The sequence below is a fragment of the Agelaius phoeniceus genome, chromosome 1, assembly GCF_051311805.1.
Source record: "Agelaius phoeniceus isolate bAgePho1 chromosome 1, bAgePho1.hap1, whole genome shotgun sequence".
Classification (NCBI taxonomy): Eukaryota; Metazoa; Chordata; class Aves; order Passeriformes; family Icteridae; genus Agelaius; species Agelaius phoeniceus.
The window spans coordinates 40,304,583-40,408,103 of NC_135265.1; the positions used below are offsets into that span (position 1 = coordinate 40,304,583).

A 103,521-nucleotide genomic window follows, 5' to 3' on the forward strand; every position below is an offset into this window, starting at 1 on the left:
TAAACAAGAGTAAATGAGATCTCTTTTAAAAACAATCTTTAATCTTTAGGAGGGAAATCTAAAGAAGGAAAATATAGGAGAATATAAATTCTGAGGTTACATGTAAAGCCATAGAATGGGCAAAACAAATGGGAACATTTTTTCCTAAGCAAGTGAGAAACAAGAGTCCAACTAAAGCAAGAGCCGAGAGTTCATCAGGTATTAAAGGAGCACTGTGAATAGGTAGGGCAAATGTTTCGAAAGAAACTAGGCTAGCATTTGAGAAGGGGAAAAAGTCACCTATCAATTAGTTACTGGTTAAAAGATAAGAAACAAAAGTAAGTAGAAATAATCTGTTGACTTGAAGGAGAATGGTTACTGATATTTCTGAGGTGTCCCACGGAAATCAAAATGGGAGCAGTGCTGTACAGTGTATTCCTGGAGAAGGGAATTGATAATGAGCTGATAACATTTGTGGGTTATAAACAGTTATGGAGGGCAGTCCAACCCACAGCTAACTGTGAAGAAATACAGAAGGTTCTCACATTTCTAAGTTGGCAGATGATGATATAAAGAAGATTGGATTTTGTGTGAATAATTACAAAGTACTGCAGATGGCACATCTGAACATGAGGATATTCTCTAAATTGGCTGTAATCAAATGGAAAAAACATCTTGGAGGCACAGTGGGAAGCTCTTCAATGACAAACACCAGAAATTATTAGGAGGGAAATAATCAAACAGCGTGGTGGAATGGCATGATAAACCACTGAATAAAATCTGTGATGAACGCACATCTGGAGCATTGCATTTCAGTTTTCCTTGTCTTCAAGGAAAATGAACTTACTTCTGAAGTACTGAATATGTAGAGAAAGATAATAAGATAATCAAGGATATGAAGTTTGTTTCCATAGGAGAAAACATCTAACATCCCCAGTCATGGAGGTGAGATGACATTAGAACTCACTGTAATAACTGGAGTAGTAAACAAAAGGGAAATTCAGAAGCTCTGATCTCTTGTTTCTTGCAACAGAAAACAGCAATTTGGTTAAACAATATCAGGCAATGGATGCTAGGGGTTTTTTTAACATTTTTGTAGAGAGCATGCATTTAAATGAAGTACAGGTTACTGTAGAGAAGAAAACATATTCAAAGGTAGGACTCCACAAATTCCTGGAAGTCGAGGTTGTTAATAGTTAACAGTGCTAACATTATATACATACAGTTCTCAACAAGGAAAGTCCCTGCTCATCCTAGGAAGCAGGGATGGTTTCCCTAGGAAATGCTTACAGGTTTGTGCTTCTTTTACTCTCTGAGAGGCTGTTGTGGGTGTTTGTTGAGGAGAAGGGAAGGTGGGCTTGATTTGTATGGCACTGTTGCTCTCGTATATCCAGAGGGATGAAAATCAAGCTGCCTTCCTGAGAGGCTGGTATTTGTAGCAGAAAAAATGAGATTTTCCGTGCATGGGCTAGGCATGAAGTCCAGGAAAAGAAAAATCCCATGTAAGTGTTGGTGTCTTCTCAATGTGAATTGCAGCACTAACTGGTGGACAAGGTTCGAGCACTCTGTGCCCAGTTGTGCCAAGACTGTGTTAACTAAAGGAGTGACAGCTTTCCACTGGGGATCTGTGGAAAAATTAAATCAAACCTTGCTTGACATATTTATGTAAATTGATACTATTCTTACAGCTCACCTGGTGGTCCATCTAGAAAGAATGGAAATTTCTCTGCAGGTTCTTCATTAAAACAAGGTTAAGGACTTGATTTTCACAAAGAAATCCCTTCATTTTTGTTTCTTCAAGTGAAAACTGGTGTGATGAATTCTTGAAAATATAAGTACTTCACCAGTGACACTTATGACAGGGAAATGCCTGGAAGCTTTGGTTTTGTTTTTCTGGAGTCAATCTGAGGAGCAAAAGTCACCAACAAGCATCAGACAGAGGCATATACATGCCATGCCATAGCAATATATGAAGGAGGTGTTTTTTGCCTGCCAGTGCATCCATGAGTATGTACATGTTCATGTGCAGATGTATGGATATACATCTCTGAAGCTCAGTCATATTTCCCTGTGTCAGTCGTGTTCAATAATAAAGCCTCTATTCTGGCCTCATTATCAAGCAGTGCAGGATAGCCCGGGAGCCCAGTCCTCAGGGAGACAGGGTGCCCAAAAGCTGGGCTGGCTCAAGGCCGATCGCCACGGGCTAACCCCCTTAGCAAGCTGGGTGATTGTCAGCTCTTTAGTGATTGCAAGCTCTCTTAGGATCTCAGCTCTTGCTTGCTAAGGTAGGGTGCCCTTGGCTGAGGCTGCAGCAGACGGCGAGAGAGGAGAAGGAGAGGTCCTGGCATTCCACAGCGATGTTTATCGGGGAGTCTGTGAAGGGTCCCAGCAACAGCTCTTCTGTCAAATGGGCTAAAGTAGGGCCCTTTTATAGGGTATAGGGGGATCCAAACTTGACCAATAGTAAGGTTTAGGTAACATAGCCTATAGGGTTACAGAGATAAGCTTTGGGGCAGGGGTCAGGGAGACAGGAACTGATGTTGCTGTCTCAGCAGTTCCTATTCTTCAATCCTCCATGGGGCCTTACCCAGGTCCATGGGGTTTACTACAGTGTTCAGTTAGCTGTACATACACACGCATGCACAGAAAACACTCACTCCTTTGGATGCTTTCATTTGCCCTATTTAATCATGAAAAGAGTTGCTTTGTTGCTTCAAAGCCATGATTCATATTGCATTTAAGCCAAGTACACCTCCATCCTCAGCCTTTCACAATGCTCCCTGACCCCAGCACCAGCTACACAGAATGTGGAAGAAAATGAAGCGACACTGGTACAGCTCATACTGTTTCTGAGATCCTTAGTCACATCCATTGGCTACCATATCGAGCTGTTACAGACCTTTGTGAACAACCTTTTGTTTTCCAGCTGGCTCAGAAAGCAATACAACTTCCTAGAAAGCAAGATATTTAGGTGGATGATGTAATGCCTTCAAGCTCATAAGGAACTGCCCTGTTAATGAAAACTGGACAGTGCAACTGCAGCTCATGTTCCTGGATCAGTTCTCTTCTTTTGCATTTGTAAATGAGTAGGTTCTTGGCATTACAAGTGTGTTTGGCTCTGTTTTTCTCCTAGGAGATAGTTATAACCCTTGGAGGAAATTCCTTGAGTTGGCTGTGTGTCTGAATACAGCTGCTAATTCCAAAAGAAATGCCAGAATGAAAAATGAGATGGTTTTAAGATTTCCCTACTGCAAGGAAACTTGAGAAGCAGTTAAGTTTTTGGGAAATCAAACTTCTGTATTATTCTTAATGCTGATTGAGGTTTTAAAAGCACATTGTGAGCATCCTGCTGCTTTGGTGGGGCAGTCTGCAAACAGATTTCATAACAAAGCAGCAATTTCCATAGCCTGCTAGGGGCAGATTAAACTGGACATTGAGGAGAAAAAACACCAAAACCAAACCAACGTGACAAAACCACTAACAATAACAACAAAACCCAGATAAGCAAAAAAACCAACCAAACAAAAAGTCCACATTAAACCATCTGTTTAGGTATCTTCATCCTTCACAATTAGTAGTCACTGCCTTATAATGAAAGAGTTTGTGATCTCTTGAATTCTTCACAGCTCCATTTTAATTTGCAAAAAAATATGTCTGTTTAAATACATCTGCCCTAACACTGGTAGTTAGGAGCTGAAGTTGAACGTATTAGTTAAACCTTGTCTGCACTGAGGTCCGTTTCTATGCCTGTCTGCACATCTGTAAAAAAACCTTTAGGTATATATTAGAAAAATGCACATTTTCTGCACATAGATGTGGTTATAAAATCATACTCTTTCAAATATGCTTTGGAAGTTTTTAATATAGGGAAGGGAAAAGTTGGGAAGAAAGAACAGACCCCAGAACTTTCAGGTTGCCTTCAGACATCAAAGCAGGAGAAAAAGGAGAGGGAAAAAAAAGCTCTATCAAAACCTATTCTTTTTTTCTTCCTTTGAGGATTAGCTTTGTGCTCAATGCTACATTTCATGGTTTACCAATTTTTTATTTCTGTACCTAAGCCAGATTAGCATTCACTTTCAGCAAAGTCTCTTATAAATGGAGTTCTTAGCCACAGAGAATACTGAAATATATCATGTTATCTGAAAAAAAAAACCCTGTGACTGCAACAAATAAGCCCTCTAGACAGTACCTCTATACCCTGTTAATTAAATTTAGTGGCAAAGGAAAGCATTTGTTGAATTAAGGTAATACTAGAGAGATTTCAGGTTCTCGAGTAGATGCTGGCTTTGTGTTTTTAATGTGACAGTGTATGGGACAACCAACACACCTTTTCACTATTCTATTTCAGAAGCTCTGGGTCTGGTGGCTGTTACAGGACATAAAACCTACTGTCCCTGTCTTCATGTAGTCCTTAAGGACAAAGGCTTTGGGGAATGCCATGTCTGGGAAATGCCACCCTCACTGAGAGCAGTCTGTTCAGAGTCTCACCTCAGAACTGCCAGCTGTGTTGCTTTAGGCCACTTGTAAAAGGAGGGAAACTGCTGTTTGGATGAGATCTGTGAAGCCTCTCACTCTTGAAGGGACTTGCTTACCACTAGTAGTAGATACATCACAGGCCAGGATCCCAGAGACTTCATCATTTAAAACCATAGGTAGCTTGCTTTCCTTCAGAATGATTCAAGTTATTTTTGGTACATCAAACTTTCCAGTACTATAAACTGAAAAAGACCAGCACAGCCTGTTTGGTTTTCAAGACAAGGGTGTCTAACCACATTGCAGCTGTACTCAAACTAGAATATTTTCCCTTGTCTTTAGTCTTTGTTGTTTAGTGTTACATTTGTGGTTGAATAAACTTCATGGCTCTTCAGATTGAATCTTCAAGCAAGCTTGTTTTCACTTATCAGAAAAGATTTCCAATTGCTATTAATGGTAAACCTCACTGGGAAATGTATTTATGGGTCAGCAGAGATTTGTTCTTTTCTCATGTTTTTTGCAAAATTCCTGAACTGATTAGTATATTAGGGATTTTTTCAGAGTAAATGATTTATGTATGCACAAGCTTTTTTTAAAAACAGGGCTAATCAAGAAATTAACAAAGTGAAATTTGCTGATTCTATTCTGAAGTTCTGAAGTAAGAAAGGATGATCTGTTTAGGAGAGCTGGGTGAGGTATAAAGGTATTCCTTCAAACAACAAGCTCTGAAGTACATGGAAACATCTTTTTGTTTTCAAAAGCTGTGGCAACCCTGAAACTATAGTTGCAGGATAGTAGATGTAAATTGCAATGCTGAAAATAATAATAATTACTTGATCTTTAATTGATAATTAAAGAAAAGCCATCTCTCCATTTGGTTCTCACCCTGTGTAATGTACCAAAATTCCCGGCTGAACTTGAAATTGTGCTTTCTTAGTTAGCAAGCTTTCTTCCCAAGTTCAGGAATGTACTTTGGACTGTACGTGAGACAGAAGTTTTGAAATTGCCTTCAGTGAGATCAGCATTTCCTTAATAAATGTGTTATTATTCAGGGTGAACTGAGCCACCATACTGGCAATTGCTTTTGTACTTTTGAAAGGGTTGATTTGGGCTTAACATCTAAATAATGACAGCACACAGCTCGGCAGTGGTGCACCCTCAGACTTCTAGTGTGGCAATGAGGAACTACCTTTCCTTATCCAGGTGGCAGATAGCCATGACAATTACCTTAATTTGTTATTGTTTATATGACAAAAGGCATCTAGTGTCTTTTTTGTATTTGGCTCCACATAGACCTCTGGAATCTCTTAAGTATGTGTGTATGAGGACAGGCTTTTAGAGTGAAGAAAAAGGAATTTAAGAGGGTTGACTGCGTGTAATTAGCTTCCAGTAATGGATCGCATTTCAGGCAGCCATCGCCCACAAAGTTACTGTATAGCAAAATCGTTGGAGTCAGCAGGCTTCTGGAAAATACCCACCACTATTGTTTAAATGCTTGTGTTCCAGTATTTTTCCACAATTATTTTTGTTTCTGCAGTATTGTGTTCCCTCTGTGAGCACCACTGTGGAGGTGATTGTTTTGGGAGGAACGAGCTCTGAATTTCCAAGCTGTCCTGAGGGTGTGGAAAAAAGGTCTTTAATGGAAACTACCTCAATTAAAAATATGACAGTACATAATCGTGGACCTGAGGAGACCTGACACACATTTCATGCCTGGCCCCTGACTGCCTGAGTAAATAGATGCCATACTTAGCACAGAGAACAAATGGTTTGGGCTGAGAAGGGTGAGTCATTCAAAGCCGAGTTGCTTTTCCTGAAAGCACACAGAAATGCAATGATTAAATAGGCTTTACATTTGGAAAATCCTGCAGGCAAGTCTTTAATCAGTCTTGAAATGCCTTTCCATGTGCTGCCAGTAGATTTGTTTTGACACAGCGTGGTGATGGCAGCTCTGGGTACGGCAGTCAGTTTTAGCTGCAGAGGCGGATGGGTGACGACTGCTCACGTTACGTGAGCTCAGTGTTGGGTGTCTGACGAGTGTGCTCCTTCTGCTGCAGGTGCTGCACTGAGCTCCACGGAGAACCAGCTTTTCCACACAAACTGAGAGGATGCCTGAGCTGTGTGGGCCACCTGAATTCAGGGAGATTTGGCAGATGGCACCTCTCGCTGCAGGCCCGATGATGCTGTTCCTGATGAACTTGGTTTGAAACACAAGTTCTCATCCCTTGTGGAAAACCACAGTGGTTCATGACACATGGACCTCAGCTGTTCCAGCTTCCTGTTCCCATACATGTGTGTGTGTGTGTGTGTGTGTGTGTGTGTGTGTGTGTGCACTTCTGTGTGTCCAGCAACACTTGACTCAGCTAGGTCTTGCTGGTGGGAGAGCAGAATTTCTGTGCTGGACGTTGTGAGTTACTGTGTGTACAGATGATAATGTTGGATGGCAACAATATCCCTGGGAAGCTCTCTGCGCACTTGCTGGAGAGTGGGTGGGAGAAGGTCAGAGGGTGCTTGCCATAATCATGTGCTATTGAAGTATTCATATAAGTGGCTTGTGTTTATTCTGTGTTCTGTTTTCTTACTGGTTTAATACTGGAGCCTCTTCTGTAAAAATGAAGGAGTAATTAAATCCTTACTTATCAGTAATGCCACAATGTTTCTGCCGTAATGAAGAAGTGCTTAATTACTGTATGTTACATGTCACATCAGAGCCTGTCACGTCGCTTTTCTCTGGGAGATTCCCCAGGGAAGGAGTCAGCCACGTTCTTGGAACATCCCTGCCTGACTGCAGGGCACACAACTGAGCAAAACACACCTTGTTCACCTGGCAGCCACACTCAGGAGGGTTCTCTGTGTCTGTCAGAGGCAAACTATCTACTCATCTCTCAAACATTGTGTGTTGCCACATGTAAACTTCATTTCTTGTTGGAGTGAAGATGTCATTCACAGGGGATAGGTGAAAGGTGATGAGAATCTGTGAGTTATGCTTCCAGGGAGAAAAGGTTGGGGTGGATGAAGCAGAACTTCATTTGAGGCAAGGGGTTACAGGAGTGCCTGGAAAAGTCAATAAACCCCAGAAATTTGGCAATCTGTATATGGGAGAAGCCCTGAACTCTCTGCAGAGAGTGGAGGAATAGGAGGGAGAAGCTGAGGTAAGATGCCTACCTGGAGAGGATGCTCTGCATGGAGACATGCATTCGTTCAGGCAGGTGCTGGGGAGGGCGGGGGAGATGCAGGGAATTCTCCTGCTCAGTTGCCCCAGCCCTTGCTGACACCATGCCTTGTGTTCCACCTCCCATAACACCATTGATCCTTTCTCTGCTCCAGAAAGGCTGTCTGGGGCAGAGCTGAGCTAGGAGACGTATTAGGAGGTTTATGCTTCTGATGGTCAGTTACCCAGTCCCACCTGGGCTGGCCAGCGTGGTTCTACCTGGACACTCCTGAAGCTGGAGCTCCTGAAAGCTGGGTGGGTGGAAGGCATCCCACCACCAGCACTGCTCCTGCTGTGAGGCTGTTTCCCACTGAGTGGGGTGGGGGAGAAAAGCTTCCAGCATCTCTGGTGGCTTCTGGGTTGATCTGCCTCTGCCATTTTGCTACCCCACAGCTTTGCTCTTCAAGCTGATACTTGGCTCTTCCCTACCCAGCCTTTATTTTATATTTTTCTTTCTAGGAGGTGAATCATAAGTAATGTCCATGCTCTGCTTTCCCACTGAAAGGTTTTTAAACCAGCTGCATGTGCCCTTTGAAACACAGGGAAAATATAGTGTATATAATGAAGTCATCCCTTGTATGTTTCTATCTGCTTTGTATGTATTTTTAAAATTTTTCAGCTGGGACACCACCTATCCTGCTGTAATATCTGCCTGAGTGACATCCAAAAGTGTAGAGGGTCAGATCCTTACTTGCAGTAGTTTAATGTAATTCCATTAAAATCAAAGGAGCAGTTTTAATTTATCACAGTAAAGGTCCTCTTGCAGACAGTATTTTTAACTGCCAGCATCCTCCCTGAGCATGAGGGAAAGAAATCCATGGTAATTTGTGGGGGACTATTTAGCCAGTCTACTTTAAATGTTCTCCTATTTCAGTTGTGCCTAGGGATTCCTATCAGAGAAAAAGATGCTGATAAAGGGGATGGTTTAGCACAAGTTTAATTCAACATTGACTTAAGCTGTCAGGGCTAAGTAGATCAAGAAGAATAGTACTCAAATTATGACAGCTTCAAGGCTTTGTAGATAAGAGAATCTAATTTTAATTAGGATCTTCACTGAATTTTGAAAAGATCATATTGTTTCATCAGTGCATAGAAGGGCAAGAAGAAACATGAACTCTTCTATCTTAAAAGTAGGAGCAAACCTGTCTTTTGTTTTACCCCAAAGCCTGTGAAGGCCAATATAACTTCTGTTCTTTTTCCTGGAATTATATGGTTCAATATTATTGTTTCAAAGCTATTACTATACTGAAAATGTTGTTGCTATACTGCAAGGCCAGTAAAGCCGACTTTACTAAAAGCAAAATTTTTCTTCAGCTGACTGAAGACATGCCTCCCTCCCAGTTTAGAGGTATTTCCCTTGCCCAACAAGATTTTAAAAAAAAATTAAGTTACTTTTAAAATATCAGTCTCAGGCTTTGTCTTAAGTTAAAAACTTTTAAACCAGAGTTTTATTAAGGTTAGTGTTTATAATGCTAAGATTATGTCACTTGCTCTCATGAGGAATTTATGGATAAATAGTTTACAAGCAGGCATCCTGCATTTAAAAAACCTTGTTTTGCAGGTTTATGTAACTTATTTTACATACAGTGGCTGTCTCTACCTAAGATCCTCATCATTGTCAAGGAAATGAGAATTTCTCAGGTCTATTATTACCCTTAATAATATTAAATGTACTCAAGCACCATGAATGTAAGCTCTAGGACCTCATCATTCTTAGATGGGAACAGATGGGAGGCTGGTCTGCTGAGGTGTTTGATATCAAAAAAGACTGAGAAACTCCTGTTGATATAGGAATGTTGTTCAATTTTTAAACAAATATACCTGGGTGAAGCTCACTTTTGAAGGAAAGAATCTGTGGAGCTTGATTGGAAAGGTGTTCAGAAAACAGATGGTTCACTTTTATTGTTTCCCTCTTTCTTTTTTTTTTTTTCACTTTTGAAGTCCTGCAAAATTTTACAGTGATTGGAGAAATAGAAAAGTAGTAAATTGCCACAGCCAAATGAGGGGATGTTTAATAAAAGAAAGGGTTTTTTTTTAAGTCAAATTGTCTTAGACTCTGCTAATTTATTTTTCAGTGGCTAATTAACTTCAGATAAAAGAGATTGTAATGTCTTTAATATCAATTTCGGTCCTTCATGAAGATGCAAGAACTCAAACATCCCTGATGCATCCTTTATTAAGCCATGGAAAGTGTGAAAGACTAAACTCTTGATCTTTCAAATTGATCTAAAGGAGACTAAAACCAAGAAGGTTTTAGCTTTATCCTCTTCATCTGTCCTTGACCCAGCAGCTGTAATTTAGCCACCAAATTGATGGGGAAGACAAGCTTCATACAAAATATCTATCTTCTCTCATGTCAGCGACAATGGAAGGAATATTTGGTGTAGAGGTTTTAATTTCTTTTAATTTCCCAAATTTTCAAACTGACCTGTGCAGCTCTAAGCATACAGAAACTAAAAACCAAATTTGCAAAACCTCAAGCAAAAGTCTGATTGTGTTTATAAATCTGGCCTTGATGAGGAGACTTAAGCCTGGATTATTCAGATTGTTTTGGAAGTCAAGGAGATTAAAATTTTCTCTTAAATAACGAGGCATCCTTTAGCATCTTCTTGAGGAAGACAGAGATTGGAAATGCCTATTTAGGAAGATGGTAAAAGCCAGAAATCAAAGCATCTTACTTTAATAAATATAATTCTTCATTTCAAAAGTGCAGGGCAGCCTGGGAGAATGAAGACAAGCCCAGGACCCCATCTTTTTGTGCTGAGCTTTGGTGCTCACAGATGCTGAGTGAGGGTGTGTGGGGATATTGCTACGGGTGGGGTGAGAATCAATCAGATGGGAGCTGCTTTTTCAGGCCCTGCCTGGGGTGAGGGCAAGGCATGGCTTCACCAGTTTGGTGGGTTGTCAGCCTGCTCATCAGCAAGAGTTTGCACTGCTCCTGCCTCCACACCTTGAACCTTCCCCACCATGCATGGGACTGCTGTGGTGCTCACCCAGATCATCTCCCATACGGCCCCCCAGCTCGGGGGGTGTTTGTGGCAAGAGTTTCTTGCCTTTCCACTTTGATTTTTTCCTTCCTGTCATTCGCTGAAGGGAAGGTTCAGTCCTCTGTGTCAATGCAGAACAATGACCTACCCCAGCAGGGCCCAAGGGCTGGGGACTAATCTGCAGATATATCCAGCTCCAAGCCCTGCAGAATAGTTTGTCTTCCCCACTCGTGACTCCCATAATGGGAGGAAGCGTGCTTAGATAAGGAGTCTCACGTTTTGAGAGTGCTGTTTTCTACAGGCAATGTGCTGTCTGTATCTTTTGCACACAGGGCAAGAGGGGCTCTGGCATTGTAAGTACAAAGCCTAAAGAGCTCCTCCAAAACACATGCAGCTTGCTAGTAACCACTTTTAAAGAGAGGGCATTGCTTTTGTTTCCTGTTTTCTAAGACTATTGCCGGCGGAAAACTGCATTTACTTCAGCATCTTGAATGAGGATGAAGGGCTCCGAGTATCCAAATTCTTGGCTACCCATTAGAACTAAAGGTCTTGGTATCAGATATCATATCCTAATGGAGTATTAATTAATCATCTGGCGGGGAAAGTCTGGCTTTATAAATATGTGACATACTGAAGTGCTTCCACTTTTGCTCATCAAATTCAGCATGAAGATCAATTTGTGCATCTGCAACCTCTTCAAAAGTAGCTGACAACAGAATGGCTTGTTTGCTGAGAGACAAACTTCTGTGGCTTGTTACATGATATGGAGTATCTGAGTTCACCTTCCTGTCTTGTATTTGCAGTTATCCTAGGAAAAGGGGGTGGGGAAACAACAGGAAACCTTGAGACAGACTAGGATAAAAAATTATACTCTGTGACAGAATTTTATGATGGAATAAACTGTGTTTTATGTTATCCCCTTATACACCCAGCTGTCTAAACTATTTTCACTCACCTGAGACCTGTCAGTGTTGTGAACATCTGCTAAGATGTTCCACCGATGATGATGGGTATGACATTCAGCAAAACACTTGCAAAATTTTATATATAGGGGGATGCCATATGTTTTTCCTGATCATCCCTATCTACCATTAAAGAACTCTAAAGTTCACTCAAGGTTTTCCAGCTGGCTGGGTTTGAATTGAATTATCAAAGACCTTACATTACTCTTAAGCCCTCAAGCACATTTGCACTTGCTCCCCCTTGCTTAATGTACTTGTTATAAAAGTAAAAGGTACTGTCTTTTCTTAGACTTGTGAATATAGCTGAGAAAAAGGGGGGGGGACCCAATAGACAAGATCTTTCAAACTGCAGAAGAAACTGAAAAAATTCTTGCTTGTTTTTTTTCTCCCAATTATGTCAGTTGGCTACAAAAACATGTCAACTTCTCCCATGTATTTTGCCAGAGGCCTTATGACAGCTAAAACAATGCTGTTGCTGTTTAAATGGATACAGTGTTTTCAACTTTGAGAGCAAATAGTATTCATTATCCCCCTAATATTGATATTCATAGAGCAGACCAGAGGTTCACCAATCAACTGCTTATTTTGCAAGTCTGTCTCAAATCATGCCCAACACCACTGTCCACTTTTCAATATAATCTTGTTCCAGCCCACTGACAACATTTAAGACAGAGTCTTCTGGCAAATTGGAGAAAACATGAACTGGTAAATATGGAATAAATAGGATTTCAAAAATCCAAATGTAATGATTGTCACTAGGTGATTGGAAAGAGTTTGCCTATTACTAAACAGAGTTTGGACAGATTTGCTAATCACATCTGTCATTGCTGCAGACTTGGTCTGCAATTTGTGTTACTGCACAGCCCCAGATACCCTTGTCTCTGCTGGGAGAGTATAATCAGCCAGTGAGGCTTCCTGAGCATTTCAGTGCCAGTGCACCATCCTAAGTGACCATGTGCAAGGCTAATGTCAGAATTTCCAGTGAGGAACAAGAAGCCTCTTGTGCACAGAAGGCAGAGTATACACAGTATACTCATGTACATAAAGCACAGGTTCACTCTAGAAAAGACTAGAACAAAATCTACATCAATAGAATGTAATAGAAGTGGTGACACAGTGTGTGACCAGTTGCATGGTTTCTGGTATTTCTAAAGTGATTAAGCATAAATAACCAAACCATGAAAACATTTTTGCTGCTCTACAGGCATCTTGGCACCATCGTGTCAGCTTTGCAGGGACAGCCAGTGACACATTAGTCAGAGGATAAGGTAATGGGTTCACAGAGCACATCAGCACCGGATCAGTATTTCAAGCAAAACAGAACTAATGGAAAAAGAATCTTCAGGACATTTCTGCACAAAAGAAGCCAGGGGGAAAATATTAAGAGAACAAGAAGAGCGATATTATCCTACTAAACTGTGTTTTGTGATGTTGCAGCACGAAATTGAAGTTGGTGCCAATTCTTGTCTCTTAGAAGAGATTTCTAAGCATTTGAGAAGAGTTGGTTCAATCTGATGTGGAAAAGTTACCTTCTTTACTTTTTGAGAAGTTGTTGATGTTTTGCAAACAGGTCCAAGTAATGTTTAAATTTTCCTGAGGTTTTTTTTTGTTTTTTTTGATGTTATTCTTCAGTTTAAAATAAAAAGTGTCTTACTTTACTACTCTATAGAAAAAATATATTTTAACCTTGAGGCATATATACTAGTTTTATTTCATTTTAGCCTATTCAGCTGCAAAGCAAGTAGTGTGAATCAAAGCTGTTGGTTTAGATGTTTTATAATTTGTTGGCTTCCATTTAAAGCCAATAACCCTAACACTTCGTGACTGTGCTAGTTCTCAAAGAAATAACACACACATTCAGCTTTCATTGATCTTTGGGAAGGCACGCTGGAACGCTATTCTGTTAACATTTTAAAAGCTATGAAAACTTTCAATTAAACAGTGTGATTTTTGTGCTATTGAATTATTCCTTAACCTCATTGAAAGAGACAGTAGAGCCCTTTCTGCCAGTTGTCATTGCTCTGTTATGCTGAGGTGCACCATCCTGAAATGGTTCATGGGAGGCTGCTCAGTGTGAAATGGATGCAGTGACCCAGCAGCACATCTGGGGAGCTGGCTCTGCTACAGGGCTTTGCATTTAGCCACTGTGGGTGAAAACTGCTTCTGGATGCAATTATCCTGGCACTGTGTGAAGGTTCAGCAGTCAGACAGTGCTGCTCCTGCAGGAGTCACAGTCTCTGGGGGTTTAAATCAGTGTAGTGAGTACCATGCTACGCTGATTTACAACAGCGAGGGTATCACTCCCCATGAGCCTGGCAAGGCTAATGCTCGGCTTCCTGGAGCACAGCAGCCTTGGAAGGAGGCTGGTCTCAGCTCTCCAGGAATGGAGTTGCTCCTTCAGTGCATGGGAACAGTTAAGCTCACTTGCACAAAACATATGTTGCTTGCATAAGATACATTTTGGGTGAAAACTCTGCTTTTAATTATAGACGGTTGCATAAAATGTCAGTGATTAAAGCACAGATTTAGCAGTATTGTTGGCCTGAAGGATGCCAGCCAGAAAGCATGTTTCTCCTCCTGTTTACTCCTCTTGGAGCAGAATTTTTCCAACTTTATGAAAGTTTTCTATTCAAGTGAAAAAAAAAATCAGCCAAAGAGGAAAGTAGCATTTCCTCATCTATTCTGTCTCTCAAGTTTTCTCAGCAGTAAAATTTCTCAGGAGCTGAGCAGGGTGGTTTTGAAACAGGGAAGATTGGAGATCTAATATCTCATTTCAAAGCAAGAAATCTAAAAGTCAGGTTTATGTTGTCTGAGGCAATCTCAGCCTTTGGTTTCCTTTTGCCCACAGGCTGATGGGGAATGCCCCTCCTTTAAAATCGCCAGTTGCCTCTGATAAGTAAAATTCCTTCAGTAATTCTCCAGAGCCTGAGATAATTATATCCAAGACAAAACTGGCAAGGTTTGAAATGTGATCAGATATATACCCAGCTGAGCAGGATCCACTTAAGTATTTGTTCTGACTTAGCCATTGTCACTCCAAAAATACTGCCATGGAGGAAAATATAAACATGATCCCTTCCTTTTTGGGACTGTTACCATCTGTATCATAGTTACCAAGTATTTCTTGCTTAAATTGCATTTAAAATTAACTGAGTCTATGCATTGCCTGCCTTTAGTGTAATCATAATATAGTAATCACAGCTCTCTTCACAGAATGTGGTCTACTTCGATAAGCATTTTGCTTTAGCTTTGAGTAATGTTTTTTGACAAGTGCTATTTTTGCCACTTCTTCTATAAATATATAGGTTATTATTATTCTGCTGTAGTGATTCACTTCTGTACTCATTCCTCTGGAAGTACATTGAATTACACCAGCTGAGATTATGGCCTTTACTGTGCTTTTCAGAATGTTTTCTTTTAGTCTCCTCTATTTTTAGGTCAATTACTGAGTCCAAATCACATTACAGGACTGAAGATAGCACCTGTCCTTTTATTTATATCCTCATATTTTCTGAGTTCCTGTTGCTGCTTTTTTTGACCTCCCTTCTCCATGTAACTGCTTCTCATTATGCTATTTCCTGACTTAACCTAGATTACACAATATCTGTGTAGATTCAATAATCCCTTTGAAAGAATTAATTGAGCAGAAAATGCTAACAGGAGACCTGTGGGTTAACCCCAACAAAGGCAAAATCCTCAAGCACATAAGGAGGATACTTTCCTTTTTAAATGAGGTGATTAATGGTAAGATCCTATTTTACTGTGAATGCTGTGCATGAATTACTCTGGCAAGGTTTGTTGAGAGGAAAATGTTTTAAGGAGTACTTCCTGGAAAACCAAATTTTGCTTCTAAGAAGGATCCTTACCACCAGGAGGGAACACAAAAGGCTGCCTTTTTTTTCTAATCTCCAGTTTCTGCATTTCTTGAAAAGTCTGACAGAAGTCATTTGATTCACAAGGTGGTTGCCAGCTACGCGTTGCCAAATGTTGGAGAAGTGGAGAGGAGCCACGCATGTGGCTCTGGTCTCTGTCTGCAGTCAGACTGACTGCTTCTGACAAATGTGGAAAGCCAACCAAAGCAGCAACCATCTGACCCTCAAAGAGCACTCACTTGGAGTTACCAAGTTTGTACTGTCAAATGTAATGGCCAAGAGCCAAGGCTCTTCTGTGTGAAGTACCCAGTTAATAGCTGAATGAGTATTTGGGAGTCTTGGCACATAGTTAGGCTTTGTTGTCATCTGACCTTTTCTAATCTAATTTATTATATGTAGCACATAACTTTCTTTGTGTAGAGTATTTTTTGTCTTTAATAATTATACTTTATCCTTAAAAATAAGCAGTACTGATATATCTATGTCAGTGTAAAGCTAGAATTACTCACAAGTGTGGCAGATTTTAAGCATATTTCCAACATGATTTATAGAGATAACTTCATATGCTCAAAGAAACTTAAATTTCAAGAAAGGACGGCTCTTCCCAAAAATCTGCTCTTGTACTAGGATGGGCTGCTGTAATTTCAGGCTATTCAGAGTTCTCCACATCAGTATTCGGTCTGTATTTTACCATGATCAGTTAAAGATCAAAATAAGGCTATCAGTTTCTTGTGCTCTATCTTTGATTCTGCATCACTTTATCTATAAAGTGCCATTCCTGTGGGTTTCTAGCTGAAATTTGAGCTGTGCCAGACTTGGCATGACTTCTTGGATCCCACAATGAAATGGCCCTGAGAGGAAAATAGGAACAAAACAGTAAGTAGTGGGTGAAAATGATACTAGTAATAGATTAATCCTTTTGTCTTCCAAATATGGCACTGAATTTGACATGCTAGGAATGTTGTCTCCAATTGCCTATTTCTCTACAATGTAAAACAATTGCAATTTTGATTGTGAAGATGTGTGTCTAAGATTATGCCTTGAGAATAAGGTTGGAGTGAGTTATCTGGTAAGGGTTAAGAATTCTGTGTTTGAAGTCAGTTTGTGAAGAAGAAGTGCACTACTCTCATTTTCCAGCCAGTTTGCACTAAAAAACAGCACCTGAAGAACATTTATGTTTAAGGTGTTTTGAGTTCCCACCTCTGGTATTGCTCCTGTTAATTGCTTACTCTTTTCACTTAGTGCTGATTCTTGGCCCTGGCAGACTGACTGTAAATTTACTGAGAAAGAATTCTTTCCTTCTCCTCAGCAAATCTGAATAATTAATTTTTATTTTAATCATTATGCTCCTTAGCCGACAGTGTTTTCGTGAAAGAAAGAAAAGAAAAGAAAAGAAAGAAAGAAAGAAAGAAAGAAAGAAAGAAAGAAAGAAAGAAAGAAAGAAAGAAAGAAAGAAAGAAAGAAAGAAAGAAAGAAAGAAAGAAAGAAAGAAAGAAAGAAAGAAAGAAAGAAAGAAAGAAAGAAAGGACATGTTTAATTAAAACAAGAAAGTGCAGAAGTTAAACAACATGTCAGTCACTCTGATAGTTGAATAGCATGCTATTTTTTCAGGGTTGCACACTTGCCTTCTCAGCACTATTTACTGTACTGCTAATGCTTCCAAAGATTCTTTTTGCTGCAACGATCTGCCAAAAGCTAAGTAATTTTCAATTAACAGGGAGGAAGCTTTGTGTTTGCACCTGGAAAATATTGGTAATAATTCCCTGGCCAGGGGAGTGCCAGGGATGGGGGTCAAGGGCATGCCCAGAGCAGGGGTCAGCGCTGTGCCTTGTGCAACCACCTTTCCCACACAGGTGTTCCCAGGGTGGGAGACTCTGAAATCTCCAGTTTGGTGAGGTGGTGCATTATCAGCACCTCATTAGCTGCCATCCTGCAGGGGACCTGCAGTAACTGTGTGGGTGTTATGACCAGTGCTAAACATGAGGTAGTTTACAGTTGCTTTGGGCTGAGTGAACAAGGTGTGTGCAGGGGAATTCACTGTGCTCTTTATGAATGTGTGTATTTTTGCTTCCTGCTGGGCATTTCCTTGGTCACAGTTTGTCCTTCAGGACTAAGATGCTCCAGAACATTGTTGCTTTCGTTGAACATCTAACAAGCACCAATTTAATCTGTCCTGGCTCTTCATGCTCAGGCTCAGATTCATCTAAATCTCTTCAAAAAACACAAGGAAACATGTTTTGTATCCCAAAATGTCTGCTTCAAGAGCAAAACCCAAAGTGAATAAAGAAAGCATTAAAGTGGTTAAGCTAGGCATTAAGCTAAGTGGTTTAAAAGTTTTAATGTAAATTTGAATATTTGTGCACTTTAAAAAAACAAAAACAACAAATCCCCCACTGTGAAAAGAAAAAGGAAAGGAAAGGAGAGGAGAGGGACAGGAGAGGAGAGGAGAGGAGAGGAGAGGAGAGGAGAGGAGAGGAGAGGAGAGGAGAGGAGAGGAGAGGAGAGGAGAGGAGAGGAGAGGAGAGGAGAGGAGAGGAGAGGAGAGGAGAGGAGAGGAGAGGAGAGGAGAGGAGAGGAGAGGAGAGGAGAGGAGAGGAGAGGAGAGGAGAGGAGAGGAGAGGAGAGGAGAGGAGAGGAGAGGAGAGGAGAGGAGAGGAGAGGAGAGGAGAGGAGAGGAAAGGAAAGGAAAGGAAAGGAAAGGAAAGGAAAGGAAAGGAAAGGAAAGGAAAGGAAAGGAAAGGAAAGGAAAGGAAAGGAAAGGAAAGGAAAGGAAAGGAAAGGAAAGGAAAGGAAAGGAAAGAAGAAGAAAAACCACCATGCGATATGTGCATTGAAATGGGATTTAAAATGTCTGTCCTGAATAAACATGTTTCCAGGCCTGGCTTCATGTGAATAAAGCATTCTGGCTTTCTTTTAGGAAGGTGCTTGATGTGTTGAAAAATAATCTTTTCAGTGCTTTGTATATACATGTTTATGTTTCCAGCATGGATAACTGTATAGAGCTCATCACTCTGATCACAAAAATTACCCAAACTGGAAGCTCTTCACTTTGGGCTGGTCCCACTGCCTGTGCAGAGCAATGTGCACAGCAGCATCCTGTTTTCAGGATGTCATCCTCCCAACCAGCAAGGGTAGTTTAGTGTGCTTTCTCCAGTTTGGGGACAAAAGGTGGTATGTACAAAAATCTCTTTGGTGCCAACATTAGATCTTTTCTTCTAACTTACTGGGAGTTAGAATAGCTGCAGAATCCATCTGTGCCAGGATAACCGGATTGGGATAGAACGGGACTTGCCTAGGGCTGAAGTGCAGGGTGCATAATGATCTGTGCCAGTGGCTGGAGAAGATGTCTTTGGTATGGACATGATGGATAGGTTGAAAGAATATTGAGAACCTTCAGGATTCCAAATCAGGAAACCCAATTACTGCATGATGTGGGCGAACTCAATAAAAAAATAATGATGCCAGTGAAACTGTAGCCCTTCTTCATAGCACTCCATCAGAACTGCAAAAACAGATCTTAAAAGGAACAGATGGAAGGATCAGTTTAATAAACCTTAGTGCACATTTCATTAGGCTTGAGCCAGAAGAAACAGCAGGACATGCTCTAGTACTGATTCCCTTTCAGAATGGCAGCAAGGGTGCTAGGAGCTGTGCTCTCATACCAGTAGAAACTCTCCTATTCCACAAGTAAGGCAATAAAACCCATAACCATTAGTCTCTTGTCCAAATCTCTCTTCTGACCCTAAGCAGACTTCTGAAACAACTGTGGAGAAACTTGTCTCTGTATGACCAGGCCAGAGTTTTCATCATATCTGAGGGAATGCAGAGGAAGAGAACTCTGGAGGGATCCTTTGGCCAAAGTGGAGTTATCTCCCAAGTGGGAGAAAAAAACCACACTTTAGAGTACAATTCCTCCTCTTCTGAAGGTGATACCTAAGTGACATATAGGCCATGCCTTGTTTTTCCCATTGACTGGAAGGAGACTACAGGGAGTAACTTATTATTAGAAATGTCTTTGCTTTAGATGTCTAAGAGTGGGTGGGACCAGCCTTCTTGAGGAGTACCCAATAAATATGCTCAGTGAAGCCTCCTCTCTAATACCTCCTCTCTAATACCTCATCCTCCTCTGAGAATGAAGAGCTCACTATACATGCTGGTGTATATGTATATATGTATATATATATATATGTATTGGATGGGTGCTTCTGTCCACCAAAGTCTGTAGGAAGAATTATAATGAGTTTCTAAAAGCCGGACCTGATGCTTTTAAAATTATGTCACGTACCTTTTGCTGTTCAGTTTCACTGCCTTCAATTTTTCAGTTATTTTACACTCCTAAGAAATCAGTGGAAAAAATGGTGCAGTCATATGATTCTTACCTACCATCAAGGGTACCTGCAGGAAATTAATTTGTGTTTGTTAGAATGCACTGGATCTTTCCTAAGACGACAAAATTCACGATAAATTTTCTGACATTCTATACATCAGCATTTATTTTACACTCATTTTTCAGTGAAAGCAGGCTTTATCAGTCCTGGTCATTCCTCTGTCTTAATTTGTAATGATTTCCAAGGCACCACAATCTGAATAAATGGATGAAATGTCCCTGTGCACCTTAAAAGCAAATAATTTTATCTTTTCATTACAATATAGATGCTCTAGAGCATCCATCCACACCCAATTAAGGTCCTGGGTTGTACAACTGACTTTGCCATCTGCTTTGGGCATGGAGTTCAACCAAAAGCCTTCAGAGGCTACCCCCATCAAAGAGTAAAATCTGTCTTCTAACACAGAAACTTGGCCCCCAGACAGGCACATCAGATGAAAGCACAGGAATCAAGCCAATTTGGGATCCAAACATATTAACCAGGAGTAGAGTGAAGCATACAGCACATTTCTCTAAGGCTAACATGAGCTCTGATTTGTATCTTGCACTAACCACTGATCTCACTGAGACTTCACAAGCAAGATATGTGCAAGTACAGAATTTGTTGCTTTGCATTTGGAGCTGTACTTTTGATTCAGTTGGTGGGAAAGTGAGAAAACAATTAAGGAAGCAGTTGTTTGGGCTGGTGAAAAAGAACAAAGGAAATGATGGTGACAACCTAAATGCTCACATATGAGCAAGGACAGATAGTCTCACCTGAATATTCTTAAAGAGCAGGCAGAGATAATTAGAGAGGCATTATCAATCATTTTTGACACCTCATTAAGAGCAGATGAATTGCCAGTGGACTGAAGGACAGGAGAGCCAAAGAACAGCCAATAGTTAAGTAGGTAATAAACAGGGGAGACAGATGTAGACCTTTGAGGCAAGCTTCGATATCCAAAGAAACAATGAAAGGGTTTATTCCTACTGCTATGGCTTCCAAATGTACAGACTTCAGTGCCTGTGGGAGGAAATACTCTCGGGTCCAAGGAGAAGCAATCAGATGGTCAAGAATATGTTGAGCTAATATTTGCTGACTGAGAAGTAAGACAACCCCCACTCCCCCCCTGCCATTCCTCATATGTCAGCACCAAACACTGTATTTTATATTTAGAATATATTTGGACAGAATACTGAACAAAGAAATAGTTATGATCAATAGAAGAATCCAAGTAAAGGATTAGACACATGCTTGCTCCTTGATGGTTAATCTAATTTAAGCAGTCCTTGTATTGGGGAGTGATTTTGGATACTAGCCCTGGATTTAATTTAGTAGACAGAAGCATACAAGCATAGAGTCTAGAGGTACAAGAATGGGCAGCCATGTCCTGGCAGAAATAAATTTAGCCTTGCCCTGAATCTTCATTTTTCTTTCAAACAAATCCCAGGCTGAGTTACTTACATTGTTTTGGAATTCTTGAATAGCATTCCAATATTTTTTCCACTATAGGGGTAAATTGTTTTGCTCCATTGATTTAAGACAGCTCCTTTGGGGATTTCTTTGTTAGGATATGTATGAATGTCCATTAAGAAAGAACAGCAACAGAAGCATTAATAAACTGGGGCAGATGTTAAATTAATATGAAGGCAATGATCCTATGCTGATATATGCCAGCTAAAGATCTGTCCTACTGAATACCCAGAGAAGTCACTTGCCAAACCATATTATCTATGCTTCATTGCCTTATTTTCTGTATGCCTGAGAAAAGCCAAAGAAAATTAGTTCCTTCTCATACCACTCACAGCCAGGAAAGGATCTGTCATCATCAGTCATGAAAACACTTGAAAATGGATGCACTGTCTTCATTTCCACGGTCTTCCATGTCTAGCTTATTGCCTTCCTTTAGAGAACATAGCATTTTTTCAGTGTGCATGGGTTTCAGGCATTTTTGTCAGCAGAGCAGGGTGGGATGTTGGAGGGGAGGATGGGTTTTACTGCAATCTCTTCTTTGATTTAGAACTTTATTTACTTCATTCATTTTCAGGTACTTGAGTTTTCTACTTATGTCCCACTATTATGCATAGACCATTAATCTATCCTGAGATCTCCAACTTTTAACTTTTGGTCATTCATAGCATTTTCAGTCACCTTTTGTAGCTATTGTAGTCTTTGAATGGTATATTCCTAGAACTTTTTAGAAATGTCAAGGTAGGACATTGGCAAGTGCCAAGGGACCCTCGTTCCTTTCTCCAGAAGCCAGGAGAAGACCAAGTCTGTGATATGTGAAATCTCACTCTTCATTAGGACTGTTTTAAGCCTTTATTTCATTACAATTGTAGCTACTGTTTTCATTTTGGATCTAGGATGGGCATTAAACTAAAAAGTGCAGCTGCTTTCAATTATACTCTAATGTTCTGTTTCAAGATAGCTTTCATTTTTTGTGGCATCACTTAGTTACCCTTCCCCCTTCCCCGCTGTCTTCTGCACTCAGAGCTTTTAACCACTTGGGAATGATGCAGGGATAGGAATTAGCAGATATAATTTGCCACTGCTTCTGTTTCTGGTAGCAAGACCAATTTCACTTAGTGAAAAAATTATCTTGTTACAAGCCAACTGAAAACTTCTGTCCATGGGGAAATGCTGGAAGAAGTTGCTGAAATTGATAGGATGCTGTTAGAGAGGTGCCAGAGATAAAACCTTTGTAGGCCTACTCCTCCCTTCTCCTTCTGTTTCTCTCAGTCTGGGGCTGGGGTTACCTTAAGAGAGGGGGACCTTTGCTGGTGAGATGGAGGAAGGGCAGCAGACACAGACTGCAGCAGCAAAGACAGCATTCCTGCATGGAAAGGAAAGGTGTGCCAGTCCCATAATGTCAGTACTATCAGGAATTGTGGACCCCAAGTTAGTGGGGAGACACAAGGACCCTGGCATCTGACACAAACCTGGCAGACACTGAAGGGTTCCTACAATGCCTTTTCTAATGCCATGGTTAGGCTGAGTTTGCCACAGGTGTGGGCAGGTTGAGCAGCTTTGGGGTGAGACACCATTACAAAGGCAGCAAGGGAACAACACAGATCCTGGGAATCACTGGTGTTGCTATAGTGAGTGTGCCTTCATGGAAAGCAGGAGACAGGCTTTCCCAACCTCCCTCTGGTGAAGATCAACTCTGGCTGTGCTCATTGGATGCTGGGGTTTTATTAGGCTGCATCAAAATGAATAGAGAGAAATAAAGAGCAACATATAAAAGGCATGTTGGTTCATTGTGTGGTTATCCAGGATCTGGAGGTGAAGAACCACCAGCAAGGACAAGGAGGGGTGTTCTCATTCTTCATTGCTTCCTCAGACTAGAAATCTTTCCTCTTTGTTAACAGCAATTTCAAAGAGAGAGCAGCCTGCTCCCATGTAGCCACATGAGCAAACAGGCAGTCTTTGGGCAGATGAGGAGGTTTTCCCTCTTACTTAGCAGCTGAAAAATGGAATCTAATGTATAAAACACCTCTTGTAATTAATCAACTGGCTTGTTTATGCCTCCTAATCTCAAATTTGAAAACTGTCTGGAAACTTGAAGTACCTTGGTGATAAATAAATAAAAGGCACTAGGCTTATTTTCTAGCAAATGAAACTTTGGGAGTCTGCCAGCAGTAGTCAGGCTTATTGGACCATATCTATTCAAAGCAGGGAAGGGCATGAGCTGAAGTCATTGACTACCTGAAAGTTCAGAGAGCGATGAGCAAGAGTGGCCTCTCTCAAGATGTGAAATAAATAATAAATGTCCAAAAACAAAAGTAAAGAGCTAAAAATAAAGTCCAACTACGCTGTAAGCCCTAGTACAAATGGCGAGGATCATTTCACATTTCAGCCTCTTCCCTTCATTTCAGGGAAAAATGTGTTCACAGAGCACCTCACTAAGCAGGTTTTTTTGACCCTTGCTGTTCACCTCCAAGCTCTGTAATGAATGTGTCAGCATTCTAGCAGAGCTGGGAGGGGAATTTGCACATCTTGACTCAGGGCCATATAACCCTTAGGAGTGTGGTTATCCCTTCACATCCACACTGAAAAATTACACTGACTCTGAGGAAGAAGTTCCCAAGCAAGGGCTGTGGTATTAGGAGGTGAAAATGTATTTGCAGCACCTCTTTTTTAGAAGGAAAAAAAAAGATATCTTCAATGAGAAATAATCTGAAGGTGTTGAAGGGGTCTATTTGACTCATGCTAATAAACTCTTTGATGAAGCAAATTGGTTTTAAATGGAGGAGCTGGACACACAGTCCAGCTGACCTGAGAGATACCACAGGTAAGGGGTGGATCTGTAGAAAAATGCGGGACTTCATGAAGCCTTATGTTGGAAAGAGAGAGATGTGGGAGCAGGTTGCTGGATCTTCTGAGTGCTGCCTCCAAGCTCTTACCTCAGTGTGAATGGACACACACACATACAGTCACATTAAAGGTATTTACTGATTTTGACCAATACAGAGAATTAAAATTAATTTCCAAATTAAAAAAGGTGACTTTGATGACCGAGTGAAAGTTGACAGAGATATTGGTTCTCTCCAAACCCCAGGGTCCAAAGCTGGGCTGAGAAATGAAGAGCTCACCTCAGATTGCAAAGGAAGGAGTGACTTAAAAGGGAGGAAACACAGAATGACAGAATTGTTAGAGTTGGAAGAGACCTCTGGAGATCATCTAGTCCAACCCCCAAGAGAGCAAACATTTTGCACAAGGCTCTTGCTTTTAAAAGAGAGTAATAAGATGGAGCTGTCTCCCTTGCTATGTGCTGAGTAACAGCTGTGAAGGTATCTTCAGTCAAGGAGCAGGGGGAAGCAGATTAGATTCATCAGAGAACTGAGACTGAGCAGCAAGGAGCTATGACAGGAACTGCAAAAAGGGAACAAGTCAGAGACAACACACAGAGGCAACGGTGTCTTCACAAATCCTCCTTCAGATGAGAATTTCCTGTGAGTGGCTGTCAGGAAGAAAAAACAGACAGGATAATGTCGGGTATGATCATAGTGGGCATGTCAGAGCAATGATACAGCAAAACCTGGGAGGGGAGAGAGGAACACTGAGGGTAAATGACAGAGTAGGGCTTTGGGAGCATGAACTCAGAGTGAAACAATTCCAGCACAAAGGGAAGCAGCACTGCAGATGCACAAGCAGCATCTTGGCTCCAGCAAATGCATGTGGGAGAAGCACAAACAGTAAAGGCCCTTCCCCTTGGTGGCATTAGCAATTTCCACAGTTCACAGTAGTGCAGTTTTGCTTAATCAGTTGTGCTTGCACATAACAAGGCCCAGCCCAATACCCACTTCCACTGGAACAGATCCTGACTTGCCTGTGTGTACCCTCCTTTGCCTGCTCACTTGACAGAGTGTGGGTTGAGACATACTGTGCTTGCAATACATATTTGTCCCATTTTATTTGGTACCACCACCAGGATGCTTCCCTCTACTAGTACTGCTGCAGGCTTTATTTCACTACAGAAATAATGCACGTCCCCAGGTTCTGTCCATCACACATCCTCTGTGTCTAGTCTCTGAAAATATTTTTAGGCACAGTGGTCAGTGTCTTCTGGCCTATGTGACAGGTGAGAATGGAAAACTGATATTTACTATTGGCTCTTAATTTGGTCTTAGACAAGAGGTGAAAGCAAGAACCACAATGAAAGACAGAAGATGTATATTGGAAAGATAAAAATATTTATTTTAAGACATGTTATGTGTGTTAGGAATTTAAGGTCCTCTTTCATGTAAAACTTCATGGTGATCTGGCTTTTCTGAAGTTGCTCAAAGAGCTGCTTCTGACGTCACCTACAGTGCCGTTTTTTACATGGCAACTTGCTTGTTAGCCCTTTTCAGGCACTGTTGGCATTTTAAGAGGCTTACTGGCCAGCTTCTCATTTCTTTGAACTGTGTAAATCTACAGGTCAGAGGCTTCTCTTTGGTATCAGATTATTCTCTGTTAGTCTACTGCAAATTCCCCTCCTTTTTTCCATCACGTTGTAACTGCAGTCTTCCATTTGCAGGGAAATGGTCTCACACAAGTGAAATTATATCCAACTCAAAAAATGCCAGGAACCTTGAACTAATCTTTGCTTTTGTTATACTGCTTCACAGTCCATCTCTAACAGAGATGATATTTTTCCCAGTGAATGAAATAATGAGATGTTTTCGAGTCACTTGACTTGTTTTATAGCTTTCAAAAACAGCACTGCATCCCACAGGACATGGGAAGCCCCAGAGCTCTGTGCAAATTTTCCAGTAATGCTGTTTTCACCTCCTAGCACTGAGCTGCAACAGGACCCAGTCCATCACTCCTCCTGCAGCCCTCTGATAATGCCACTGGTGGCACTTTGGTTCTGGGAATTTGAAGCCCTACCTTAACTTCAGATTGCCATTTATAATCAGAAAACACGGAAAAAAACTGCACCACCATATTATCCACATGTCACTGGTGCAAAGTTTGAACTGGCTTTTTTGGTTTGCCCTCAGCTGGAAAGTGGAATGAGCATGTCACCTTTTGATATCAATGTTGGATCCATCCTCATTCATAACGAGCAGGGAAAAAGCTGAGAAATCACTTTCACTCATTTATAAGCAGTGTCCAAATATTGCTAACAAAGACTGGATGACCAGAGCCCAGACTGCCTCCCCGGACTGCTTGCAGTAAGTGCTCACCAGCCAGTGTGAATGTGCCTTTTTTTGCATGTGGAACACAATGAAATCACATCTGCTCCTTTTTCTGTACACGATAAGTGTGGCAGTGGCCCATCAGGGCCCTTTCCTTGTGCTGACAGGTGGCAGAAATTGAGTTGGTCCTAAGACCCTAAAAGTTAATGAAGGCAGACATCTGCAGCAGAGCAGTCTATAGCTGAGCCACTTAGAAAACTCCCTGTGCAGCCAAGAGAGAGAGAAGACACTTCTGTGGAGCCTTAATTTAGATGTCTATTTTAGGGTGGGCTGAATCACACTTGGGTGCCCATTCAGCACTGACCTCTCCTGGTCACCACTCAGCCCAGGTGACCTACATTTAGGTGAGTGACTCCCACCCCTGCTTTATTCAGGCAGATGAAGTGCCTCTCTGGAAGAGCATTTTTGGCTGGGTGATGTCTGTAGCCGTGCTGGCTCTGTTTTTGCTCCTGTAACCATGACTGCTTGAGAGGTTATTTTGGGGCACTCGGGAGCAGTTTAAATTTGCTCTCCCCAGTTGCAGGCAGTTTCCTCCATCTGGTCCTGAGGTCCATCAGCTACAGCTATTGGAAATGCAGTTTCCATCCCACTGCATCAATAAAGGTGATTCAAGCACAGTAAGGGGCTCTAAAGGCTCATTTCATTGATGTTTGCTGTTATTGAGTACATACATAACTTTCCTGCCAGCTGGAGATGGCTGTAATAAGACCAGTCTCAATAATATGGAAAGGGATCCTTCCAGAGAGAAAACGCAATGGCTCACACTTCCTTCACTAATTGTTTCTTACTTACAAGTTTCAGAAAACAAAGTTCTCTTGGCAGGATGTTTTCCTAGTGTTTCTTCCCTGCCTGGAGGGAATTTTGGGACAGACAGACAGTTCTTCTCATTTCAGAAAGACCGTGATAACCATTCAACATGCAACAAAAAGGATGAGTATGACCAGTGTTGCTAGAGCACAGACAGACCCACAGGTTGGGGTAAACCCTATAGGCATTTAAACCAAAAACAAAAGCACAAACACAGAATTACCCTCACATGCCCATCTTGGACTTCTCTGAGAGACCTAAGTGGTAACAGGAGGGAAGATCTCAGAGTGGCTCTTGTCTGTTTAACCAACTTAATGCTTGAGGAGTTTTTCTTTTACCACACCAAGTGAACTCTTGACTAAAAGCTATTTTTCAAGGCATTTTCTTCTTAATAGAGGTGAAGATTCAGAAACAGATTCACCATCCCTTTTTAATTTTTTTTAAAAGACTCGTACCCAAATGTTTAAAAAAATGATGGATCTTCCTGTCCTACAACCCTTTCTGGCTTCCAAAATTTTGGCTTAATAACCCTGTTCTTGTTTCTTGCTGAAATCTTCTCACTAGATTAAGTATTCACTGTCCCTTACCTTCCTTTTTTTTCCTTATTTCAGCTGCTATCAAGCTACTTCACAATAAATAGATCAAACCCTCTACAAATAAACCCTTTTCTCAAACTCATCAGGCCTCAAATCATCTCTGCACATTTTCATTTTCCAAAATGTTTTTCAAGATGCCTGCATCAGGACTTCATGCAATATTTCAGTTCCAGTGGAATCACTTCCCTGCTCCTACTTGTTTATCTCAAGTTTATTTAGCTGAGCATTATATTTGCTTGCACTGCCAGAGCATCACAGGGGGACTCTGCTTGCACTGTGGCAACTCTGAGACTCTCCTTGTTAATGCTGCTTCCACAACTCTGCAGATACAGTCTCAGCCATATTAAAAAGCTTTATTTGATACACTCATACACCTAAACTCCCTGCACCATTTTGTATAGTTGTCATGTCATTATAATTTCTATTCCAGCAGCATATGTGATATTCACAGGTTTGTTTTAAATCAACAAGGATGTTGCATTTAATTCCAAATCACTGATGAAATTGGTTGGTCAACACTGTTTCTAGTAGATACCACCATGGGATGCAACTAGGAACATACTCATTCAGAGAAAATTTTATGTTAGCAACAGCTTTGCAATCTGCCATTTAGCAAGTTCTAAATTCATCTTATCCAAGCTTTATTGACACTAATTGCTCATTTTTGCAACCTTGCCATGCAGTTGCTCGTTTTTGAAAAGCTCAGATTATTCTATGCCAGCAAACAGTACACATTAAACCATAGAAATCTTTTATGTCTACATGACAGTGATTATCGGCCAAACACATAATTCATAGTAAAATCAGGCTGTATTGACAAGATTTGTTTTTTAACAGCATCATATTGACTGTCATGAAATGGTATTCACACCTTTTACTTCTATTTACATCTCCATTAATTAAATCTTGTTAATTTTTCTCTTATCTTGCAAGGGACATACATCAGGATAGCAAGGTGGTTGGCCATATAAACTCATTTTTCCTTTTTACTGTACCATCACCAAAGGATTGAAGCAATTGGCTGTACATTTTGATGAAAGTCTGGTGATTTATAAACATTCTTCTTAAAGACATGGTAATTTTTTTTTTACTTTTCAATGGACTAGAAAACATTTGAAGTGGCATAGGCTTATGGCCTGCTTTTCTCCAAATATAAATATCTATTGTCAATTTCTTTCTTTTTTTGTCTATTGAAGTTATGAATGGTCCTATTTTCACTTTGCAAAGGTGGTCTTTTATTACTTCATCTGTTTGTACTATGACTCAAAAAGTCCTTATCTTTTGCTAAACCTGGCAGACCTTTTTTGCTGTAACTTCTTTACCGTCCCTTGTGTGTTTTCTCAAGTGCTAAATTCCAACTGGTAGCTGTTGTTTATCTCCCTCTAACACTGATACAAAACACCAGCCCTGTGGTTTGTAATTACATCTTAAAGTGTGAGGTTCAAAGCAGAGAACCATCATACATGTATAATAACAGCAAACAAGAGGGCATGAGAAGAAGATCAACACCATTTCCTCTGTCACACTCTGAAAGAAAAGAGCATCTCAAACTTCTCCTGGTACCCCAATCTTTGACTTTGCTGGACCTCTAAGCAGTGTAGAGCACCCAGCACTAACTTACCCTTAAGAGGACTGGTGGCCTGAGAGCATGGGATTTCAGGCTTAATACAACACATGTAGGGAATATTTCTGAGTTGAAACCATTGTTTCATGCTCTCCACAGCTCTGAACGGCTGTAACTCTACTGAAGATATTGAGATCAACATTTCGAGGTTTGTTTCTTAAACAAATTATAATATTGCAAGGATCCTGGAGGCTTACACATTTTTTTCTTGAGGTTAAGAGTTCATGTAGTGGCTGTTTTGGGTGATGACTGAGCTGTAGTGAGCTGTGCAGAGCAGCCATTATATTCAGTAGGATGGAGGGGCTGGTAATCAGGATCACAGAGTAACTCAGGTGGAAAGGGTCAGGAGGTCTCTGGCTCAAGCCCCTGCATAAAACAAGGTATGCAGGTTGCTTGAGGTTTATCCAGTTGGGTCTTGAAAATCCTCCCAGAGAGGAGACTGACTGCACAGCCTCCTTGCTTTGCTGCCTGACTGTCCTCGCAGTGGAAAATCTTCTCCTTAAATCTCATGAGAATTCAACTGTCTATGCTCCACTCTTGTGCCCAAAAATGAACAGCTTGGTTCCATCTTTTCCACGACTTCCTTGTACTCATCAGGCACTGTTGTTAAATCCTTCCAAAGCCCTTGTATCTCCTGATGGAAGAAGCCCACCTCTCCCAGTCTCTCCTCATAAGGCAAGTGCTCCTGCCTCGATCATCTTGGAGGTTCTCTGCTGAGCTTGCTCTGGGTCATCGGTGCCTTTCTGGTGTTGCAGGAGGCAAAGCTGGACATGGTACTCTAGATGTGGTCTAACAAGTGCTAAGTAAAAAACTTCCTTCATCTAACATCTGTCTTGCAGCCCAAATCCTTTTCTTCACAGCTTTTCCAGGTCCCTTAAGTGGATTGCTTGTACCCTGCCTCCATTTTTCGTGTCATTACCACTTCAGTACAACAATCTGTTGCCCTGCTTTTGAAACTCTCACAGCTCTGCCTTGCAGTCTGCCTGAGTAATCAGTATTCAGAAATAAAAGTGATATTTTGAAAAGATGAGCACAGGTCTGGCTTTGCTAATGCTGGCTGCTGTAGCAGACTATACAAGAGAAACCAAAGAAAATCAAAAAGTTCTTCTGTCCCTTCCCAGAACAGAGAGTGACAATAATGGATCTGTTTCCTACAGCAGCAGCCATGGGAGCCTTTTCTTTGCTAAAAAAAAAATGCCCTCTCTGCCCAGCCTACAGCAATTTTTTATCAAGGAAAGCCTCTCAGCACTGCCTTGTTATTTATTCTGCCTGCATGGCCCCTCAGTGCTGTGGCTGCCGCCAAAGGCAGACCCAGGATGAGGCATTGCCAGAGAATGGTAAAAGCAGAAAAAGTCCCAGAAGCCACACAAATGGATGCAAAACTGTACATTCTCTTCTCACTCCAGAAGAAAAGCAGCAACTGTTAGTTATACACAGACTTCACGGAACATTTAAGCTAAAGAACCCTGAAATGTCAGGGGAATCATTCCAGATGTTGTGAAAATGGATGTGATTCTACACACAGAATATTGAACATTTCATTTTATGAGGATTGCCAGCATCACTCACTACAGTGGCCAGACAGACCTGTTCAAGATCAGACTTTATTAGGCAAGGAGCAAACCTCAGCCATGTCTTCAGGTTGGTGAGCTCTGAAGCAAATATGCACAGGAGTGCCCAGTATGCCATAAAAACTGTAATTAATACAGGAATTAGGCACTCCTGCAAAGAGAGGACAGATTATATAATATTCAACAACTAAAACAAGGCAAATTTTCATGGCATTCCAAACTTCTGCGTGTTCTTAGAATTTCAAATTTCCATACCTTCCTTTTTTTACATGCTCTGTCACAATCCTTTCTCAGCCCAAGCCTTCCCAACTGGTGATCCTGGATATCATCTTTTTTTCCCAGGGTTTCTCAGATTCTTCCTGGTAGGGTCCATCTTGGGTCTTGCCACCTCTGTGCTCTGCATCAAGATCAACAGAGAAAAGAAGGTTGAGATCCATCAAGTGAGAAGCTGTGGAAAGACAGAGGGCTTAGTGTTCTTCGACAACATGATTTGAACAGGGAAAAGGAAAGTTTTCCAGGGGATAATTGGCAATCAATTATGGCACTTAATAGCAAGACCACATATTGACCATATTGGGGTGCCTGTGGAGTAGGTGCAATAAACACATGAAAATGAACCCATGTGATCAAAATCTGCAAGACAGAGTGATGTGCAAATAGAAGGACAAGCAAGATTTTGGGGTTCTTTTTTCTTATGAACATGTTTTTCCCATTCTTCAGCTCAACCTGTTGCAGCTGCTCTCTCAGACATTTCATAAATTTGTAAAAACCTTTAGGCCACCAGGCCCAAACACCCAAATAAATAACTTATTAACTATTTTCCAAAAACAACACCATTCTGTGATCTATGATAATGGAAATAAATGAAGTAAAACACACAAAAAATAGAGAAGCTGATAACATGGTGATTGGGGTGCTCCATTTTAAAACAAGGCTGTTGGGCACTGTCAATACCATAATTAAGGATAATACAAATCATTTTTCCATACTGGTTTCCTTTGATAGATCTGAATTTTCCTCAAAAACTGTAAGAATCTGTAATTGTAAAGATTATGTAAATCTGGTCAGCATTACACCAGCCTGGGAATATATTTAGTTTTAATCACTGAGACACATATATTGACAGTTGTAGGAACTGACTGAAAGCTCATTAAGGCCTGTTCTAAACTGGGAGCTTAAAGAGGAATTTAGACCTGATCCTCGTTTGCTTAAAGTAGTAATGAGGTATTTCAAGAAAATACTTTGTTGGGAACAGTGAGGTGAGAAACTCTGCTCAAATGAAATGGCTTTTTTATGTTATAATATCTATTCCATACAAACCAGTGCACACGGAAGGTCATTCAAGCCCAAAGAAATATTTTTCCCATCTCACTGTTGTTTATTTTCAATTTCAGGAATACAGCAGCATCCAGTGGTTGTGCCAGCCACTGGGGGAAAATGTCTGCCCCAAACATGCACGGTGTGAACACATCAGAAAATGATAAACAGCAGGAGGCTGTAACCCTTGTGTTCCAGAGGCTGACCCAGAGACACCGAGTGACTGCACTTGCCAAAGGTGACCATGGGAATCAGCAGCAGCAGCAGGCACTGGCTTGCTGACTGGTTTATTGTCCCTGACACTATCAGCCTCTGAAAGGACATCTTTCTCTCTGATTATTTTTTTCTAAACATGCTTTGCTTTTTAACGGGTGGCAAAACATAATCAAAGAACATATTCGTTACTGATGTTTGTCCAAGAAGTTTCTACTAACATCAGCCTCTTTTCCTCCATACAATGCCAGTTTCACAGAGTCATTTGCATCACATTAGGGAAGTCCTATTCATGCATCATTTGCAATATGAACCATCTGTTTTACTCAAAACAGAGATAACAGACAATGCAGTCTCAACACTGAAGGGATTCAATTTTTAATCTTTGTGCACATTTGTTAAATAATCTACCTTTGAATTTCAAGCTTAAAAATACTGTCGGAGCAAACAGTGGCCTGCAAAGATCATAGTGATTTAATTAAAAATGTATAAAAATGTCAAAGTTGGCTTAATGGCCCAGTGGGAAGGAAATATGGCCAAATTTCCACCTGTCATGAGTACATATTGGCTTATATTAATTGCCCCGGAATGAAAACAATCTTTTCAATTAAAATTAATTATAAATTAAAATTAGTTAAAGTGTATTTGCATTTGATGGTGACACTGTCATATACAAAGCTATATACAATCTCTGTTGTAATGCTGAAACTGTTCTATGGCCCATTCTCAAGATTTCATGTCAGAGGAAACAATAACTTCCTTTTCAGTTTCAGTAGAGTATTTATATATTCACATCTACAATAGTTATTCCATCTCAGCAGAGAAGTAGCCAATTTTTCCCTAATTAAAGCCTCATTATGCCATCTTAATAGAAACACATAGCTCGCTTCCACCTCAAAACCCTTGCAAAGTTTTAACAGTGCCCAAGGACACTCCATAAATCAGTAGTGGCAGTACAATTAGTACTGAGGATTTCTTGGCTCTTAGGTCTATATTCAGCTGCTAAGCCAGCTCTCAGTTTCCATCCCCTGCCCACTCTTTTTGGTCTATATCAAGTTTTGTAGGTCATAAATACTTGCAATGTCAAATTAAGTACCCCTTATCACAGCCTGCCCACTCAACAACAACAAAAAAATGCAGAAAAGAAGGTGAATGAATATTCCTTGTCAAGGAATAAACCATTGTCTATGTACCAAAAGATAATGTGATACACCTTGAGGGTTCATGGGCTCTTTTCTTCCCCTTTGTGGCAATATATTCCTTGTGCTATTCTGACAATATAACATGTTCTAAATAGAAAACAGAGAGCTAGTTTGTTTTTTTTTTTATAAGGTACCATATTTTTATTTAACATCCAAGCAACAGCTTCACAAATGGGGTTGAAATGTAAAGCAAGCTGTTTCCTAGCACCAGTGGAAAAACCTTCCCAGTGACATTAAAGGGAGATCTTCATGGACTTCAGCTTGTCCCTGGTTAACCTGGCACACAGTACAGCAGGATGGCTGCATCCCTCTCACTGTACTGGTACTAGACAAGAGGTTAAGGGATGGGAAGGACCACTCATGTCTTTTCTCTCTGAACCCAAACAGGCATAAGCGGACAAATATATTTAGTGGTATTAACTCCCAAGGCTTTCTTCCCTTAGATTTCTTTGCAACACCTGTTGCCACGTTTTGTAAGGAGCAATTTCATAAGTCAGTGTCATACAACAGGCTTGGTACTTCTCTTGATGTCTAACCTAAACCTTTCTCTTATCTATTTTCAGCCACGGCTGTGTGTTTCTTTATCATTCCCTTCTTCAATTCTACAGCAAAATAAACCTTCATTAGATATTGGAATGCTTTCCTTCACTGAATGGAGTGGGATGATCATGTCTGTGTCTCTGCTCCATGTCCCTGATGATGGAGCCCAGGATCCGATTTGACTTTGTGGCTGCAGCAGCACAGTGGGGACTGGGGTTCAGTTTGTTGGCCAACAGGACTCCCACAGGAGATTCTCTTCTTCTGCTCCAATCAATGTTTCCTACAATTTCCTTCTAGGTCCAGCTACCTGACCTAACTCTAATAATGAAAAAATCTTCTTGTAGTCTCCTCTTCATGTAATTTTAGATGCTCCTTCTCAACCTCACATTCAAATCCTGATGCTAGGAAATGCTTGTTTTAAAATCCATTTCACATTAAACAACTCTCATGTTAGTACTTCACTCCATCTGCCATCTCAATCAAAATTGTGGTTTTATTTGACTACTACATGTTTGATCTTGTTCAGTAGTGTCCTTTGCTGTGTTTTTCTTTCCAGAAGTCTTGGTGAATTCCAGGCGAGGGAATGCTCTCATCATCTGCACTGGGATTTTGTACAGAATCAAAACAAACAATTGTTCTCTCATGTGTAGTGACACATTAATGCCAAATTTCTCTGCTTCATCTCCACAGATCTCCTTGGTTCTCAAACGACCCATAATCTGTGGAGCAGGAAGGATGGGCTGAAAGCCCTGGTACAGCATTTCCTGAACCCTGCAGATTGCAGAGTCCCACTTGTGTAATCTGAAGCTGTCACTGCCACATGGATAAAAGCAGCTTAGTTTAGAAGCATAGAAATGTTCAACTCATTAAATTTACCAGGCCTTCAGCTGCCTTCCAGATGTGGTTCAAAGTGCTGGCTTGAATCAAAGTCTGTTGGTAATTTCTCCAACATCCAAAATTGTTACTGCACCAGATATTATTTTAAGTCAAAAGAAAAAAAATTCTTTTTTTTTTTCACAGACATAGAAAAAAGACAGATGCTCGTCTGCCCTCTGGCTCTTTCCCTTTTATTAATTTTGTGTTTTAGGGAATGAGAATGGGGGTGGCGGGGCACGTTGGCTTTTTTTTTTTTTTTCTTTCCATTTGGGTAAAGAGAGAAACTGCATTTTTCCCTCCTCTAGTTTACAGCTGAAGAAATGTTCTACCTTCTGTATTGTTTCTTTTCAGTTCAATAAAAAGGGTTGAATACAATATGACATAAAAATCTTATTATTATCATCATCTCATTTGGTTTTTCAGACTGAGCTAAATGACTGCTAAGATGTAGAAGAGAATGAGAAGAGAGCTCACTTTTATACCACAGCCCTCAGAAAAGTTTATTTTTCTGACAGAAATTAAATCTGCATTTTTCTGTAAGGCTACCTTAAGCATAACCATCATGAAGAGCTTGTATCATGTTGTAGCTTCTGGATATTTCTGTATTGTTGTCAGAATAAAGGTAAGGCTGGTGTCATGAAATGCCAGTAACACCATGCCCAGCATAATGCAGATAAGCTAAAAGCAATGTAACCTTTAAAAAAACATCAAGCTGCTATTTAGCTACTGCACACATTAGCTATCTGCACCTCAGGCTAGAAAAGTGGATGATGCAAGTGTCTAACCTTTAGTGCAAATATATTTGTATGTGAATTATCCAGGCTTTGTGACCTGTGGCTTCCTTTCCAAACTCACCTTCCGGCACAGAACATGGGATGAGACATTTTTCAAATCACAGGGAGGAAATAAAGAAGGGGGTTTGGCTAGAGAATGGGAGACAGAAAAATCACATAGCAGGGAACAGAGAAAGTGATTCAGGCACTGCTTAATGAAAGTGGGAGACATGCAAGGAGCTGATGCAAAGCATGACAAGAAATATGAAGGAAATATAATGGAAAGTCGTTACATCAATTTAGACCTACTCATGCACCGTGGACCCAATGCTTTTAAACAGCCTGTGAGTCCTCATCCCCCTTCTTAATGTCCAGTCAGCTGTAAGTAGAAGATTGTAGATTAAATAAATACCATTGTAAATGACAACATTCATCTAATTACCTGCTTGTTGCTGTAATTTATCTGACTTGCAAATCTATCTCCAGGAAGGTGGGAATAATTTAATTACTCCTCAAATGCAGGAAAACTTGGCAGACACAGATCTTAGTTACAGGCACTGACAGTGTTTTCAAGCATGATATAATGAGGTATTTTATTCAGGTAGTACTCTGGGGGTTCTTGGTTGGAATCTCACTTGAAATCATGATGGACTGTTCTGCTCCATATTCACACACAGAACATATACTTGTTTCAGCTTTTAAAAACAACCTTTTAACCAAAGAAGCATGCAAGATACTACATGCTTGTTTCACTTTACTGTTTGTGCACACTGCTTTTTTTGAGTCTGTGCAGAAGGCAACAGCCTATAATAAGCAATGATGAGAGATCTATAAATATGTTAAATATTCTTTTTGTTTTCCAGGAGATTATGTGACTTTGGGTTTTCTTTAGGAGGAGAACAACACATTAGTAAGTGATATTAATGACAGACTCAGGCCTGGTCTTCCATAGCAAGAGATACTCCCCTTAGGCAAGGTAGGATAAATAGGAAAGGCATGCAGCTATGACCAAGGGAGGCCGTAATTATCTGTGGCAAGTCAACTGTCTTTGGGCTTTAAAGTGTTTTTTTATAGGACTGAAAACTGAAAATATGAAAGTAGAAAGTCTCTGCAGACCAGTGGGATGTAGGCAATGGTTGTTGTGCAATTCATTTAGTAGTGGCAGGCAGCTGCCTTCCAGACCCTCTCCTGCCAGAACAGAGAGGAGTTTATAGGGGAAAGGAACTTAATTCCCACAGTAGCATGTGGAGGTGTGGAGAAGCATTACACACATTTAACTGCATTATATCCTACTTTCCTTATGTGATAATCCTCACACTATGCATATACATAAATAGGTATTTGTTTTTAGCACAGCCTTCTTCCCAGAAACTCCATTCAAATCATTATCTGACTGGCAATTTATCTTCTTTTGATATAACAATGATTGTTCATGCAAATGCAACTCAAGCCAAACACGGATATCTCTCCAGGATTAGAGCTGCTGAGTGCCCAGCCTGGGAGACCAGCTACATCAATAGCAACACCTCCCTAAGCAGAAGGACAGCACCTGGCAGTGCACAGAACACATGGTTACTGCAAACCACAGATTACAGCCTCCTATGCCCTCCTTGTTGACTGTATACACACTGGTGGCTCACTCAAAAACAAGCCCAAAGCACCCTGACACACAGATTAGGAACCCGCTACCTTCATTACAAATCTCCATTTCAGACGTGCTCAACCTGCAAGGCTTGTCTTTCTGTTCACCTCTGTAGTAAAGACTTACTGGATATGTAAAAGAGAGGAGTTCTTTAAGATCTCTGTTTTAAGTATTCATAGTCCTTGGGACATTAGTTTCGAAAAACTTCACTGCCATCAGTTTAAAACCAGTTCCAGCTCTGCTGCCTTACACTGGGGATGGGACAGTGTCACTGAGAGCAGCCAGGATGAAGTGCCAAGTTTCAGCTCATGTCAGAGTGATGCTGACTGCATCCAGGCACAGCTCTCTCATTGCAGCCTGTCCAGTGCCTGGCTATAACCCCTTAGAGTATCCTTCCCAGCTTGGGTCCCAGAAGGAGACATTACACACTGCCCTTGTGTGTAATGACAGATAAACTCAGCATGGCTTGGGGTTTTTTAATTTCAAACTGCTGTATAGAGCTGCTATGCATACACAGTCTGTCTGTCTGTCACTGATCCAGGATTGGAGGGGGCCATGAAGCTTCAGAGAGGTTGACCAGAGAGGGTGTGGAGTCTCTCCCATTGGAGAGACACAAGAACCATCTGGAAACAATCCTGTGCCATCTGCTCTAGGACAACCCTACCTGAGCAGGGAGGTTGGACCAGATGATCCCACTTTGGCCCTTTCCAACCTGACCCACTCTGCGAGTTTGTGATTCAGTGAAGTCAATTTTTGCTTGAAAAAAGGCCAGGCAAGTAAAAGACATCACACTACAGCTCAATTAGGATCACTGTATACCATTACTGTGACCAGGGACCTTTGTCCTCTTGATCCCAGTGATGAGCACCTGTCAGTGTCACTGGGAATATGGTACTGTCATGGAAATGAGAAAGACACAGCAGAAAAAATCTGGAAGGAAATTAGAGTAGGAGGGGCACAGGTTATAATACATAGCACATAAACACATGCAGTCCTTGGCACCATCTGCTTGCACACACAGAGACTCCCTGTCCCCAGTCCAGTGCAGGTCTGGCTGCTGGTGGTGGAGCAAGAATCCTCCTCCCACTGGCCCTGGCTGCTGGCACCTGGTGACCTGGTCAATGTGGAAGTGGCAGTGACAGATCAGTGTTTGTGCTCAATGTGCTCACAGCCATGCCAAGCCAGCTGTTTTCCATGTGCCTCTGCTGTTTGCTCTCTCCAGCTCATTAGCTGTGGTCAACATGAGCAGCAGTGGAATGGGGCACAGCTCTGTGTGACACTGCTGGTCTCACATCTCACCTGCTGCAGGTGTGAGCCACAGCTCTTACTCCTCCCTGCAGTGCTGCCAGCCCTGCCCACCAAGGAGCTCTCCTGGCCCTCCAGGGCTCCCAGAGAGTGCAAAGCCCAGGAGCTGGGGCAGAGTCATCTCTCCCCATCTCTTGGAGGCTGGATAAGCTCAGCCATAGCCTGAGACTTCACTCAGGGGATACCAGGAGCTGCACAACAAGCTTGTTACATGCAGATAAGGCAAAAAGTCACATTAAATTGTGCATGAAATAAAAACTGACCCCCGGTGGAGGTGGCAGGATCAGGCAGCTGAGCCAGCCTCACTGGGGCTCTGTTGCTGCATCCTAATGCCAGTGCAATTTCCACAGCCTCCAGCTCCACAATCCCTCCTTTGATGTGACTCAGTGATCTTTTCAGGTGGTTAATTCCACAACCTGATCTGCTTTAGCACTGGAGAAGGTTTATACCTGACCTGAATCTCTGCTTCTTTACACAGAGCTGATGAGCCTTCATTTTATCCCTCACTGTTTCGTGTAAGGGAAACAGTTTTTCTCTCACTTCTTTTCACATTTCAGATGTTTGTACAGCATTAATATATTCCTGTGGATTTTGGCTTTTTATTGAAGTGATATGAGAGAGGGGAAGAGAGGGCACACGAAGAAAGGGATACTTAGAGATCTCCATATTAAATTATGGGGGAAACTGAGCAAATATTTGGTATGTGTATATGCTGATGTTAAGGTAAATACATGTAGGAGGATGCTGTATTTTCATATTTACAAAAAATGCACATACATAAGCACAAACTATTTTTCATCATAAAAATGCTTCATTAACCACTTGCTCTTTTAATGCTATACAAAAACTCCCACTTTGAAATAAAAGAAAGAATTCTGAATGCCTCTAAACACAGCCAAGCTGAATCTGAACAAAGTCTCTGTGAGAGGGGACCAGGGAGGAGTTTATTTATTTACATGTCACTTACTGAGCCTTGTGAGCCTTTTTTTCGAGCACCTGATCCCAGAGCAGGATACCAGCACAGATGCCTCAGCAGCCTGATCCTATAGAGCAGGCTTTATCTATCTGCTTTTAATCTAATTTATAGATCATCAAGAATACAAATATTATCTGAATACATGGTAAAGGAGTCACAGAGCACAACAGTGTGGACTAGTGCCTGAGCAGAAACCCCATAATCTCCAGTGCCCATTTGTCATAATGCCTTTGGCTCATCTCTGTGCTTCTGCAGCCAGTAAAGCTGGGTCTCTCTAGGCACCAGACACCAGATACTCAGTGCTTCCTATAGGTATGGGATAAGAGATGACAGCTTTGGCTGCTGCTCATGTCCTGATCACACTGAAGTAGGGAATGGCACAGTCCTGGGTTTTATTTGTCCGGTCATTGCATCTCTGCTCTGCACAGAGAACTTGTGCCCAATACTTTTTAATGGGTGAATAGAGCTCAGACCCAGACTTAAAATATGGCCCAGGCATAAACTGGGCAGGTGCTATGCTGCTGTGTTGGGCTTGTTCAGGCTACAGATTTTGTGTGGCCAAGCAGGATTTTGGGTTGCAGATAGCCAAAAGTCCACATGTCCCTTTGGGGCCAGCTGCTGACCCATGAAACTGCTGATCACTTTCCATTCCCCTTGCAGAGTTTACCAACAAAGCCTCTCTCCAAGGCAACTCAGCTCTATGCTCTTAGCTGATCTTCTCATGGTTTACACTGAACTGAAAAAAAGGTCACAATTGTGCCATTCTCTGAGTATGAAGAAAAGCTCAGTGGTTTTCTTTCTGTGAAGCCTGAAAGGCATTTCAGATCTTGAACTGCTGGAAAACCAGCTACCCTCCCCATGATTTAATTTTCAAAGGCGTTGACTTAATTCCCAGAAGGCAGTGATAATGTTGGCTGTAATCAAGAGGGCTGTGCCTAAGAAGAATAAGAATTCCCCTCCAACTAATTTTTACTGCCTAGTTATATGAGAGCAGAAAGCTCTGCAGAGAGAGGGTAGCAATTCCCTCTCCCCCCCGCCACCCCAGATACAACCAGATCTGTCCTAGTGGGACAGATCCATGACTGCTTCCCACCAGCTTTACTTTAGTGTCAATGTACTGACCAAAAGAGATCATCTCTTCAGTCTCAATAAGCTTAATTTGCCTCTACATCCTGCAGATAGTTCCTGTTTTAATCTTACAATGCTAAGCTTAAATGACAAAATGATCAGAGAGGAAACCTGGGGGAAAAGTAATGATTTCTAGCTCCTCAGAGACCCCGTTCTGAAGGAGTCATTTGCTGTGTCTGGAGGTGCATTTCCCCTATTGCAGGGAAATAGGGGAGAGCTGGCATTTCCAATCATCAGCTTCTGAAAGGCAAACTGAGTGCAGCCTGTCTGCTAAAATCTGGCAAGGACTGAATTATGCAGAGAAGAAAGGAGGACCATATCATTTGCACAGCATGCTATATATTTTCTTTCTCTGTGTTCTCGTTATGCCTCAGCAGTCTTCTCTACCAAAATACTGAAATACAATCCTTCCTTCTGAGAACACAGTGAATAATTCTCTTCTAGATAAATTCAATCCCAGGAAAGCCACTGATCTTAATGGCAGAGTAGCTGATTGAGCTATGTCTCAATCCAGTTAATGGCCAAATAATCCAAAATCTGCTATTAAAATTTTCATCAAAAGATGCTGGCAGGGAAAAACAGACTTCTGCTCTGTCATGCAGTAGCAGTTATTGCATGAGACCATTCCCTTAGAAACAATGCTTTTCTGTAGCCAGGATGCCTCTGTGGCTGGTTGGACCTTGCACATTGCTGCAAGTGCCCCTCCTGTGTGCACTGTGGCAGTCAGAGCTGCTGGCAGCGCGTGGGCCGGCCACCAGCGTGTGCTGTGTGCAGGGCAGACGCTGCTCTTGTCAGCCACCTCCAACGCCTCTCCCACAGCAAATGTCATATAAGGGAGAACTGGAAAACACATTTGACTTACAAAACTATTCCCAGTCGCCTTCTGTAGAGCCTGGTGCTCTACCTCCTCTCTGCTAGTGGCCTGTATTTACTTTTTCTGCCTTCCATTCCCTCCCCACATCAAGAAGAAGGTGACCATTCAGGCCTGAACTGTCACTACACCTACTTCATTATTTGTTTTCTGCATTGACAAATGTATCTGCATTAATTGTATTAATGAGTCTTAAATACTGGTACTCCATTATGTATTGTATTTACTATTTTCTTTTAAATTTTAAATTTGTCTATATTAAATATTTATTTTCCCTAAGGTTGATATATTCCTCTGGAATTTTATCATCTTACCTGCATTTCTCTTGTTTCTTCAATAATAAAAATCTTCAGGACTGAAGGGAGAGTTTGGCCACTTAAGGAATGGTTTCAGTTTTTCTAAGAGAGCTGTTGAGAAACAAATTTGTATTTGATATGATTCCATGTTAACAGAGGTTGACCTTATCTGAGCACAGCCTTAAAAGGAAAGTCTGTTCAGTCTCAGGCTTGAGAGTACACAGACATGTGGACCTTATGTAAGTAGTAATAAGTGTTTACAGCATTGCTCAGATATCTTCATTGTTCTTAGCTGTACTTTTGCAATACTTTTGTTTGTTCAATTTCCTTTCTCTACTGTAATCTTAATGTAGTCATAATGGATTTGATTATATGTTGTTGCTCATTCTTGGCTTATTATAAACTGCTGGCAAACAATCCATGGCTCAAATGCACTCCTGCAAAATCAGCTGCTTAATAATGCCAGATAACAAACAAGTCCTTGGTGCAGAATCTGTAAACCGAACAAAGGGACACATCTCTGCAGTATGCTAAACAAGCCTCTGCCTGCAGTTAGCAGTGTGACTGACAGGTGAAGATAAAGGGCAGCAGTAAAGAAAACTGTTTTTTGAAGCTTACACAAAATACTTTTTTTCTACAGAGCATGCATCACAAATATAGCAGAAGTGTTATGGACTAGCACACAGGATGCGTGAAATCTTCTTTGGCGTGACCTGGATGTCTGATTTCAGCCCCTCTCATGAATAACACCCTTGTCCCAAACTTAAAACAGTACAAAGCCTCACAGTGTGTTTGTGCTCTTTTCCTCCTGGGAGACAACAGTCTCGACAGAAGATGCCTATTTGTGAGTCACTGGATAAGAGAAATACCAACACTGGAATTTATAACAGCTCTGTGGAAAATCCAGCTCCTCATTTCCTTTCCATTTTTTCAGGCACTTACAACAAGCTCACTTTTGGAGTCAGATGCAATACTATGTAAAATCCTGAGATTTTATTTCCTTCCTTATTTTTTTAACAACAAAATTAAAACAAAGCATCTATTCATTAATTTCACTTCTGAGACAACTTGGATGCCTCCATCACTTTTATCTGCTATCTCTTGTCTTATGCTTGGCTTGTAAGCTCTTTGGGCCAAAGACAGGTTTTCTCCGTAGTGTTTTTGATTGCCAGAGTAATAAGAAAAGAAAATAGTAATTATAATCTGCTGGTGTTTTTTTTATAACAATAAATAAATGCTGAATGTTTCCTCAAGTGAACAAAATCACCATGTCTCGCTTTTAAAATCCTTAGATTTGAACTAATCACTCATGGAGTCATTCTCTATACATCTATGTGATTTGGACTAGTATCCCTGTGGAGGGCATCTTGCAAGCACAGACTGAAGCTTGTTTGGCAAAACACAAGCACGTGTACTCCTAGTGCTGGACTGGGCCTCCAGGGAGCAAGTGGTGCCTGCCCAGACACAGCTGGGTGACTCTGTGCTGATTAAACTGAGGGGTATTAATGCTAACTGTTTCTTTAATCTGCTCTCATTCATACTGAGTCTGAGCAATGGTCTGAAACATGACTGCACTCCCTGGAGCAGAGAGCCCTTTGTTAAAGGACTGGGATTATAGGTGCAGAGAGGGATTTCTTCAGCCTTACCTGCATGAACCAGCCAACACCAAATCATGCATCAACACAAAACCTCAGCACACTGATTTTGCAGACACTGATCTATTTTCCAAACAAATCCATGCAACCCTTTCAGTTTTCCCCAGCTCTTCACTGAGTTGTGTTATTGTGGCTGAAGCAGCACAATGTGTAAACATTAAAAGGTCACCTCACGGCAAGTGGAACTGTGTGAGACACAACTGGTCATCACTAGGATAGAGATGAAATCATACAATAGTTTCTGTTGGAAGGAAGTTTTAAGGTCTTCTCATACAAACAGTGAACAGGGACATTTTCTGTCTGTGAACAGGGACATTTGCAGTGAACAGGGACATTTTCAACTAATCAGGTTGCTCAGAGCCCCATCCAACCTGACCATGAATTTTTTCCACAGACTGGGCATCCACCACATGTCTGGGCAACTCATTCCAGTGTTTTCTCACCCTCATTGTAAAAAACTTGTTACTTATAGCTAGTCTAAATCAACCCTCCTTCAGGGTTAAAACCATTGCTCCCTGTTCTATCACAACAGGCCCAGCTAAAAAGTTTTTCACCCATCTTTCTTACAGGCCCCCTTTAACTACTGGAAGGTACCAAGTCTCCCTGGAGCTTTCCCTTCTCCAGGCTGAACAACTCCAACTCTCTCAGCCTGTCTTCATAGGAGAGGTGCTCCAGCCACTTCATAATCTCTCTGGCCCTCCTCTGGACCTGCTGTAACAGGTCCATGTCTTTCCCATGCTGAAGAAAAATAGACATGCAGAGGGTCAGAAAATCCAGGTGTTTTTTTCCTGTTTAAAATATTTTGGAACAGAGGTCAGGCATACATTCACTCTGGAAAAAAATCCTCCAGATCCCATGATCTGAGCACACTCTCCACTGCCATGCAATGCTGTCACTAACATTGGCATGTCCCTATATCCCAAGTGTTCAGCTCACAGAAATGGCAAATATAGCACGACCAATTTATTCTGCAGCATTTACAATACCTGATGCCTTTGTCCCACACCCAGTATTTTCTTACCAAGGCTAACACTGAAACCTGCAGAAGCTGAGTTTACCTGGTCACTCATGTGGCAATGCCTGCTCTGCACAATCCTGCATTAGGTTCCAGTTTTCTCCCAGGTGAAGTTCTTCTATGGCAGATGGGATTCCACCTCTTGTTCATGTCTAGAAGAGCTGAAAACAGCAGAAACTTTGCTTAATTGGGCTCTCACAAGAATGAGCACTGGAAAAAGAGCAAAAGAACCTTTTCTTCTTATCTACATCTTCTTTCAGATGGAGGCCCATCTGAAACAGAGAACTTACCTTTGTATGTGACTATCTGGCCAGTGTGTTCCATCCTCCCTGTGGGCACGGTCATGTTCTTCACATAATCAAAGGCTGGGAAGGACCAAATGACCCATGGGGCTGATCTTTGCCCAGCCGAGACCACAGCAGCTCACGGTCCTTTGGCCTGTATGGGGTGAAGTTATACTCACTGACACTCTGCAGAAAAATTCAAGCCTGTTTCCATGAGATTGCTACTCCTTCACTGTATTTTCCTAGAATCACGACCCAGAAATCATACACAGGGTTCAACGTATATACAGCAATGCCTAAAAAAATGCAGTACTGAAAAAAAATGATCTTCTGTCTCAGAAAATTTTCTGCAAACCTTGCCTATTCTATTATTTTCAGCTACTGTCATCTGATCAGAAGTACATCTTTACAGACTAAAATGTATAGAACTGAAGGAAGCAAGCAAATGCTATTTTAGTGAGAGTATTATCTAAAGTAGGACTTCCATCTGTTTCAGACCTAATTATTACATCATCTTTATGTAGCTCAATTTACAATGAGTGAATTAAATGCTTATGTGAGTGGTTCATACAATGTGAAACACAGCTGTCATTTTTACAGGCAGAACAGGGCAAAATGTTCTTGATACACTGAATTTCATTTTTCTACTGTGTACACAAAAAAAAATCCCTTTGTAGCAAATATTTTTCCCACTCTCTTAGTAATACACAATTGTATTTTGGGGAACCATACAGCACATACTCAGATTGCAATAAAATGCTGGATATTTTCATCTGCCAAAGAAAAGACTGAGTTTAGTGTTCAAAACAGCAGTCTCTTAGAAAAGCATTCAGCTGGTTCTTCCTAACCTAACTGTTGCCAAACAAAGACAGATTAAGATTAATTGCAGTAATTAAACAAAGGGACAGGCTACAGCATTAGTAGCAGCAATGTATCACATTCATGGTTCCCAGATACTTTATTCAACAGGAAAACAGAAAATCACAGGAGTTCTAGTCAATGTTATGTACATTTTCTATAAGGATTAACTCTTCAGCTGATACCACTTACAAGGCATGTGCATGTATAGTTTGCTACAGCATATCACTCTTCAAAACCCCCTTTAGCAAGTAAAACCAAGCTAGATTTAGAACCTATTTTTTGACTAGATTATAACCCTCTAAAATAGTTTAATGGGAGCAATTTTTTTAAACTACCAATTTTTTACTTGCGTTTCAAAATTCATCTGACAAGCTGTAGTGAAAAGAGAGGTAGAATATAGATTAGGCTCTAGAAAAAGCTCTTGTTTCAAACCAGATAAGGAATAGTCACCATTTTATTTTTGTTTTTCCCTTATCCAAGATTTTTACTTGCTTTTGGGTTGGGGTTGAGTTTTGGTTTTGTTATTGCTTTTTGTGTGTTTGCTTCAAAAGAAATGTACCCTGTGTGAGGCCAGTTTTGGTCACATCAAAGGTTCAGGTTACAGCGTCACCAGGTTCCCAGCAGGAGACTGCAAATTAGCTGTATTGCATTCAGAAGCCTTGGCTGTGTATCCATTCTGAAAGCCAGGGTATTGGCTGTTGTTTTCTCAGAATGCAAAACCAAAGACTGTTGGATCTCTCAAACACACACCCCGTCAGGGTAAAAAGCTAGATTTAAAAAACATGTTCATATTTAGGATATTCCAAGGGATATAAATAGTCTTGGACCAATGGTTTATGGACTCAGCATAAATTCCATGTGTCTCCGAAGCTTCTGTTCTCCCAGGACTTTTCCCATCCCTTCTGTCCCCACAGCGCTGAACATAAAAGCAGTCTCAGCTTAGCAAAACATGATCAGGGATTATGTCAATTAAATTTAAAAAAAAATTCCTCTTATGTCCACTTCAGCATGGCACAGATACAACCTGTTTTGCCAGGGCTGGCACAGCTTAAGGCTTAGTCATTAGTCATTAGGACAGAAATACACACGTTAGGAAATCAATAGCCAGTTTTGCAGCAGAGAGGTAGCAGAAAATAAACAGAGCTGTACTCTAGGAAGCAATTATGTATTTTCCTCATTTAAGCTTTGAACTGGAGAGTGAATCTGATGGTGGGAAGAAAACATTAAGCACAACTGAGGAGGGGAGAATATGTCCCTTGCAAATAATTTCCCATTAATAGCTGCCTGCTCTGACATCTTTTGATCGAGCTATTTCTAGAGCTAACCCTCTGCTTGTAAATACTAATGGTGCAAATACTTGATGCTAATCTTGTTTCAGAAATGTTTCATCTTGGCTAGGCATTAATAAACCCTGGACCAGAAATTCTAGGAGTCCAGCCATGCACAAGGCCTTGCTATAACAGATCAATCAATAGTGGAGGTAGGTGAAGACCAGAAGGATGTTTAGATGCCTTTGTGGTTCTTCAAGCACATTTTGATTCAGCCAAGATCTGGTTTGGCTTTCCCTTTGCACAAGAAAATTTTAGCTTGTGTAAATGGTCATAGAAAATAATTGCTAGTTCACAGGTTTAAGTTTGCTTGATGAGAAAAGAAAATTTGATTTGGTGGAGAGAACAAGACCCGTGTAGTGCAGTCATCCATCTGGACAGTACAGGTAAAGCAAGGGGATACCTGCTCTCACTCCAGGTACAAATTACAGGAATAGCCATTACAGACTGTTCGCTAGTCATGTACAGAAAGGGGGGTCTATTGTATATGCCAAAAATGGATTGTGGATTTTTAAGTCTCCTTAAAGGAGTCAGATTTTCAGGATCCAAGGTCCTCAAGACAATCTCATTCTTCAGTTGTTTTTGAAAGCCATACTGTATAGACCACAGTCTGTTAAATAACAACCAAACGACAAGTTTGCTCTTATTGCAGTGAATTATTATTATTATTACTATTACTTCATTGCTATTGACAAAGATTGGCAGCATGGGTGAAACAACTGGAGACAGGTCTCCTCTTTGAAGGAAGTTTTGTAAAATATGCAACACAAAAAAGACAAGCTCAGCTCTAAATAGCTTCCACTCTCAATGATGCATTAAGGGGAGAGAGAGAAATATTACTTTTCCTTATTCAGTGCACTGATAGCATTGAACTTTCACCACTTATCTGCGGCTAAAGGCTGTCCTCACTTATGCCAAATAAAGGGTAATAATAGCAACAAGTGTCACTGGACAAAAGTGGTGAGTGAGTCTTTGGTACAGCCTGTTATTGATAAGACTCTGATCCCCTGCCCAGCTGAAGAACAAGACTACAGCTGCCAAACAAAGTGCTTTTGTTTGATGTGGTAACTGCAGCCATGTAGGGAAAGGTGCCAAGTATGATACTGAAGTAGCCTTTTAATAGCAGATAGCTAAAATGAGAGGTTGCACTGAGTGGGAACACAGCACACATGGGGGAAGGCAGTTTTGCTTGATGTGTGAAAGCTTTCTGTTTATACAAGCTGATGCACATGGCATTACATAATTGTAATTAGATGCTTTTTTGTCTCAGGAGACATCTGAATTGTAGCTTAATCATTTGTACGTGACATCCTGCAGCTCCTATTAACAAAACAAAAGTTTTGAATTGTACAAAGATATTAAAAAATCCCAAATAGAGTTTAGCAGGAACCATGCTCACCTTTCCTTCCCATAGCTTTGCCTTAGACCCCCTACAACCAGCTTGATGTTTATGGAAATGTATTTCAGGGTAAATTATTAACAATGCAGACAGTAATGTTGTGATTCTGTTTCAGTAATGTTATGATTCTGTTTCATTCAAATAAAAAAAGAAATGTACTGTAGGATAAAAGTCAACAACTCATTACACAAGTCACCATCTAGTGGTATGTAAGAACATGAACTACTATTATTTACGTTTAGATGTTAAATAAACCTTGCAATCTTAGGGACTTAAAATAACCTCTTCAGTGCTACTCCAAATGAATTTGTGAATACATATATGGTCCATATGTGAATATATGGTTATTACATATATATTCTGTTTTTAGATGTATGTATAGTTGTAGTATAGAGTGATATTTTAAGTAAATTTGATGTTATTCTATGCAAAGTTTAGTTGCAACAAAGTTTTATGACATATATTTAAAATTATGGAGCACTACAGTTTGTAGGGTACATGGTTTTTTGGCCTTTTTCTCTTCTCTGTATGCAGACAGCTACAGATGCATTTATGTGCACCTGTAGCTGTATTTATGTGCCTGTAACTGATGCTCCAGAGCATGGCATGGAAGGCGTCAGTATTTCTTACTAGGCAGCTGAGTTGCAATGCAACTCAGTGGTTTGCAGTGGCAAACTTGTGGTTTGCTAGTACTATTTGGTTATTGCAGGAAGAAGTGACATCTCCCCCACTGCAGCTATCTGTTTAGAGGGAAAGCTATTAGGACTGACAGAGAAGCTCATTCTTGCTCATTATATTCCAAGCCCTTACAGATGAGGCAATTTTTCACTCTTCTCAGTTGTGATAAAAGCTGAGGACAAATACAGCATTATACTCTATTCAGCCTGTATCTAAAAATGTTCTGAATTTATTTATCTCTGAAGAAAAGCTGTATGCAAGCCAGCACTTTTTCTCTCCCCCAGTCTACCTTTCCTATTTGCATTTATATTTAGCATTATTTCACTTGGGGCCAAATCTTTGAGACATTATTTGACTTTAACCCAATCTTTCTTCCTGCATTAGTCACCATATGAGATTTGTCCAACAAAGGACTAAATTAAAACTTTGCAGACAGGATGTGCACTAGAACTTCCTGATGAAACAAAAACCACAGGGCAAACAAAATATGACATCAGATTACAAAGGTGCACTGATGGCAAACCATGATATTTCTGCTCCTGGGCTTCCAAAATCCTAGAGGATACATGGGGTGGGGCTGGAGGCAGAGAAATGAGATAGGCTAGGTGCAAGGAAGGATGATCTGCAAATAAACAGCTATGATTAGTACTTGGCCATGTGCAGCTTTTGTTGCTTGGACTCCCACAGAAAGAGCAGTGTGACCGGTCACAGAAGCTAATAGCAGGTGCTGACCAAGGCCAACTCATCCTTCTCCCCACAAGGCTGCTAAGAGGAAGAATTTGACCATTTCATGCTATTCTAACTATCCTCCACTTTTGGGAGACATTTATCATGGAGATCTCTAAAGTTAAGGCATTGTGGTGGGAGATCTTTCACTGGTGAGCACTGTGGTGATTGAGCCAGGCTTCATTAAAGGCAATGAAACCATCTTATAAAATACCAGGAGAGCTTTGGGGATCAGTCTTCCTAAAACCTGGTGTGCAAAGCAGGGACTTTTAAACACTTTTACCAATTTTCAGTTCCTGCCTCCTTGTACTGAAGCTGGAATAAGGAGAAGAGCAAGTACTTTCTATGTGGACTCGTGCACTGGATTTGGTTTCCTCAGTGGCAGGGTAGTACACATCAGCTTAGTCACAGGACCTGCCTATACCCCCACTTACACTGCTTTAAATGCAAATCAAATATTTTACCTTAAATTCCTGCATTTAGCTAATGCATTTTAGCCCACATTTGTTTTAGTTTAGGAGCAGGCATATGGCCACTTACTTCAGCTCAGCTCAAGAGGTAACTGCTTAGGTCTTAGTTGCCTTCTTAATTTTAAAGTCTGCCTGGATAGTTCTCTGTGGAGTCTGGGAAGGGGAAGAAAGCTGAAAGAGAGGGACACAGTAATGTCCCTGCCTCAGATACCCTACGAGCCCTGATGCCAGTAGGAAAAATGCAGATTCATACTTCCCCAGATTATTTACTAACCTTAAAAATTCAATTCAGTTCTCTCCTGAAGGAATTTCCTGACATCCTATACTATTTTCTTTTTAAAGGCATGCAATGTTACAAGTGGCCAAAAGCGCCTCTTGCCTGATGTCTACTTTTTACGTGTTCTTTTAAAAAATGGCTTTTTGCCAATGGCATCTAAAAGGCAAGGTAGAACACTTGAATCTGGGGCTTTGTAGCACAAACACAGAAGAGGTAGCCAAAACACTCTAGAAGAAAAGAAAAAAGTGGCTTTAGGAAATGCCAAGGCTCCACTGCAATTACTGGAACACTGTGGAAGATAAGTAACAAGGATAAGCTGTCAGATCTACAAGTGGTGTAAACTGGCATTACTGAGGTAAATTCAGGGGCACTACATGGATTTTCACCACTGAGGGCTGAGGACTGTAACTAGGGAGGAATGTGTAACAGCCTTGTGAGGCACAGATTTTCCTTTCTGTGGAGAATATTGTTTCAGTCTCTCCCACGGTTTGTCAGTGACTGCTCCATGGTGAGAACATGAAGAAATTGTCAGGTCTATTAACCTTAACAAATGTAAATATGAACCCAAATGTGGAAAAAATGCTTGGATCTGAGATGAATTTCATTCTAACAGACTGCACAGCTAAACAGTCACTTAGGCAGTTAACCCAGCAACAGCAGCCACTGGAAAAGAAAATTGTTCACCTCGCTCCTTTCAGGTTGTCCTTCCTTCCTGTTTCTTGTTTTGGTGGCACCTCATGTAAACAGCTGCACTGAAGGAGGTTGGAGTCACTGATGTGATTTATCCCAAATAAATTACCTTGCAAATGCAGGTCTTTATTCTCCAGTCAAGACTATTGCTCACAATTTTTCTATTTAACTGCAAACAAATCTCACTCACCAATTCACTCACAAAGCTGCTGCTAGGAGCAAGAGATATTCTCAGTTCTTGTAGCATCTGACTGGAACCAGGAGTTGTATCCCCTTATTTCTGTTCCCTGAAAGAATGGCATGCCCCATGTCCCCTGTCCCACAGGGAAAGAGGTTTTCTTTCACCTGATAAAGGCTGTTCCTGATCATGGGGAAGTGTATCACATCAGACTATGACCAGTGCTGCAAGACTGCTTGGAGCATGGCTTAGTTTGGGATGGAGTCCATAATGTTTACATCTCCCATAAAAACTGTTGCAATAAAAACAGTAATCAAAAAGAGACTTACCCCACATTTCCATGTCTGCACTCATACAGGAGGGTCTGAGGGATCCCACTGCACAGGACTGGGATGGCAGGAGCTGTGTGAAATGGCCTATTTCTCCACATTGTGAAAGGGCCTTTACAAAACTGCTTCCTGCAAGGATCATTACCCTACAAGGGTTGGGATGGGGCTAGAGGGAGAATTGGACTAGGGAATTCTTTACTTGGCAGATCCTTTGCATTTCCTGCCAACATACACAGACATTCCTGCAAGAAATGCAGGAAAAGCTCCAACTAAGTTTCAGTCTGCACTTCAGGATCAGGCAATACTGGCAAAGCAACTCTGCAGCCAATCTGCAGCTTAAGGCAGAGAGAAGCCACTGTTTGGTTTATGGTCTCAGATTCACTTCTCCAAGGTCCAGATTCATACAGAGACAGAAAGCTGTGCACTGCAGTTTTTAAGGAGTCAGAGGCTGGATTCTCCTTGGTGCTCCCATGGCACAGTTATGTACTGAACAGGAGGACTCCCTGTCTCAGGCCTACAGGCTGTAGAAGCTGAAGGTGTTCCAGCCTGGGCTGTCCACCTGTACTTCTGCATCTCCAGCTGTGCCTCTGCTGCTGCCTCTGCATCACCAGCATGGCATACACTTCTGCATCTCAGCAGCTTCAGTGCCAACCTGATGACACAGGTTAAACTGCTGGGCAGAGAGGATAGAGTTAGTCTGAGGGACTGGGCACCTGTGTGCTGTCAGCTCTGTGTTCCAGATTGCAAGGCAAGATGTATTCTATTACCATCCGTATGGCCGTTGTCTTCTGTCAAGTGGGAAGTTTTCCTTATCTATCTCTGAGTGCTCACAATCACTCCTCCCTCTGGAGGGACATCTGCTGATAACAGGCTATTGAATGTCCCTGCATGACTGATAAGAACTGTAGCATCCCATTGTGAGATGCTCCGCCCAGAGGGAGGAGCCAAGCATTCCTACCCGGATATAATCTGAGATTCTGGAACACCAGCACAGCTTCTCCACTGGATTCCCCAGAGGAACAGCAGCTGCCTCTTCTTCCACTGGATCTTCGGAGGAAGAATACATCCTTCTCTACAGATCCCCCTTGCTCCAACAGAGCCACACCTGACACTCCAGGAGCCCTGCAGCCACATTTCCAATTGTACTACTACCAGCACCCTGGCCCACAGGGTGTCAGGTTGGGTTCTGACTCTGTTGGTGTTGTCCTAGTGTACTGCATTGTTTATTTTATCCTTTTATTTTCTTCCCTTTTAAAGAACTGTTATTTCCCGCTCCCATATCTTTTGTCTGAGAGCCCCTTAATTTAAAATTTATAGCAATTCGGAGGGGTGGGGAGGGTTTACATTCTTCATTCTCTTTCTTTTTACATTCTCTTTCAGGGGAGGCGCCTGCCTTCCTTAGCAGACTCCTGTCTTTCCAAACTGAGACATTCTGTTAGAGAGTAATGCCTTCCAGCCAGGGATAAAAGTTTGTCTGTCAAAGCCTCTAAGTTCTGGGGCTGTGCCTGGGAACTGGAATTCCAAACCTGGAGACAAGAGACACTGAAAGCAGAGTAGGGGAGAGAGATTCAAATTTTGTCTTTTCCTTGGCTGGATCATCAGTTACCTGTGAAGGTGGTTTTCAACCTCCAAGGTCTCATTGAGGGCTCAGGCACTGGTACTGTGCATTCAGGTGCTGGCAGGAACACATCTTTCTCATTCTGCAACAACAAACAGGATTCCCTCTGCTTAACAACTGTGTTCTAGGATACTTGCCCAGACAGCAGACTTTGAATTTCTGAGTGAGAATATAAAATAAGAGAGAATTCCAAAGCTTTAGGAGAGTTGCCTTTCTATGCAAGAATATTGATGAATACTTTCCATAGTATAGTGGCACTATAGAGTATACACAATGGGACAAGGATAAAAAACAGGACTAGATGTGTCAGAATAACTTTAAAGCATACATGGACATTGGGTTCCTCTAGCTCCATTTGGATTAAAAAAAAATTTATACTTACTGTTCTTTCCTTCCCTTTAGAAGAAGATATTTAAACGTCAATGGAGATTTTATTTCATTTTGGAGCTTTCTTGTGTTTTTCAGTTTCCAAGTCAGAGGTAAAATGGGTAGCCCTTCATTTTATTTAGCATGAAATGAATTACAAGAAAGTGGCACCTCTAGGAATAAAATGCCTTCAGTCTGCATGTTCATGTAAGTGTAAAATGTACTGCAAGGCAGATTGCTTCTCCAATTTCACTACACATTTGTAATAATAAAAAAGTGGACTCTGAGGAGAAGTGAGCCATGGGCTGTGTGATTTGAACAGCTACATTAACACACAAACTAAAAGGAGCAAAAGTTCTAGACAGTTCTCTATTAATAGAAAAATAAAACAGCACCCAGAAATGCATAAAGAGGCAGTAAATGAAAGATTGGATGATGTACATGGTAAGAGCAAATCTAGACAGATTTCCATTTGAAAATAAATAAAGGCTCCCAGTGGCAAGTAAATCACGGGAAGGAAGGCAGAAACAAATGAGCAGACAGAGGAAGAGAGGAGGGATCATACATTGCAATGTACAGTTATTGGTACTTGGCTAAAATACAGTGTTGGAATGAATGAGCACCTATACCAAGATTCTAATTAACAATACAGAGATACAGGGAACATTCCATCAGTGTTTGGTAGGAAGGGAAACAAATGCCTGAGTCATTCAGAAAGCAATGATAGCCTGTTTGTAATACCCACATCTGTCACACCACTCTCTGTTGTAATTACACTCCCCTTGATGGTAAAGAAGAAGATTATGGAGAAGATTATCCCAGGGAAGGATGTACTCATGAATCTGTAGGCAACATTCAAAGAACAATCCACTCAGAACTTGGCTAATCCAAGAAGCAATAGAGCATACTGAGCCACTGAGCCACATTTCATCATAATAAAGCTAAACAAAAATAAGAGACATACTTAACACTGAGCAGACCTTTGATACCAAAGAAAAGAGATGGAAACTGGAGGAAAATACCTAACTAGTACCTAAATAACTCCTTCTGGGCCACCTGCAGGTAATCGAGGCTGCATCTTAAGGACAGAACAGAATAGAACGTCTTAGGAAGAAGTCATGTGTTTTGAATGTCTAGCAGACAAAAAACCAAAACAACTGTGTATCTCTAACTCCACTTGAAAAACACCTATCTGAAAATGCCTATCCACCATGGAACAAAAAACTGTTTTTAGCACTCAAACATACTGAGTATTTGCAAATATTTTCTGCTATTCATTCTACTTTGAGACAACTGAAAACAAGCTATAGCACTTCCAATTTAAACTTGATGGTCACGGATTTTATTATAGGTTGTCCATGTAGCTCAGCCTTAGAAAAAAGATGTGGAAAATCAATAGGATTCTACACTAATGATGAATCTTTAATAGCTCAGAGTAGCTTGTTCTCTTCAACTGATACCATCAGTGCAATGGCAGTGCCAAAGAAATGACAGACTTGAGCCTTTGCAAGATAATGATCACATTTACTCCTGTTTAGAAAGAAAAAAAAAAGGATTAAGGACACATTATTTTAGCAGTACAAGCAAAATAGCATGTTACAAATGCTCTGTTAAAAAAAAGGGGAGGGGGTTGGGAATGAAATTGGAAACAGATCTTACTGCTGGACTAAAACCTTGGTGGTTTGGGGAATCTGGTAATTGGTCCCTCGAGACTTCCTCTGGCCCTCCTCGCTTTCACTCAGATACCCTGTAAAGATGTTTGCAAAAATCTCTTTAGAGGTGCAGTTACCTGGCATCCACATTTTCCTGTTTCAAGGAGAAAATCAGACAGTACCACCTCTATGCTGTTCCACCTTTGTCTCTCTGTGGAAGCATAAAAATCCAGCACACGCCAGAAACTTCCCACAGATCTTCCCAAAACAGACAGGGGAGCTATGTGGGTGCAAGGGCAAGCCTGGAAATCAGTATTTTCCTCTAGATGAAGGTGATGTGACCAACCCTGCAGTGTGGTTAGGTCATGAGTCAAGACCTTGAAATGATGCACATTTAGTTCCCAGTGCTAAAGCATCAAGCATTTTCCTAAACACCACATGGATATGTTGTATGATTGTCAGAGCCTTCCACTTTGAAAAATAAAGGAATTGGCCAGCAAAATGGGGATATGCAGACAGGCACCTGCCACATGTGCCTTCAGGACTGCAGGTGCACAAGTACCAGTACAACATTTTACAGCATTGTTTTTAATTTTCATCCCAAATCCCCAGCATCTCATATGGAAGAGGTTCATTGTAATTAAAGAGTACACCAGCTGTTTCCATGTTCCAGCTTTGTGGATGTGCTCTGGTTTATGCATATTGCATCTGAATTAATGTACACTTAAGCTAATGGGGGATCTCATGTGTAAAGTATCACAGAGAAGCTCATACATCCTCTTTGCACCCTGGACTATAATCTATTTGCATCCCACAGCCTTTTTTGTTTCAGACATACCTACACAGGAGTTTTACTTCTCTCAGGCTTCAGTTTGCACTGTGACCCTTATTGTTCCTCTTCTCTTCTGTAGCTGGCAAAAGAAAGATGTAGCATCTTTGTATTTTGTGCCTTGCCTGTAAGATCTGTGGCAGTGTACCATATTTAGAGAGTTTGAGGCCAGAAGGGATCTTTAGCTCATCAGCTACTGCTCTTTAAACTGCCCTCTGAGTAACTTGTCATTGCCAAAAAATGACACACCTTCAGAGACCATGCCTGTTCTGGAAGTCATTGAAAGATGGAGAATCTATCACTTCACTAGATAGTTTGTGTCAATCACTCCTACCAGAACAACCTATGTCTTGTTTTTAGTTTGAATTTGCTGTCCTTTAGCTTCATGTTTCTTTCTGTACCCTTGCTTGCTAGATTAAATGGGTGATTCACTCACAGTATTTTCTCCCTAGTATGTGATTATTCTGTGACTAAGGTGTTACTTTTCTCACAGATTCATTCTGTAGTGCCCAGTACCAAATGCATGATCAGCCTTTATACTGTTCCTTGGAGAGAAACAAGTTAGATCACTTCTATCCTCTTTTATTTATTCAATTAAACATGTTTATTACCAAAATAAAAACAGCTAATTACTCCCTGGCTAACTATCCTTCTTGACTGCTTTTATAGTTTCACTGACCTGTCAGGGTGTGCTTCTACCTGGAACAATATGCCAGTAGTTAAATCAAGTATTAACCAGCAGAGATTGACATTAACTAATGTAAAAGTATTCATAATTTCAGCTACTATCAAAGAGAAGTCAGGACTGCTGGTAACAGCAGTTACCAGAACATTTTAAAGGCTGGAGGACATTTTCAGTACTTACACTGAGTGACATACTCACTGTGATGGCTTAGTCTAAAATATATGTTGTCTAAAGCACAATTGTGCACTTTTGGCACAGCAGCATTTCAGAGCTAGCAACTGGGTGGAAACATGGAAGCACCAACATGACCCTTTTAGGTTTCCCTGTAAAAGCCAACTGCCAGAGAGCTTCAGAGGCATTCTCACCTACCTGTCAAAGTCAAAGGGGCAGAAGTCTGCATGGGCTGAGCAAAGCTGAGGGTGCTGGGAATGCCAGCTGTTTGCTCCACCACTGGAGCTCCAGAAACACTGGTCAGTGCAGAATCTTGTCCCTCAAATCAGCCCCCAGCCTTGCCAGGTGCCTGCAGGCAGCTCTAGCTCTGGAGGGCAGGGCTGTCATTCCCCCAATGAACATGCTTGCAGATTTTTTTTCAACCAGCTTAATTTCATTGATCCTGCTTAAGGGCAGGTCACTATCCCTGGTTACATCAAGCAAATTGGAAGGGCACAGAAGTGAAAGTGAGAAGGTGGGAGCTGGCAGGAGTGCCTTTTTTAAAATGGTAAAAGGTTGTGTTAGAAGAGAGTCAGTTATCTACACAAAGTGTAGTGGTCAGGTTTACCAGCTCTACTGTGAGTCGCTTTTAACACCAGAACACCTTCAATTCACTATGGGTTTATTCTAGTAAGACAAATGGTTTCATTCCTGATTATAATGTTGAAAGCAAGAGTGTATAGACAAAGACAACACAAAGTCATCCTGAGCAGCACTTTGCATTTGAAATCTCACTTAACTGCTGCCTTGGCTCTTTGAAGGATATTACACTGGCATCCTGAATTGCTGGTTCTTAGATTTCAATGATAGTTTACAAATTTACAAAGTTACTCCTAGCCACAGGGACAAACCCCCACCACCACCCAAAAGAAAAACACAAAAAAACCCCCAACAACAACAACAAAAAAACCCCAGCAAAACAAAACAAACAAACAAAAAAAACAACCAAAAACCCAATAAGGAACATTTATAAAAACACTGTTTCATACCATCTAATTTTCCTCCAATGTACATTTGATGCCCTTATCTAAATTCCTCATCAATGGAGTCATTGTCATAAAATTCAATTTTAAAATTTAAAAATATATTTATATTTTCTTCTGTTCATTAAATTCTGTTTGTGTATAACTGAAACTAACTTATTTGAAGTGCTGCTTTAAAAGAATTGATATTCAGCACCTTTTTATTAAATGTCGAAGTTTGTTCACAAAAGTAAAATATTCTTCCTAGTCCTGTGCTTATGGTTGGATTACGAAATAAAAACTTCAGAGATATGAAACAGCTTTGGGGGAAAGGCAGAATGTTAGTTTATTCCAAAATACAGATTTCCATACATGAAATATGAAAACAGCTTCTAATATAAGAACAAGATTTTCAGACTCTTAATTTGCAGCGGTTTGGAGATAATCACTTTGCAGAGAAATTCCTCAACATTCCTGTACACTCAAGGATGACAAAATGAAAACTGCCACGTAATTCAAAACACATTTGGCAAAAATGCAAGAGATAATTTAAATTTTCATAGTATACATTCAAGGCTGTACAATGAGCCATATATAGCTTCCCTTTTTGTATTATACAGTATATGGACTAGGAGATTGTTTAGAATAATATTAATTTTCATGCTCTAATAATATGCATTGCTTTATGGCTAAATATTGTTTACATCTTCCAATATTCCTGGTGTGATTCCATGTTACCTTCAAAGTAGGCAACAAAGTGGAGAATAATAAAGGGACTGTGCACCCACACATACAGGTATTGGAACATTTTAATATCTCTGTGTATTGGGATATCAGTGGCTTTTTTAATTAGAAAAAAATTTAAAAGCCCTTTTGTGCTTACCAATTACAGCCTAATTCTAAGTGGATTTTGGAAAAAATTATTAATACCTCTATCATGATGATGTGACCTGACATTCTGCACTTCATTGCTTCTGAAGCAGTCACTTCATTACTTTCTGTGCTTTCCTGCTTTTTATCAATAAAAAAATTGTTCTTTTAACTGTGCTGCACTTATGCTTGTTATGGATTCCACTCTTATGCTGTTTCACTTCTGATTGTCTATATTGAACAATTGAGGTTCTTTGTAATAACTACAATAAGCCTTATAACAATTATTGCTACCTTTACTGATTGTGCAAAATTATTTTTCCATTTATTTGAGAAATTGCAAAGCTCTTTCCACTTAGGGAGTGTATTGTGATTTACTGAAGAAATTACTACTGCCATCAGTGCCAAAATTATGATCTCTATTAAGAATGTCATTCAGCCAATGAAAAATGTTATGGCAGTTAGACTTAATATGTAGTTAGACACATATTAGGTACTGTATTCTATATATAACAGACATTATTTAATAATAATAAATATATGTGATAAAATTTTCTTTGTTTTCTGGGAGCTTGAATACACAAGCTAATCTTAGCAGTAATTCTTCAAGGTGGATTTCAACTCTGAAAATACATATCATACTTTTTTTTGGTGAGGGTTAAAATTCTCTTCATATAAAATAAAGAAAGAAATAGAGTATTCTGCAGTTTAAAAAGTTCTACACAAATGTAAAATTATTTTTTGGATGGAGATAATACCTCAGAACTATCTCAGGAGAAATGAAGCTTCATCAAAGGCAGGTTTGACTCAGTAGTTCAGAAGCCCCCCGATGTCAGAGTCCTCTGCCATCCCCAGAGGAGGGGGTGAAGTTTTCAATAAGCCATGCTGTAATAATGTCTGGAAACTTCCAAGATTTGTCTGAAAAGTCTCTGCTTCACAGCTCTGTTTTGCACACAGTAGTGTACTAATATTCAGCAATAAAGTACCCTTATGTCTCTTTGTGTCAAGTATTTCATTTTTCCATAGCTATTAAAAGCACTTCACAAAAGATAGGTTTTTTTCCTTTTTGTGAATTGATCCTCACCTGGGTTACAAGTAGAAGAAACATCAGTAGTTATTTATGCAGTGCCATAACTCTGATTTTACTTCAAGGTAGTCTTGGGAAAACTAAAAACAAAACCAAAGTAATGTCTTTGCTTTGAAAGCTTTGTCAATAGGTTTTGTTAAAAGACTTGATTTCTGCAGGCTGAATCCTGCAATGCAAACAGGGCTTTATTGAACAGTTAATTCCTTAGTGTAGTTCTGCAGAGATTTGATGGACTGGAATCAAGGCTTCTGCTCATGACTGTACAAGACCAAAATGGGAGGTAGTCTTTTAATCCAAGGAAGAATCTTGGGAACCCCACCTGCTACATTTCTCTCTTTTTCTCAGGAGTTCCTTTTCCTCATCTTTCTTGTCTCCTTACTCCATAACAAGGGGGTTTTGATAATAGAGAACTCTCTCTCAAACCTATCTCTAATTATTACCATCCTTCTCCTACTGCCTCGCTTTCTGGACTTGCACTCAGAAGTATCACTTGCAAAACACCTCTATTGCCACTCTGGAAATGTCCTGAATTCATAGTCTAGGCATGTTCTTGAAAGAAATATGGTTTTCCTGCTTAAAGTGGCCTTCCTGGAGGTCAGAACTGTTCAAGAGACAACATTCCCACAGTGCTTCATGAAGTGTATGTCATAAATCACAGTCACCACATGCATACCTTACCCAATGCAGACATGGTGCATTAGAAATGCAGATGACTGAGCACTTTCTTAAAACTGCCTTTCCTCTCTCGCTATCTTTTCAAGAATTGTTTCAGGGAGACCAAATCTGACACTGTGAGATTTAGGAATTTTTTTCACACAGAAAACATGAAATTCTGTGGGGCTTGGTGAAATATCCATTCTTCTGCTTACGTTGCTTTTTATATCTTTTGGAAGAATAGATGTTTTTTCTACCACACATAAGGAATTTATACTGGTTATGTTTTCTTGTAAAAGCTGAGATACTCTTCCCTCAAGAGGATTTCCTTTGAGTAATTGCCTAACTGGTGGCCAATGAGCTATAATTACTCCAGATGAAACCAATTGTTATCATTCCTTACCGTGCAAACTGCACTCCAAACACTCCAAATAGCATTCCCATTAGTCATATCTCCAGCACAACCTGCACATTTTTCCTGCTGAAAACAGATATTGATTTGACACTGTGCTGAGATGATATGATGTATAACTGATTGTACATTTCTGTGTAGTATTAGATTAGACTAATGCATCCAGGTTTTCAATCCAATTACGCCTGCTCAGCTGATGGAGGGAGTTGTACCCTGTGCAATTGCCTTGGCAATTGCCAATATCACTTTATGATAATCTACTTAGAGTAACAGAATCATAGTGAAACAGGAATAGGCTGAGTTTTTCCCAGGTCTTTTCTAATGTTGCTTCCTTTTTCAAGGAACATTAGGCTGATCTCAGTTGGTAAATAAACATTTGAATCCTACTCATGAAAAAACACAGAAAAAAGTACTCAAAATTTTCATGGTGATTTAAGAGTGTATCACATTGGCAGTCTATCACTGTTCCATGAATGCACTATGGTATGATTTGGTCTTGGCAATTTATGATGGTAAATACTTGAATTGTGCAGCTGACCCTGGATCTGGACTCAAGGTTTCCCCTACTGTAAGATTAGCTAATATATCATTTTTTATTCCCTGAACAGTACCTGCTTGATAAGACATACAGTCACAGAGAGTCAAATTAAGTTTGGCAGGAAAACTAAGTGGTAAACATTTTGTTAATATCCAGCTGGACAAAGAGAGGAACAGAACTAAAATGAGCAGGAGACAGAAAGTACAAATAGTCTTTGATCATGAGTAGCTGCATTTTTAAAAAGCAAGGAATTGTCAAAACACAACAGAATAATTTTTGTTGTTGTTTATTATCCATTACTTCTCATGGAAATCTAAGTCCTATCACTTTACTCTCCTAGTTGTTGCAAAAGCACAATAGTATAACCTGAAGCATGTCAAGGAAACAGACTCACCTGAGAGTCTTTTGACTCTCAGAATGATCAGGACATGAAAAGAATGCTCAGCTTCTGTGGAGCAATAGCCAAGAAACTAAACAGCATTAATACACAAACCAGAAAAAAACCAACTTTTTTTTTTTGTGAGAAACTGCATTACAAAATCTGTGTGATACTGAATTGACTGTAAGATAGATGAGGTTAGTTTTGTCCTTGAGAAAATGGACAAAAGTAGCAAATTTTCAGGATGAAGATGGTGGTCAGGCAATAGCTCTGAAAGGGCTCACCAATGAAATAGTTTGATTACTGAAAGTGGTGGATAATTCTCTTAAACCTGCTTCACACACCTGAAGATATTAGACATGATTGATACTAACTGATCAAAAAACAGTTTCAGGGAGAACCATGGAAGTCCAAATATGGAATCCTGATGCCCGTCCTTGGCTTCAATAGCATGCTAATATCACAAAGAACAGACACCTGGATAAGTATGATCAGTTAGGGAAGAGTTTTTCCACATGTTTTTCTTTAAGGCTATGACTTAACTTGCTGGCTTGGTGGAGTTATTTGAAGAAGTCAGGAAGGAGTTGAATAGAGTGAACTGACTGGAGTGGTGTATCTTTCCTTCTAAAGCAACTTCAGTAGATTTCCTCATGTTTAATTTCCTGAGCATTTGTAATAAACATTAAAAAATAAGACAAGCAGAATGAACAAATGTGATGGTGGGCAGGAACCAGAGGGATGTGTGCAGGAGCCTGTTCTGGTTACAAAATTGATAAATGAACTGTCTGTGAAGAAGTGCACAACTTACAATAATGAGTGCCTGTGTAGATCACAGCAGTTGATAGCTTTCAGTATAGATAAACATAAAGGGATGAGCCCTGAACAAAAGTACTTCTAATGTCACATCTTAAATGATGGGCTCTGAGCCCAGCACTAATATTCAGAAGTGAGATTGTTCCATGAATACATCAGTGTATCGGTCAGTAGCAGTCAGGGAAAAATAGAAGTTAAAATTGCAGAAATTAGTAAGAAAAATAGAGAGTGCAATAGGCAGTGTTACTGTAACACTGTATGGATGCATGGCTTGACTACAATTTGAAAAATATGCAGTTTACATCTGCCTCTGCCAGAAAATTTATATTAGAATTAGAAGAGGTGCCAAGAAAAGCTTGAAGGATAATCTGAAATGGAAAATACCTTCTATAAAAGAAGCAATTGAGCAGGTTATGACTTCTGAGTTGGGGGAAATTATCCAGAAAAATTATAATTGGTATGACGATGGTAATTAGAAAGCAACTGTGAGCAGTGCTGTCTACCACAAGAACTGCAGATCCCAAATGGAGCTGGTGGGGAGCCAGATTCAGAACCAACAACAAAGGAAATGGTTCATTGTGCATCATGTACCTGACAAGTTGAAATATTTGCCAAAGGATGCCATAGAATTATGGAATATTTATATGATCTCCTTTTGTTCAGCAAGTACTTGGTAATGAGAATGTGATCTTGGGTTAGGACAATCATACAAATCCATATGTCCACACCTACTTTTTGGTGATTACAGATTTGGTGCATTGATTAGGACCTGGAAAAAGGAAACACAATGCCATAGCAAAATGACTACTGAGGGAGAAATAATGCTGTGGGTAAATCATATATAGCACATTATTTTTCTTTTTCTTTAATGCCATGAGTGTTTTCTGAAGAGGCAGGAATCCTGCTGTCACACCTGTAACTAAGACCATCAGCAACAGAGAATTGTGTATCAGGGCAGGAACCTGCAGCCTAGAAGCCAGTGAATCACTGATGTTGTGTTCCAGGTGGTTTTATGTGGTAGAATAAGAAGTTCAGGGCCCTGGAGAGTTGGTACAACCAATTGCCTGCTGTGCACTGTAAATCAGGGAAAGCAGCTTGCAATTAACAAGGAGTGTTGCAGGTCTTGTCAATATACTCCATTTTACTGATTATCAGAAAGGTCCAAAACCTCTCGGTCAAATTGCTAGTGAATGTAAATTTCAGTCAATTATAATTAGAGTTTTAAAGTTTCAGAATCAGTTAAAAAAATAAATCCTATGAAAAGGGGAAAAGCAATCATAAAACCTGGTCAAGAGGAACACTTCCCCTTCTACATCTCCTGACTACCACATATGACGGCTCCAGCTTCACAGAAGGAAAATCTCTGTTCAGTGAAAGAGTCATTGGCTACATAGTCATCTGCTCTATGTCCTGCACCCATTATTTTTACCCCCCCAAAAAAGTAAAGCATTAATATTTTACCTTTATATCATCACATCCAAGAACTGGAGCCTCATCTAAAACCCCTTGAAGTCAGGGAAGGCTGTCATTGACTTCAGCTGGCATTGGAATAGACTTTGAGAATGTAAATTGCCTGCTGGCAAGCTAAATAAAGATCTGGGTTCAATTCAAGTTGAACATAGATAAATTTAATAGTGAAGCATCAGTGAAGTTATACAGGTCTGCAAGCACACCAGCCTTCATTCTGTTTGTTGCTGCTCAGTTGACTTCAGTAAATCATTCCATGAGGTAACACATCAAAATGGCATTTGATAATGATTTTCACTATCAGTGAAGGCATGAAGCAGAAGATTAAGTAGAAATCAAAAGTTCCAAGGGTTAATGATAATATCTTACAAATGGGAAAGGATACTTTGCACTGTTTATGCCATGCACAGCATTTTAAAAAATCGAAGCAAATCCCTTTTTCAAGACAGCATGAAGTCAAGCCCTATCTAGAAAATAGTATATTTATTAGGATTTCAAGAAAAAGTGTTCTTGCTATTATCTCTGGGATGAGATAGACTTTGCAGGAATGACATAAATATTCTTGCCTCCAGTGTGTGATTGGCATAATCTGTCCACAACACCGACAGAATATGATACTATATTGCAGGAATGTGGCATCAGTCCTTTGTTAGGAGCAAATATTTAGAACATCTTGAAATATTTCATTGTCATACATGTGTCTGTGTGTATGATAGAAATAAATTTTGCTGCTTGGTGTCTCGGGATGTATCTTCTTGCACACAGAAATACTAAGGGCAGTCTTCATCATAGCACAGAGACATACCTTATTGTGGTATTTGGGTTGGAGAAGACAAGAAGAAATAAAACAGAAAGGGAAAAAAATTCTTGCAAGCATTTTTGTCATCTGAACAATTGCTTTGAAGGGAAGAAAATATGACCTGCTATGCTACACAGGTTTATATTCAAAATTTTTCTATTGCTATACAACAAGTGTCACAAATTCACACAATTTACCACTGAGTTTTGGTTGGGGTTTTTGTTGTGGTTTTTTGACTGACAACATTTTTTCCCCAGTATCTCAAAGAAAATCCACCAGTGTTGTTCTTTGCAAAGATTACATTAAACATTATTGGCGGGAAAGAAGATAACCCTCAAGAAAACCACCTGGAACCGACCAGTTCTTGCCCAACTCTTTCATTCCTAATCACAAAATGAGAATCTTCTGCTTCTCAGAACCCACAACATCCCATCTACTCACTGAGATATTTTGCATAGACATTTTTGGTCATGTGGGGAATCATTTCTCTCAAACAGCAGGGTCAGTTGCTGTCTGGATGGGAGTCTCCATCACAAGCATTCTTGCAAGAGCAGCTCCTACCAGGATCAAGGTGAGATACCACATTTTTTTCTGATTATTTCTTACATTCCAGCTGGTCTGTGGTCCTACATGATGACTACAGTACATCAATGATCGATTTCTATTTATTATCTCAAAACTACTACTATTTACTATCTCAAAAGTACAGAACTTCTTCTAGCTTTCCTACTATGTACAGTGTCCTACCTATAACCGCAGAACGAGAGAATGCTTTAGGTTGGAAGAGGCCTATGAAGGTCATCTAAACCAACCTCCTGCTGCCCCTGATCCTGCCCTTAATTAAGGTAGTTAAATCTGGCTAGTTATGTCTAGAACATTTCCAAAGACATTTCTGCATTTTGCAGACTATTTAAATTTATCCATGTGGCATTTGGCCAGTTGCCTCACCTGTCCCTGGAGCTAACAGTATCATTGGGACTGCCCAGGATTCCTCCACCCAGGAGCGACTTCACCAACACATTGAAGCACACAAATAGTGCCTAAGTGACCTAGGCACAACAGGCAATTATCTGAAATTTCCACCTTGGCAGTTTCTAGTCCACTGCTGTGCCATGAAACAGCACAGAGATCAATCTACTGCCTATTTGTCCCAAGCCAGTCCATTGCCACATCTACTCAGAGATCACCAGGAGACTTCATGGATCAGCCACGGAGCTGAAGACAAAATGCATTGGCTATGTGCACAGATAGAGTGCTGGTACCCATCTACATCAAACCTGAATGTAATCCTTTTATCACAGCTATAGTTCAAACCCAAGCTTGTCAAAAATGCTTCATTCTTGGGTCTAACCAGGCCTACCACTTCACTAAATGTAACACTAACACACACATAATTATGGGGTAAGAGAATTTTTTCCCACTTCAGCACTTCCATGAATCCAGCCATGTGATACTGTCACATTTGTGAAGCATGATTCTATTTATATGTTCAAGTAGCTGTCATAGCAGCCTCAGCATCAAATAGCTGCTCTGCTGGAGTGAGCAGACAGTTGCTAATGGGAAATGTTACAGAACTCCTGTGGACAAACCTCATGCTAAGCAGTACTGCTGCTTACTGTAGGAGTAAAATTAGAACCATTTTGCATGTCTAAAAAAAATTGCTGCTACATAAATGGGTGCTTTTAGCGGAGGGTGGTGCCACCAGGGAATTATCTGGATACATGTATTTCAGCAATTCATTTTAGAGAAATCATTAGGAATGGATGACCATCTCAGACATTGTGAGCTCACAGCTTTCACCCTGGGTTAAACTAACTTACAAAAACCCAGTCAGGACAGAGCACCAGCATCATCTTTTGATTTTCCCTGAGACATACTGGTGATTACTTCATCAACAAAGGAAATTAAGACTGAAATGGGAAACAAAACCACACAAACTAATCTGGAATGGATGTGTGTCTCATATTTCCATTTGCCTGCAATTCTAATATACTAACACAGTACTTGCTGGTACTCCCAAAACCCCATAATACTCCAAAACCCACCAGCTTTCTGAGCAGAACACAGGGGTATGTACTGTGCTTAGGCATTCCTCTAACACACTTCAGAGGAGAGGCCATTTTTTTCAGTTTCATGGGGTTTTTTTCTTTGCTTTCTGTAACTTGAAAACTTAAGAAAAAAGAAATATAGCTTCATTCTAACCATGGATATTTTACTGGAAAATATTAGCTTTTGTAATCTTTAATTATAAGACCTTCTGGTCTTATAATTGACCATGATTTGGAAACAGAACAATGTTTACAATGTTCATAGTTTTGAATGGGAAAAGTTTACCATCTTAAGGCAAGAGGTGCTATCAGGCATGTCTTTGGCTTACAAGGCCAGATCTCCAGTACTTCATGTATAATCCAGAATTAAATTAGCTAAAAAATTTATTGCATTTTATTCTATTTTTTTCATATAAGGATATAAATATTTTTATATTTAGACATATACTCCATATAAAAACATAGATAATAAATTATTAATTATATTAATTTGTTTAAAATTAATTAGAACTAAAAATACATCATTTTATTATGTATTAAATTTTAATATATTTATTTTATTATTTTATTTATTATTGCTACTTTACAGCCAAAAACATTTAAAACTTTTGTACCAATTCTGTGAACTCAGAGGTTCATTTGCAATAGAAATTCCATACTTCCCTTGATGCTTCCCTTGAGAGAAGGGCTTCTGCAGCTGCCCAGGCAAGATGGTTCAGTGAGATGAGGGCTGAGCATAGCAGCAATTCCAGTGGAAAAGCACTACTGATATCTTAGCTCCATATGTCTTTTTTTTAGGGTATTGGGGTACACAGGCATGTTCTGTACACACATACCTGTCTCAGAGCTGCTCTCTCCTCCTTACAGGTCTTGTCATCCACTCTCCTTCTCTGTGAACACAGACTCTCCAGCAGAGACCATGTTATTTGTAGCACTGCCAAGTTCAATCCACCTGCAGAGGCACCTGGAAAAACAATTTATATACGCACAAAAGTACCTGTGGAGTTTGAACACACTACACGTCTTAGCACTTCTACTTCAGCTGAGAGAAATGTCACCAGCAAATATAGGTCAAGAAGAGGAAATGTATTCAGGTAGTTAAAGTTACCAGAAGAGCCCAGTCAAGCAGATTTGAATCTTCAGGTAGCCATGAACCCAATGTTCTGACTTTATCTGGAGTTCCTTGCTGAGAGTGAAGCACTAGCTGGATGTGCCATGGGAGCCTTGGCACTGAGGATGTGCCAACCAGTAATCCACACTACTAGGATTTACTTGCCAAAGGGTCAGTGTTCCAGGATGTCAAACTGTCATTTGAGAGGTGATAAACTACAGATAGATCACTGTTCACCAAGAAGGAGAGGAGACTCTGGGACAAATTGAGATGTTATAAAACATTGTTCATTAATTATGCCCCATGAGAGTCTACTTCCAACAAGGGACTGCCATGCTGGCCAGCTTAGTGTGGATGATACCACATTTTCCCTGTCTGTTTCAGGATCATTTTGCCTCCTTGGTCTTTCTTCACAGATTAACTTTTTGCAAACCTTGGAACAACATCCTGGCCCCTGCATATCACTGGCCCATGGTCTGTACTGGCTCACCAATTCAAACTGTGGCCCATTGCTACCTTTCAAAGAAAACAAAGAAATGGTTCTAAAAGAAGTTGAAGGATGGAGGGATAATTTTCTGTTGCAACTCATTGGGCAGCTCCCACCCATAACAAGCTCTGACTACGAAAGCACATTTTAGCACCCCTGATGGAGAGAGCAGCATCTCATGGTGACACAGATAAGATATCAACAGGGGCTCTAAGAAAATAGATCACTCTGTACCCATTAATGCTGGGATATCATCTACTCATATTGCAACATGACTTTATATCCTGGCTGGAGTCCAGGCTTTGTTACAATTAGCATATTAGCTTCAATTATGTAAGCCAGCAACTAGCTTTTAGCTAGTATCTGTAATTTACCTTGGGAAGAAGTTTGATTTTGTCTGTCTTGTTCCTGATGTAGCTTGATTGAGAGTGAATTTTATGCAGAATATTTCTTCTCTGGCTAAAATGCTGTCTATTTCTGGAAGCTCTGGAGTCAAGGTCCTGTTTCACATCTTGGGAAATCTGGAATGGGTCTCCCTGTGTGCCCAGCTTGGGTGCTGGTTGCTCAAAGATGCCCAAAACCTTCAGAAATAGCCTTAAGTTTATATCTCACTCCAAGATAAGTTTCAGAAGGGACTCAGCATAGAAGGGTGATGCCAAAACTTTGAGTATGCATACCCCATTTGGGAAAACAGCAGAACTCCACCAGACAAACCACTGGGACAACTGGGAGAAAGGTGTCATATTAAAGTATTCACTGGTGACTCACACTTGAGACAACTTCTCTGTTTGATTGTAAATTTAAGGGACATCATCTGGGAAAATGTAATATTTTAATATTTTTGCTTGTTTTTACAGAGGCGGGCGGAGGGGGAAGTTCAGCAACAATGACTTATGCTGCTGACTGTAGCACAGTAAGAATAAGTTCACAGGTAGTTGTGAGGCATTTAAATGCTGCAGTGGAAAAAGGCCATGGGTATACCATGGCCAAAACTGTCAGGTCTTTGCTTTATGTTAATATATTAACCTTCCCTCAGTAGAATAGAGGCCTAAAGATAAATTCATTCTCTCTCCTTAAAATAGCCTAGACATAGCTAAAGCAACTGAGGAACAAAGGACTGAAACACTGTTGGAAAGCTGGGAGCTGTTTAAGCTAAAAAGGAAATGGTTATGAAGGATTAGAAGGAGATGCAGTAGCTCCCCTGGGCCTTCAGCTTAGCAAAGCATAACCATGACCAGCTCTTGTGATGACCCTGAGAGACTAGGAGAAGAGCAGCATGTGTAGGACTTGTGTTCTTACATCAGGTAAGACAAAGAACATTCCATTAACTCATGGCAATGTGGGAAAATGGAAGAGCAAATGTCGATTGACTGCTTTTTTAAAGTGAGATATGAAATGAAACACTTATCACCAGAACAACCTCTGATAGATGAGATCAGAGAAGAGAAGAAGTGCCCCAGCTAAACAGAATTCCTAGGAGTTTATCTGTGGATAATCCACATCACTCTTTTCACAGAGCTATGATCTGATATTTAATTTTTCCACCACATTGTGGTTTTGGCAGGATGTTTTTACTATCTCACATAAGAACCAAATTGTTTTGCAGCTTTAGGATGACAAACTCAAACTCTTCTTCAGGATAACACTAAAAAATGAAGAGATAGAAAAAGACTTCAGTGATGCACAGTCCTTATGTGTTGTTTTGTTACAAGACATGTATCATCAACTTCCCACACATTTTTTAGGCAGGAGATCTATGGGATGCTCAGCTTGGTGCTCCACAGATGCCACCACCATCAAACAAATGACAGGAAATTGGCAGCGTGCTGTGGATTTACTTTCTTCAACTGAATGGAAAACACTGTTCGGTATGGATCTAATACCCTTCCCTCTTCACCCACTCCTGCCATGCCTCCATGCCTTCAGGTTTCCAAAGCAGGTCTCAAGTTGAAGAAAAACTCAGTCCTTCATAGGCTGAGTGTAAGGTTTTGCCAATGTACAGCAAAACAGCCACTCCTCAGGTGCCACTTGAAGATATCCAGCCCCTCCCTCCCTGCCTCCCTCCCTGCCTCCCTCTCTCCCTGCCTCCCTCCCTCCCTGCCTCCCCTCCCCAACAACACTCCAGAGAACAATTTTTTTTCATAAAGGGGAAAGCTGGAAGAGAAAATACTTAATTAGGAATTTCAAGAAGAATTAGAGTGGGTGGGACATTATCATTCCATCTGTGTTTGTGTTACAACTTCATCTGGAAACTAAGCAGTCCATTGCACATGCCACTATAAATGACAGCCCGTGCCCCAGGCTGCTCACCCCACAGACAGTCAGCAATTACAGCAGTGCTCTCAAGTGGCCAGCTCTGAGTCACACCTAGTACTTTTCGTGTGTGCATGCACCTTAAACATTCCACAAGCTGCTAACGAGGCATTTGCCAACGAGGGAAAGGCTTTGAATTGTGTATCTTTCCTGCTTTAGATGGAGACTGGTACAAGCTGAGAAGTGAGTTGCTGTATTCTCCTAGCCCTTGATCTCCAGGGTTGGCCCTGCCTGCACACAAGCTGAGGGCAGCTGGCTGCCAAACTGGCCCAGCAGTCTCCTGCATCCCCTTCAAGTCAAAGGCATTGGCACAAAGTCTCAGTGCACCTAAGGAGATGCGAGGAGCTCCAAAGACAAAAGTCTGTCATACTGTTTCTAACAGCCCTAGACTGGACTGATTTCCTTGCAGATGAACCTGACAAATACACAGCATGACTAGAGAGCACAGCAAAGGTACAGAATCGGTGCTTACTTGTATTATTTGCTGGTTTATACCTATACAGCCACAGAGAATGGCCCTTGGTACACTCCAAGCTGAACAAGCATCATCTAAACCATAGGATTTACCTGGTCAAGCAAGTCATCCTCAAGGGAGGCACTAATATATCTTTCAAGCCTTTCAAGATGATTCTGCCTGCTCTTGAGTTGGGCCTGGCACTGGGCTCTGGGGTAGTGTGGATGCCCATCCTCATGTCTGTGGTTTCAAGGCAGAGTTGATAAGGCAATTTCCTTCCCCACAGAACTTTTTTCTCCTCCAAAGCCAAGTGTGAGTATTGGTTTACCAACCAGGGTGAATTTCAGCTGCCTAAAAGAAATCACAGTCACAGAGTGGTTAGGGCTGTAAGGCTGTTTAACCTAGGGAACAGAAGGCTCAGGAGGGGATCAAAGAGCATCTCATTAATTTACCTGAAGGGAGAATGGAATAAAAGAGGGAGACAGGTTTTTTCAGTGGTGCCCAGTGACAGGACAAGAGGTGACAGGCACAGAAAAAAACACAGGAGGTTTCATCAAAACACAAGGAATCACTTTTTTTTTCTGTTTTTACATCACTGAGAGTGATGAAGCAACATCTTGTCCAGGGAGGTTATGAATTCTCCATCCTTGGAACTCCTCAGGAGCTGTCTGGACATGGTCCTGGTCCACCAGCTATAGGTAGCCCTGTCTGAGGTCCCTGTATAAAACTCATATGTGCATTGCTTTCCCTCACAACAGATTATTGGCAGAAAGACATGTCATTTCTGTCAGAGCTAACTGGAAAACAAAGCACAATTAAGACTGCAAAAGACAGGCAAAAGCTAACCCTTATAGCAAAGAGCTGCTCAAAACAATCCTGGTTGTTACAGTGGATAAAACACGTGAAAGGTGAAGCTTGAGGAAGGACAGATGTGATGTCTGGATCTTAAGGCAAATGCAGGGTGGCAAATCTTATCCCTACCAGATGGCCCTATGATTACACAACCTTTCAGCACACTGATGGAGTTTGAGATTTTCTGTCTTGCAAGAAGCAGCTTCAGATAAGTTTCAGCAGAGTAAATATGCACCATTGACTTTTATTCAGTTTTAACAGACTTTTGCAATTCACTTTTTAAAACATACTTCTGCTTTATGACTGCTACTTTCTCATACTCTCCTCCTTAATCTCTTTTCTCATAGATGTTTAATTGTGTAGAAGAATCACTGTGATGTATTTAACTTTCATATGATTTCCCTGTTTGGTAATAATACCCCCAATTAACTACTGTTCTCATTAACCAATTTACTCATTTATAATCAAGGGCAATGGCTTTAGCAGTTTTAATAATATGCCTTGTTAATAATGCCTTAATGAGGATTACCCTTATACTGCTCTCAGAAGGTTCCCTTTCTCCCTAAAATGAGAAAAGGCATATTAATGAAAAATAACCTTCTATCTCCTGGCTAAGTGCTTTGTTGGAATAAAAAGAAAATATGGAAAAGTACTGTCGATTTTTTACCTCCATATTCTGCCATTTAGAAAACCAGTGAATTAGAGTAGGTGTAGTACATGATGCACTAGCCCATAAATCAGTTCTGCCTCTTTCTTACTTGCTATAATTAGACATCAAAAGGCTCCTTTTATATCCTCAGTTGAATCAGGATGCAGGCATTCTTATCAGCTTCACTGGACAGAGCAAAGAGAATACTGTTAATTAACTCAGGGCAAGAAGTGAAATAAAAAAGAAATATTAAGTCAAGGTTTTATTGAATTAAACTAAAATATCAAATCTAAGAGAATCTTTTCCCATAGAACTAAGGAAACACAATAAAACTGCAATGACTGAATACAGTTTCTGCTAGCAGTAGCATCAAATATTTAGTGTTTGGAATTGACAAATAAGGAGACTGGATTACCAATGATTAGCAAAAAGAGTCTGGAATGGCCAAGTTAAAAATAGCAGCTCACACATTTGCAGGTAGAATAGAGAAGCTGCATCAGAAACCTTGCATTTGAAATAAAGGGGAACAGAAGCATAAGTCAATGCATGTTCAGGCAACCCTGTAAGTTTAAGTGTTGGAGGAAGAAGCACTTGGGGAAAGGCAGCCCTCTAATGCATCTGAACTGATGGAGAACTGAATGCATCTTTCCTTTCACAGTTTTTGCCAAAACAGAGCACCCACAGGCTGGTCTAAAAATCTCTGAGGAGCAGAAACCTGTTCACACTCACCTGTGCAATGCACTTTTTCTATGCTGCATTCTATATACATAAAGGCCCACTGACCTCTGATGATCGTGATATTTTAAGACAAAATTACAAATCCCTTTAGCCCTCCATCTTCCAGTATGTTACTCAGATGTCTCTGTATTCCCCATTCCAGCACTGTTAGGATTTGAATCTTGCCTCAGGTGATCTATTAGGATTTTAAGGCATGCTTATGTGAGGAAAATAATTTAATCTCATTAGCTCTAAGTACTGAAGACATGGCAATTGATATGATAAACACCTATGCTGAGAAGGGGAGAAATTGATCTTCAGAAGTCAGTATTTGCCAACATCTGGAAATGTTGGTTTGCCATAATCAGTTCTTTTCTTGCCTATATTTTGGTTTTAATGAGTGGAAACTAGAAAGATAAAAAGAGCAATGTCCAAACAATATTTCTGTTTCAGAAAAGCCATTGCAGCTAAAGCTATAAAGTGTCCAAATACATTCATTCAGTTTGGGATTTAGAACACAGTAAAAATGTAAATGTCACACTGTTTTTCAATCTTTTGCAGAGATGTCAGATCAAGGCCTATTCACCAAACACACTTGACTATACCTTTAATTTATATTTTTGATCAAGCACAAAAGTTGGAAGTAGCCTCAGTATTAATTTTTAAGAAGAAAATTTTTAAGAAGAGAATTCTGTCACTCCAAACTTTCATTAGTTTCCATTATTCTTGGAAGGTTCCTATAACAAGAAATACACATGGATGAAATCTTGTTTGCACTAAACTCATCAGGCATTTTCCTACAGACTTTATTGGAGGCAATATTTTACCTAGTATCTTAGGAGGAGTAGATTTTACTTTCCCTTGAAGAGTCACAATTTTTACTGCTAAGCAGGCAGTATCCTTTATACAACAATTCTGAGGCAGCTCATGCAAGTGATAAGAACTCAGAACAAATTTTGATGCATTCTGAGACTATATGAGAAGGTAATTAGATAAATTCATGGAATAGAGTTTTCAGAAAAACAGGGATGATTTTGTCCTTTTCCTTGGGCTTCAAAACAATGTAAGCCCTCTGATTTGGTACTGAATTAAACAATGAGCTCCTTGCCCTTGACTGCGTACAAGCTACTTTTAAATCACTGGCATGCCAGTTCAATTCCATCACTTATTTATTTTTTTAGGCTGGAATAATTTAAAGCCAAACTTAATTAAGCTTCTGACATTGTGAGATAGCATAGAGAAAACTGTTTAAAATACGAGCCTTGTGTGACTTGGTTCTTGATATCAATCCCATTTTGATTTCCTACATTATCACTGTTTAAAACATGTCTTAAAGCTGTAGGGTTTTTTTCCTATGGCTGGTGTTTGTCATCTTTTGCACAGATCTATGACTTCCTTTGCACATAAAGACATGCATGTTCCTATGGAATATGTTATATCACTTGGCTGGCTCTTGATTACATCTTGTTTCTCCCCAGATGAAAATACCTGGGGTGAATAGACAGACAACTTCACTTTTCTGTTTATTGTGAAAATCAAGCTGAAGCTAGAGAGGAAGAACTGGGCATGGAACCAATCAGCACTTGGTCTGAAATGTTTTAGGGCTTACCTAACTGTTAATGGACAATGATATTTTCCTTCCTATATTTGCTGGACTGGCTTGACTACAACATAAACAGAGATGAGAGAGGCCACAGAAAAAGACAGAAAAAAGCATGGCTGAAAGAAGGGAATAAAAAAAATACACACAAAACATGACAGAATCATAAACCAGGACTCTGGACAAGTAGAAACGAGGACCTCCTTGGTCCAAACTCTTCTTGTAAACTGTTACACAGCTTTAGGTAACGAGCAGATTTGACTAGCTTTGGAAAATGGAACATTTTTTCATATCTTCTAGCTAAAATCTTGGTCTTATTAGGCTTCAGCATTTCAGTGCTAATGAACTGCATTCCAACTTCACTTCTTTGAAAGCCTATGGTTCAGACAAAATTACTCATTGATATATAGTGGTAGCAGTTCATTCACTTAGAGTGAGAAAAGGCTTACGAATGCAAAACAGCCCTCTACTTCTACCTCCTGTCTAAGTGTTTTGTTGGAATGGAAAAAATCTACTTAGATTTGCCATTTGATTATGCCCTGCATTTTAAATCACACTGAAGTAATGTGATAGACTGAACTTTGTTTACATAAACTCTTTAAGCCTTGTGATAAATTTCTCCCTGATAACCTAGGACTGATGCCTTAAAGTGCCATCAGTTTTCCTGCCAGATAAGGGAAAAGACAGGTAAGCAGCTGATCCTTTGGAGGCATTCTAATGCTTTTTATCATATCGATTTCCTCCCTCCCAGAAAGGCACACCTGCATCTGACAGTGTGAAACTCCCCACCATGGGAGGTGTTGGTGTTCACATGGAAGCCAGAAGGTTTTTCCCCTCCTAGTAAGGCACAAAATGGCACAAGGAAAAGCATGGCCAAGCAGCAGTTGGGTCATTAGAAGGGGTCACAAAACATCAAAGTCCCCCGAAGTGTCCCCCAACTCATTTCCACAGTGTTGCTTCAGACAGCATGAAATCCCTCTGCAGGGGAGGTGTCAGGTTCCTGCTGCAACCTAATGATTTTAAAATAAAGCTGGCTCATATGTACACAGGTCATTCACTGTCTTTTCACTCTAATCTACCACAAGGGATCTATTAAACAGAACCTCAACTACCCTGCCTCAGAGGCAGGTTGTAACAACTAATAAATAAAAATCTATAGAACTGGCAGGAGAGGCCAGAAGTGTCAAAAGTGGTCATATTACCACCATTTAAAATCCTTAGCTGAAAAATTAAGAAATAGCCATGTTCTGTTCAAAGCATATGAACAGCATATAAATGAGGAAGGTATCTGTTTACACAATCCAGTCTGCTTTGATTCAAGAATCAGTCAAGCAGCTGCCCAACTTGAAAGATGGATTACACATTCACATACCACAATCAAGGTCAAGACAGCTCTCCACCATTTCCTGGTACATAATATTTCAGACTTGAGTTTTTAATCATTGGCTTTTTGGACACAGTTACTTTAACCCATTGAGCATCAGCTTGGATGTGCTGCCTGAATACTTCCACTCACTTGTTCTGAAGGACTGTGGCAGAGACAGGAACTTATTCCACCCCTCCTCATTGCTATAGAAAACCCAGGTCTGTGTGAAACATTTATACTCTCAGCCTCAAGATCCATCCTCATCTGCCGAGGTATTTTGTCTCTGTTCTGGCCTCTTGGGCCAGGTATTGCTTCTTGCAGCTTGTGATGGAAAACTGGTAAACCATAACAAAAGCTAAAAGGCCACTCTTCAGAGTTCTTGGGGGAAAAAAAAAAAAAGTAAAAGCTTGAGGAAGAGACCTAGCAAATACTACACAAATTAAAGATTAGAAGAAAGGGCTGTTCTGGTGACATATCTGCTGGGATCTGTCTCTGTGCTTTAACTTCTGAAAGATAAGCCCAGGACCTCCCTTCATGAGTCAGCAGTAACATAAAAGTAATTGAACATCCTGCAAGGAGAGGCCTGTCATGTTCCTGTATTTCACTGCTTCAATAACCCAATGTTATTAAAATTTCTTGCAATCTTGCTATTAGGCAGCGCCTTATTTGATCAAATGATTATGAAAGATGGAGGGGGCTGTTAGCTTATAGAGTTTCCTTCTGATACAGAATTACATGGTAGGCTGATTCAACCTGAGTGTGAAAGCAAAAATAAGAATTTCTTTGCCTCCTTGCTCATTTTTCTATTTTGATTTCCTTATATTTTTTATCCAAGAATGTCATAGACTAGTAATATCCCATGACTCCATTTCACACTTACTTAGCAATGGTATTTATGACTTACCTCTGGTAGCAATCTCCTTATGTGAAGGTATGCAATATATCTTGGGATCAGGCAAAACCTCCTTTTCCTCTTTTTAGATGATATCCTTGCACTCTTTTATCTAACTGTATTACCATTTTTTTTTTTCTACTACTTTTCTGTAGCTTTTTCCTCCTTCACTTCTATAGGAGACAAATATCAAGATGAATGTCTGCTTTTACAATGTATTCCTTGGAGGAGGAGAGCACGGGAATTTGCTTTGACATGCTCATGCTTTTAATTGTCTGGAGTATTCTCAAGACACATCAGTGTATTATCTTTCCTAATTTCCTTTTAATCCTCTACACCAGTCTCTAAAGAGCTGGTGTTGAGTCTCTCCCTGATATCCCTGGATGTAAGGATGTTCAATGCATATTCCCTAGCAGAAACAAAGTCATGCCCAGGTTCAGCCCCAGAATGTAGCATTTTTAGACCAATACATGGATACATTTGAATGCTAGAAATCTCATGTCTGTTTATAATTATGGTTGTAATGTTTCCCCCAGATAATAACATGGAAATGGTCTGGGCACTACAAGAAGAAAAAGAAAGCCCACCATTCTGTTAGAATCTGGTTTTACATCACACCAGACATTTCCATTACCTTCTTTGCTATGCCATAAACACAGGACTTTGTGTTTCTTCCTGTTCTCCACAAAATCCTGTGAGAACCCAGAGAATGGTCTCAGCGAACAAGCTTCTGTAGCAAAAAATAGCCAACCCACTGGTGGAAAAAAGAGGCTACAGGAAACATAACTATGTGACAGAGAGGACAGGCCTTATTGCTCTTGCCTCTTCTCAGCTTTCTGAAGTGGAGTTCCTTTTCCCCTGTCTTTGGCCTGATGATGCAGAATTTGCTTACTATGGCAAACAAATTCTGTTAACAACCAGAATGAAGCAATCAATTTAGAAACTTACTTACCAGAAAGTTTTCCCCCCTTCATATTAAAAAAAAAAAAAAAAATACAATTTTTGCCATAAATCTTTTGCTGGCAGATGCCACTGCTGTGATGATATCCATCAACCATATCAGTCCCATTCATTCCTTGCTGGACTTGGTACTCAGCAGCCTCTCCATCACATCCATGAATAATCTCTCTTCTGAATGGCCATGCCAGAGCTTGGACACACAGGTCACAGGAGAGCCTGCTGCTGGCTCTGGGAAGTCCTTCCTGGTGCTTGCTCAGTTCTTCACGCTCTATTTCACACCTTTGGAGGGAAGCATTCCTTTTACCTAAAGCAACTGTGGCTGCCTGAAAATTAGGCTTAGACTAAACTAATTCACTATATTGATTCTGTAGGCCATGGAGAGAAATAAGAATCTACTAAACACTGATGCTACCCACCCATCTCAGGTTGGAAGGACTAATTTCCTCACAGGCTTCAGCAGAACAGAGAAGTGTCATCAACTGACTGGGCAACAATCTTGAAATACTGATTCAGGCTGTGCTAGGCAATATTTTACCACTAAATTTATGGCTTTTCAGTTTTCTAAGAAGCAAACAAGCATTAGAAATACCATATGTGTGCAACAGTGATGTCCCATGTATTACAATATAGTGACATTTGTGTCATTATGGGACATAGTGACGAGTGCAACAGCTAATGTACTGAAAGCTGATACATATGGCTGAGGTACCACAAATATAGATCCATGTCAATCTGCATGGCATGGTCATGGCTGATTTTGGGAATGTTATGATCCTTCTGACTATATATTGACAATCCTGCCAGCTTCTGTGGGGTGTTTCCTTCCCCTTTCCCATATACAGCTGCTTAAACTGTGACTAGAAAACTGTCACAGGCCCCCTGTACCAGGGAATCAACTGAAATTATGAGAGTAGGAACTGCATTTTCCTGTTCTTTATATTCTTCCATGAATTCATAATTTTTCCAGTTCTCTTCTTCTGCACTGCTTTTCTGAGTCTTTATGTCCCTGCCTCCCCCCTATTCCTTTTAGATTATCTGTCCATTTAAAATTCTAACAACACAGTAACCATTTCTCATGCTTTTGATGACAGCTCATAATTGCTGACAAGAAAGAGAAGTAAACCATGAGAAAATGTGTATGCATTAAATTGTCATAATGTCATAGACACTCCTGAGATCAGTAATGAGGAGGTTGGGCTTTAGTTAAGACAGCTAGACAGCAAATATATACCAGTAAGAAATGGCAGCATATAAAATTGAATAAAATAGTGGCTGTGGAAAGATAAATTAATATAGTAAGGAAAGCTATGTTAGAATGAGACAGAAAAAAAACGAGTTCCTTTTACGTAGCATAGAAAACATGGGACAACTGGCAATGAATGACATTTGTGGCACCTAACTGGTGCCATTCCACTGTCATTCTGCAGGAGAGGTGGTGACTCCCCACAGATTTGCTGTCTTCCTTGCTGTAATCACTGGACACAGCACATGTTGGGCTACTGCTGTGAGCACAACCACAAAACTCTTCCAGAAACTGGGCTCCTGGGACCATGGGTCATGCAAACATGTAAACTTGTTGGTTCAACAAAGACAATTTATTTTTTGCACTTCTGCTTCTCAGCCCATGCTATTTAACTGAGGCAACAGACCAAACATTTCTGAGGCCTCTCCTTACCAAGAGAACAAAAAGGTGACAAATTCTGCTGATGATCCTGCAGAGTCCAGCAAGAAGGGATTTTATGAGAGAGGCAGTTGGAAGTTGGAATAAACATAGTTTGTTTATTTCTGGAGCAGTGTCTATAGCTCCTGCCTCCCTTGCAACCTTCTAGGAGTGTTCACTTTTAGACAGAAACATCATGAAATCAGCACTGTAATCCAGCTCTTTGCTGGGTTTATGGGTGGAATTGCTATAAAATGTGGCTTTAAGAAGGCCAGCTTTGGTAATGACTTGACAGTCAGTTTATGAAGACAATACATTTCTGTATCTGCTGCTTTTAGACAAAAGAAGGTAAAAGCTGAAGCAGTGAAGTTGAGAAGAATTCACCTCTTTACATTTTTCTGAGAAAAAAATCATTGCACTAACATTAGATTTAAATTTAAGCCATAATAATCAAACCCAAGAAAGTCCCAGTGTGCAACACTGAATATCCAGTACTTACCCCAGATCATCTGCTGTTGAAAACCTGATCAAGTCTCCTGAGGTTTCCACAAGTGGTTCCAGTAATTGGGGTTGCAGTTGGCCAGCTGCTGTTGAAGTCAAGCTCCCCTAATTAGGAGACCTGCCTGTGCTCCCCAGGGAATTGCCTCATCAGGACATCCCTATGTATTTCTGCAGACCCCTCAGACTTTCTGCTTTCAAGGTTACCTAGAAAATGTGCTTCTCAGAAACACAAAGGGATTCCTGCAGCAGCACAGATATTAGTTGGAATGTATTAACTTGGATTAGGATAAACTGGGGATGGGGGAAGGGGGTAGGCAAGGGGAAATGACAAGGAACTGATAATCTACTTGTGATCTATTCTACAAACATCAAAGAGGGTGAGATTTTGGATGGGTTTGTGGTAGAGATTTTTGTTTTTATTCTTTTCTAAGGATGGATGAGCATTCTAAGGGAGAGAGGCAAATGGCTCAGGTGTGTTTTGGCATTCAGAGGAGAAAAGGAGGTGCCAGATCTCAAATCCCATTTTACACAGTAGAGGAACTATCATGCAAATCTATTTCAGTGATCTGGGCGTGTGCAGCAGGGATCCCAGATTTCCACAGTCCCTTTTAAAATAGCTTGGACATAGCAGTGAAGCTTGGCAAATGACCTCCTTTCACATGACTAGCCAGTCTTGGCTGACTAGCTTTTATAGTCAGCCTGTAATGTGAAACATATAAAATACTAATCTTAAGCACAGCTTACATTTTCCTTCTTTCTCACCTGATTCTGATCTCAGCAAATCAAGTTAGTGGCTCATTAGTCCCAGGCTTTACTTATGGAACACAAAACAGTTGTTCTTATGCAGTATTTCCCTCATTAAATTCTTGGTTGAGGTAGGAAAAAGTAATTTTCCTTCTGGAATCTGAACAAGATAGCCACAGCCATAAGGTTGTGTTACAGATGGATTGATGGGACAGCTGAGACAAGAATCTCTTTGCTGAACAAGCTAAGGAATAAATGCTCCTTGTGCTGGGAATGGAAGCTAATACAAAGTGTTCAGGATAAGGAAATGACCTATCTCACAACTCTCTCTGTACAACTGAGAATCTCACCAGCTTCCCATCACAGAATGCTCTGGCTGGTGCCTAAGGTACTCAGATGAGTTTCATTTCTTTGCTCCAGTGTTTTCCACACTTAATGCCTATTCTCAGAAATATCCCATTAACATCCACTTTCCTGTAAATGTCCCTAGTGACTTGACATTTGGGCATCAGCAGCTTATGTGGCCTGAGATGCAGTTAATTTTAGCAGTGGCAAGACTTGAGATAGCAGTTCTCTCCACACAAAAATATGGATGGCATGCTCATAAATCCAAATGTTAGTGGTTTGAAAAGGCTGACAATTTCTCTTTGTTTCATGGAAAAGAAAAAGAGGCAAATTCACTATAAAAAAGAGGAATCTGCACACATTTGCCTTGTGAGTCCACTGGCACATACCCTGCCAATACTGTCAGTTTTATCAGTATCTTGGTGAAATACTCAAATCTGGCATATTTTACTGCTTTATGGTCTTTGTCTTCAAATACTCCTGCTATGTCTGGAGAGAACTGCCAGGGCAAAAATAACTTACTGCACATTTCAGAGCACTGTCTTCAGCATAGCCTGGATTCTGTCAAACTACATTTCACCTGGGGAAGAAAATGAGGAAAAAAAAATGACCCCTTGTAGTCCTGAGTTCCTAGGTCACTGGGATCAATCTTGTGAAAAATTAGGTATGGACATCATCCCCACACAGAGCTGGTGGACTGGAGGAAGCACCCACAAAGGCAATGCCCTTAGGGAGAGCTGTATCATATACACCTCTCACAGCAGATTCAGAGCTGAATCATAAGCAGTCCCCATGATGGTCTTGGGAACCTGCAGCATGCACAGCCTCCCTGTCATCCCCAGGACAGGACAGGCACAATACACTCTACTAAGGGTGTTACTGCAAAGGAAGAAAGAGAAGAGGAGATACTTTACCTCCCTTGAGTTACTCTGTGCTTGAACACCTGCAGGAAAGATGAAGGTTATTAAATTCTGCAACAGAAGAAGCGTGGTTTCTGCAGGTTGAAGTCTTGAGGGTCATTGATACTGTTTTATAGGATGGTACAGTTATGGCTGAAAGTCTGCCTGGAGCTGGGACAGGTGTAAGGCCAAGAACTCTGCTTGGTGGGGTCACACTGCACTCACCAGCAGGGTGTTTGCAACAGGGTTCCTGGTCTTCCTCCTTTGTTGTCTTCCAGACCCTTTTCTTTCTCAAGTTTGGGTGATATCACTCAAAAATTACTGTGGGGAGAGGGAGAGATCAACAACTGCATATTCCCACAAGCACAAGTTTTATAAGACACCATGTGTCTGTATCAGATGTATAATTATTCCAATAGAAAATCTTTACACTTTAAATAGAGAAGTCTGAAAAAACTAAAAAGCCTGGTGCCTGGAAGTGACCTTTCTGTTATTCTGAGTCTCTCTGACAAATGTGGCAGCAGGTCACCCTTGTATCATTGCTCAGTGCAGCCCGGTCCTCCTTGTCCCTGCACCAGACAAGTATTCCCAGAGCTGGCTGAACTAGAGCTGGCTGAGTTCTCCTTAGCAGACTCCAAATTGTGTGTAGCACCCTTTTCCACTCTTGTTAACACAAATCTTGTTTCAGCTCTCCAAGTTCCATAAAATAAAGGTCAGGCCTGGAAAAAAAATCATCTAGATCCACATTATTGGTGGGTTGCCAATTGTTGCTATTTATGATGTTGGGAGTTCAAAGAGCATTTGAGGGGATGCTGAAGACACTTGGGGGTGTTTTGCTTTATCCCATAATACAGAGAAATGTGTAAATTTAGTCATGTGGTGAGAAGGTAAGCTAAGTGTATTCTTGTAAAATCTGTAAGAACTAATTTGCTAGCCCAGGACTGCATTTTCAGAGTGGGCTGCTCTCGCTGATCATGTTGGGTCATTGGCTGGAACATGTTAGCTCTTGTCAGTGTTTTGGGGTTTGGTGGAAAACAGCAACTCTCAGCAAACCTAGGTGTTTCAGAGTTGGAAAAAGAAAAGTCTGACAACATTCTCTACACTGTTGGAGCAAGACAGAAGGAGTGAGACACTGGTTTCATGAGGAGTTCAGACATAATAAGTGGAAACAATACAATATAAATTTTCATGGGTCACCCATTGTTAAGCAAAGCTCTCATTAAAGCAAGGCAGAAAAGAGCAAACTCTGAACAGAGTGATAGCTTTAAAAGTGTGTTTTTCAGCTTTTGTTACATTTCACTGCATTTTTCAGCCATTTATACCACAGATAACCAGTGTCTGCTTTGCACTGGGGTGGAGGATTATGGCAGCTAAGGTGTACTTTTTTTTTGTGGACTTCTCTGCATTTCAAACATTGGTAATTAAAAGGAGAAAGGTTTATTTTCATGAAGAATTTTAATTGCCAAAGAAACACATGAGAATTTAATCTCCCATCCTAATATTTTTGCTATCTTTTTTGAGATGCAAGAGGTTATTTCTAGTGACTGTAGGAACCTAGGACACTGCCAGTTTTGAGAAAAATCTGTATTTGATAACTTACAGCCATGTCCTCCGAGTTCTGGGATACAGACTGAAAGGATCAGCTTTTGGAGGAAAAATAGTCCTATAATCATAGGCATTGAGCACTGAAATTTGGCTCGGATTTACATTTCTGTTGAAAAATTATAAACCCCAAAGTATTCAGGAGATATAAACCCACATCTCTTAGAGCATTAAAGATAATGATGCAGTGAAGTACCTTCACATATTATATGACCACCCCTTTATTTGTCATTGTGCATTTCAGGGCTCTGCCAAGTTGAGATAGGAGCCATGCCAAAATATCTGGTGCACAATGAAATGGAGACTAAGAAGATTAGATATGAGCCTCAAAGTCCATTCAGGGACACTGGCCAGAGGAAAATTCACAGATTCATTTCTTTGGAGCTTGTTGTCTTAGGTGGGTTTTGCAGTGTGTGCCTTAAATCCTGCTGCTAATTCTGACTGCCTTCTCTCTCTCTTCTTGCTACAATCTGCCTTCTTTATTATAGGTTTATTACCTGTCTCCTGGGTAACAGCTCTCACTACTGAGGACTGGTTTCTTGTGATGATATCTTCTAATTTCTTTTCCCTGTAAAATCATAAGAACATGTTGAAAACTACTTTCCCCAGTTCCTACTGACTTACGAATCTATCTGGTCTGCAATTTGATTCCTAGAACATTTATTTCTGATCACAGACTATTATCATCATCATTGGAAGCATATGACCTGAAGAGAAACCACAACTGACCTGCCCCCTTTTCACTTGTTTAGCCAAACAGAACTCTTTAACTCTAAATTTCCCAAATATTACAACAGATTTGGAAGGGATGAGCCAAAAATGTGGAGATCAGCTATCCTTATGCTTTCTGAGTTTAGCATAAATCCAAGAGATAGAATAGGGCTGCAATAAATTTCCCTTTATTCTAAGTATGGTCCAGCCTGTAAACACAACTTCCTTGCACACATCAAATAGAAGGAAAATCATATGATTATTTGGTCACAGAGACTTGGCATAAAGTTATCAGAGCAGAACCAGAGCTCTGTGATTGTCATTATGGTGTGCTATTGCCAGGTGCAGAAGAATGAAGGGACATGAACAGACTCAAAAGTCTGGCAAGCTTTATTGCTGCATTTGATTTTGAAAAATCCTCAAAGTCTCTTTATAAGCAAGAGACATACTGAGTAATTTGAAATAAAATGTCCCTGTCAGGAAGGCATTCCAGTGAAATTCCAAGTACTCTTCTCTCACCTGTTCACCTATTACATAGGCAGCCTCTTCTTGTGGCAATACAAATAATTTCATGGACATGACTGTTCTGGGGCACAGCTCCTACAGTGACATCTGTAACTTTCCAAAACCACAGAATGGAACAACCAATTAATTTCTTCATAGCTCTACTTCTCCTCATATGCTACATTTTCATATTCTAAATCAATTTTCTCTCAATATGAAAATAATACTGAAACAAACCCCTTTATTTCATAAATTATTTGCCTGCCCCATTCCACTGGATTGCTTTCACCATTAACTGTGTACTTGAAAATTCATCAGAATGTTGCTTTATTCATTTTTCTAATATTAACTATGGTAAGGAAAGGAGAAGCAAGAGAATAAACACCAAGGACCACTTTTTCCAATGGAACTCCAAAAAGTCACAAATAGTATGTGCTGGGTGTACAGCTTTACATGAAAGTAGATTTATATTTACATACAGAAAACACATCATTAGCCACACAGTGTTTTATGAACGTGGAATGTCCCAGTGCCTGCACAAACACAAACACTCACAGATACCCTGAACATATTTCTTCAGAATGACTCACAGTTTGCCTTGAAAAGGCAAGTGGAACTGGCAAGACTGTACTGGTATTTCTACCTAATGAAACTTTTCCAAGTACAGAACAATCACCTGTGGTCCTTGGGTATGAAACCCAGCAAGTCTGAAGTTGAAATTGTAAGTCATTTCTTAATGATCAGAGAATCACATTCTGCAATAAAATAATTTCTTTTATTTTCTTTTTTGTTTTTTGGGGGGGGGGGGTGTTTGTTTTTTATTCGTTTGTTTGTTTTTAAATGTATTTCTCTCACCACCAGCAAAGAGCATTGTAATACTTTTTAAAAACAAATTACTTCTGTGAGGTGAACAGAGCATAAGGAGAACAAAGCATAAGTAATTTCAGCCCAAAGGGTGATTTTTTTGGAAAGCATTGTGGATTGTGAATAGAAGGTTTTGGTATGAGAGAGTTTTTTCACTTGTAACTATAATGCCTTGTTATAATGAATGTTAGAAGTCAATCCTTCATTACCCAGCAAACAGAAATTAAATAGAGACCCAGTAGGTGACTTGGATTTAAGACTCAGTGACAATATATTTCCATCAGTCCAATTTAGCTTTCTTTTACCAGAAGGTCATTACCTTCTGAATGCAAATCAGGAGAGTGTCTTCACAGCCATCTTTGGGAATATTTGGAAGTGCATTAGTAGGCATCTAGCCATTCCAGTTACAGTAAGGAGCATTAATCACAAATCCATATGAAGCATCTATCTGATGACTGTATACTTTGTATCTTCTTCCTAATGGACAAAAAGGAATATGTTCTTAGAAATATGCAGAGGGACCACAAAGTTCTCTTTATAATTTGTAACTACATAATGAGAGGCAGAAAGCAAAGAAAAACAAACTATTTTATTTATTACATAGAAAGAGCATTACTTTTCAGAAAAGCATTTTAATTTTCTTCATTACCACAGAGTTTATGTTCTTCTGCTTTTTATTTCCTATGGGCTTGTCTGTGCTGTGTGTTGCATTTCTGTGGTCCACTTTAAATTCCAAACTGACACAACCAAAACCTGTTTTTTAGACTTGATCTCATTAAAATAAACATTTTCCAAGGGATGTGGAAAGGGAAATAAGGTAACAATATTAATATTATTCTAAGTTTCACACACTCACCAAGGCAATTCGAAGGTTCCCATTGCCATCACAGTTACACTGAGCCCTGGGCCAATGGTCTCCTGGGAAAGGGACGCAGCCAGAAACCAAAGGAGAATTGCCCTGGCATGTCTCATGTTCAAAGACCTTCCTTAGAAAAGACTCTGTATACATCCTAACTGCTGCTCCCTTACATGCCCCAAGCTCTAAGCCTGGAAGAAAACACCAAATTTTAACACCATTGAGGAAGACCTGTGTTGAGATACAGAGACTGAAAGTAAAGATTAAGCTTTCTTAAAAACACATTTTTTCCAGACTTCCTAACTAATTTAGCAATTTAGCCACAATTCAACCACAGCATACTTATGGGAAATCAGTACGTGTACTCTTCAACTCCACTCTTCATGACAGAAATTATAAGGGTAAACATCAGGGGATCTAATAGCCTGTAAGACTGAAAACTCCAAGTTGCTTCTCTGTTTTTTCAAGAAGAAGTGAAGGCTTCTTTTGATAAAATATACAAAAAAGTATGTCTTTATGGATTGAATTAGCAAAAGAGATGAGCAAATCTGGAAGACAAACAGGAATTTTTACACAATAGTTTGTGTGATATTAGGTAAGCAATCATATGTGACTATAGGCATATATATCTCTAGCCTAAGTGGTTGAAGCTGATATCTGAACTGTGCTGAGTGAGCCTTTTCACTTACTAAATAAACCTTTTTTCAAAACCATTTTCTATCTAAGTCATTTTAGAAATTCAGATCAATGTTCTGTTGTAAAGAGTCAGCTCCCAGTTGAAATAAAGCAATTCTAAAGAGTTAGAAATGCACTTGATAGCAATCCAAACCATGAATCTGGACTAAAACTGCATTTAATGATAAGTTTTGAAATATGGCAAAGAGCCTTAAAGTAAAACCAGATTTTGATTAAATGTTTATGGAACTGACCTTTACCTAAACTGTAGCCTGGAACACAGACTTCAGTAAGTTTGAAGCATAATTTTAAAGCACAAAGTCAGCTTCCCCTCCACAGAGACTGCCCAACATATAGTTTATAGCAAAACCTATTTATCCCGTGGCCTCAGATGCTTTGCATGGGTTTACAATGTAGCATTTGGGATCTGCCACACAGCATTCAGAGCCAGATGGGTATTAGAAAGTGATACCAGCCTATGGTGGGACCTCAGCACTCTGTATCTGATCTGGGTATTCATCAAATCATCTCAGAATCAGCTGTTAAGAAAGGTTCAATGGGAACAAAGGAAGTCTGAAAACCAATGACTTCTGAGCCAAAAAAAAGTGTATGTGAATCCAACTACAAAGTTTTGTATCCCTCCAGATGACAGTCTCAGTTTTCCATACTGTCAGGTGACCACTTTGTTAATGAACTGTTGTCCAAAAACTGTTGTTGTGAAGAATAATGGAAATATGAATAAAAGGGGCAAAAATGTGGCTGTGAGGGAAAAAAATCTCCCTCACCCTTTTCACTGCATCTGGTTTTTTAATTTGGGTTTGTTTTTTTTTTTTTTTTTTCAGTTTCCCTGCACCATTTTCTTCAAACAAGTCTTCTTGTGGTGCCATTCAGCCTTTTCCTTCTCTAGAGGAAGGAAAAGGCTGAATGGCACCACCTCTTAAGAGAGGCAATGGGAAGAGACTACCACACTTTTATGTGCATGATATGGGGAAAGGGTAAGAAAAATAGAGGTGAGATACTTGAAATTCCATCTCTTTTTACTGCAGGTTTACAACTTACAGGTTACTTACCTGTTCCTTGGGCATCAGGGGCATTTTGATGTTTAAAAAAAGAGGGCTGAACTTGGAGCATGCTGAGTACCAGTTTTAGTCTAGCAATGAAGGATTTAACTGTTGGTCCATCTGCAAGCAGCATCTGGGAATAAGAGCTTGGAAATATTTATTAGGCTTATATATTATTAATATTTATTACAGGATGGTTTCAATGAGTTGGTTCTGTTAATGTGGTAATCAGTTCTTTAAAACTTAAAAAAAAAATAGAAAACAACTGAACACTTTCCTAAGACACATGCCTACATTTTCTATGAGATTTTTGAAGCATTAATACATTAATCTTTACAACACACCTACAATTCAGGTATCACTATTTGGATATAATGGGAAAACTTAGACTCTGAAATTAAACTAACAGAGACAGTTTTAGTCATAAAGCATCCAGCTTTCCAGGTGAAATTCAGAGAGTCTGCAAGCACAACTACTAACATTTTAGTAAGTGTCCTCCCAGCTGCCCCAAGACATGAAAGCTGGACTCAGGGGGAGATCCAAAGCCATCAATAAAGCTTTGCAGCATCTTCACGGAGGAAAACATAAGGAGTTGCATTAATTGCAAGGTGGAAAAAGTAACTTCAAGTCAGTGGCATGTCACACACATACTGCCACATACTGAATTGCATGGCTGATTTTACAAAAGCTGAACCCTCAAAGCCTCACTCTAGACTAGACTAGGTCTGGAGTTCAAGTCTGCTAAATTTAGCCATCCAAGCTATTTGCCTAGCTTCCACAATCCACACAGCACATAAACACCCCTAACAGGGCAGCAGTTCATTCTCTCTTGAGGTGGGAGTTGAAAACACATTTTTCCCATGGACAAGAGTGATATAGCACTGAAGATTGCACATCTACCTCTCAGGTGGCTGAAGGCAGGGAAATGGGTCTGACCCTTAAACAGACTTACTGCCATTTCTCATCATGATTTTTCCACTTCTCTGAAATTTCATTTTCTCTTTCTCTTTCTACCTTTAAGTCTGTAAGCTTAGGATAATTTTTCCTGAAATTTCATACTATTTTTCACCACTGTTAATATGTACGTATGAGAGAGTTGGAGTTTTAAGATAATAATACATCCAAACCAGATTTTTATTTTAAAATATATAGGGTTGCTACAGTGCAAACACACTTCGGTACCATCCAGAGCACAGCCCACTTGTTAAGAAATTCTCATTAAAACGTGAAACCAGCTGTGGGTTGATGGGACTAATGGACTATCAAGAGATCAGTTCAGTGTAATGGGTTATTAAGGAAAAAAACTACCTGTTTTTAAGCCTTGTCTGAACTGTTATGTTTTATCTTGATGATGAAAACTCACTTAAGCAAGTCATCTATCAGTAGCCACTATTATTCCTGGACCAAAAAGTCTTAGTTCACACTACTCTGCTCTTGTTTGGAGAGAGAAGACGCTCTCTCAGAGCTCAGCTTGATAAATTATACAATTATATATCCAGGGATTTGGTTTTGATGCTTTTAGTGCCTTCCGCCCTTGCAACTTAGAGAGCCAGAAGCAACACAGAGCTGAAAGCAGATAGGAAAAGTTCTATAATCTTTTCACTTTAGAGACAGTGGAAAAAAGGAACTTGAAGGAATAGTATGAACTGACTCAAAGATTCTTTGTTAGAAAGCAAAGGGGGAAAAAAAAGACACCTGAAAGTCACAAAGGTTTGCTCTGCTGACCCAGGAAGAAATCAGCCGGTATGCAGAGATGCTTTGCAGACATTCTCTCAGGCCAGTGTGACCTCCAGGGAAGAACAGGCAGCCCTCACTGCTCCACAGTATGCCCTCTCTTCAGCCTTTCCTTGTTCCTCTGGGTCGGAGGCAGACAGAGCTGAGGAAGCTCCTGGTGCAGATTCAGCCCCTGGGACTGACCAAATGCAACGTCTGCTGCTGCAACACAAGGACTCAGCCTAAACTGAGACCAGCATAACACAAAGAAAATGTCATCCCTACCTTAAATTCTTGTTTTCCAAGTACTTCTAAGCATAAAGAAAGCCATCTGTGACTGCTCTCATGAAGAGCTCTATATGATGCCCTGCTCCTGTGCATACTGTTTTAGGCTGTTTAGGCTCTGGAGGCTACAGTTAGGCCGTAAGAAGGAAAGATTTTGCCTGAGCTCACTCCTTGGGCCCCATCACCACACACCACGTAGCTCCTGCTTCTTAACCTGCACCTGCAATGCTCACTGGTGTCTCTCCTTCCAGAGAATAACTGTGGGTGTGTAGCAAGGCACCAGATGCTCATGGGTGTAACTGGGGGGGCTACCTCAGTGCTGGCACTCCTGGCTTCATGCAGCCAGTGCTCCAAGCACAGCCACCCTAATAATTAATGATGACAAGTGACCACCTCACTACTACACTATCACATTCCTCTACCCAGTTCCTTTACACATGCAATTATGGGATAGCAGGTGCAATATAACCAAACCATAGCCCAGACCAAAGCAAACAGCAGCAGCACAATCCCTGCTTTCCAAAATGCATCAGCCACTCAGCTGCTCCATGCCCTGGCCTACCCAGGAGTAAAGAGAGACTCTTGGGTTAGTTTAGGTCATAACTGATAATGAAGTGACTACAGAAGGAGTTGGGGAAAAAATGATATAAAGAACAGTAACACATTGCCAAGACCAGATGGTAATCACTCATGAGTTTTAAAGCAATTCAAGGATGAAATAGCTGAATTGCTGGAGACTTGTGTAACCTTTCATTTTAAACAGTCTGGATATTTAGAACTGGAGGATAACATATGTGATGCAGAGGTCCCAGAGGAGAATTACAGGAATATCAGACTAATGTCTACATTGGACAAACTAAGAGAAACTATAAAGGGTTAGCAGACAATTGCATAAGCATTGTACCATGAATAAGCCATGCTGATAGAGTTAGTGAAGCTTTATATAAAAGGTCATAATCCTGCTTTTCCTGTCATGTCAACAAGCTTATGTATGGGACAGGGTTATCTGAACAACTCAGCCTATTTTTAATTCCAGAAGGCTTTGAGAAAGACCTTCAACAAATGCAGCTCTTAGAGGGAAGGTCTTGTATAGTTATAAGATATGAAAGAGAAAAAAAATCATCAGTTTTTTCATGAAAGAGAAAAAAAATCACCAGTTCTTTCAATGGAGGGAGGAATAAAGAGGAATTTTTCAGGGGTAAAACAACAGACCTCTACTGTTCAACATATTCCTAAGAAAACCTGGAAATGGTTGAATAGTGGAACAAAACAAACTTGTTGGTGACAGCACCTTTACTAGTCAGACTGTAGGTTGACTGTACAAAGTCTTAGAGCAAGACTGAGAAACAAGATGTGTATTAAAATTATAGAAGATGATAGAAGTGATGGAAGATGGAAAGAAAAATCCTTACTTCACACAAAGAATGATGGACTTTAAACTGGTTTTCACCACTCAAAAAGTCCTGGAGCTCTTGCAAGTGACTCCATCAATACAACACTTCAACACCTAACTGCAGTCAACAGAGGAACTTGGATTTTTGGCATTTTTAGACAAATAATGCAGAACACAGCGTAAATATTTCGTTACTGTGTAAATCTATGGTTTACTTCAGCCTTAGAGAAGGTTGACAGAAAGGCAACAAGGATGGATAATCAAGGGCATGAAAGCATTGTCATACTAAGGCTAAACACTGCAGTCTGGAAAAGGGGTAACTGGGGATGATGTGGTATACACAAAATAATTGTGTTATGGATAGATAGGAATTGATGTTCACTTTCTTATAGTGAACAAGAACTGGAGAACATCAAATAAAGATAACATCAGACAGGTCCAGTACAAACACAATATTTTGCTTATTCACATAGTAAAGAGTGGACTGCCAAACATGTTGCTAAATTACTTAAGGATGCTAAAAATTGGCATGGGTTCAAAATGCACAGGTACATGGAAGAGAAATACAATGACAATTAGAAATATATTGAAATACCAGAAGTCTCTGAAGAGGAAAAATCTGGGGCCTGAAAGAGATTCAGGAAGATATTTCACAAGTGTTTGCCATTTCTTATTCTTCCTGATAAGTCTGTTCATAGGTACTTTTGGTACCAGGGTACTTGGGTTGGATGGATAAATGTTCTGACCCAGGACAGCCATCCTACTGATCTTAATATATTCATTTCCCCTTCTGACCCAAGGGATAAGAAAATGAATTTTCAGCTTTCAATGAATGAAGCCCCTTTGAAATGCACTGTCCAAAATGAATACACCAGGGAATAAGCCATCCATCACATTACTTGCTTTCCTTTAATCTACGTGCAGTTGACAAAGGTTTTAAGCTTCTTTGAACATGACCTTTCAATGCCGGAGGATCAGGCTTTCTTGTGGAAATCAACTGTATTTCTCTGAATGTTGTGTCAGGCTATAAGTGCCTCATCTGCTCCTGCCTCAATAAAGTTTATTTCTGGTAGCCACAGTAGAGATCAGGACACCTCAAATTAGAATTATAGCAAATGGCTCAGTTAAAGAGGAACTTTTGAGATATTTCAGAGTGATTCAGGTCTCCCTGAATGTCTTAAGACTAGGTAAACTCTCTTCAGCATCTCATAATTTCCTTGGAGAGGAAAAGGAGTTGGGACAAGGAGTCAAAGACAAAGAATGGTAAACCTGGAGGATAGGGCAGCTGAGGAACAATGCAGCATGACAGAAAACAATCAGCGGTGACATAGAAAAGGACTGTGAAAGTCTAATCCATTTTCAAGAGGTTTCAGTCAAGATTCTAACCTTGATAGACCCAGATTCCAGTGCTCTTACTCCCATTAAATAACATCTGTTCTGTCAGATGCTATTTAGAAGACATCTCCCAGATACCACTGAAGCCACCAGGTGGAGATGCCATCAGCATAAGTTGGAAATATGGACCTCATTAAATTAACACAGGTCAGAATAAATCTCTGTGCTGAAGCCAGTCTCTTAAGAGATGGAAAACTGCTTATAAGCACTCATTCTTCTGAAATAAAACTGGAGGTTCAGGTATACTCCTTGTTTAAATATCATATATAATTTCTTTAAAGAGCTTACAGTCTTCCATATTCAGAATGAGGAAGATTATTAACTTTTAAGGGTATTTCAAGATAAGGGCAATGGAGTGGGGTGTGTGTGCATGTGTGTGTACATTAGGTGAGAGAAAATGAAACTGATTAAAAGTACAGGACTTCCAAGGCTTGAATGAAGTAAAATTTTGCTGAAGGAATCCTGTTCTCATCCTGCAGTCAGCTCTTCCTTGCATGTTAGAGTTTCTAGCATACCAGCCCTGGTGTGCTGTGGCTTCTTAGCCCACATCTCTCACATACTGAACTTTGGAGCTTTACTCCTACAGACATCTGAATTTTTTTTTTAGGAGAGAGTTTGAATGACTTTATAGCAAATTCAGTGGTGATGGAGCCAGGATTCCTGGAAGATGCCATGCATTTCCAAGATCTCTCATAGATGTGCAGCAGTATATTAAAATTCAGTATCTAAGATAGATCCTATTTTCAGTTTTCAGCACACTTTCTCCCATAAAAGTTGCCAACTTTATAGTAGCAGCTTTGCTCATGAACCAGCTCCTGCATTACCTAACATAATACTGGAAGAATTTTACCTATTATCTCCCTTAATTTTCAAGTAATTAATGTTTCTTTCAACTATTATCTTCATTTGCACTGAAAGAATTATCTTTTAATCACTTTGGTTAATTTACATCTGTTCTTTGCTGCAAAAAATCTGAATTCTAAATACAATACTTTCAATCTGCAAGATTTTACTGTCTTGAAGTTTAACAAAGGAATCCTTATACCAGGAAGTATTGTATTATGATTGAGAGTTGGCTGCAGCTTTTGAAGGTAAGGTTAGGGGTATGATTGCATAAAATGCCCAAGAAAACAATACTTCTCTCTGATCTCTGACTTTATCCTTACCTCACTGTCAGAGGCTTCTGTAATGCTGCTGTTTGCCTTTAACATTTGCTTTCTTAAGTCGTCAGCTGGTACTAATCCACAATGAGACCTAAACAGAATGTGAGACAAGCACAGGCTGCTGCCAAAAAAGGTGAGTATGGGACTTGACAAGGTCCTGAAGTCAACAGAATTGCACTGATTTTTGTGCCACAGCAAACATACATGAGGATGTACAAATGCTGGGAGGTACAGCTGTGATTTCATACTGTGACAATGCCCTGAAGAAACCTCATGTAGACACATGTTCTTGGATATGTTCTGTGAATCTGGAACACTTGAGGAAGGGAAGAACAGAGCTTTACAGCAACTTCATAAACTACATTACCTCTGTGAATCCCAAGTGAATCTGATGAGCTTCTTCCTATTAACCTCTGAAATCAGTGGCTAGTATCCTTTAAAAAATAGTTGCTTCAGTATATTAATCATTGGCAATTTCTGTTTTATATGAGCGGGTCCAGTGAAAAGGCACAAAAAGTACTCAGCATATCCTGCTTGCAGATTGAAGCTAAGTACCCTTCCTCTTCAGCACCAAACATAATTGAGGATGTAGTGGACAACTGAGTCATCCAGACTCAGTTTGGGCTGAAGCCATCTGTGCAAGAACCATACTAATTTTTAATGATAAAGGCAACCATGAAAAGAAAAGCCTGCCCATATGCTGTTTAATATGGATGTATCACACATGGCAATCACAGCCCCAGGTGTATCTGAGCTGCTGGAGCAAACAGTTTGTTTCTGATTAACAGCTCATTTTCCTCTCTTAATTACAATCATACTTTTTTGGGGGGGGAAAAAACCACCAACAAAATAACAAGAAAACCTACTTCAAAGACCATTTTAGAAAAGGCAGGCAGGACTGAGGAAGTCACCACTGGTTACCCACCCATAAAGGGTCTCTTCCGTGTCTCTGCTTTTGGAGATGCGGGTGTTTGAGGCATTGCTTGCAGCAGGAATGCTACAGTGGCACAGCTGACTTGTTGGGATAAAGCTCTAAAAGCACACATGCTTGTGCTACCTGTGGAAGGCAGCACTTCCAGGAGAGGAAGTGCTGCACTGTTATAGGTAAAAGTTAAGTTATGTTAAATTAGGGTATAGTTCAATTATATTGTATTAATTATGTTATATTAATTGTATTTTGTATTATGTTAAGGGGGGGGCTTATTAGAATGTTCTAGGAGAAGGGTCCAGGGTTTGGTGGAAGAATGATCTGGCGGGGCAAGGTGAGGTTGAAGAGGGATTGGATGGAAGATCTGACCAATCATTCGAAGCCCTGCAGAAACGATTGGTCCAGAATGAACATCATTAAAGACCAATGAGAAACCTGGAAATGGACCAATCACCATGCGGATCCAAAATAGACCAATCCTGGACTCAAAGGGGGCTATAAATTGGGGGAGTTCAGTTGGGTCATGGTTCTTCTTTTTGGATACGTGTTTTGTGGGGAGAACCCAGCGCACTTGGGGTTAGCGCAGTGTTCTGTTTTTGGCTCGCTGTGTGGGTGCCTGGGCTTAGCCTGGGTACTCCGTTCCTTGCAGCTATTTTAATAAATGAGAACCTCTTTCTCCAGAGAAAGTTTGGCCTCGTTCATATTCATAACAGCACCAGCTTCTGTAAAGGAAAAAGGGCTAACCCTTCTGGATAATCTTCAATTTTCTTCTTAGCCAAAATACAGACAAACTAGATAGCCAGCATGAATGGAAGAGCAACCAGAAAACTCAGACCATTAATCCAGCAGGTAATCTTTAAAATTTGCCCAGAGATCACTGGCTCCTTCTGTTACAATCCCATCTCTTACCCAGGAGCTTTGTATCCAGGCTGTGCTGGGGTGTCTTACACTCTGAAGAGGGCACACACAAGCCCTCCCTAAGGCAGGGAGGGAGAGACCACTCACCAGCGTGCAACTACAACAGAGCGCCTGATCTTAGCATGGAAGTCCTTCCCCAGCTTCAGATAGTGAAGTACTGAAGGAATGATGGGAGGAGAGGGGTATTGTCTATGAGAAAAAGGTTTGACATTCAAGAAGAATTAATGCTAACACCTCTCACTTCACAAAGAGCTTGCAGGAAATGTGAGTTCTGGAAGGATTGCAAGGATCTCCTTTAGAGGAAGACTTAGATGTTTGCCTGTGGTGTGCATTACAGTGCCAGTCACTAACACCAATCTCTTTACACCCTCCTACACACAAAGCCTGTGCTATCCGTAGCATTGCTTGAACAGACTGTTTCACACAGGTTGTCACATGTGCAAATGAGGTCACCAAAGGGGAATTATGCTGTCAAACAAAACAAAGTCTATCTCAGGCTGTAAACACATGAGATGACTTTTCTTTCAGCTTTTGGGTTGGATAATTTTGTGAATAATAGCAGAGGGAAAGAAGGACAAAGGGAAGAAGAAAAAGCAGGGAAGCTACTATCTGCCTGATGAATTTAGCTAATTGCTGTATTTAAATTTGAAATCTCTCCTAGACAGACAGTGACTGGGGCTTATCCAGGGTTTAAAGATCAAAGTGCATTGTATGTAGATCTAGAGAGAATTTTTTTCACTAGGGCCTGCAAAGGCTGACAGTGCCAGCAGGAGGGAGGTCAGCACAGCCCTTTCAGTATAAGGCAGGCAGCACTGCACCCCACTCACATGCCTAGAGCTCAGCCACAAAGACTGGGCTAGGATGGGGAGCTGGGTGGCCAAACCAAGCCAAATGGCAGAATGAGAAACAGCACAGAGACAAGAGCAGACCAGGAGCTACACTCCAGCCACACCAGAGTATCAGCAGGGTATCAGACTCATGGAATCTGCACGAAATCCTCCCAGGTGACCTCTCTCACTTGTCTGCAAGGACTGTGACAAATAGAAGCAAGAACATGATAGCTTCATAACCCTGAACAGAGACAAAATGAACAGAAGATTACAACCAAGAATAGCCAGTATGTCACTTATCTTGTTCATCATATATTATTGATAGTCTCTGTATTTTTCATGACCTGTGTTCAATACTTGTCTAGTCTTTTTCACATGGTCTTACTGCACATGCAAGTCCAGTGTTTCCAAGCTTCTGGACAGTTGCCTGCAGTGTCACTTACAAGGGGAATGTTTCAGAAGCAGCAGCCCATGAAAAAGGGGTTCTTGAAACATTTCTCCCCATTTGCAATCCTCTATGAACTGCACAGATATTCTAAGATTCTGTCCAAATATTTCTGTCTCTGATCATCCTGTATTATATCTCCATGTCTTCACTGGAGATCTGTCACCTCTTGTGAGAGCTGTCCCTCACCCTTTTTGCCTGTTATCCCCTCTGAGTCTGTCTAGGGGACCATAGTTTTTGGATAAAGTGAAGGGGAAGCATTTCTGGGATAGTTCTTAGTCCCTTGGAGTGATCTCCTTCTGTCTGAGCTATGTGGGTGCTATTGTGTGCACAGGGTTTTGGTAGAAAGCATGGACAAATCGTCCACTTCTCTGGCTAGTACTGAGAAATTTGTTTTCAGAGATTGCATTTTCCAACACAGGTGAGCATTAGACTGCAAGATCAGGAGTTATGCCATACCTCAGCTTGCATATATGCAGAATAACTGGTTTTGTTCATGAGTATTTGAGGTGCTCTTTGATTTCTTTGAAATTATTTTCACAACCTTCCTTTTTAATACCTCAGGGGATAAAAACCAATGCAGTACATAGGAAGAAGACATGCAATAAAAAGCATATAATGTTTTCACCTGTTATCTGAATCTATCTCTCCTTCCTTGCAAGTGGAAAAACACAGTTTAAAATAGAATTGTCCATAACCATTTTTTTAGTCATCATGTCTTGTTTTGTGCTTGCAAGCAGTCCATCATGCTTTAAAACCCCTTTTCAAGCAACTCTCCTTCCTTTCCTTAGAGAAGGGAAATGCTGGCCGGCAGTCAAGGGGAATGCAGGTCCAGACAAGTCCTGGACTGTAAAATTACATTGGGTTTTGGCTCAGGTTTCACGAGGTAGATCCAACAGAAAAGCTCTACATTTTCCCTGGAAGCTTTGGTATCCCCTTACAGAGTTTCTTTAAGCCTGCCCTGATGTTTCTCAGAATCAGAAGCATGCATGAGAGTGCAGAAGCAATTCAGAGAACTCTTGCCTCAGACCAGCCCAAGGCTGTCTATTCTCTAGGTACGTGATCACTCTAAAATCAAAAGAGAGGAGAAAATTGACTTACAAAGTCATACAGATGGGAAAATCCTTCAAAATATTCAACTAATTCATGCTTCCCTGGCTCTGATCTCTCCAGAACTGACGAACTGACTTTAGCTCTGTTGTCCTGCCCTTGGAAATCAAAGATTTCTGTCAATTTCTTCAGATTTAAATACCTCCTTTCCCACTTGCCTGCATTTAATGTGACAAGAAAAACATTTGTTTAAGTCCCAAAGCCCCCTGAGACCTTAAACATTATAGAGATTTTGAATGCATCATCCGGCATAACAGAATTAAAGGTAGGAGACATGGTGTGCCACAGCTTACCGTTGTCCCAGGACCATGAAGAGGTGTGTAGAAGCATCTTGGTACCCAAGAAATTTTGTGATTTCCCTTGCAGTTTTTCCCCAGAGATGCAGGTTCAAGGCTGTGTATTCCAGAACTCTCAGCCATGTCACTGCTGCTTTGTGTGTCCTCCTCACCTGTTAGCAGCAGCATCCTTCAACAATCTCTGGGCCTACATGCAAATCACATGCAAATCACAGACTTCACTGTAAAGGATTGCAGGCGTGGTTAAGGAAAAACCAAAAGCATTTTGTCCGTAAAGAATGAGAAGGTAACCCAGGAAAGTGATATTTCAAACAGCTGACTCAACTTCAGCTATTGCAACAATGCAAGCAAAGCATCATTCTGTCTTTTCTTGTGAATTCTAAGTCACTAAAGGCACATCAGCCTTTACAGTGAAAACAAATGTGAACCAAAGTAATTGATCCTAGACTTACAGAGGTAGAAGTAACCAGACACCTGGACAGATCTGACTTCAACAGAAGCCAATGCTTAGGTGCAAATTGGATCAACAATTTCTAACACATCTCTCTGTTTAATTACACTGATTTTTAATGTGTTTGCTTGACTGCTTGATTTTTCGGCATTTCTTTTCTCTCTGGGATTTTCAGAGGCTTCAGATTTCTACTTTCTGCATGCCACTTCTTTCCTTCCAAAGAATTCCTGCTCTTTTTCATGTTCCATTTTAAATCAAGTCCCACCTACAGCACATTTTGATATTTCTGAGCTGTCATTTCTACCTATGATTCATTTTTGCGTGTTTTGTCATTCCTAATTTTGCAGTTTCTTGAAGTGGCTGAGGAAGATGGCAGGTGATAGAAAGATCTACAGGAGAGAAGGAAGAAAACATCTTGTATTTCTTAGTGAACTAAATTGCAGGCTGTGACATTTTCAACAGTCCATATGGAGGTGATCAAACTGCCTCCAAAGGACAGCAAATGCTTCTCCACAGTGCCTGTAATATGCATATATAAGACATTTCAATCACTTCTATCACCTGGCATTTCTCCTTAGGTTCTGTTTCCTATGGTCCCATGACTTGGGGATTTTTCAGTCCTTCAGGGCAGAGCAGGAGCTGGGCTGCGTATGAGGTGGCATATTCCCCATTGGCAGAAATGGGCAGATACAGGGGAATGTTGAAGAATATTTTTTATTGCTGTTGTTAAGCTGAAAAGAAAGATCAATTAATAGAATCAAACTACCCATAAACTTCTGGATTAATGTCTCCTCAGATAGATCAATTGAACAAATGATTACAAAATATATTCTGAGTTGAAATCAGGTAAGAAAAACTCCACTCTCCAAGATACAGAGAATTATAAACATGATACTTCAGGCACTGTGAATCATCTGAAAATCTTGAAATAACTCTACCTTACTGAGACAACTCTGAAGAGATGTATACATTTGTTTTATTTGGGTCCATTTGCCTTCCTTCCATTTTTTTAAACTAATGGGTCTCTATCAATGTCTCATCTGTCTGCATTCCATACTGAATTGTAAACTAGATCTCATCTTTCATCTGCAGATTGAGAGAGCACTGCAAGGATCTGGTCAAACCAGGTATTAGTTCAAATTCATAACTCTAAACTCAATAGCTAGTCCCACAATAATCTCATTTTGCTTTTTAGGTGCAAGCTCTAATGATGGGTGCTTAAATTGCACATTGCTTTCTTCACTGTCAATTACTCTATACCTCTCCTTTCTGACACGTCTTGGAACTGTTTCAATATGAAGTGTAGGCAGGGGTGTCATTAGCAGTTGGACATACACACACATGCTACTTCTGCTGCATCCTGGCCTGTACTGTTCCAGCATAATTAATTAAACCTGGCATGTCTCTGCACTGAGGAATATACAGGGACTGCTAGCATCTGGAGTGCACCAGTCAACAGCAGCTTCTTTTCAGGACTATTCCCATCAAAGTTAATGAGAACAACTTCTTGTCAGTCTGCTCACATCCTTCCTCCTTAACAGGAACCCAGGGAACACCGTTGCACACACATCTGCATGTACATCCCCACTTAGCCCACACCTCTGGAGAAGCAGCCCTACCTCCAGTGCTGTGACATGTGGGGCAGTTCCATCTGTCCAAACGAAGTCCATAAGAGATCCAGGATTAGAGAAGGCAGTGGAATATCAAAACTGCTTGGTGATGGGGTTTATTAGCCCAGGTGCTGCACTGACATGGCTGTATTATAAAGTTTCCAACAGCTGACCTGGATTTTCTGCACACTTCCACTGGAAAGCAGCTTTTCACAGACAGAACAGGTCCTTGCAGAGCAGGGGATGGTAGCTAAATTGGTAATGCTGCCAAACCATTAATGAGTTAGAAAACAGGCTCCCAGCCATGGTCAAATGCAAGTGTTATTCATCCAGACAAGGCTGCTGCTCAGAGCTGGAATGAATTGAGAGAAATAAATAAATGTCTTTCACAACCATGAAATATTTGAAAAAGAAGACTTTTAAAAGCAATCTGAGTGCTGTTTTTGAGATGAGTTACTCAACCTAGGACCTCCTACAAAACTGAAGCAGGTGAACTATTTTTTCTGCAGGTAAACTAAAACTGAAAGTGAAGCAGGTGAACCATTTTTTCTGCAGGTCAGCACATTGTATTAGAGCAAACTTTCATTTCTCAAGCATTACACAAAAGAATTCCAAATTCATTTAGGTAAAGGTCTACCTCCTACAATGACAGACAGTTGTCAAACACACTCAGTTCTCAAGGACTGAGATAGATTGAGGTGAATAAAAAAAAACCCCAAGACTATCGTGCAAGAGAAGAAATTTAGAAAAAGCTCAGACTATTTCTAGAGAAGTAACACAGTCATTAAAGGACCACAGGTTCCTCTATAGACATAAGGATCATGAAACTTTCCAGAAGTTGAGTCAAAGCCCTGTGCTGTTTCTGTGAAAAAGCTGAATTCACATAGCTTCCAAGGATGCTGATTTTAGCTGTAAGGTTAAAGGCAAGAGACTTCTTTATTTTACTGAATGCCACAGTACCTACTTATTGCATTAAGGGTTGCTTCATTTTCAAGCTGCAGCAACTTCATAATGGCATCTTTAAACCATAATGTTCTTTTTTTATACTGGAAATGTCACTCAGCAAGTAAAACCAGATCAACCATATCCAATTCTGTCTGTGCTTAGTTTTCATAGCTGGTCTTTCATATTGTGCTTAATGCCCTGAACAAGAATAATCAAACCTGCCTAACCCATCAAACTTAGTGGTTACACCAAAAAGCCCACTAATGTAACACATATAGAATTAATATGAGGTCAGGGTTGAGGATCAAATATGAATTAATTTTATTCAGGAATCTATCCTTTATCAGTAAAACTGATGATTAAAACATGAGATTAACAACACAGCTCTAATGGAGAGCTCGGGCAACAGATGGGCAATGCTGAGCAGAATGTGCACTGCTTTTTGCCCCTTGCTTATACATTTCTTATAAGCTCAGTTCATCTATTGCAGGGTGACAGTTACTAGAGATAATTCTCCTTTTTAAGATATTATGTAGATTACTTTCCAGGAAAACCTCAATTCAGTGCTGGTAAAAAACTGCAGAATTTTTTTCTGGGGAAAAAACTCTGGTTCATCTCATCTTGCAAAGACTATCAACAGACATGCACAAGGTTCAGAAGCAC

At 40.4% G+C, this 103,521-nt stretch overlaps 1 protein-coding gene and 3 long non-coding RNA genes across 4 annotated transcripts; all 4 read right to left on the reverse strand.

The window, feature by feature from the left end:
- Positions 1 to 27,644: 27,644 nt before the first annotated feature.
- Positions 27,645 to 45,754, reverse strand: LOC143693931 (uncharacterized). Its single transcript, XR_013181992.1, has 5 exons — positions 45,235 to 45,754; positions 44,988 to 45,105; positions 42,293 to 42,385; positions 36,366 to 36,435; positions 27,645 to 31,532 (listed from the first exon to the last, which is right to left on the reverse strand). It is a non-coding gene; the product is annotated as an uncharacterized LOC143693931 (long non-coding RNA).
- A 10,883-nt stretch (positions 45,755 to 56,637) lies between these two features.
- Positions 56,638 to 72,923, reverse strand: LOC143695741 (uncharacterized). The gene is made up of 3 exons (XR_013185273.1): positions 72,032 to 72,923; positions 68,390 to 68,517; positions 56,638 to 56,711 (listed from the first exon to the last, which is right to left on the reverse strand). It is a non-coding gene; the product is annotated as an uncharacterized LOC143695741 (long non-coding RNA).
- Positions 72,924 to 81,094: 8,171 nt separating this feature from the next.
- LOC143695743 (uncharacterized) lies at positions 81,095 to 87,196 on the reverse strand. The gene is made up of 5 exons (XR_013185274.1): positions 87,104 to 87,196; positions 85,203 to 85,273; positions 83,329 to 83,424; positions 83,119 to 83,147; positions 81,095 to 82,784 (listed from the first exon to the last, which is right to left on the reverse strand). It is a non-coding gene; the product is annotated as an uncharacterized LOC143695743 (long non-coding RNA).
- Positions 87,197 to 87,497: 301 nt separating this feature from the next.
- On the reverse strand, positions 87,498 to 102,250 carry LOC143695745 (uncharacterized). Its single transcript, XM_077190822.1, has 4 exons — positions 101,923 to 102,250; positions 99,850 to 100,039; positions 89,386 to 89,509; positions 87,498 to 87,831 (listed from the first exon to the last, which is right to left on the reverse strand). The coding sequence occupies exons 2-4, from the start codon at positions 100,018 to 100,020 to the stop codon at positions 87,629 to 87,631; spliced, it is 498 nt and encodes a 165-aa protein (XP_077046937.1). The 5' UTR covers positions 100,021 to 100,039; positions 101,923 to 102,250; the 3' UTR covers positions 87,498 to 87,628.
- Between the last annotated feature and the right edge of the window lie 1,271 nt (positions 102,251 to 103,521).

Bases quoted from the DNA above. Each gene is read 5' to 3' on its own strand.
- LOC143695745 (XM_077190822.1), bottom strand. From the start codon at position 100,020: ATGCTGCTGCTAACAGGTGAGGAGGACACACAAAGCAGCAGTGACATG. The intron at 89,510-99,849 runs GTAAGCTGTGGC...TCTTATTCCCAG, and splicing joins TTCATGGTCCTGGGACAACG to ATGCTGCTTGCAGATGGACC. The intron at 87,832-89,385 runs GTAAGTAACCTG...GTTTTCTTCCAG, and splicing joins CCCTGATGCCCAAGGAACAG to GCTTAGAGCTTGGGGCATGT.